This window comes from Crocuta crocuta, unplaced genomic scaffold (genome assembly GCF_008692635.1).
Source record: "Crocuta crocuta isolate KB4526 unplaced genomic scaffold, BGI_CrCroc_1.0 scaffold517, whole genome shotgun sequence".
Taxonomy (NCBI): domain Eukaryota; kingdom Metazoa; phylum Chordata; class Mammalia; order Carnivora; family Hyaenidae; genus Crocuta; species Crocuta crocuta.
Window position 1 is genome coordinate 1,717,319 of NW_027529607.1, and position 144,179 is coordinate 1,861,497.

Below are 144,179 nucleotides of genomic sequence, written 5' to 3' on the forward strand. Positions count from 1 at the left end.
ATAGATATATATAATTAATTAATACATTTTCTCCCCTGGTATAATATTGGGGATAAAATATACTCTTAACAGTACAATAACTTACTCTTCTTGCAATTTGAAAAAAGGGAAGGTGACCTCCAAAACAGGAGAACATCAGAGCCTTTATGGAGGTGGTGGTATTTTTTTTAATACGCCCTCAAAATGATTACAATGTATCCCCAAAGAGAAATGACACCTCTCCTCCTCCCTTTAGGGTTTGAGAAAGCTACTATTCATAAATATAATCATCTGAACAAAACCCCAAATTGGTTCTCTGAATTAAGGTCATAACTTCAGTAACCCATTTCTTTCCTCTGTGGAAGCTTTACATGTATGTATGTATGTTATACCATTACCAAAAATGTGCTCCACACACGATTTCTAGGTTTTTGTTTTTATCTTTGTTTTTGTTTTCTTCCCAGGAGGAAAGGTAAAGAACCTTTGTACTTTATTTTAGACTCCTAGGCAGCCTGTTCTTCTTTCTCTATTTTCCATGGATCCAAGGGCAATTCTTATTTGTTGACAACTCTCAGATGCGATTTTTTGTGACTACACGGAGGCTCTGGGTTGAAAGCAGGAACAACGGGGTACTAGTTAGTGCTCATTTTCTTTTTCTCTGATTGCATAGGGCTTTGCTATAGTTAGTCATAACTATCTACAGGAATTGATTGACTTGGCAAGCTATCACTCGACAGTAGGGTCAGTGTTTGGCTTCCTTGTTAACCTTACCTTGCTTGTCTGGCTTTTGATCCTGACACTTGAGAACTATGTACAATAACTTTTCATTCTTTCTAAAACTTTGTTTGCAGTGCAAAATCCTCAGGAGATAAAAACTCCCTGCATGGTCCACTGCCCTACCTATTCCTGGTCTGAGCTTTTCACTCATGTCCAACCCTGTCCTGCCTCAAAAAGCTCTCTGGTTCCTCTGCCTTAGGGACAGAGATTACTTTTCCTTTTCTCTGCTCTTTGCTGCCCTCATCTGACTAAGATTGTCCAGTTAGAAACTTTTGAAAATAGAATGCTTGGATGCAGAGATGTAATGGCCTGAGAAATTAAAATACATTTCTTTTCAGGGAGTAACGCAAGAGAAAAATATACACAGACTAAGAAGAAAAAAAAGTCAGTCTTATAGTTGTAAATCACTACTAACGGATGCAGGTCAAATTCCAAGAGAATAGATCAGCCCTAGTTTGTGCAGATCTTACGAGATCACATTGTTGGCAGAGAATATTATATGCCTCCCTCCGTGCCGTAACTTCAAAAGCTGTGTAACCGGACTTATTATTTTCAAGTATACTTTGGTGCATATTTGTTCTGTGTGTTCCTTCTTGGTGTTTTAGAAGAACAATTTTAAGCCTATATTGTGAAAAGAAAAGAGAAATTATTAACAATCCATTATACAGAGAAAATATTTATTTACATTTTTTCATGGTCCTCTCAGACTTCAGCCATCAACATACCAATTATGTATAAAATGTCATATGCATGCATTATAGATTGTATTACTGCATAACTTTGAAAGTGAGGAGGTGCTGGAATTTTATTTCCATGCATTTTTGTCTAAATTCAGACCATTTATATGCTTAGATTGAGATTCAAGCTATCGATTATTCACACTTACATACAAATGCATTACATAGTTTGGATGACTAGAATTCCACAGTCCTGCTTTATCTGTACAGAGTGTTAAGAACATATGAGTTGGGGAACTGCTAAATCTGAATATCAAATGCCTTTCCCAGTTAAAAAGCTCACTACCTTGATGAAGGAGAGCAGGGACAATATGGGTCCTAGTAGGACTCCACAGAAGAGTGCTAATTAGTCCGTGACAAGGTCACTGATGCTTCCAAGACTAACATTAGTGTCCAAGGGCAGATAAAGATAATTCCAGGGGCGCCTGGGTGGCTCAGTCGGTTAAGCGTCCGACTTCAGCTCAGGTCATGATCTCATGGTTTGTGGGCTCGAGCCCCACATCGGGCTCTGTGCTGACAGCTAGCTCGGAGCCTGGAGCCTGCTTTGGATTCTGTGTCTCCTTCTCTCTCTGACCCTCCCCTGCTCATGCTGTCTCTCTCTCTCAAAAATAAATAAAATATTTAAAAAAGATAATTCCAGCATGACTCACTTTGTAGATTTTATAAATACACATTGATATACAACAGATTACTTAATAATATACAAACGGTTAATATTTTGTAATTTTCTTTTATTATACTCCAAAAAAGTATTCTATGTCAGCCTTGTACTGTCACTAAGACCTCATTATATGTGAATCAGAGCATGAAAAATAACCATTTTCAAACTCACTAGTCTATGAAAAAATAAAGAATACTATCGCTTTTAGTATGTGTCAGTTTTACAGAGAGACTCTGGACCAGAACTTCCCTCTCTTATTTCAACAGATGATGGCTTTGTACCACTTGTTTCAAAACATGTTTGGAGTTCACGATATTGGCAGATGCCCTCACTCAGGTGGTTGCGTTACCCGAGTGTAAAATCATCAGTCTGTGCAAAATTAGAAAACGCGTTATGACATCTCTTACGGCCCAGGATCAGTGCGAAGGTGCCAGTGCATTATTAGCAGAGAACGATGCACGCCAGCGCCTACAAAAGCCCAATTGTCAAGGCAAGAGCCTGCATCTGTTCACTTGAAGCCGTGGTTCCTGCCTCTCCAATTATTCACAGAAACTTGACCAAGTTCCATTTTACACACTGAAATTTATACCTGGCTCCATTTCTTCTTTCAAACCAATGGTTCCCAGCATGGCAAAGGTACCACAGATTTAACCCAAATGACGATACCTGTCACACACAATTTAAGTAGGGCAAGGGCTCTGACGAGGAGGAGACATTATCTTTCTGCAGAATCTTTCAGGCTTGCACTGGTTTACAATCAGTTCTCAAACACATAGCCCAAATCTTAAAATGCAAAAACCCAAGTATACAACCTTGACTACAGTTAATGGCTTGTTCATTTTCTAATTCACCTGTCTACATCTGCAAGGACTTATGAATTCCTTTAGGACCCAATATTCACCTTTGGGCTGATAATATGTACTATTTACCTACTTCCCTATGAAGGCATTTGTGTCCACAGCCTTGGTCACCTACATTTCACTGCATTTAAGGAGAGGAATGCTTATAATAACTTCCTGTTTAAGTAGAAACTATGTGAGGAAAACGCTCATGCCCTCAATTTATTTTTAAAAGGTTTCTAACAAACTTTCAATTAATGTGATAACCAAGAAATTGATTACATATACTTTGATTAGGAAAGTGAGGGGCGACTAGGTGACTCAGTTGGTTAAGTATCCAACTTTAGCTCGAGCATGACCTCACCACTCTCCTGAGTTCCAGCCCCTCTTCAGGCTCTGTGCTGACAGCTCAGAGCCTGGAACCTACTTTGGATGCTGTGTCTCCCTCTCTCTCTGCTCCTTCCCCCACTCACACTCTCAGTCTCTCTCTCAAAAATAAATAAATATTAAAAAATAAGAAGAAAGATTAGGAAACTGTTATCCAGAGATAATGTGATCTTATTAATCTTATACAATTTGTTAGTTTAGCCAGCACTGAAACCCAACTTCCTTGACATGTGACCAGTTTTCTTTTCAGTACAATATGCTTCTTGGCAAGTCAGAGAATATCTGCTCCCTATATGTAAACAATCTTCAAATATCTCTTATTTTTATGCACTTTAAATTGAACGTATCTGTTTTATCTAAGGTAAAGTACATACATTTTGTGGAAGGTATAATTTAAAGAGATTTATCAGTCTCATGTTTTTATTCATCATTTTAGAACTACAGATTTGACACTTTAATGTCCCAGGTAAATCTACTATGTATAATAAAAATTAACATTAAACATGAATGCAAGATACATTTCTAATATATAAAGAAACCATTTTTTAATGTGAAAATCAAATAAATTGTATTAAATACTCTAGGAAGAGCTAACTGATGTTTTCCAGTCAGTTTCAAAGAAATGTCATAATACCCCCCCAAAACTCCTTCTTTCAGCATTTGAAATGATGTTTTAGAGGAAGATTCACCCAGCTCTCTATAATACCTGTCAATTAGCATGGAAATTAAAGAACAAAGAAGAGTGCTGTCTGGGGCTGATCATAACAGTAACCAACTGATTCTCTTTCAAATCAAGGGAAAATATGCTTGCAGTAAAATCACGATTGCACTGTTTAAAACCCTTGTTAAGTTTTCTTTTTAAATGTTGATCAAATTGTTTGCTTTAGACGAGATACGCGCCCTTGGAGAAAAGGATTTCTCAGAGAGGCTCAGAATTTTGTATCTCAACCTTTTCTTCTGAAATCGACAGAGAAGATTCTCATTGATTAATGAAACAATTAAATTCAAATTTTAGTTCTCAAAAGACCCAACTGTAGAGATCAAAAGGAAGGAGAAAAGCTTAGCTTAAATTACAAAAGTTGCTGTAAAACTTTTCAGACTGGTAGAACAAAACAGAACAACAACAACAACAACAAAAACCCCCACAAAACCACAGAAAACACATGGGATTTCACATACTCAGCTTCTCTGTATTTCACCATCTTTTCTTTCAATGATTGCAATTTCTGAAAAAATATATATAATGTAAGAAAACAAAAATTCAAAAGATATATCAAGAAAATTCCTTTTATTAGAGGGATTTAAAAACATTTTAATGTTCATTCATTTTTTGAAAGACAGAGAGAGACAGAGTGTGAGTGGGGGACGAGCAGAGAGAGAGGAAAACACAGAATCCAAAGACAGGCTCCAGGCTCTGAGCTAGCTGTCAGCACAGAGCCCGACGTGGGGCTCGAACTCACAAACTACAAGATCAGGACCTGAGCTGAAGTCGGACACTTAACCCACTGAGCCACCCAGGCACCCCTAGAGGGATTTTTTTAAGTCGTATGGAAAAAAAAACCTGTTGAAACTAAAAAATCTGTCTTGTCTATTGTCAGATAAAAACACACACCCAAAATTTCATCGCTTACAACAAGCAAGAACATATGATTTCTCACAAGTTGGTGGGCTGTCTATGCCATTCTGTTATTACCTAAGTTCATCGATGTGGTTGCATTCAGTTATATGTCAACTGAGAGCTGGCTCACCTGGGGAAGCTGAGATAGTGTGAATGGGAAAAGATAGGATAAAATAGGGAGAGAGGAAAAGGTTAGCACCTGAGGTCCCTGGGTGGGAAAACACATATTTTGGAACAATGCTGGGAGAGTCTCACCACAGCAATCACCCTCGGGTATAAGGTTCCTCTTAAGAATGTAACAGACACCACCTACTCGCCCTCAGGTTCTCCTCAGGAATGTGACTGGCAAAACACCTAAATAAAAAAGGTAAACCATTAAAGTTACATTATACAAAGGACAGTATGACCAGTCTGAATCCTCACACAATGGAGTCAAACCAGGAATGGAGTTATTCAGCCAGTAAGGGTAGAAGGGACGATCAGGAAGGGTAGGGGGCTGACCAGAACCTTATAAACAAAGACCCTTGCCAAAACTTGTGGGTACTCAACTCTGAATGCCCCCTTTCTGTAAAAAGAATTTTCATACTATTCTTTCTGATCTTATACTCTAATAAACATTTTCTGCTGCTCATTTTGTATGTCTCTTCATTTTTGAAGTGGTGAGATAATGAATGCCAGGTATTGAGGTCAAAAATCCTGCAACAATAGCTTTCACCCTCTTTTCTTTTTCCTCCATCATTCCTTCCTTCCTTCCTTCCTTCTTTCCTTCCTTCCTTCCTTCCTTCCTTCCTTCCTTCCTCCCTCCCTTCCTTCCTGCCTTTCTTCCTTCCTTCCTTTCTTCCTTCCTTCCTTCCTTCCTTTCTTTCTCTTTCTTTCTTTCTTTCTTTCTTTCTTTCTTTCTTTCTTTCTTTCTTTCTTTCTTTCTCTTTCTTTCTTTCTTTCTTTCTTTCTTTCTTTCTTTCTTTCTTTCTTTCTTTCTTTCTTTCTTTCTTTCTTTCTTTCAGAAATTATGTAGCCAGTCTACATAATTAGAAATAGGGGAAGAAGCAAGGAGGCTAATCTGACTATGAGGTGATGATGAGTCTGAACAGTATGGTAGCAGAAAAGGTAGTGCCAAGTAAAATAGATTTTGAATATATTTTAACTATTGATTCAAGAAGAATTTCTCATGTATACATTACATGTATATGTAATACGTGAGAGAAGGGGAAAGGCTTCAATGCCACGTTTTAACAGTATCCATATTTACATCTGTCCTCAAAATACAGGTTTAACATGATGGAATTCAAAAAGGCAATGTAGAGGGCCTGGGTGACTCATTCATTAAGCGTCTGACTCTTGATTTTGGCTCAGGTCATGATCTCATGGCTGTAAGATCTAGCCTAAGCATCCAGTTCAGTGCTGGGCACGGAGCCTCCTTAAGATTCTCCCTCTCCTTCTCCAGCTCTCTCTGTCTAAGAGAAACACACACACACACACACACACACTCACACACACACACACACACACCAGAGAATAATGTATTCAGTGCCATAGCCAAAGTTCGTTCCTCCTGTTGATCATTAATACCAATGTAATAGTGTCAAGACTACTTATAAGAATGAATTACTTAGTCTCCCCATACCTCAATTGCCTCGTCTATGAATTTGTAATAAGGTGTTTTGTTGTAATATCTAAAGAAATTAGGTACTTGTACAATACCATAAGCAAGTAAAATTGTTATTCTCTTGATCTTATAATTTTATAACAACAATTTATTTACCTTACTTCAAATGAGTGAGCAACATTAAGATTCTTTTCTATTTAAAATTATTGCTTCATTTGTTTGCTATATCTCGATAATAGGAACTGGGTTCCCACCACCCTGCCAATTGCTTTTGGATTAACATTTGTCTTTATCAACCCATTTAGCCTTTATTATTGAAATGAGAAAGAAAATTAACTAGTGTTCATTATTTATTGAATAAGTAATATATATTTTACTGGCCTACTTGCTGTGGTGATATGAAATCAGTCTCTGAGATTCCCAGTATAATAAGTTCTAATTATTTGCTTTCTAAATTCAGTTCCCTGTAAAGAACAGGCAATTATGTCAAAGTACACTTATTTCCCTTCTTGTAACTCATGTTTCTTTTATTAGATACCTTGCTCCACCTTCACTGGACTTTGAATCTCCTCTCTTTGAAGTGCACTCTGACATTCTAATCCCTAATGGCCTATATATATCTGGACTGCAGCTTCTCTTAAAGCCTCAGACAAAGAAGATGGAGATTTGGAAATATCCAGTTCCTATACCCTTAGAGAATAACTATCTTGCCCCAAGAGAAGAAAAACCATTAATTCAAAGTATGTTTTATATTGTTAAATGTCATGCTACCATTTAAAAGGAACTTTATGCTCAGTTTTAATCAACAGTAGAATTACTGAGTAGTTAACAATTAGTTCGTCTATAATTATTATCTGCCAGATTATTTCGAACAGGGTCAAATGGTATGATTTTTGAAACATTGACTTATTTCCTTCTTAAATTTTTTAAAATCCTACTTCAATCTTTCTCTTTCTCTAAACCAGACAGAAGATTCATGCAGTTGAGAATGAAGGGAAAACATTCAAGATCTTGAAAGGATGTTCTGCAATTGTGATAAAATGTTATGGAATTTCACCAAGAATGCCTATGTTTTCCCTCGGCTTGACTACACGTTAGACCAGTTTCTTCCTAACTTGACCCCGATCTTCCTTTTCTTAGAGGATTTTTAAAAATTTTTTAATGTTTATTTATTTTTGAGACAGAGAAACACATTGAGCGTGAGCAGGGGAGGGGCAGAGAGAGAGGGAGACACAGAATCCGAGGCAGGCTCCAGGCTCTGAGCCCTCAGCACAGAGTCCCATGTGGGGGTTGAACTCGCCAACTGTGAGATCACGACCTGAGCTGAAGTCAGAGGTATAACCAACTGAACCACCCAGGTGCCCCTAGAGGATTTATTTAAGAAAATTTGCGATTTAAAATTCTCTCTCTGCCACTTTGAGGCATAAATCTGCTCCCCGGTCTTTGGCCAGTTTTTATAACCCAAAAATGGCTTTCTCAAGAATCTGGAAGCCATCCCTTTGAAATATAATCAGTAAGAAAGAGAGCCCCTCTATCCTCCAGTCTCCATGGAAAGCTAGGAGCCTAACTTGGATTGAGCATCATTAGCAAACACCGATGGCCAAATTTCACTGATCAACCTTCCTGCTAGCATCCTCTAACACTCTTTGAGTAAATCATCCCAGGCTTAAAGCTGGCCCACCTTCTGTATCATTGGAATCAAGTTGTCTTGACCTTCATTCCACTGTGTTGAATAGTCTTTCTCATCTGTTTAACTTGCCCCAATCAGTTTTTCTGGAGCCCATCTCAGGAACCTTCTGAGTTTACAAACAATGACAAAAGTCAGGGTCAAGAACCCACTGACTTAGATGGTTGAAAATAAAAAATAATAAAATAATGGTCAAAGAAATTGTTTATGACTACATAGTTTATATTCAAATATTTGTCATATGAAACTTACAGAAAGATTTAATATGGTATGAAAGTAATGTGAAAAATATATTTCTTTATTAGACTGTTTCCCAGGAAAACAAAGAGTTTTAAGGTGTTATCCATAAAGAATTTTAAAAGTAATTTTCATAAGATATAGAAATGGCACAAAGACACCAGAATGTAAGCTCATTAGGACAGGGCCACTTAGGTTCTAATCATCACCCGCTAGGCATAGTTCCAAGACCAGTATATAGAAAATAGTCAAAAAGCAGTTTTTGAAATGAATTAATAAGACCAATTTAGAAAAAGGGGGTATGGCAGGAGTGAGAGTAGCTAGGCAACAATTTAGGAGGGTCACAGGAGGATGATCTGGATGAATCTTAAGTAAGAACATGTCTTTAATATTCTTAGATTCTGGAACTTTTATTGTAAAATAAATCATACATGTCAAAAAATGCACAAAACAGGAATAAATGGTTTAAGTGGTTAAGAGAGGATACCTGTAGCCACCACCAAAACATACTTATGTATATGTTTTCAAAGTTGCCCATAATATTAAATATATTCTAACTCACTTTCAGGAAAATAGGTGTGTTTTGTTAAAATTTATTTCATTTGTTTATTTTCAGAGGTGGGAGGCAGAGCCTGCCCGCACAGAGCTCAACGCAGGGTTCCAACCCATGAACCTTAAAATCATGACCTGACCCAAAATCAAAAGTCTGACACTTCATGGACTGAGCTACCCGGGCAGCCCAGAAAATAGGTGATTCTTTAGCACATACTAAACTTTAAGTTTATATCAAATGATACATGTTTGGTGCACCAAAAGATAAAATAGAGCAATAGATTGACATTGCAAAAGATCTAAGTCAGTTTAAATGAATACATTTGAGTCAATTAATCTCACATATTTTTCACTGAAACAACTCTCTGTAGTGAATATCTTTTTAAGGGAATAAACCTCATTAAGTAGCATTTTGGCAAAGACTATATATTTGAAATATTGTACGTTAGTATTTTGTACAAATGAACATTTCCAATAACTACAGTTTATTGGAAATTGTTGACTTAGTTTTGGATAGCTCAGGAAAGTTTATTACTCACAGGTAACAGGAAGCTTATAAATATCAAAGACTGGTTTGTGCTGAGTGCACTCTCATTATGGAGGGTACAGTGTATTCTTATGATATTTATTGATATAATGCCTATTGGTCAATTACATACTAGAAAAAGGAGAGAAAGTTATACATTCAATTAATAAAAAATATTTAAAATAGCCAAAATATTTATTTAAAGATATTTGCAGAAAAGGTCATGCACATAATACAGTAAAGACATCAAGAGATATTGCCAATACTCTTCATGATACTGGCATTTATCCACAATTGTCAAATACAAAAAAGTAGATAATTTGCACCTGGCAAAGAAACCTCTCCTGTTGCTGTATCAGTAAGATTAGTAAACTGGAGCAGATTTGGGTGCTTTTTTTTTTTTTAAAAAAAGTCCTCCTAATGTTTGTTGTGTATGTAAAATGCTTGAGATTCCCTTCCTCGGACCCCCATTGATATAACTGAATAAGATCTCTCTGGTAGCTGTTGGAGGCTGTGCTGATCAAAGGTCATTTTTTTTCCAAGGACACACACACACGCGCGCACACACACACATATACATACACACACATATAGATGTTTCTGGTCACATTAATACCTTTAAATAAGGGACACATTTCAAATAATTAAGGAAGACATTGTCCTATAACTGCCACAGCAACAATAGGAATGAGATTTACATAACATTTCCCATGAATCAAATGGAAACTATAGCACATACACCAAGAGATTGGAAATGGAGTGAGGATGCACCTCGTGCAGAGAAACTCCCTAATAAACCTCAGTGTGGGGACTCCCCTCTTAGGGGACTAGTTAGGTGGAAAATCACCTTAGCAACATGATGCAGGTGTTCTGTGCAAGGATTCCCTGTGACCCCCAGGGGTTTTGTGGAAACCCCTCTCCGGGAAGACCAGAAGGTGGATCAGCAGCATCTATCGAAGACAGAAACAATTGAAACTGTTTTCTAACTGCCGATCTGAAAAAGAATGCTCGCTTGTTTCCTATGCTTTCTTTGCCCACATTTAAAACCTCTGAATCACTGGTAATAGCTCATAATTCCCAAATTCAGCAATCATACTGAACGCTCCCTGACTTTAGTTTGATGTATTTGGTGAAGTCAGCTTGAGAGTTTCTACAAATATTAATGTGACCAGGGGGACTTCTGGAAGCATATGAAATTATTGTTTATATATTACATAAAGGATCACCTGCACACTGTGCATAGTTTAGGGAAATATACTGTATAAGAGGCACAGTGTTATGTCCTATATATTTCATTTCTGACTGCGTGAAAAGTGTCTCATGCTGGAAAATCTGTTACAGTGTAATGCATAACCGTGAAGGCAAAGGAGCACTGAGATACATTTATTCCTACACCATCCAAGTGGAACCATCATAAGAAAGCTAGGGGTCCTAACCTTACACACAGTATAAATGATAAATGTACCGTAATGCTTCCTTCTTGTGTTTGTAGTGTCCCATGGCTTTGATATGTGTATTGGGTTATAGGACCCGTATCATAAGATCGCTGACAAGACGTTTTGTATGGTAGTTTCAATTTTTATGACTTATTGAACCCTGATTTTAGATTTGTTCAGCACATCAGCATGTTAAGTAAAGAGGCCAGAATTATATTTTGTTACATTTCACTGAGCCGTGTATCATTTCAGAATGGCTTCATGTACACAGGCATGAAAAGAGTCCTGGCTTTAAATCTGTACTCATCAGACCTGAAAACAAAACAATTAAAATTAAATTATTCCCCCAGTGCCTTAAAACTAAGGGGATGATTAAAAATAGCTGTTTGTGAGGCAAGCGAATGCGGGGAAATCTGTTTACTGCACCAGGAGAACCTCAAAGGAATTGTAGCATGCTGTGTGCCTGAAGTGATGTGTTTGAGGGACTCGTTTTCAATCTCTTTAGTTAAGATGAGCAAACAAAAATGATAATAAAAAGAGGTTAAAGGAATATAGGTACTCAGGTGTATTTAGGGTTAGCACAGAACGTGAAGCATTTGGTTCCCCCCCGCCCCATTCTTTCTGGAATGGTTTTGTGACTTACCTAAGGCACACTCCATGAAAACACTGTGACTGCCCATGGTGCCATCACACAAGTACACATACTCTACAATTCTACCCTTACTTATGTCGTATAGATCTTCATGTGTGTGGACAGAACTTGTGAGACTCCTCTTGACCTGTCATCTCACTATCCAATATCCTTGGGGATGTCATTCATTGGGAAGACAATATCAGAACTTCTAGTGTTATTCTTATGTTTATTCTACAAAATATACAGGTAGGCTAAGAGATTCTTAGTGTACGCATTATAGAATTATATTATTTAATGTTAACCAAATTAACCATTACAAAGGATTTAATACATTTCTGGAAAGTAAACATGCACCAAATACAATAAAACACTGCAAACACAAACAAGTGCACCATGAAAAGAGAAGAACAGAACCGAATGTAATTCTACTCCTATGGTCCTGGCCTAAACTTTTATTATACAGCCTCATTAAGTAGAACTTATGGTCAGTGAATCCTATCTTATACGAACTCAGGTAAAACATCTACAAATATCATTATTTAAAACATGAAAATGTATCTGTTTTGACTAACAATGAAACTCACTCTAAGAGTACTTTGTACATATTCTATCCACACAAAGAGAGATTTCTAGTTTTGCTGACTTCTATCATAATAAGCGGTTAACGTTAGTCTTCTTTCTAGTGGGTATTTAAAAGAAAGACAGGAAGGAAGGAAGGAGTGAGGAAGAGAGAGAGACAGAGAGAAACAGAAAGAAAGGAAGAAAGAAAGAAAGAAAGAAAGAAAGAAAGAAAGAAAGAAAGAAAGAAAGAAAGAAGGAAAGAAAGAAAGAAAGAAGGAAAGAAAGGAAAGAAAGAAAGAAAGAAAGAAAGAAAGAAAGAAAGAAAGAAAGAAAAGGAAGGAAGAAAGAAAGAAAGAAAGAAAGAAGGAAAGAAGGAAAGAAAGAAAGAAAGGAAAGAAAGAAAGAAAGAAAGGAAAGAAAGAAAGAAAGAAAGAAAGAAAGAAGGAAGGAAGGAAAGAAAGAAAGAAAGGAAGGAAGGAAGGAAGGAAGGAAGGAAGGAAGGAAAGAGAAAGAAAGAAAGAAAGAAAGAAAGAAAGAAAGAAAGAAAGAAAGAAAGAAAGAAAGAAAGAAAGGAGGGAGGGAGGGAGGAAGGGAAGGAGGGAGGGAGAGAGGGAGAGAGGGAGGGAGAGAAGGAAGGAAGGAAGGAAGGAAGGAAGGAAGGAAGGAAGGAAGGAAGGAAGGAAGAGATGACATTTTTAACTAAGAGTGAGAAAATAACTACCTTTAGGAAGAAACTAATTTCCTTCTTATACTAGTGATATGGAGAGTGCATTAAAAAAATTTTTTTTTAATGTTTATTTATTTTTGAGAAGGAGAGAGTGCATGCTGGGGCAGAGAAAGAGGGAGACACAGAATCTGAAGCAGGTTTCAGTCTCTGAGCTGTCAGCACAGAGCTTGACACAGGGCTCAAACCCACAAACCATGAGATCATTACCTGAGCCAAATTCGGAACCTCAATAGGCTGAGCCACCCAGATGCTCCTAGAGAGTGCATTTTAATATGTTTTCATGGAAATAACATTGCTATAAATAATAAAATGTATCAAATATTATCATGGGTTGAATTGTATTCTCCAAAATGATACTGACATCCTAACCTCCTAACCAGTGACTGAATGTGGTCTTATTTGAAAATCAGATCTTTGAAGATAACCAGGCTAGGGTGAGGTCATTAGAGTGGGCAATACTCCAATATGACTGGAGTCCATATGAAAAGGGGAAATTTGCACATAGAGACAAACACAGAGGAAAGATGATGTGAAGTCACAGAGAATACCACCTATAGGTCAAGCATGCCCCCGGGGCCACCAAAAGTGAGAAGTGTGTGGAGCAGTCTGTTTCACAGGCCTCAGAAGGAAAAAGCCCTGCTGACATCCTGATCTCAGACTTGCAGCTTCCAGAACTACATGACAATACATTTCTGTTGTTTAAGCCTCTCAGTTTGAAGTACTTCCTTACAGCAGCCCTAGGAAGTTAATTTACATATGAAAATTCATATCTGCATATGTTATAATAAAACTTAGAGGCATAGTTTTCTAAGCTATTTAATTCTTTTTGAAATAAATAGTTTTGATAGATTTTGAATCATTTGCTAAACATGTAAAAAAACATAGCACTCTTAGACTATTTTGCAAGAATAATTTACAATGTCAGAAAAATTGGAAATTGAGTAGTGGAATTACTGTTAAGTATCTTGTGTGCAATACAAATACGAGACTCATCTCTGAAAGTGCTGACAATAACGCATTTTTTCTGTTCAGACTCATATCACTGTGAGATACTTTTTCTCCAATCAAAACAAATATGACCAAATATTAAAATAATTTCAAATTAGCCTCTTTGATTCTCTGAATGACAAAGGGCTAAAGTAAGATCAAATATTTATAAATGTTAGCATAATTCTTCTAAAGGACTTTTAAAGTGATCTCATTTAATGATTTAAACAATTTTTTGAGGTTGGTAATATCATTCTTGCTCCATTATAAAAGAGGGAATTAAGATACAGAAAGTGTAATGAGCTGGGAAGGGTAACCAGGGGGGTACATGGCCGAGAGGGATTCTCGCCCTAGGCAGTGTTGCCCTAGGGCTCTGCTCTCATTCATGAAACTATTCTTTCAGTAGAGTACATTTTTAGTTAGTTGGAGCTGAAAAAATAAAGACACACACGTATATATGTGTATATACATATGTATGGATGGATATAGATATATATTTGGCTATTACTATATCAAATATTTGAAATGATTTTAATTTTATCTTTAGCTCACACTTTTAGTTTTAAGTTTGTGTATTTTTATAATGTACATGCTGCCCCAGGGCAGAAGTATACATAAGTAGCCCACATTTAGGAAGTGAGACAACTAAGCCATCCATGGCTGCTAAAGGCAAATCTATCACAGCACTTCTGTTCCTAACATCTATATCCACCTCTCTGTTTTTCTTTCCCATTCTTTTACATTGCTATTTTTGTTGTATTCTCCTAATTAATTATCCAAGGGAAACTATGGATTTCAATATATTTACTATGATAACATCACTAAAAATATCTGTAAACATACATAAAATGCAAATATGCATTCTTATAGATTGCATGAAAACCATTTAACAACTTAAATAAGATGCTATGCTTAAAGGGTTAGTGATATGCAGTACTTTCACAGTGACATATAAAGAGAATGTTTATTAAGTCCCTTTCTTCACTCTGATATCCCAAAACCATGAAGTAATGTCATATCTACTTTCTCAAATTCTTTCACACAATTTTACTTCTGTAGTCCATGTAGTTTTGTTTGATTCATGGTTTTATTTATGTGCACATTTTACTATAAAAGTGTTGTATCTTTATTTTTTATTTATTTTTATTTATTTTTTAAATTTTTAATGCTTATTTTTTAGAAAGAATGCAAGTGGGGGGGGCGGGTGTTAAGAGTGAAGGGGAGACACAGAATCTGAAGCAGGCTCCAGGCTCTGAGCTGTCAGCACAGAGCCCGATGTGGGGCTTGAACCCATGAACTGTGATATGACCTGAACCAAAGTCGGACACTTAACCACCTGAGCCACCCAGGAGTCCCTGCTTCTTTATTTTAAAATATTTTATGTTTGGTAGCATTCACATAGGTAAGAATCTATTGCAGAAAACTAATATATATTAAATATGGTAACAAGAGAGAACATTATTAAAGCTTAAATTATTATTCTTGTTATTTTGTTATAGAGAAGAAAGTCAAAGAAGAGGCCCATGGAATTTAGCCAGAAAGTATCAAGGAAATGATAAGCTTCTTTCTTTCTTTCTTTCTTTCTTTCTTTCTTTCTTTCTTTCTTTCTTTCTTTCTTTCTTTCTTTCTTTCTTTCTTTCTTTCTCTCTTTCTTTTGATAAATAAAAGTAAGATCTGAAATTACTGTCCTTTATATGATTTGACAATCCCATTAAGACATAGATACACATTACTGGGGCACCTGGGTGGCTCAGTCGGTTAAGCGTCCGACTTCAGCTCAGGTCATGATCTCACAGTTCGTGGGTTTTAGCCCCATGTCGGGCTCTGTGCTGACAGCTAGCTCAGAGCCTGGAGCCTGCTTCCAATTCTTTGTCTCCCTCTTTTTCTGACCCTCCCCTGCTCACACTGCCTCTCTTTCTCTCTCTCTCAGAAATAAATGAAACATTAAAAAAAAGTCATAGGTACACATTATGTATATAGAAAAATGATAAGAAATTGTGAATAATTTTATAGTTAGTATTTCTTTTTCAGCTTCCTTTCTTCTACTTCAATCTTTCTTCCTGTAACACCATGCTCTCCAGCCCTACAAAACATTTAAAAACTGAAGTTAATGTTTGATTTCAAGACATAGAAGAATCCATATCCTTTCTTGGCTTAGATGGCAAGGAGAAGAGAAGACAGTCTTCACTGAGAATGTTTAGCTATGATTCTAACATAGCTAACTGAAGTCTGACCGGTTGCATAGCAGCTGACAGTGAAATGGGAATATTAATTACCAAGGAGATGGCAACAAGTCCCTTACCCTCATCGCACCAGTATTCCCTAGGCCTTTAATTTAGCTACTAGACATTTATTTCACTGTCAGTGAGGAAACCACGAATATTATGTAACTACTTTATTTATTGCTAACTAATGACTTTTATATTATTTAGATCATTTAATATTGTGTTCAAATACTACATGCTTTAGGACTAGATATTCTAAAAATTTTTGTCACAAATTTGGATTAAAATCCATTGGCCAAGTAGAGAATGAGACTGGGAGAAAAGGAGTTAATTTAAAGTATTACATGTAGAGTCAGAATTGACAAGTTCTAGGGGCACCCAGGTGGGTCAGTGTTTTAATCCTCCAACTTTGGCTCAGGTCATGATCTCACAGTTTGTGAGCTTGAGCCCTGCACTGGGCTATGTGCTGACAGTTTAGATCCTGAAGCCTGCTTCAGAATCTGTGCTTCCCTCTCTCTCTGCCCCTCCCCTGCTTTTGCTCTGTCTCTGTCTCTCTCTTCTCTCTCTCTCTCTCTCAAAAGTAAATAAATATTTAAAAAATTAAAAATAAATTAAAAAATAATTGACTAGTTCTAAAATTCTTTTACTATACTGAGGAAAATTTTAGTAAAGAATTTGTGACAGTATTTGTATATTTTTCACAACTAATTTGTGTAATCCTCATGTAATGTCTATTCTTACCACTCAAAGATTTCTCTTCTATTATTGCCTCATTCTACCTTTGTTTCCTTTTTAATGACAGACAACACCTTTAAAAATTCTAGATTAGATCATGTGATAATATTTATGTAGCTTTGTGTCTGTCTTTCTCAGCTTGAATGCAAGCTCCGAGAAGATAAAGATATTTGTTTTGTCATTGATTTAAGCCAACAGTCTAAAAGAGTCTAGCACTCACTATAAGGCACTCAGTGAATACTTGTAGAATGCATCTCAGCTTGATTTATTCAGTTTTTAACTTAGATTTTGTAGTTGTTTTCTTTTTTTAGATGAAAGCCTACTGTACATCAGTCACTGTGTTACAATGTTCACAATATCAGTTTATGTAATTAAATTAAAAAATATTAGTCATAAAATATGACTATTCACATTTTACAAATACAGAAACCAAGGTAGGGAGAGTTATGTGCTGTTAAATGTTTAACAAATATACTGAGGGGCACGTGGATGGCTCAGTTGGTTAAGTGTCCGACTTCAGCTCAGGTCATGATCTCACAGTTTGTAGGTTCGAACCCCGCATGGGGCTCTGTGGATAGCTCAGAACCTGGAGCCTGCTTCAGATCCTGTGTCTCCCTCTCTCTGTGCTCCTCCCCACTCAATCTCTCTCTCTCTCTCTCTCTAAAAAATAAATAAATGTTAAAAAATGAAAATATACTGAAAAAAATCCTGATTTGTAGTGTTTGCAAATTTCTGTGGTGCAAACATTCCCACCACAGCTGATTTCAAGCTACAAATGTGGCAACTGGCTCCCAAAATTCCAAGTTTTTTGTCATCAGTTTACGCGTTCTGATACCAGCCAGTGCCAGCACCTGACTGTAAAAAGTTACGTATAAATGATCTAGGATTACCTAACGACAAGTGGTAAGTCTAGACTATGAAACTAGGCACTCTATCCATGCATGACTGGCTTAGAATCTGGCTCAGATTTTGAGGAGTAGTCTCGAGTTATATCAATGAACAAAATACATATTTAATTATATTTATGGATAATTTCCTCCAAAATACCCACTTCTCCTTTGTGACCAGTTGTCAACTCTGATTATTGTAGTTAGTAAAGAATCTTATTTTAATTATTAATCTTTTATTGGATTGCATTTGTCTATAAATTATAACAATGTTTGAATAGCAAAGTCATTCAGTTACACATATTACATTCCTTTGAAAACTATTGCTCTACTTAGCACTAATATTTTGAGAGTCGAGGGAGCTATCTATATTGAAGGATGTATTGGATATATCCATTTCAAATCCCTTAGTACATATTGCAGCAGAATAAAGTAGACATTTGAAAATTTGAATCAAAATATAAATAGCAGATAGTGAAATTGAATCTCAGGGGTGAGAAGATGGAGGACATTTGAATCATATTACCAGATGTTCAGCCTCTACTGTGAATTCAAAAACAAAAAAAAATGGTTAATTAGAAATATTGAGGTCATCATACATTTTAAGATACAATTCAAAACTTTATCTCTTAAGCAAATGTGACTCTGAAATTAAAAATGTACTAAACCTAAAACACTGCAAGAAAGAAATAGAAATAGCTTGATTTTCCTGACTTACAAAAGAATTGCACCTGTATCGAATTGACTTTTTATTCTCTTTGATTTTACATGGCCGATTTCCATTATTTCAACTATAGGCACAATAACCAATCCAGGTATCAAGAATCCAATCATCTCATTTTGGTATGCCATGTTGTCCACCCTCCAATGCAGTAATGGTTATACAGAGAGGGCTCAAATTTAAATCCTTGCTTTTGAATCAGTTTCAGGTGGCTCTATTTCCAAAACTGCTGAAGCAAAGGCATTAATTATACATTTCCATTATGACAAAGCCAATATCAGCAGTCACTAAGGCATAATTTCTTTAGGAGGCAATGCAACCTGTTCTCCGATCAGGTTTTGTTTCCCACCAGGAGTTATCGGTCTTGAATTACACAGCAAGCAGGCAAGAGAAAGGAAGCAAACAATAACCATTTCCCATGGGGGAAAAATGAGGCTCTAATTCGGGGTATCCTATTAAATTAATATTCTATACTTCTGTCAGTTATTTCCATTCATACACACACATACACATCTACACGGTTAAGATATTCGGGATATTTAGGAATTTGATTGTATTCCTATTTGTAATTTTACTTTAGACAAGAAATCTTTACTTGTCATTTCACGATCATTAAAGTTTCTTTTTATTTCTTTGGAAAAACAAAAAGTAGGGTAAGAGGATTATTGCATAATAAAGGTATTTTTTTCTCATTAAACAAACAGTTGTTAAGTGATAATTAATGAAACAACAGATTGAGTTTTCTCTTACTCCAAAATAGTTTGTATTTTACTTCATTAATTAATAACTTACTACAGAAAAGAAAGTAGCTCTGTTAATTTATCAGACTTAGGAAGAAGAAATAAAGGCACAGGGTAAATTTCTAGAATAATGTAGGAGAACATCTAGATGATATTGAGGATGATAACTTTTAAGATACAACACCAAAGCCATGGTCCATAAAAAAATAATACATAATAAGCTGGATTTTATTAAAATTTAAAACTTCTGCTCTGTGAAAAAAAAAACTGTCAAGAAAATGAGAAAACAGGCTATCAACTGGGAGAACATATTTGCAAATAGACATATTTGATAAACAACTGTTCTCCAAAATATACAAAGAAAACTTAAAACAACTATATAAAGGAAAATATATATACAAAAACAGTCAACAATTAAAAAACTGAACCACCTGATCAAAAAATGTGCAAGAGACCTGAATAAAAACCTCATTAAAGAAATAAACCAGTGGCAAATCAGCATGTGAAAAGGTGTCCCACATTACTGAAGCTAAAATAACAATGAGATACTATCATATACCTACTAGAGTATATGTTGGTGAGGATGTGAAGTAACAATAGCTGTCACAACCATATTGTCTAGCAATCATGCTCCTTGGTATTTACACAAATATGTGGAAAACTTAGGTCCATCAAAAAAAAAAAAAACAATAACAACAACTGCACATAGATTTTTATAGCAACTTTATTCATAATTATTAAAATTTGGAAATAACCAAGATTTCCTTCAGGAGGTGAATGGATAAATAACTTTGGTACAGCCAGACAATGGAATATTATTCAGTGTTAAAAAAACAATACGAGCTATCAAACCATGAAAAGACATGGAAGAAGCTTAAATGTATACTTAAGTGAAAAAAGAAAGCTACCCGTTTTATGCTTCTAACTATGTTATGTTCTGAAAAAGGCAAAATTTAGGAGATAGTAAAAAGAGCAATGGTTGCCAGGGGTTTGGGGAGCCCAGAGGATTTTCAGGAGAGTGAAATTACTGTAATGCTCTAAGGGTACATAGATGTCCTTATACACATGTCCTAAACCATAGAAGGTAGAACACTAAACATAAACTATAGACATTTTGTGATGATGTGTCTATGTGTCTATGTAGGTGCATCGGTTGTAACAAAGGATATTCTTAGGGAGGGTATGTGCGTGCGTACGTGTGTGCTGGGGACAAGTGGAAGCTCTATGCACCTTATGCTCAATTTTTCTGTGAACCTAAAGATGTTCCAGAAAACAAAGTCTGTTTAAAACAAAAATGTACAAGGGCGCCTGGATGGCTCAGTTGGTTAAGCATCCAGCTTCAGCTCCGGTCATGATCTCACGGTCATGGTTTCCAGCCCCGCGTTGGACTCTGTGAGGACAGCTCAGAGCCCGGAGCCTGTTTTGGATTCTGTGTCTCCCTCTCTCTCTGCCCCTCCCCAGCTTGTGCTCTGTCTTTCTCTGTCTCAAAAATAAATAAATGTTAAAAAAAATGTACATGGTAGAATCTGCTCTAATTAGCCATCACAATCCCACATCATGGCCATCATTACCAAGAAAGCAACTATCTGGAAACACTATCTGACCCATCAGCAAAATTAAAACAGAAAAAGCATCTTACCATTTAATATAGTTTTTACAAATACAACCTAACTGATATGGGCACCTTACCTATAGAAACTCTTAGGGCCTCATGATAGAGGCCCCTATCATAACTTATTTACTATGATATACATAAAACGGTTGATGATGTAGATTTCTGATGTCTAAGATCAAAGTAGACACTAAAGCATTATAAGCATTTCCTAAAACAGGTTTAAGTTCACCTGCACTGGAATTCCAGATGCTCACCTTCTGTGAGCATCACACTGCCTTCACACACATGGCACTTTCAGTCATACAGCCTTTGGCGGTGTGACTGCAGGTCAGGGTATTTGGAGAACTAATTCCCTGGGAACCTCTCATTTATCTCATTCCACTCATCGGTAAATGGTCAGAGAAGATATAAAACTATAAAATGTGAACATAAGGATTCAAGTGGCAGGCCATTTGAAGAGAACATTTCAAGGTTGATTTGTGTGGTAGACCATGAGTCTCACTATAAACTTACTTCCACTTGGCACTGTCCAAGCCTACCGACAGGGTACACAGCACATTGCCATTGCCAGGATGAAATTATAAAATACCGAGGAAAGTGAGTACTCCCCATCTATGAGAACCTCATGCCACTGTACCGTAAGGATTTGGTAGGTTACACTGCAGTGCGAAGCAAACAAAAAATAACTTCTAAAATATCAGTAACTTCAAACAAAAAGATTATTTTTCTCCTGTATTTTATCTATGTGCAAGCTATTGGTAGGAGACACTTTGATAATTCTAGTCAAGTGGTAGGTAGACTGAGGCATATCTCTTATGATATGTGCTCCCACATCTGCCCAGCCGGAAAGGGGAAGGTGTATAATGGCCTGATCTCTTGCTCTTTCTGCCCAATGGTGAGCATATCTCTTGTGCTCACATTTCATTAACTAAAATGAATCATATGGGTATGAACAGCATCAAAGTGGGTGGGCAACTGCATTTCTGTCAAGTACCAGAAAGCAGGGCAATGAAAGTATTTGAACAATAGCTCTAATGACTTTCACAGAGACCATCCATAGGAAGTGACTTTGAAAACTTAGGCTGTCTGAACTCATAGGTCAATACCCACATTCAGGCCAACTCTATTGTATCCTAAGCTTCATTGCCCCGAACTTGTATTCTCTCTTAACCTGTCTCTAAAACTCTTCCCCAAATTCCTTTCTGACACTTTGATTCTATGACTAATTTATTCCTCTACAACCTCATCATATCAACACTGTCATTAAAAGCTTTCTTTCCTTTTTCTTTCTCTTCTCCCACGTCATCTTTATCTGAAACCCTATTGCCTTACAAGGGACTCAACTTAATAGTGGACTCAACTTTCTTTGTAGGTCACATCAAGGTAACTAAGGGAGATCAGTAGGATTATAGTAGTGGTTGTTGCAGGGGAATAAAGTGGCTGTGATGGGTTTGCCACTTCCCACATGAAGAGATATAGTTGAATTTTCTTTCCTTTGAATATGGGCTGTCCTTCATAGCTGTTTTGACCAATACAATGTGACAGAAATTGGGACAGGAGCTTCCAAGTCCACATCTTCAGAAAACTGGTAATTTCTACTTCTTCTCTGGGGAAGGCAGCCATCATACTACAGAGAAGCATGGCTAAGGCTCGTAAATGATGAGGCACCTTGTGGAGATGGTGAGGCCATCTGGAAAGCACCATAGGCCCAGCTCTGTTGATGAAACCTTCTTGGAACTTTCTTCATATCTACCTCACTTCCTGAATTCAATCAGCTGGGGGGACCTCAGCAGAACAGCCTAGAAGGACTTACTTGACTTCACAAAGAATTGGTGACAAGTGATAAATCATTGTTGTTTAGTCACTACATTTTGGAGATTTTCTTCATGAAGCAGTATGTAAGTGAAATAGTTGTCTACTCTGGATAAATATTTGAATCAACCGGATGGCACTAAAAGTTTTAGATGATCTAAGTGTATACCAAACAAATGAACATTTCTAGGATTGGAGTTCCAACACCACTATTTTTTTTTAAATTTTTAAATGTTTTTTTATTTATTTCTGAGAGGGAGAGAGAGAGAGAGAGAGAGAGCAAGGGAGGGTCAGAAAGAGAGGGAGACAGAATCTGAAGCAGGCTCCAGGATCTGAGCTAGCTGTCAGCACAGAGCCCAAAGCTGGGCTTGAACCCACAAACTGTGAGATCATGACCTGAGCCAAAGTCAGACGCTTAACCTATTGAGCCAGCCAGGCGCCCCAACAACACCACTATTTTTAAAATCCCCCAGGATGATTCTAATACCCAGTCAGTGTTGAGAACTAAGGATGAGTTTTGCTTGTTCTCTGTTTCTGCTTCTAACTCATTTCTCCTGTAACAGTGAGAAAGTCTTCCTGTAGTTTAGCCTCCTGCCATCTGGCTCTACTGCTCTCTGTTCTTGTCTGAAAGTCTCATTCTTCAGGAACACTCAGTCCCAAGCATTCTGAAAATGACATTTCTATTTGATGTGGGGTGTAGTTAATGGATCATTGATTCTGTGAATTGCTTTTTGTTTGTTTGCCTGTTTGTTTAACAATCTCTTTTGTGTGTCTGGATATATCTCAATGAGAAAAGCCTCAAAATAAAAACACTTAACTGCTCTGTAAGGTCACCGACCATACATTTGAACCTTCAGGATTCATCTTTCACTGCCTTTTGGGGAGCTTTTAGGATCTTACCATGCTATTTGAGAAGTTGTCATTAAATGATGCAGTGTTCCTACAAGCAGCGGCACTCAGTATTCAAAATGCCTTTATGCAGCTGGGAGAGACAAATCTTTTCCAGATTTTAAGTAAAGACATAAAGTTGTATTCAGTTGGCAGATGCATTAAATAGCTTCTGTATTTAATAAATCTATAGTAAATATCTGCTCTATGTTAAACTTGGCTGATATTTCAACTTTTTCATCAAAATATATCTTGTTCAAAATGTTAGCACATTTCATTGAAGACTAATGGTATTGGGTTCCAGAGAATATTGAGAATGAAAACACATCTTGCCGAGTCTAGTTTAGAATTGATCACAAGTGCTTACATTCAAGTACATTGGAAATGGACAAAGAATCATTGGAATCCAAATTGTACTCGTTACTGCTTATGTGATCGTAATGAATCCACTTAGATTCTCTAAGCTCAGTTCATCATTTATAGCAATAATAGTATTTACATCTCAAAGCTATTTTGAAGCTTAAAATAAGATAATGTTTCAATTACAGTTCTCAGAAGAAAGTAGGCACTAAGTAAATATTATCAATTTTAATTATGTCTCAACATCATAATAATGAGCTTGCTGAAAACCAACTAAGGAACACCTCCTACACATCATCCCTGTCATCCTCCACTGAGCTGAGAACTAAAAAAGAGGTAGGAGACATCTGAAAAGGGATTCTAGGACGGCAGTCTAGATTGACAGCTCAGCCTTTGAAATAAACAGCAACATAGGCACAAATAGAATAAAATGAGTGGCTATTTGTTGAATGCCTACTGATCACCATGTACTTTGCTGAGAGTCAACCAAAAATTTAATGATCCCATTCAGGAAAAGAGATGACTGTCAGATCTTATCAATGTCAGATAAGATTGGCTCAGAATGTTACTGTTAACCCAAAACTCCTGATGAATGCATTTGGTTAGCAGAGTCATTTTAACTGGGATCACCCCATCTACGGTAGCTTAGGATATGAGAACCTAGCTTAGTTTCTAACGATTTAGGCTTAGAACCATGCATAGAATCCAAGACTCCTGAGTCCCAGCAACATGCACTTTCCATTACATCTTGCAACTGTAGGAATATAAAAGACCAGTAAATGTTACTTGGGTTTCATGATTTCAAATATCCAGTAAAGATGAATTCACTTGCTGCACCTGCTTGTTGTGTTATCATTCCATTTCCCATCTCTCTTGTGAATTGGCTTACAGACACAACACCTATTTAAAGTGAATGGATCTTAAAAAAATGTAAATTGATATTTCATACCCCATAGGTTCTCCTGCAATGGTAATATCTGTGGTATATGCACACTGCAAATTAAATCATTTTTTAAGCTAGCATAGGGTCTGTCTAATAAAAGCCCTTATGAAATCCCACTGTGTCTGCTCAGTAGCAGCTTTTCACAGTGAAACATTTAAGCTTTTAAAAAGCAACTGAACAAATGTGATTGATTATCAGTTCACTTGCCAGGTTCTACATTGAAATTAAAGAAAGTAAAAGCCCTTTTATGAAAGTGATATAACCACCTGCAATATTAAACCAATAAAATATGTGTTTGGCTATTTGTGAACCGTCTTGACCCAGATGTATAAAGTAGCCTTCTGGAATGTAGGAACCTTATATAGTAACTGATCAATCTTTCCTAACTGTGGCAAAGCAGTAAAAAGCATTCCACATTGACTAAAAGGTCAAAACACTCTGAAAGGATTCCATCATTGAAGCAAATATGAAGTTAGCCACATTAGTGATCAGCGGAACAGATGAAAAAGTGCAACCTATTAGTATGTACTTGGGAGACGTTCTAAGAATTATTAACTCATTAAAAACAAGTTCCCACTGTCTGACATACAACAAAACGCAATTTGATTGACCATTAATTTGTTTTTCTGCTTATCTAAGTGTTAACTGATACCCTCATGAGTTTGAATGAGCTGATACGCTTCTCCACAAACAGCTGTGTTATCTATAAGTATCCAATTTTACCTAAAGTTTCCATAGAACCCACTTAAATAGCTACAGATAATATTTGTGTATACTCATTTGTTTAAGAAATGCAAACACAACCAAATAAACAAGGGATCCCCTTATAATAGTTACCTTGGGATTCAGTTTACAGAGAAGCAAGTCTGATTTTGGATAGGCTTGTTCCAAACATCTGTCCTGTTTGCAGGGACAATTTCAGCAGCAGCAAATACAAGCCAGAGCAGAGTAGCCTGCTACCATCAGTCTTCTATCTCTAGGTCACCAGAGGTGCCTGGATGGTTCCGTCTATTGAACATCCCACTCTTGACTTTGGCTCAGGTCATGGTCTCGCAGCTCCTGGGATCAGGCCCCCCATTGGGCTCTGCGCTGCAATTGCAAAGCCTTCTTGGGATTCCTTCTCCCTCTCACTCCTCTCCTCCCCCACTAGCTCACTCTCTCTGTCTCCCTCTCAAAATAAACAAATGACTTCGAAAAACTAAAAATAAAAATAAAAACAGCAGAGAGCTGTGGGTTACAAAAGCCTATACGAATGGGTGACAGTTGAAGGGCATGCTTTCATTGAATAGAAGGATCATATTTTAAAAAGACAACAATTTTGTCCAAGCCACAGTGATTGGATAGAGTAAAAGATGGACAATCTGAAATGCGGGAAAAAGTCAATAACTGTTTATTAAAACTCGAGTGTAACTCAGAGAGTTGGTTACAAGGAACAAAGATATTTCTTATGGTATGGGAATCAGGGAACAAGTGTAAATCAGTAGCAAGAATAGCGGACAAATAAATCAATTGATTTACTTGGTCCCTGTGGCTGGGTAAGATTTGGACCTTGAAGATGGTTCATGCAGCCACACTTATGTAGTATAGAGATTGTTGCAGACAACAAGGCAAGCCTCTAGCATGGAAAAAGTGCATTTATTCCATGTACAGCAGGAGTCTTCATATTTGTGTGTGGTGCAAATTTTCTCTTTTAAAAAAATTTTTTACCTTTATTTTTGAGAGACAGAGTGAGACACAGCACAAGTGGGGAAGGGGCAGAGAGAGAGGGAGACAGAGAATCTGAAGTAGGCTTCAGGCTCTGCTGGCAGCACAGAGCCAGACGCAGGGCTCGAACCCACAAACTATGAGATCATGACCTGAGACAAAGTCAGACACTTAACCTACTGAACTACCCAGGCACCCCCAAAATTTCTCTTAGAATTGCTTTATGCAACTACTAGCCACTGATTGTTTGAATATCCTAAATTAGGGTGAGACTTTATTTCATGTAAATAAATTTCATTTTTGAAACAACTTCCATCAATGGCATGATTAATAAAGCCAAGTAATGTTCATTGTGAGTAAATATAAAACAAAAAGAAAGAAAGAAAAAGATGGAGTGATAGAGGTTAATATAAGTAGGTAAGCCTAATATTCTGGGAATATTCCTGAATTATTGCTTAAGGAAATCCCAAAGCAAAAGTTCAAAAATTCTTTCATCAAGACTACATGATCATAAAATATAGAGAAAGTCACCAAGAAGGCAAATTGGCTTGACAACAAATTCTGGTGACAATGATAAAATCATTCTCTACTGTATAATTGCACCATAAATATCCAGAATTCTACACCAAATTTGTAAGAAATAAGCTACAATTTTGTCTTCTATGTCAAAACTTGGTATGATAGTGTAGGTACTCCATTAAGTAATGTGAACACAAATATGGACAAAATGAATTTAATAAATTAAAAGCAAAGATGTCTCTCTTCAATTCTTTATCCACACATGGAATAAATATGTGAGAATAACCGCAAAACACTGTTGCCTCTGGTTGGCATATTAGACTCATAGGTTCTGCGGTTTTCTTCAAATGTGTATGTATTTACAGGATTGGTACTCCTGGTGCATCCTTTCCCCAGTCAGCTGAGATTTGTGGCGGAGGCAGTGTTGCCCTATACATGAGCACCCCCTGCTGACACATTCTGGAGACCCATTCTTATTATTGTGAGAACTGTGGATTTGAACTACCCTCTACTACATCTTAGATCTACACTTGGATGTGTGATGTGTACTGACATTGTGCACGTGTATACAGCCAGCAACATCATCTCAAGAGCTCAGCTCAAGACACTGTTGATATTTGTCTCATCTTTTGATACCGTAAGCAAAATGACAAAAGCTAAATATCCTCCTGCATTTAACACTTTTTTAAAAAGTAGATTAATTTGGGGCACCTGGGTGGCTCAGTTGGTTAAGCATCCAACTTTGGCTCAGGTCATGATCTTGCAGTTTGTGAGTTTGAGCCCCGTGTCAGCTCTGTGCTGAAAGCTCGCAGCCTAGAACCTCTTCAGATTCTGTGTCTCCCTCTTCTCTTTCCCCTCCTTTGCTCTCTCTCTCTCTCTCTTTGTCTCTGTCTCTCAAGAATAAACATTAATTTATTTTTTACAGAAAAGTAGATTAATTTGTAACTATTTTTATTGCTACTGCAACAAATTAGCATAAATTTAGTGGACTAAAAGTCTACAAATTTATTATCTTAAAATTCTGTAGGTCAAAAAGCTGACATAGTCCTCACTGGGCCACAGTCAAGGTGTTAACGTGGCTGCACTCCTTTCTCCAGACTCTATAGGGGAATCTGGTGCTTTGCTATTTCCACTTCCAGAGGCTGCCCACATTCCTTGGCTCATAGCCACCTTCTTCCTTCTTTATAAACAACAGAATTGCATCTCTCTTTATCTTTCTTTCATAGTCACATCTCTTTCTGACTTTCTCTTCCAGTTTCCTCTACTATTTTAAGGACTTTTTTGTTTATATTATATCTACCCAAATAATCCAGGAGAGTCTTCCTGTTTTAAGGTCAGTTAACTAGTAACCTGAATCTCCCTTTACCATGTGCCCCAACATAGTCACAAATACTGGGGATTAGAATGTGGATGACATCTGGGAGGTTTGGAGACTGGCACAGCAACCAATAATTTTTCCTTCTCTAAAATTTTCTTTCAATAATTTCTTCTTCAGTAGGAAAATAGCATCTGCTTAGAAATTTAGAAAGATGCCTATCTTCATATTAATATCTGAAAAAAATGGTGTCAAGTTTTTACTATTTGCTCAAACAACGGCGGCCAAATTTATTAATATGTGTATTTTCTTCACTTTGGAATGTGCACTAGTAATGAAAATGTGATGGTGGGAAGTTAGGAAAGCTTTAAGAAAAGAAAAGTGGGATTAGAAACCCTATTTGGTCTCTGTTGAAATGTTCAGGATATCTAAAATAAAAATATAGTTTCAGAATTTTATTCAACCTGTAACACAAACCAAATACACTGTAAATAACTGCATAAAAGTAAAACAATACTTTGTTGCTTTTTCAAAATTTTGTGGTTGGGTTAATATGGAAGCCAGGAAAAAATAAACATTCATCAATCATATAATTTCTCTTGAATTTCTGTTTTACAGTGTATCAGGGCGCTATCTTAGGCAAGCTTTTTGTTTTTTTCTAATTTCGAGATTTTATTTAAACCCCAGTTAGTTAATATGTACAGTAAACTTGGTTTCAGGTTTAGAATTTAGTGAATCATCAATTACGTATAATGTCCAGCACTCATCAGAAGTGCCCTCCTTTATACCCATCACCCAATTAACCCATCCCCCTGCCCATCTCTCTCTATCAATCCTCAGTTTGCTCTCTATACTTGAGTCTCTTATGGTTTGCTTCCCTCTCTCTCTCTTTCTTCCCCCTTTCTCTTATTTTCATTTGTTTCTTAAATTCACATATGAAGGAAATCATATGGTATTTGTTTTTTTTCTGATTTCATTTAGCATAGTACACTCTAGCTCCATCCACGTTATTGCAAATGACAATATTTCTTTCTCTTTGAGGGTATTTTGATTGTATATATTGATTGTATATACCTCTTCTTTACCCATTCAACAGCCAATAGGCAAGCTCTTACTCTCTCTTGGTGCTCAGATATTACATTTATAAAACAGTGACAATAGTAATGCCTATTTTCAAAGGATTGGTGTGCATCCATCAAAAGTAATTACTCTTCTGTGGAGCACCTAATAAAAAATTTGTGATCAAAAAGATTAATCATCTTTAACACTAAACAATCTCTAGATATGAGAAAACAAAAGCAGTTCTCATCTTTAACAACGTGTTAGTCTAAAGTTTCCAACACAAAGGGCATGAATATTTTTAAATATATTTAATCTAAGAAAAGACCTGCAGTTTTAAGTTTTTAACACATAATTGCTTTGGTAGACATATACCAACCAATTGCATTAAGCTTCCATGGTTATTAGCTTTTCTTCTTTCCTTAACCATTAAAGTGAAAAATAAATAAATAAATAACTATTTTCTGGATCAGAGCCAATTAATTGTACCTTGCTATGCACAGTTCAGGACAGAGTTGTTTTAGTTGAGTGGTCACATGCAGAAAACTTAATGTGAATGCTTTCTTTTCCCAAAGAGGCATATCTTAAATGCAAATCCTTTTAAGAAACAGAAACACTACTATGAGATAGTGACTGACTCATTTTCCTAAATGCTTTTCCCTTGTTCTTATTTATTTGATGGAAGGACCACATAAGGTAACATATTCTGAAATCTTTAAGAATATTTACTTGAGTTCCTCTAAAAGGCATAGTGAAATAAAAATGTTAAGCCAACAACACATAATAACAAGGGATACAGTGACTCATTTCTAAAGCATCATTCTAATACAGTGAGAATGCTTATAAATAAACATTTGAATAAAATTTTGAGTAAATAAAACCATCTATGGTAAGTTTACTGAGAAAAGATGGTTAGAAGAATCTCTTAGAAAATGGGGATCAGGAGACTTTTCCAGGGGTGGGAAGTGTCTCTGAGATGAATGATTACTATGAGGTAGATACAAGTTCAGAAGGGGGAACAGCAAGTGTGAGGACAGAAGAGAGTGGAAAATCACACTGTGCTCAATGGAAGAAGAGTAAGAACTTCAGAGTGGACTGAATAGATATGGTGAGTGGCAGTGAGTATGAACGTGGCAAGAATTTTAGTAAATTGGATGTCAAAGACTTTGGTTTTCTGTTCAGCAGGTAAAGAACTTAGAAGTTGTCACTCTTGACTTAGAGCAAGTAAAAAGCTGAAAAAACTGAAAAATCAACAATTCTTTTGAGATCTGCTAGAGAAGTGAGGTCACAGGATAAACTGCCATGAAGTTTGGAGAGGCAGACAAGCAAATACAGAGAACCCATCTTACTAGAGCAGAAACTCATCTCCACTGTAACCAGTTCCAAAGGTAGAAAAACTTGAGCTGTAGTTCATGAATTGTTGGAGGCTCAATTTGGACAAACCTGAGAAATAGAAACTCCAGGGACTCCATCACAGTGAGGTCCCCACACTTTTATGAGATTTAGTTTCAGGAGTTTTACCAATTTCTCATAGTGAACATCAGGAAAAAAAACTATTTGATCCTCTAGCAGAGGGAGAGAAAAATAACCATTTTGAAATTCACCAGAACACGGTATTTGTTCTTAACAAGGTCTGCTCTCAAGAGAAACATTTTTAACAGAGCTTAACCTATGAGGATTAATTTAGAGCCTAACTGACCTGGAGGAAGGGAAATACCCAATTCCAGCTCATTCTATCCTTCCAAAAGGAGGGAAGAGAAATACCCAAATCTAGTCTTGCCTTGCCATCCTGTACCACATAAAGGGGTGGGGGAATAAAGGAAACTCTGAGAAGCACTTGTGAAATTCACAGCTGAGGTGCTGAGACTCACTAAAAGACTGAGACCTAATCATAGGACTCAGAACTCTTCTCTTCCCTCCACAGCTCACGCCACGTTGCTAATGGCCTCATGACAGTACTTCCTTTTACTGAGTACATCATGTCCACCTTTCAAGGGAAAATGATACGGCATGCTGAAAGATAAAAATAAATAAATAAATATGTTTTGAGCAGACAGAGTTAACATCAGAACCACATCTAGATCCGGCAAAGATGGTAAAATGATCAGATCATGAAGTTAAAACAGCTATGATCAATATGCTAACAGCTTATATTAGGGTTCTCCAGAGAAAGAAAACTAATTCTGTATCTGTATCTGTATCTGTATCTATATCTATATCTGTATCTGTATCTGTATCTGTATCTATATCTGTATCTGTATCTATATCTTCTATAACTATCTATATCCTTTATATTCATATCTATATCTATATCATCTATATCTATATCTATATCTATATCTATATCTATATCTATATCTGTATCTATATCTAGAGAGAGGGAAAGAGATTCATTGTAAGAATTAACTTCTACCATTATGGAGCCCCTTTAAGTCTCAAGATTTACCATCAGCAAGCTAGAGCTGGACAATCAAAAAAGCCAGCAGTGTAATTCAGTCCAAGTCTAAAGACTTACCATAGGGGTAATGGTGTACATCCCAATTTAAGTCCAAAGGCCTGAAAGTAAAGTGGCCAACAGTATGAGTCTTGGTCTGAATCCAAAGGCCCAAGGACCAACTGAAGCATCAAACAAATTCTCCATTTCTCCACCGTTTTTTTTTTTTCTTTTCAGCCTTCAACTGATTAGATAATACCTACCAGAATTGGTAAGTTGATCTTCTTTTATCAATTTACCAAAAACTAATCTCTTTTCAATATGCTCTTCTGGACACATCAGAAACAATGTTTTAACAGACAACTGAATATTTCTAGACCAATCCATTTGAAAATTACAGCGGTCTAATGGAAGAGGTAGACACCATGAAAGAATATCTGGACTAATGGAATCAGAGAGATAGAAATCTTAAGAAAGAATCCAAAAGAAATACTATTGATAAAAAAAAACCAATATGATGGAAATGAAGAATGGCTTTGATGAGCACATTAATAGCCCGGATATGACTGAGAGAAGAATCTCTGAGCTTGAGAATATGTCAGTATAAATATCCAAAACTGAAAAACAATCAGAAAAAGTCTGGAAAAAAATAGAACAGAATATCCAAGGACTGTGGTACAACTACAAAAGAGGTAATGTATGCATAGTACTAATACCAGAATGAGACTAAAGAGAGCAGGAAACAAAAGAAATATTTGTAAAAATAATGAGAGTTTCCCCCAATAAATGTCAGATGTCAAACCACAGATAACAGGAAGCTTGAGGAACAGCAAACAGGATAAATGCAAACAATAACAATAATAATAACAATAACAACAATAACAGCACATAGCATACCGTATTCATGATGCAGATATTTAAAATATATATATATCTGAAAAGAAGCCTGAGGAAAAATTGCTTTACCCATAAAGAAGCAAAAGAATTACATCTGACTTCTCCTTAGAAACCATGTAAGCAAAAAGAGAGCAAAATGAAATGTTTAAAGCAGTAAGAAAAAAATATCATCCAACTAGAAATCTGTATTCTGCAAAATTATATTTTCAAAAAGGAAGGAGAAATAAAACATTCTCAAAAACAAAAATTGAGAGCATTTTTTGCTAGTAGATTTCTCTTGCAAGAAATGTTAAAAGAATACATTCAGAGAGAAGGAAAATGATGTAGGTCTAAAACTCAGATCTCCATAAGGAAAGGAAGAATAATACAAAAACATTCATTATTCTTATTCATAAATGATGTAGCAGATAAACTGCTCAAAATAACAATAGCAAGAATACATTCAAAGGAGATATACAAATAGCAAATAAGTAGATGAAAACATGGTCAACATCCTGTGTCATTAGGGAACTGAAAATAGTGAAATATCACTATACCCCTTTTAGAATGGTCAAAATGGTACAGTCACTTTGGAAGATGGTTGGGGAGTTTGTCAAGGTATATGTTTAATGTTTATATTGGGCCGTCAGAAATCNTTTGTATACACGGAGCACCTCCAAATCTATTGCAAAGAAAGAACATGTAATTTTGAACACCAATTGGTTGCTAGGCACCTACCTACCCAATCTTATAAGCCTTCCTGATTGTTTGCCTTTGTAACATTATAATATTGTGGTATTATGATGCAAACATTCTCTCAACAGGAAGAAAAGATTGGTGCCGTACTACACACATGAGTTACCTGTTTTTTTAGATGCATTAATCTGGGTGCTGTTTCTTGGCCAGATACCAATGTAATCTAAGGCCATTATTTAGATTAGTAGACTAGTAGGCAAGAGAGCATTGTCAAAATTACTGAGGTCTTTAAGTATATAATGGAGAAACAAAGAAAATACATTTTTCTTTGCTTAGTTCTGTTACTTTTATTGCTAAAAGTAGCATTTTCTCTTTGTCATTCTTGCTAGTTTCTACCCCCTGTCTAAGAGAAAGATGTGACTAAATAGTAACTTTATAATTTTTCAGCTATTTTGAATCTTAGTTTTCAATGGAAAGAATAATCTAACATTAATTATTATTAGTTGTATGAACTCTCCTCTTTGTCAGTCTAAATATGAAATATATTCATTCATTTAATCCTTACACATTTTAAGCATCAAGTATAATTATGGCACATTTGGACTCCCACAGAAACTCTAAGACATATATGGCATATGCCAGAAAGGCTTTTCATATCAGTGGCACTGGATAATTAGAGCAAATACTCAGCCAATCAGAGCAAAATCTGGCTGGTCTGCTGCCTAGTTATTCCCATAAGGAGTTTCCAGTATGGTAGAAAAAGATCCATAAATGATTACAAAGCGAAGGAAAACCTTGAAATGACCAAATGATGGCATATGGGAGAATAAGCAGGCAGCAGAGAAGGCAGTTAGTTTTCAGAGTAATAAACAGCATTTGAGTTGAAAGTTAGAACAAGGGGAAAAAAAGAAAGGAAAGAAAATGTTTGAAGAAAACAACCCAAATAACCCAAATGTTAAAGATTTGTGGTATTTTAATACTAAGGACAGAAAAAAAAATCTTCTGTTTATTGCCTGAAAATTTCTGATCATTGTAGTACATTACAAACAAACAGATAAATAGGGGCTCCTGGGTGGCTCAGTCAGTTAAACATCTGACTTAGGCTCAGGTCATGCATGATCTTGTGGTCCAGGAGTTCAAGCCCCGCATCCAGCTGTGTGCTGACAGCTTGGAGTCTGGAGCCTGCTTTGGAGTCTGTGTCTCCCTCTCTCTCTGCCCTTCTCCAGCTCTCTCTCTCTCTCTCTCTGTCTTTCCCTCTTTCTCTCTAAAAAATAAGTACACATAAACAATAAATAAATAAATAAATAAATAAATAAATAAATAAAACCCAAACAAACACAGTGAAGAAATATACTGTTGGAAATGTGCATTAAGAACAAAGATAGTTGCTCTTCACCATTTCCTGCTTAATAATTAAAACTATTAGGTTTTAAAATCTATACTTTCAAGGCAAGAATGTCATTTATATACACAAACCATGTATTCCTGTAATAAATATATAGGTCAGGATTAGCTTGTGTTGCCATATTTAACACAATGCAGTTTTCTATTCTACTAACAAAAAATCTGCTCTGAGCCCGATGGGGCAGTTCCGTGATCCAGTTGACTTCTATTATGTGGTCTCACCATTTCTGCTGGAGGCCGGCTCCGGCAGGTCCAGGGGTTCCTGAAGGATGGACGGTATTGGCGAGAGAGAGAGAGTGAGAGAGCCCCGGAGATTCTTTCTGATCACCAGGCAGGCATCTCTATCCTGTCGGTTTTGGTGTCTTTATTTAAAGGTTCCGTAACATCATGAGGTCAGAGAAAGGAATTTTTATAATGGGAAGCCTTTTGCGATAACAAGTTTTTGATATTCTGCAGAATTATACCAGTCATAGTGAATTTACAACCAAGGAATTAGCAGGATGTTCTTAGTGAAAAACAGGATAATATTTAAGTTGTATATAGATAGGCTAGGAGTCATTCCGTCTGGCTCTCAAGAGGATGAATGTTTTGAACTGGTTTGTTTGTGGAGACCTATTTGATGCTGAATGTGTGAACACCGTGGGGGCCCTAAATGTGTTAGCCTTTTGCTTTTGGGTTAGGTGTTCACTACTCTTATCTATCCTCATCCCAGCTGCCAGTAAGGGAGGGTGTTTGCAGAAAGTAGGCCTTGGGGAAGGAACGGCCGTACATCACCAGTTAGAAGAAGGTGTAAGTGTTAACTTAAGTTCTGCCCCCATTTGTTCCTAACTCTAAATTAGGCTCTTTGTCTTGGGGCTCAATTGTCTTTGATCTGCAAGGCCCATAGGAAGAGGCTTTTGACAATCACCCACAGAGCTTTCATCTAAAATCTCTTTTGTAAAGGCAGGAATATGCTTTTCCTTATGAGGCATCTGTGTTCAAAATATGGGTCTGATATGGAATATTGTGAGGCCTGGTCAATACCAGCAGGCTTAGTTCCAACATGAGCCAGTAGTAGCAGAAAGAGATACCAGTTTTCGTTTCTCATGGCAGGAGCTGCGAACACTGCCATTTCCTTGCTGTGACTGCCATCCAGAGAGGCCGGTGAGGCTCCCAGCACATTTCAACAAGTGACTTATAGGGAAATGGAGGTAAAATTTTAATGGCCCTGATTCTGAGGAGACACACTACACTTCACTCATAATCTTGTTCTCAGAATAGTATGAACTAGTAACATGACTGACCATGATTTCCAAAATCGGGAATTATATGCCAGAAAGAGATGGGCGCCAGGGAGCAGTGGTTACTAGTAATATTTACCACAGAATCACATTCATCAACTTACCTTTGGCAAGTAAACACGGGGTGTAAGCATACCTGTGTTCTAAGATGTGGAAGATTTGACAGTTCAGGACTTAAACCATTAACAGAGTTCATGACTAAGCCCTTCACAGAAACCAGGCTCCCCTAAAATTATCTATTATAATCAGATTATAAAAGTGCAAGTTACACAACAGTGGGATTCTTCACTTGCTTCCCTGGGCTCCCAAGGATATGAGCCCTGTGTCACTTGAGACTTAGAAATCTCTGGCATAAAAATTGAGTCTTATAGAGGATTTATTCATTGTATTATGTGTGGGGAGTTTTATGTTCATTTTCCTGACTAGGCCACAAAGTTTTCTTGTAATTCTTGGGGAAAAAAATTAGTTAACTTTTCTCAATCAGTTTTTTTTTTTTTTTTTTAGTCTTAAGACACTTCAGTGAAAAAAATCACCAAAATTTAACTATCTCAAACATACTAAGTTTTCATGACATGATGTATTTTATACTGCCTTATTTAATTTCTACTTAGGACAACATGCCAGATAAAAGTGATGATTAAAAGAATAAGTTAAACTTGACAAATACTAAAAATTATCCTTCAAGTTTCCCTTCTGATCTTTATTTTTTTAATGTTTTATTTATTTCTGAGAGAGAGAGAGAGAGGCAGCATGAGCAGGGGGGGGTCAGAGAGGGAGACAGAATCAGAAGCAGCCTCCACGCTCTGAGCTAGCTGTCAGCACAGAGTCCGATGCGGGGCTCGAACCCACGAACCGTGAGATCATGACCTGAGCCGAAGTCAGACGCTTAAAGGACTAAGCCACCCAGGCACCCCCCTTCTGAACTTTTTTATGTGACTCTTTTTTTTTCAATAATGAAAGCACTTGTTAAGGAGATCCTTCTTATACTATGAAAATTAAGTCAAGCCAGAGTTGGATCTTTCATTCAAAATCAAGATTTTTGGTAAATATATAACAGCTTAATTTTTTCAGTAGTTATTGTTGGGTATTTATATACATGAAGGAATCATTGGTTACAAACTATTTATTTCAAATAACAAGCATGCGATTTTATTGCAGTTTATCATACATTCTTTAGACAGATAAAAACTTCTTTAGAGGGGTGCCTGGGTGGCTCAGCTGGTTAAGCATCTGACATTAGTTCAGGTCATGGTCTCATAGTTTATGGGTTTGAACTCTGTCAGATGCTCTGCTGACAGCTCAGAACCTGGAGCCTGCTTCAGATTCTGTGTCTTTCTCTCTCTCTGCCCCACCCCTGCTTGTGCTCTGTCTCTGTCTCTGTCTCTCTCTAAAATATAAATAAATATTTAAAAAATGAAAATAAAAAAATAAAAACTTGCTAACAATTATTTTACAAGTGCTAAATAATATGTTCCTATGAATGTATCATCTATCAATGCATTTCTTTTCAATACAGCATTTCAGAATCAAGTAGCTCATTTAATATAGCACACTTTTTTTTTTTTTTTCAGGCTAAGGGTAGAAAAGAAGGCCTGCTAGGAGATACAACCTTTCCTTATGTTCAGGGGAGAAACAAGCCTGTGAAGCTAAAATGGTACCTAAGAAAGGATATTATTTATAGAAGCTAGAGTATGAAAGGAAATGGCAGGAGATGTCAAAATTGATTGAAACACTCAACCTTGACAGCTCTGAAATTTGCAGGTTGAATACCTGCCACAATTTGTGAATGATCCTCTATATTCTTAAACTGCTTAGTTTAGCTTGCATTGAGATAGAAATGGAGGAGAGAAGCCAAGAAACTATAAGCCATATATGAGTTCCATTTCATTCCTAAGACTTATCCTAATATATGCTGTTCTGCAATTTAAAAAGCTACAGGTATATCTACTGATGTTGATCAGAATTTTCACCTTTAGAAATTGTTCCTTATGTGGCACATGAAGAATTTCAAAACGTAAATACTTCCAAGGACATTTTGTCTGCTTAGGTGCTGTCTTATAATGTAAGTAATCTGTACATGAATCTATATTATTTTATTAAATATATTTATTTACCAGCTATTAAGGTACTTGGAGGTCGTCTATGTGTGTGTGTGCATGTGTGTGTTGTGTATGCATGTGTGTTACAGTTAAACACTGACTCAGTGTAAGGTACTGAAGAAGTTGTGCTTCATTTATTAAATAAGATGGGCTCAATTGCAGAAGGTGCTAAAAACCAGGCAAGAAAACAATAAACAAATATTGCCAAATGAAGATTCACAGACAACATTGAGACTCTTGCCTAATAAAGGGTAACAAGGGTAAATTTAAGTCAGCCATTGAGGATGTTTGTAAGAGTCCGAACACAACCAGATTAGAAATAAAATTAATTGATTTCAGCTAAATCAAAATAAGATAAATAGTAAATTAGAGAGAACCTTCCACTGACATAGAGAGATTCTTTTTAGTCTAGCAAAATCCAAACCCCACATTCTTACCCAGAATTTATATTTTTTACACACATACACGCACAAGCAGTTATCTCAAGTACAGCATATCTAACTATAGTTATTTTGGTTAAAATACTGTTGTAGAATATATAGTTATATTGATATTAGAGTTATTTAAAATTGCTTATTATTTTCTTATAAGATAATGCCAAAAATGACACATTTCAAGACACTGAACAGCTTACTTGTGTTCTCTCTTCATTGTTAATATTAGGAACACAATGGTGACTTTGTAAAACCACACATTTTATTGAAGTAAGTTGAAAAACTACAAGTCCCTTAACAGTACTTCCAAAAGAAACAGTGACTCTAAAGGAAACACACAAAATATTAACACTCAACTATAAAGGAAAACAAACAATAATATACTGCTTTTTTTCCTCCCAGATATTTTCCAGACTGGGGATAAAGTGGGATGTTGACTTAAAAATATCATGAACATACAGCGACTTTCTTACAACATTGAGAGAGAAAGAGAATGGGCTCCAATACACACATTTAATTGATAAAAATACAGTTTAGTAAATGGTCCAGTGACTTAAATATCAAATTTAATAATTCTGAGAAATAGGTTCTGATTCTTTTACAACCACCATCACCACTGCCACCACCACCACTCCCACCAAAAACGTGCCCTAGTCTAATCACTATCCAAGACTTGAATTCACCTGTTCCACTTATATAGAAAATGGGGGCAGTGGAAAGCCTGACAGGGTGATAAATAGAAATACTTTAGTACATTCCATTAAGGAAAACATTTAAACATGCATTTAAAAAAATTAGATGGGTATGTATCCTTGCTTTGGTATTTATCCTTCCATCTTTATGGATCGCGGTATGCAACAACCCCAATCACTACCAAATCACCAAACTCAATTTGGGTAACCTTCCTTGATTGTGATTTTATCATTCTATTCTCTCTCTTATCAGAATTCAACGTCATCACTCCCTTTTCACAGAGCAACACAAGGTCTATATGACACAATAATCGCAACTTCAGAGCCAATGACAACACTTGGCAAACAGTGAATCTCCAAGGTCTTTTTTTTTAAATTTTTTTTAAATGTTTTATTTATTTCTAGGAGAGAGAGAGAGACAGCGTGAGCAGGGGAGGGTCAGAGAGAGAGGGAGTCACAGACTCTGAAACAGGCTCCAGGCTCTGAGCTGGCAGTCAGCACAGAGCCTGACGCGGGGCTCAAACCCACGAACTGCGAGATCATGACCCAAGCGAAAGTCGGACGCTTAACCGACTAAGCCACCCAGGCGCCACTCCAAGGTCTTTTGAATAAATGGATAAAGTAATGTATTAATGTGGTAACTCCAGATTGTATAGTGTTTGATATAAGTAATTTCTGACCGAAATAAACTCTCTATATACAAATCACATTGAACTGTTTCAATGTAGTCTAAGAAACATCCAAGTTACTGGCATAATCAGTCAGAGAAGTAAAAAAAAATCACGAGAAGAAATTATGTAAAATTAAATATTCAGAATATATCTAGAAATATCTTTGTGACAAATAATAGTTTTGTTTTTGTTTGTTTTACATAAATGTCAAGATGTGGTTTATTTAAAAAAAAAAAATGACCTAAATATGGAAGAATGATGGGACAGTAGAAAGAGGACTTTATTTGCAAATGTTTTAAGTGCAACTCAATTTTATATCTCAGATTTGTTATTTTGTGGCTGTATGACCATGGGGAAGTTATATACACTCTCCAGCTCAATTACCTTGTAGGGAAAACTGGTCTCTAGTAATATTTTAAATGAGAAAATGTCTGAACACAGTGTTCACATGTGGATAGCATTAGCAATAGATGATCTCTCCATTAAGTTGTCGCACTGTGCTTTCCTTCAAATGATAGTGCATTTCTTTATTGAATTTCATAGCTCAAATGTGAGAGAAAATAAAAATCTGACAGAGGACCTAGTGTGCTTTATTGAGAAAATATTCTAAAACTCAAGCCTCAGTTTCATGTAAATTAAGGACAAAAATATGCAGCCTACCTACCTCATGAGATGCCATGAGGATCAAGTCAGGGAAGAGATGTGATTACTTTGTAAGTTATATTAGTATTAAATACAAATTAGGCTAAAACTGAAACTGTGATTCAATATCAAACTGAGTCAGGGTGAGAGGGAAGAGGAAGAAGAAGATTTCACTGGGTGATTTTTCTGTGAAAATGTGTTATATTACTCACTTATGAAATTAATACTGATTTGAAATAACAAGTACCTATCCCAACCTATAAAAATCATGTAGAGTATTTCTTCTGACAATAATAAATTGAACATGCAGATAATTCAGTAATTACAGGAGTGGATATAAATATTGTAAAATCTGAGGTATAATGGTTTATAAGAATTCTCCATTGGCAGAGGACAAATTTTGAGCATGTCAATTTAAAGCCAAAGATTTGAGACAACAGATCGAGGAATAAGTTGGAGTGAGTTACAGAAACCAGAACCTTCAAAATGCCTGTAGTTCAAATCCCACAAGAGGTAGTTAACTTGCAAGTCTGTGGCAGAAGATTTGCCTCAAATAGAAGTGTTCTCAAAAATTAATGACACTGTGGTTTAGGGAGTGGAGGACATGATATTTTAGGAGGAACATAGCATTGGTCCCTAACTCTTGAGTCAAGAGTGAGTTGATGAGCATTTGTAGAGCAATGTCTTCATTAATGAGAGAAATAGGAGAAGCAGAATCTAGCTTTGAGGAAGAAGGGATGGCAGGAGGCAACATATTGTAAATGAATTACAGAGAAACTGAGGACCGATATGGATATATAGCTAGATTTTCATAGGAAAGGGGAGCTGGGTTTAAGATGCATGGAGATTTTCATGTAAAAAAGAAATCACTGAGAAGATAAAAAGAATATATCACTTTTTATTAAAAACCCTTAAAGCATGGAAAGATCAGGATACTCTCCTTAAAATCATTTTAATCACTGATTACAGCAATTCTAACAAGCTACTATAGAGATTTTTTATCTTTTCATCATCTTGTGTTGTTGTGGTTGTTCTTCTTTTATGGTGAAATTGTATTACAGCAAATTAGTCAGAAGATAGCAACTTTATTACATATGCATTAAGGAAATTAGCCATACACCTGAAATGAAGTTTGCCATGGGGATAGAAGCTCTCTTAATCTCTAAACATATAAAATCTCTCATGTATTAATTCTTTCACCAGTTACAAAGTTATTACTTATTGATTCACTTTATTAAAGACACCAAAACTTTAAAATTACTCAAGACTTTAAGACCATTAAAATCCCAATTTATTAGTAATGATAGAAGGAATGAGGAAAGATTTTGTCACTTTCTCCAAAAATATTAATTTTGTGACATCATTGTTTTATTTCCCCTGAATAAGCTTCCAATCTCTTGAAGAATTCTAAATAATAACGTTTTCACTCAACTTTTTAATGTCGATATTTTTATACAATGTTACAAAACCAGTCTACAAATTACTTATATTCATACAAGCATGGGGATACCTACAGAGTCTTTTTGTTTGTGCCAAGGTGATTTTTAAAACATTAATAACTTTAAAAATATAGATGCTTACATAAATAGGTACTTATCTAAGAAAGTCATTAGTTCTTTTAACCAAAATGAAAACAAAAATTGATCGTTTGGGATTTAAGGAATATATTTGTATTTCTGTTGTCTTTGTGGGAATAAATCAGAATGATAACAGGCAAAAAGTACTCATCAGTACAGAAAGCAATAATTGATGCTAATAATTTTAATTGTTACTTTAAAATGCCATATTTCTCCATAGACTATTAAATTCATATGTTGCAAATTACTGGCATGCTGAATATAGTATTTATTGTATTACACACACTGAAAAATGTTATATATACTGAATATACCATTTATTATATTATAATACGTATATATGTGCTACATATGTAATCCTTGCAAAGATACATTTTGAGTTATTTTAAATCATATTAACCCAAAGGACTAAAATTAATAATCTACTACATTATGTGTTAGCTTCAAAAAATGAACTCAAAAAGAAACCTTGTTGTTGACTTTCATCTTAATGCTTTCTATGTCTTGTGGCAGGTAGAAAATGGAATTTGCTAAGCTATATTCCTAAGATTTTACAATCATTCGTTGTTTGAGGAATCTGATTCCATATTCTGAGGTCAGACTGCTGACAGCTCAAAATTTTACTCTCCCTCTTCCTCTTGTGCCCTACATCTGATCAAATGAGAAGGCCTTGGTCGGCACCCCCGTTGGTGCAAGTTGGGGATTCAATTCATGCAAGCCCCTTCCTATGTAAATCCCCATCCTGGCCCCACCCTGTAAACCAGGATAGAAGTCCAGGCCACTGTCCCTGTCTTGCTCCATCAGACCATTTTGAACTTGACTGGTAGACTCGCACTGCTCTGTCAGAGCCCCAATCACATTTATCACATTAATTTGTTTTTAGGGCATCAATTATAGTGAAAACTAGGGATTAAAGAGGTGATTAAGAAGGGTGTTAATTCTCAGGCCTAACAGTCTGTTGAGGTTAGTGATAGGTAAACATATAATTAAAATAAGATACAAAGTCTATAGTAGGGAGAAGCACAAAGGAAGCTGTTAAGTATGAGAAAAATCTAGAAATAATTAAATAAACCTTCGAAGTTAGAGAAGACTTCCTGGATGAATGACTTAAATTTTAAAGGATAAGTAGGAGTCAGTCACATGAAGAATTATTATAGCATTACTGCAGAAAAATGGAAAAATATACAAAAAAAAATATGGTGGCTTTGTTTGGAGAAGTAAATTTGAGATTTTGTTAATTACAACCAATTTATTATCACTAGGGTGGTAAATGGGGCCATTTAATAAACACCAGAATGAATACCTTGTAAACTCAGTTTTTGAGTTTAGATTTTGTGGCTATTATTGTTTTCAATATTATTCCATAAACTAATAAATAAGACTCCATCATACTCTACAGGTTGTCTTAGCACCCATAGTTATGTTGTCTATATTTCAGAAGAAATATACAACTAGATCAGTTTTTGCTTGACATATTCAACTAAAAAAGTAATCGTTATTAGTCAGACAGTAGACTAATTCAGATATGATTTGTGTTGTACGCACTGAAATATCTTATAGCTATTTGTAACTGCTGTCTTCATCTGTTGGATAGATCCAGCATTACTTTCACAGCCCTTAGTCAAAGTAAATCAAACTATTGGGGTGTAAGTGAAGTATAAACTTAATGTGACTACCCTATTGAGTCTCCTCTTCTCCTTTTAGTTATATACCTCTTTGCAGCTAATCATAGCCATATCACATGCTATAGTCAATGATATGCAAACAGAAGTGATACTGTTTTTCAATATGAGCCTTTTTCTGATAAGCAGTCCTAACAGGTTACAGATTCCAGATGGTATAACTAAAGGATGGTTTAGCCTCCTTCAGTCTAACTGCTGAATTGCTGTAATATGGATGACTGACTAGAAGTTCCAGAAGGCTCCAGATGAGTTAGAAATACATCTCACACATTAAGGCACTTAGATAACAGTGTGAAATCACTGAGATTTTAGAGCTTGTTATATTGGTATAAGATGTAACTATAAGCCAATATAATTTATAAAAATATCAAGATAATAAATGGATTAAATTTAATAACTAACAATAAGAAGACAATGATGGAGCACCTGGGTGGCTCAGTAGGTTAGGCATCCGACTTCAGCTCAGGTCATGATCTCACAGTTTGTGGGTTCGAGCCCCGTGCCGGGTTCTGTGCTGACAGCTGGGAGCCTGAAACCTGCCTCAGATTCTGTGTCTCCCTCTCTCTCTCTGCCCCTCTCTCTCTGCCCCTCTCCAGCTTACTCTCTGTCTCTCAAAATAAAATACATTACAATTTTTTTTAAAAAAAGAAAACAATGATAAAGACATCAATGCTGGTGATAATATTTTCTGAAATATGACCCTTCCTTAATTCATTTACTTATTTATGAAGATGATCCTTCCTTAATTCATGTATTCACACTTTTAAGAAACATTTAGTTTATGTCTACTAAAAGCATTATACTTAGTACATATCACTTGTTGAAGTTTCTGCACCAAATAATAAAGAAAAAACATGTTATCTAGGTTACTGTAGTTTATTTAATAAAGATACTGTAAGGGAGATTTTCTTTAAAGCTGCTTAGATAAAGTTCATGAATGGAATGGCGCTTGTCAAGATATTAATATTATGTGCCAAACTTCTGAATGCACCCCTTTATTTCTTTTTTAATTTTTTAAAAAAATTTGTAATGTTTTTATTCATTTCTGAGAGAGAGGTAGAAAAACAGTGTGAGTAGGGGATGGTCCGAGAGAGAGGGAGATACAGAATCTGAAATAGGCTCCAGGCTCTGAGCTAGCTGTCAGCACAGAGCCCGACGCGGGGCTCAAGTGCACAAACTGTGAGATCATGACCTGAGCTGAAGTCGGACGCCCAACCAAATGAGCCACCCACGCACCTCTGAACCCACCCCTTTAGAAGTGACTGACCATACGGGTTGCCTGGGTGGCTCAGTCAGTTGGGCGTCTGACTTCAGCTCAGGTCATGATCTCACAGTTCATGGGGTCATGATCTCACGGTTCGTGGGCTCGAGCCCTGCATCGGGCTCTATACTGACAGCCAGCTCAGAGCTTGGAGCCTGTTCAGATTCTGTATCTCCTTCTCTCTCTCTCTGACCCTCCCCTGCTCTTGCTCTCTCTCAGAAATAAATAAAACATTTTTTAAAAACTTAAAAAAAAAAAAAGTGACTGACTATATGAAGTAGGTCTGACAATTGGATACCTTTCTCTGGTCATTCTCCCAGTCGTCTTCTATTTAGATGTAACCTTTTAGATGCAAGTGTTATTAAAATTAAAATTAGATAGTAATATATGGAAATGTGTTATTCATTTCCTTAAGTATCTACATACTTAGATTCTTCACTTCAGGTATCAGCTTAAAAGTCACTTTTTCATTAAAGACTACTTTTTGCACCTTTATTTTTCTTCTTCAGATTAATAGCTGACATAATATCATACTGAATTTTTAAATATATGTTTGTTGTGTATCTCTTCCACTTGAATGTAAACTCTATGAAGGTAGGTAGTGTTGTTTTTTTTTTTTTTATGTGGTATCATTCCTACGGCTCTCATTCAGTCCTTGGCATGTAGTATTTATTGAGTAAATTAATAAGTGAAAGTATGATACATATCTGTAATAAATATTTTCTGAGCCTTTTTCTTGGAAGTTACAATTATATCATTCCCTACCTTCAGGGACTAATACTGTGAATCCACAGGAATAAGATAGAAGTGAAATATATGAAGATTTTGATGGCTAACATATCTCAATAGGTATCGCAATGTTTCTTTTCAATATCCTTCTATATTTCATATTAGTGGGCAAGATATATATGGACATATTGGGCTTCCACCTCCCTCCGCCCCGATGAGGGACTTTGCAACCCTGAATCAAATAAAAGCAGTATATTTCTGTGTAGTTTAAAAACACAGCTGGAATTGTTTACTCTCTAGACAAGTTTTGATTACAAATAATAGACTTTACTTCTCTTTTCTAATCTCTTTAAATAAAGCAGAGGAGTGACATCTATGAAGTGAGTCAGGGAAGTGAGTAGGAGTAGAACAGAAATAACAGCACTGATGTTAGTCATATTGTTTAAATGGCTTTGAGTCTAAATATAATATAAATTAATAAGACAAACTTGAATAAGGTAGAAATTAAATATTACTAAGGGACATTCTTAGATTATCTATGATCTAACATGTTCACTTTATAGGTACATGAGGAACTAAGAAAAACATATAACTCTCTCAGCAGGTTTCATAGAAAATTAGGAAATCTAGACACAAAGTAATCTAGTAAATCAATAGTAGCTGTAATAGCTGATTGGAATATGCAATCATTTTTTTCATCAGGTATTCATTTGCCTAGAATTTCCTAACCTAATGAATAATGATCTCTATTTTTCTTGATATTCATTAGTTTCCTATTCCATTAATCATTAATTATATATTTTTTCTTCTATTTAAAACTTTCACTTTTGATTTTTCATAACATCTACATTTATGGACTTGTGACTTCTTGTTTTTTCTGTGTTTTAATTTGTAGTCTCCCAGCATAAAGGTTGTTCGCCAGCTACTAACTAGGTGTACCTCATGTTCTGGTGAGGCACCCCATGTCCCACTCATGGCTGCTGACCAAAATACATGTGACTATTTTTTTTCTTTAATGGTGTGTTATTCTCTGATACAATCTCTGTTGACAGTGTTAAGAAGTTGACTAAACAGTATAAAGCAGAGTAACTTACACATAAGTGATACTACTTAAGAGAACTCAATAATTTTACAATTTTCAAGCTCAGAATGTCAGTAAGATCATCAATAACTTTAAAACTAATCAAATCAGAAAAGCAATCCCAGATTTCAGCCTTTAGACATTTTCCCTTACCCCCATCCATGAAATAACTTCCAGTAATATTGTTGGTGTCTGAATTTAATCAAGAAAATAGAATCACTAAAAGTAATTTGGGAATCTTTGTCACATGGGAAGTACAACTTGAAGAAATAAGGAATGGGTTAGGGAAGTCAATGTCTGGGAAAAAATAGTCACATATTTGGAGCAAATTTACTAAAGACTTCATATGGAAACACAGGAGTGAAGAAATCAGAGATCAGAAAAGCTACCACGTTTGGCTGCCAGGACCACAGTTCTGGAGATCATGGAGATCTGAGAAGCCACCAGATCTCCATGGCCGGATCACCACCACAATCTTCTTAGAATAACATTTATTTTATTTCTACTTTGCAAATTTTATTCCCACTGGCCTCATTAGCAAACTCTAACCTGGAGCTTCACAGGAAAAACCATTCTGGAAAACTTTGGAAGGAGTCAGTGGCAGTGGTCACTTAACCACAGATGATTCAGCAAATCTGGCTATGTGATTCCGGTGATTCCTGTAGATCTACAGTATTTCTCTTGGGGTTAGGGAAAAATGAGGGAAATCATTTTCTAAAATAACTAAAGTGAAGAGAAAGTATTATTTTTAATAGTATATTGTTTTTATTAATAATTATTTAGTATTAATTTCAGGTGAGTAAATAATTCTAAAAAAATCTCTTAAAAATAATATTTGGGGGGCACTTGGGTGGCTTAGTCTGTTAAGTGTCTAACTTCCGCTTACATCATGATCTCCTGGTTCCTGGGTTCAAGCCCCACATCAGGCCCTGTGCTGAATGCTCAGAGCCTGAAGCCTGCTTCAGCATCTGTCTCTGGCTCTCTCTGCCCTTCCCCTACTTGTGCTCTGTCTCTCTATGTCTAAAATAAATAAACATTAAGAAAAAATTTAAAAAATAAAATATTTTGTAATCTATCAAATTAACAGAATAAAAAAAATCAGATGATCTTATTAATAGGTGCTGAAAAAGCATTTGAGAAAATCTGATATCCATTCATGATTTTAAAAAGACTCTCAGTAAACTAGGAATAGAAAGCAGTTTCTTTAGGATAATAAAAATATCTACAATAAAACTACAGCTAACATTATACCTAACTGAGAAATTCAAAACAGCCCTCTAAGATCAGATACAAGGCAAAAACGTTCCTTTTCACCATTTATTTAACATTGTACTGGAATTCCTTGCTAATGGAACAAGGCAAGAAAAAGAAATAAAAGATAGATTAGGAAGAAGAAATAAATCTGTGTTCACAGATAACATGATCATCTATGCAGTAAATCTTAGGGAATAAAAAAAAACTTCTGGAACTAATAAACAATTACATCAAGTTTTCAGAAGACAATGTTAATGTACAAAATGCAATTGCTTTTCTGCATGTAAAAAGTGAGAAAGTAGCATTATAGAATAGTATTCAAGAATAACATTTATGTAAAACCATAAAATGAGGAAATTCCATGAGAGAAAAATTAGATGACTGGGTATGGTATTGACATTTTAGATATAACACTAAAGGGTGATCCAATAATTTATAAATTGTACTCTTTTGAAATTAAAACTTCTACTGTGCAGAAGACAATAAAAGAATAAGAAGACAAGCTACAGACTGAAAAAAGAAATGTTTTCTGTTTAAAATTTTTTAAATGTTTATTTATTTCTGAGAGATAGATTGCGAGTAGAGGAGGGACAGAGACACAGGGAATCACAGAATCCAAAGCAGGATTCAGGCTCTGAGCTGTCTGCACAGAGCCTGATGTGGAGCTTGAACTCACGAACTGTGAGATCATGACCTGGGCTGAAGTCAGACACTTAACTGACTAAGCCACCCAGGTGCCCAAGAAACATTTTTAAATGACATATTTGTAAAAGACTGTTACACAAATTGTAAAAAGAACTCTTAAAACTCAAAAATAACAAAACAAACAATTTGATTTAAACATGGGCCAAAGACTAAAAGACTCCTCACCAACAAATATATACAAATTACAAATAAGCATATGAAAATATGTTCCACATCGTGTCATTGAGGACATGCAAATTAAAGCATGTCTATTTAAATGGCCAGAATCTGGAACACTGACAACACCAAATGATGGAGAGGATGTGGGGCAACAAGTGCTCTCATTCATTGCTCCTGGGGATGCAAAATGGTACAGACACTTTGGAAGGCAATTTGATAGTTTCTTACAAAGTTCAACATACCCTCGTTATATGATCCAGCAACATCAAGCTCCTTGATATTTGCCCCAAAGAAATTAAAACCTTAAGTCCAACAAAAACTTGCATGTGAATGTTTATAGCAACTTTCTTTATAATTGCCAAAAACTTCCAAAACTTGGAAGTAAGCAAGATATTTGTTAGTAGGTGAATGCATAAATATACTATGGCACATCCAGTCAAGAGAGTATTATTCAGCGCTGAAACAGAAATGAGCTATCAAGCCATGCATAGACATGGAGGAAACTTACATGCATACTATGTGAAGGAAGCCAATCAGAACAGACTACATACTATACACTTCCAACTATATAACATTTCAAAAAAGGTAAAACTATGGTTTCACAGATGCTAAAAATATCAGTGGTTTCCAGGGATTGATAGCGGAGGGGATAAATAGGTGGAGCAAAGAGGATTTGGGGGACAGTGAACATACTCTGTATGATACTATACTTATGAGTACACATCATTATATATTTGTTCAAACCCATAGAAAGTACTTCAGCCAAAGTGAATCAAAGATAAACTATCAGGGTGCCTGGGTGGCTTAGTTGTTTGAGTGAACAACTCTTGATTTTGGCTCCTCCGGTCATGATCCCAAGGTCATGGGATTGAGGCTTGCATCAGGCTGCACACCAGGTGTGGCAGCTTCTTAGGATTCTCTCTCCCTCTACCCTTCTTCCACACTTAATCTCTCTCCTACTGTCTAAAATAGTAATAATAATAATACGTTTAAAAAAAAACAAAAACGGGGCGCCCGGGTGGCTTAGTCGGTTAAGTNTGTCAGTATAGGTTCATCAGTTGTAAGAAATGTATTCTCCTGTGAGGGATGTTGATAATGTGGCAGACAAAGAATGTGTGGGGACAGGGATAGATGAGTAATCTCTGTAACTTCCTCTCAATTTTTTTTTGAATCTAAAACTTCTGTAGAAACACCTGGGTAGCTCAATCAGTTAAGAGTCTGACTCTTGATTTTGGATCAAGTCATGATCTTATGGTTCATGAAATGGAGCCCCGCATCAGGCTCCATGCTGACAGTGTGGACCTGCTTGGGATTCTCTCTCTTCCCTTCTCTCTGTCCCTCCCACCCCCCGCTCTTGTTCTCTGTCTCTCAAAATAAATAAATAAACACTTAAATAGAAATAAGAAAACTTCTAAAAATTAAATCTTTAAAAACAAAATAAAATTAGTCATCTAGAACAATATAAATAAAATAATTTTATGAACGTCTAAGTAGTCAGAAAGTGAACATGGATAGAGACAATATTCACTTTACAGAATTGTGGTAGAGTTTATTACATTTTCCCTTGTGGGTAACATTTTCACAGCTAAGTCAAGTCTCAAGCAGGCCTTTACATTGAGCTAGCTAGAATTTTGGAGACCATATATTATTGTGTTAATATAAATGTGCATATTGTAAGTTGAGTGAAGAATTTATGTAAAATGGAAAAATGGCACATTGAGAAAAATCTGAACTTCAAGTACCTTGAGATTTTTTATTTTAAGAAAGTGTTACAAAATTTTTATAGAAATGGTTGACATCATTAGAATAAAAATCCATGTATAATGAAAGTTGTATTATTTTACAATAGATATCATTTGTCATGATTACTTTCTTTTTTCCCTCCACACATTACATATTTTATTTTATCACTTTCTCTCAATGTGACAAGGTACAAAGTCTATCCCAAGTTGAGATTCTTCATCTATAAAATGAGGAGTTAATGATTACAAGGCTCTTAGAAGACCCACATTTGGGTCTCAATCAATGTTATTATGATTAATGTCATTATTGTATCTATTATCATGGTCTTTTTTTCATGGATTATGATAACACTAGAAATCATACTTAAGGAATACCTAAGTCACACAAATAAAATATTCAAAATTGAAATAAATAATGAAGAGAAATAAGAAAAATTCCAAAAAAAAACCTTACTTAAATCTTTATGAGAAACATAGGGTGCTTAGAGTGGGTTATTTGAGAAAAGTTAATGGACTGTTGACAGAGGAGATGGCAGTGTAGGTAACCCCCGAGTAATGGGTTTCCATATCTAAACCTACAACACGGAAGGAAAAAGGAGTTAGAAAACACAGGGAGAGAGAGAGCTATGAGAAGTGGTTGGTTGATAAGAACTGTAATTTTCTCACACAAAAGAGCAAATGAAGTCCACAGTGAACCCAAAGAGAGGAGGATGGGGGAATAGATAATCAGACTCATTCACATTCCTCCCTCTGATTTCCTGCTAGCATTCTTTATTGATCAAATCCAAATTTAAACCAAAAGATAAGGGACCTCTTAATGCAATAATTATAGCTCCGTTTTCTGGAACCTACAACACAAGAAGGAAAGTATTGAGTTGATCCTGAGGGACTAATCGACATAATACATACATGTTTTTTTTTCAAGTACTTATCTGACTGAAATAGGTCTGAAATGGCATTTTATTATGTCAAAATGTTAGCCAAATACTAATGACTAAAATTGAGTATATTTAATAAATTAGACAGAACTAGGTAAATGTATTATATATCACTTTTATATCGGGAAAATGGCCTTTGTTTTAGATTTGAGGAAAATGGTGTTTTAATGACATCTATATGTAAATGTTAGCAGATATGTTTATTTGTATTAATGAAAACATTTATTTTTATGGCCTTTGGATGTGTGTAGATGATTTCTATTTTTAAGGTTTGTCTCTTTTGAGGTGAATTAAATTGTTATATTTAGGATATTAATTCTTTCAACATTCACTACATAATATTTACTAAAATTATTAAAATGGTATATAACCGTTTTTTAAATAATTATTTATCAACATTATTTTACACTACTTTTAGATTTTAAAGGCGATTATTCTTCTATTTTAAAACCAAGATTTAGCTTTCTGCAATTTTCCAATTAGCATTAATTAAAATTAAAAATTTAAATTTCAACTATCAAGGAGCAGGGGGTGGTTCAGTCAGTTAAGCGTCTGAATTTGGCTCAGGTCATGATCTCAGGGTCTGTGAGTTTGAGCCTCGTGAGGAACTCTATGCTGACAACTCAGAGCCTGGAGCCTGCTTCAAATTTTGTGTCTCCCTCTCTCTCTGCCCTTTCCTGGCTCACATTCTGTCTGTCTCTTTCTCAAGAATAAATAAACATTAAAAAAGGATTTTAAACTTCAATTATCTTTCACACAATGATCTCACTTGAACTAAGAGTACCCTACATATAAAGCACTGTGAACTTAATGTAGTAAATGTTATTAATAAAACTGATCAACACAGAATCAATGCAGGTAGATAAAGTACAGATAACACAATTAGTAAATATTAAATTCCATTGTAAAATAACACTTAAACTAAATCAACTGAATTATCTTTACTTTTTCATTCTCATTCTTCCGGCTCCACCTGTTGTGTACAGGCCCAACCACTGATTGTCTTAAAATGGATGTTCTTTAATTGTTGAGAGTTGTGGTTGAACAGTATGGGGGAAAGAATAAACTGTATTTTCCTCAAATCATTAGTTCAAAACTCAAGTAGCCTCATAAATATGCTTGCGATTTATGTACTTACTTTTCTGCTTTTAGTTCCTACGTAGCTTAGCAGCCATATTCCACTCATATAGTCAAGCCACTTCATAATCTCCCTCTTCTCAACTCAATAGATGATTTGAAATATAATCTTTCATAGAGAATATAGAATTTAGCAGGTCTAAAGAGCTTCAACATCCATTTCTCTCCATTCATCATTTAAAATTTCATGCTTTGCCCCTTATAAATTATTTTCTTTAGTACATTTCAATCAATATTATTATAGACTACTCAAAAATCATGCTTATTACAAATCTTGTCTGTAAAACAACAAATTTTTTTAATGTTTTCAAAGACATAAAGGAAGTCCCTTGCATCTCAAAGAAAGAAAGAGATGCTGCTGGTAGATGAACTGTTTTTAAAGGGTATTTGCCACAAAAATCGTGCAGAGGCTTTAATTCTTTTTTTTTCTTTCTTTCTTTTTTTTTTTCTTTTTGGTGAGTTTATTCATTTATTTTGAGAGCACAAATGGGGGAGGAACAAAGATAGAGAGAGAGAGGACCCCAATCAGGTTTTGCACCATGAGTGCAGAACCCAATGCAGGGCTCAAACTCACAAATTGTGAGATCATGACCTAAGCCAAAATCAAGAGCTGGGCACTTAACTGACTGAGCCACCCAGGCACCCCAGGGGGCTTTAATTCTAATGAGCAAACTCCGGACAGAAGAAAAAAACTTGGGCTAAAATAAATTGAGTAATTAAAATTGAGACCCACATGTGAAGCCAGAGTATCAAATGGCTACCTGCTTAGACAATGAGACAGCTAGAAGTCTTTCCCTCAGCAACAGCATTCCCTGCCTCCAGGCTTTGGGAAGAAAAATCAAAACTTCCTATTAATTTGAATTTTGATATTTCATAATCTATATTCTATCCTCTGCTATGTTTTAGTATCAAATAGATACTTCTATCTGGTCCAGATAACTCAAAGTTTAGAAAAAAGTTTAATTGGCCCCAAATTGATAAAGAATCAGGGCATCCAAGAGAAGCAAAGAGTGACGCCTCTAGAGGAGCATATTCTAGAACTTACTTTTCCAAGATAAGATCACATAGATCTCAGAGGAACATGAACGTCTCTCTAAAACATCATCATACATGGAAACCTAGGAGCAAAAGGCACTGAAAATAATGTAGAGCAGTTTAAGGCCTCTAAGAACTTTATGTATTACAATTGTCACGCTGGATATTAAAACTTATCCAAAATAAAAAAGAAGAATTTAAAACCAGAGCAAAGAAGCACCTACCTGAAAAATGAAACCAATATAACACTGGGTATTAATACTTGAATTAAAATTTAAAACTTCATTATAAATACTCTAGAAGAAGAGACCAGAATAGTGGAAGAAAAGTTCATGATGACATAATGGATGAAGATTTTTCAGAATTTATCAGGTATATTAAACTCAAATTAAATAGTTTAAGGAAATCCAGTAAATGTGCTTTAAATTAAAAACAACATTAACACATGTGGACACATCATAGTGAAATTGTTGATTATCAATTACAATGAAGGACTTCCTAAATATCCGGAGTAACAGGTTTCCTATAGATAAATCTCAGTGAATAACTACAAGCTTACCAAAAGCAAAATAAAATTGAAAAAAAGAAAAAAGAAAATCCAGATATAATCACTTCAACATTCTGATAGACAATATATAGTAACTTAGAATACTATACTATGGTTAAACATTGTTTAAGAATAAGTTCAATGGGATGTTTAGATAAAATGATGACTTACATTTCTACTAAAATACCTTCTATAGGAGGATTAGGAGGAAGTTAACGGAGGACCAAGGGGGAGATGAAGGGAGCAAATAGTGGGGGAGAGGGAGAGAGGCAAACCATGAGAGACTCTTGAATGCTGAGAACAAACTGAGGACTGATGGGTGTGTGGGGGGAGGAGGGAGATGTGCATGGAGGAGGGCACTTGTGGGGATGAGCTCTGGGTGTTATATGGAAACCAAGTTGACAATAAACTATTTGTAAAAAAATAAAAAATAAAAAACAAAAAATATAAATAAAATAAAATACCTTCACTTCTCAATAATTTATTTTCAGAAGAAGAAAATAAAATTTAATAAAGGCTTTTGAAAATAGGAATCAATAAATAGTAAATATTAGTGAAAGTTATCTATATGTTAATAATTATTTTAAAAATGCCAACTCTGGGAAATTAAATGAATTTAAATATAAATGAAGAAAATATATATAAAAACAATGGTGAGTAGAATTGAAATTGTAAATTCATTTAGTTCAGAAGAAGGACAAATTTATTTATTATCATCTCCTTAGGTAGATCAGTTAATGTTATGGAATGAATTGTGTCCACCTCCCTTCCCCCAATTCATATGTGGAAGCCTGAAGCTCCATCTTTTTCAAATTTGGAGATTGGTCCTTTAAAGAGGTAATTAAGGTTAACTGACTTTGTAAGGTATTAGTCCAGAATGACTGGTGTCCATATAAGGAGAGTGAGAGATGTGAGAGATGCATGCACACAGAGGGAAGGTTATGGAGATCACAGCAGCAATGTAGTTACATACATGTCAAGGAGAATGCCCTCAGGACAAATGAACTCTACCAGCACCTTGATCTTGGACTTCTAGTTTCCAGAACTGTGAAAAAATAAATTTTTGTTATGTAAGCCACTCAATCTGTGGTACTTTTTTAATGGCATCCCAGGGAGCCTAACACAGGTAACTTCTAAAATAAATAAAGTATAAAGATTCCAAAGGAGTAAGAAAAAAAGTGAAAAGAAAAAAATTCAATCCAAAAGAAAGGAGAAATAAAGTGCATTAAGAAAGATATACAAACCCCCAAATAATATGATCCGAAAAAGTAAAAAATTATTTGCCCTCCCCAAACGTCACTCATTTTTCATTTAAATGGCAGTTATGTGTAACTTACAGGAGACACATCTAACATATAAAGATATTAAAATATTGATAATGAAATATCAAAAACCAGTATATGGTGTATTTTCTGTAAGTATAACGCTAGAAATTTAGATGTCAATTTCAAAATGATAACCAGATTTCACTCATTTAACAGTTCAAATCACACAAATAACTCATGAATCATATAAAAATATAAATGGAAATTAAAAAATAACTTGAACTTAATGTAAGCAAAAATAACTACTTACAAAATTTTGCTAAGATAATGAATTGATATTAGAGGCGGTTGCATAATTTTAAATTATTATATTAGAAAATAAGAAATATAGACAAATAATGAGATCAATACATAACTTAAGAAATTAGAGAAGTAACAATAAGTAAAACCACAATGATAAAGAAAGGAAATAATAAGATAAAATCGTATCTTAAAAAAAAGAAAACAGACATATATTAAAGTTAAACAAAGCCTAGAATTGGCCTCTAAATATAGAAATAAATGTATCCGATGTGATTCAAAAACCTAAAGGGTGAATATTTTATAACAATTAGACAAAATTAATCAGTAGTCATATTTTTGCCAAAGGTATCTGATATTGAGGAAATAATGTCTATTTTTTACTCCCAACCTGTTTCAATTGTGTAGAAGTTGTACTATATCTATCTTGAATAGTCAAGTGAAACTCTTCAACAAATCTCTATCTTTTCCAAAATACTAAGACAAGAACACATAGAAACAGCTGTTAATATGTAAACTCTATAATTTAAACCAATTAGGTAATCTTTGTTAACAGGTTATTCATTGAAACTGTGTATGTATGTCTATGTTAATGTGTGTATGCACACTTGTGTATAGGTGTGCTTGTTAAGCATTGATAGCCTAAACAAATGAAGAAAAACTTATTCCATTTTGGATATCTTAGCAAAATCTAAATATTTATTTATTGGGCAGGCTTACTTATAAGAAATGATTGATTGATACAAAAGCAAACAATGCTCAGAAATGTTGATCATTTAAAATTTATTGTTTATTTTGAAATGTCCATTTTTGAAACCATTTCAATACCATGTACTACACAGTTGAGCTAATGTGTGATGATGAATTATCCTAAGTAGGATGTCATTTCATTTAGTCAGGTCTACTCAATTTCTGTAATTATCATAAATTGGTTTCTAGTATCAGTCTGCATGTGGAGACACACTATGTATCGCCTAGTCAGAAGATAGGAAATGGAATCTTTAATTACTCATGTATGTGGAAACATTTTAGGGTTTTTATGAGGCATTATAATGTGATACATTTTTTACTTATTTCTAAATGGCTAAGTTAAATGCACTTACTTTAAATGATTGCAATGTACACAGATACCAAAATCCTAACCTAAACCAAATTTGATATTTGGCTGAAAAGTATCTCATGAGAGTACTCCAATGGATGTAGATATTGATGACTGGGAAGACAAAGAAGAAAATAGTAACAAGTGTTAAAACTGAATAATGTTGAAACATACTTATAGTTTTATAGCACATTTTTTAGCCATTATAATCAATGAAACAATATTAGTCATCATTGTACATGAAAATAATTAGATTTCAATTTTTTCAATCAGTGGATTTTAAGTAACACTCATTGGATCTTAAAACCAATACTTGTGAGGGTGGGTGTAGAACAGTAGAAAGTGTATGGAAGAATGTATCAAAACAAGTAGTTCTGCCACTTATTAACTAGAGGTAATAAGAGTAAATCTATTTCATAATCATACTGAGTCTCCTCACCTATAAAATATCTGCAACAAAGTCTATTCTCTTCCTCAGAATTGTGTCTGTTTACAGTTATAACGTATTGGAAGACTATTTTTAACTTGTATGTAAGTGCTATTTTAATAACTTGATGAAAACAGCATAGATGATTTATTATGATGGTTTTCTAACTAGAAGACTCTGAAAGTGTGCTTTCAAACACACAACAAATAATAACACTGAAAACAAAACCTAGCTTCAAAGATGGAAGGGAATTTTATTCCTTTACTGCTCATAATGAGGGAGTAAAAGTTAGTTGTAAAAATTGATTACAAAAGCAATAACCATGTGGTCATTCATATTCATTCATTCGTTGATTTATTATTTCTTTTAAAACAATGTTACTAAGGACATATCGTGCACTGGTACTATTCTATTTGGTGACTGTAAAAGCCACAAAATATAATCTTGCCTCCATGAACTTTATATTCCAGTGGAGCCAGATGACCAGTGAACAAGGAGAAATGTTGTATGTCATATGGTAATAGGGCTATGGAGAAAATTCAACAAGGAAATGAGGGTAGGGTTTGCCTTACTCCATTTGGGTGGCTATAGCAAAACACCATGGACTGGGTAGCTTATAAACAACAGAAATTTATTTTTCACAGTTCTGGAGGCTGAAAGTCTGAGACATGTTCAGGTGAATGCCCTTCTCAGGATTACAGATTTCTTATTGTGCCCTCATATAGTAGAAGGGGACAGAGATTTCTCTGGAGCCTCTTTGATAAGGCACTAATACTATTCATGAAGGTTCCACCCTCATGACTTAAGCATTTCCCAAAGGTCCCATCTCTTAACACCAACATCTTTGGAGGTTAAGATTTCAATATATGAATATTGGGGTTGGGAGCACATTCAGGTCATAGCAAGGCTTGGGAGTATGGATGAAGATTCAAAGTTGCAAGCCTCACTGCTAAGATAACATCTAATTAGAGTCCTGAAGGAAGTGAAGGGGGAGTTATGTGACAATCTATGGAATGAACATTCAAGACCAGAAAATAACAAAGGAAAAAGCCCTGAGGAGATTACCTGTTCAAGGAAAATGCGATTAGAGAGACATCAATGAAAGAGAGGGAGATGGTCAGAGAGACTGCTGGAGGGTATCTTGGAGGGTTAGAATCCTATCTTATCAATGGAAATGTTTTTGAGTGCCCATGATTTGTAAGTAACCTTGGTATTCACAGGTTATTACAAATGTGAATAAAATTCCTCTTTAATAGTTCACAATCAAAGTAGTAGGCACCACCAGTCAAAAGAATATCACAACTGATGTGATGAAATATATGGCCTGTTTTATGTATTATAGAGTAACTGAAGGAGCCACAAGCCATTCCATGATGAAGGTTGGGAGGCTTCAGAAACAAGTTAATGTTTTTATGTAGATTCTGGGTTCAGCATAGAATGTTATCAGCCAATTGAATGGAAAAATCTATTTTTGACAGAAGAAATACTGTGTATATGCAAATGGTCAAGAAAAGTATGGCAGGCAAGTTAGGAACAGAGAATTTCTTAGCAACCTGGAATACAGAATGTATTTCAGAGTAATAAGGGATAGATAAGAAAGTAGATCGTCTTGAGATTGTGAAGTACATTTTATTCCACAATGAAAAGTTGTGATTTTCCTACAGGCTTTAATAAGCTAGTTTCAAATTATTAGAGAGAGATGACAGAATCAATACCACTTGGTTATAGTAATTTATGGATATAGTGGCATTACAGTTGGAAAAGACAGGTGGTTCAAGAGAGACCCTAAGGCTATTTTGGTAATTCAGGCAAGCATTGAAGAAAAGGAGGAAATAACAGTGAGGACTAGACAGTCAGAATGAATTTGAGAAACACTTTGGAGATGAGAAAGGTACATTTGGATGGGGGACCAAGGCCATGGAGGGTACTAGACAATTCGGACATCTTATACAAAGCTATTTCTGATGTCAGTCATTTTGGGTTGGTAATGAAAATCACAGCTGTAAAGAACTTCCAGTAAATGAGTAGAGAACATCAGCATCACAGTTCTCTGCAGAAAAGGTTATGTGAAGATTATTTCAATCTACTTTGACTAAATTAGATGATGAAGGTTGAAGAAATTCTAATATATTTTAGTTTTAATAGAGGATGGTACTAGCATCCCACAAAATAAACATTGAATAATAAGTTAAAATCGGCTTGCTTATGAATGCTATTACATATAATATAATTATAGTAAATGACTACGAATCAAACATAACCAAAAAATGATTACATATCTGGTTCTGAGGAGATGGTGTCAGTTCTGGGTAAATGTCAACAGAAAAGAAAGAAATGACTTATTTTAACTAAGATATCCCAAACTAATGGCATTATTGCTTCTTCAGAAGGTGATAAAAATAACGAAAAAAGTAATGCATCACTTAGAATGTTGATGATAAAAATATATTCAGCTTGTTTTAAACATCAAAACTTGCAAATGTGTATATTAAATGTGTACTATATTGCATTTCTCTTGCATCAGACATATTTACTACAATTTAATCCCAGAACCCCATTTCTAAAAATATCTTTCATATTTAATAGACTGTTCAAAAAAGAGCCACATATAAATTTAAGAAAAACTTTTCATACCTAAATGCATTTATAAATTTAAAAATTGAGTATATAACAAGCATTAGCTGAGAAGTAATTGGGGCTGAATGGAAAATCACTGGGATATGAGATTTCCAAGTGCGAGAAGATCCCTGGTGACTGACAGAGAACAAAATGCACCGAGGAAGGGCAAAGCACAGTTACAAGATACAGGAAACATCTTTATTGATTTTTTTTTCTTTATGTGGTAACTCAAACGCATGAAGCCTGATGAATGATTCCAGATATTTTGATATTTCTGTGACCAATCCCAGAAGGTGCCAAGGTGAGACTAGAAAAGACAAAAGGAAAAATAAACTTTTTGAGTTGATCGTTTCCATCTCTATACCAAATAATGCAATATGATTTTGAACCCAATTTAAACCTCCACATCTTATCTTCAAGGTCTTGAAAAGGTTAGGTCCTCACCACCTTAGCCACCATATGACTACATTTATCTTCTATCATCGGAGCTACTAACTCACAATGTTGTGTATTCCAAGGTTGTTCTGAAAGGAATGAACTGAAGGAAATTTCTTCATTGCAGTTAAAGAACAAAACCTGTAATATAGACTTTTCTTCTCCATTTCCAAATATTCCTTTGAAATTCACTTAAGGATGGATTCAGTATTTTTTTCTTCCTTGAGAAAAAGCAGATTCATGTTCATAGGTATTCAGTTCTGATGTTTAATGAATCAGATTGCCTTTCACTTTAGTTTAGTGTACACCTCATATAGATTTTCTCAGTAGAGATTTCTCTAAGTCATCATTTGCTCAAAAACTCAGTAACAGTTTTTTAATCTTCTATAAGGATGTAAGACATGGAGTAGAGACCGAGGATAAAGAGATCAAAAAGAATCAAGTCCTGCCTCCAGTGGTAGAAATACAATAGGACTAATAACATGAGTAATGGCAGGATCACTTTTTGTCAATATGTTATCTTGTGTGTAGATATAACCATATGATATTACAGATTTTATTTTGATATGGTAATTTGAAGAAAAAATTCGGAGATTCAGAGTCTGAAAAAATAAGCAACAATTTGTCTAATTCTAGCCAGATCTGTGTTAATTTGGCTCCTCTGAGATGCAGACACTCAATATACCAAACAATGCAAAAAATTTTTATAAGTTTTTAGTGATATTAATAATGTATTTTTAGGGATGCCTGGGTGGCTCAGTCAGTTAAGCATCCAACTTCAGCTCATGTCGTGATCTCATAGTTTGTGAGTTGGAGCCCCACATCGGGCTCTGTGCAAACAGCTCAGAGCCAGAAGCCTGCTTCAGGTTCTGTGTCTGCCTTGCTATCTGCCTCTCCCCTGCTCACACTCTGTGTCTTTCTCTCTCATAAATAAATAAACACTAAAAATATTTTTAAAAAATAATGTATTTTATTAAATGTATCTAGAAAAATACACAAAATAAAAAGAAACTATGAAACATCAGGAGGATGTAAAGTACATGTATGTTAAATCAAAATCTTAAAATGACTTATCAATACAGACAGACTAAAAACAGTGAATTTGATATTAATATACGTGTTATATAAACAGTCCTGGAAAATGGCAAATAGCCGATCTTGTTGCAAAATGTAATTGCAGCACGCTCATGAGATGAAGACGGTGAAGAAAAGTAACAACAAAAATTGGCAAGCTATTCCAACTCATGTTTATCATTGCTTATTTCTAGCTCTTTTTACTAGTGTCACCAAATTGTCCCATTATTGACATTCCAACAGTTGGTGGACTTATACAGAATTGCTGGAGATAATATAGAGTCAGAAAAACAGATCAACTACTCTGGGTGACAAAAATATTTTTATGAATGTTGAGAGGTACATGATGCATGATGACCACCAGAATCTACCCCTTGAATCTCTGATCACAGGGAACATACATGAGCAACAATGTAGCCATACAGGTTTGAAAATCCATCAAATTTCATATGAAATCCACCTTTCTCACTAGCTATTCCCAACCAGGGACTGAGTGAGCATTCCCATCCTTAGAAAACACTGGAATCCTCTGATACTGGGCGGCTCAGGCGCAAGTTCTCCCCAAAGACCATACTAAACTCTTACGACTGCACTGCAATATGGTTAACTAAAGTTTACCATGCTATATATTAGTACACTTGAAAATTGTTGAGTGTAGATCTTAAATGTTCTCAACACACACGCACACACATGAAAGATAACTATGTCAAAGGATAGATATGTTAACTAAGCTTACTGTGGTGATAATAATTTCACAAAATACATCAAATTATCACAATATACACCTTAAATGTACACATATCATACATTCATTGTATCTCACAAAGCTGAGTGAGGGAGGAGAATTCGATACAGTGTAAGATGTTTCTATCCAAACTTTCTTCCCTCTTCTTCTCCTTTTTTATTTTTTTTAAACCACGTGAAACCCACACCACAGTCTGATGGTTCTCGTGGCCTCCCCTGACTCCCTCATTTTCCTATATGGTCTGTGTCCCTAATAAATCACTTGCAGGGTTAATTGTGCTTTGGATTCGGCTTTACCCAGGCAAACTCATAATGTGACTAAAACTCATCAGAATAGTGTTTGCTTTTTCAGATTTTCAGCCTTCAAATCATTGCTTTGAATTATCATTTCAGAATAGCAACATATGGAGAAGGAGCCACTACTTAAGCAATATGTCAGTTCTGTGACATTATTACAAAGAAATTGTTAGCTTTGTTATCACTGTTGCTATTTTTGTGCTTTCTTGCGGGTCCTTTGTGTCCTTGTCTTTGGGTGCAGCACAGAAAATGAAAGCTAAGAAAATGGGTTATTACTTAGTCTGTTAAGTGCTGAGACGGGAGAAAAATAAGCCAAAATCAGAAAATAGAGTAAAATAAAATACATTTGGAAGGAGAGTAAAGCAAGATGAAGCCAATAGAAGGAAGACAGGAAAGCACAGAGATACAGCAGGGTCTAGAAGGAGCCCTGGGTTTACATCTGAGAGGTTCACAAAAGATTCTGCCAGCCCTACTGGGGAAAACAGAATAAAACATATTTAGGGGGCCTGGGTGGCTCAGTCCGCTGAGTGTCTGACTTCAGCTTAGTTCATGATCTCACAGTTTGTGAGATCGAGCCCCACGTTGGGCTCTGTGCTGACAGCTCAGAGCCTGGAGCCTGCTTCAGATTCTGTGTCCCTCTCTTGCTCTATCCCTCCCCCACTCATGCTTTGTCTCTTTCTCTCAAGAATAAATAAAACATAAAAAAAAAGAATAGCACATATATATTTTTTCAGACATGATGTACAGATTATCAGATACATATTTACCCAAATGTTATTAAAACATTTCAGTGAAAGCAACAAGATCTAAGAAATTTCAATAGTAATGATTTCACAGTTTCCTCTTATAAATTCTTGCACAATAACATAAACATAAGTCTTGTTACAGATAGAAATTGCTGTATGTAATCCTCATAGTTTCTTCAGAATGCTTTTAATATAGTAATAATAATAATTTTATTTATTTGTCAAGAAGAAAAGTATTATTAATTAAAATTATATTTCAAACAACTAATTAATATAGAATATATCCTAATTATTAAAGATAAATTAAATATGTAGTTACTTATCATTTTCCTCCTTAAAATGTAATAGGTGAAAAGTTAAGCAGAAAATTCAGTCATGTACAGTAAAAACCTAAAACATGCAAAACCAAAAAGGAACACTACAATAGCTTTATATATTTTCATTTATTTTTTTTAATGTTTACTAATTTATGTGGGAAAGAGAGAGAGAGGAGGGGATGAGCAGAGAGAGAAGAGAGAGAATCCCAAGCAAGCTCTGTGCTGTCAGCCCAGAGCCCAACACAAGGCTTGACCCCAAGAACTGTGAGATCATGACCCGAGCAAAAACCAAGAGTCAGACACTTAATCAACAGAGCCACCCGGGTGTCCCTATATTGTCATTTCTAATGAAAAACAGTTAACATTGAATTGTTGATATAAAAGAAATGATGTGAAAAGGAAAACTTTGATTAATGCTGTATTCTTTGTCCTTCACTGGAGAGGTACATGACACATTGCACATAGAAAAAAGCTGTCTACACAGGCACACTGCAGAACACTCACACACATGCACATCAGAAATTGGTAAATTTGTCATTTAATTTATTGCTCCTAAATATATTTTCACAAAGAACTTTTAAAAAAATATGGCACTTATTAATAAACTATAAAATAGGGTCCCACTTTTCTATACTCATATTCGTATGTAGCCTTTTATCAGTGATAGTGATAAAGTATTCTATATTTAATAACAAAGTGGTTTTTTTAAATAAAGTCTTTATTTAAGACTAGTGAAACTTAAACCCACTATTTAATTGTATTTTAGAATATCTTGTATTAGGCTGGTAAGCTTAAAAATTTCTTTCTACAGTAAGAAATTATGCAGATGAAAATGTCCTATGTCTGGTAAATATACAAAAGGAGAGTAGGGTGGGAAGATTTCATAGCTCACTGTGAATACATATGAGAAAATAAAGGGATCTGTTGAGAAAATAGGAAGAAAAATAAATAATTCTGCTTGGAAGACTGACTATTTACATATGGAGGGACTTGAGGAGGAGGTGGAGGTGAATGTGTTGCTTCCAAACCGAGGGCCTCAATTGCTTCTTAGGGGTGCTCTGCCCCTCCTCAAGCCTAAGGGTGTAAAGGCCCCTGAGTAAACACTTGCACTTAGATGGACTTCCCTTGGAACAAGGAGGCATTTGAGAACCATGTTTATTCGTATAGTCCCTGTTCTTTATCCTTTGAGTTATCTATTTCCTGGCTTCAGTGAAAATAAAGTAAAAACAACCTTGAACCTGGGCATAGTCATCGTTCTCATCAACTGAGACTGCTCTGTGTGGTGTGGCTTTGCTCATATGGTAGAGTCAGCAGGACTGCTACAAATGGGGGTGTGGGTAAGGAGGGTCAAGTTTTTCCAGGGTTGGCTGATGGCGCGCTGTGCTCTTTTGTGCATTTGGGCTCTATTTTCCAGGGGAAGAGGGAGGGCATACTCACCTATGGGTGAGAGGTAGCCCTGCACCAGACTTGGGATGGGTATCTGAGGTCTGAAAAGAATTTGTATTGATAACAACTGACCTTCTGCTTTTAGTAGTCTTCCTAAAGCCCATGTCTTGAGAAGCAGTATCAATTTTATACCTCTGTTGGAGGTTTGCCAGCAGATAATGGGCCAGATCCTGAAGGCCAGTGCTGATTGAAACTCAGTGAGTCATCTATCTTTACGTGGCCATGCTGGCCTCAAGGAGTCAGTGAAAATGTAGCATTAGCTACAAGGCCTGGTAAGAGGTTGCTATATGTAGTATAACAACTGTAGTATTAGACTGTAGTATTAGATCACTTAATGTGGAAGGCAGAATAATGCCCCTCCAAAGATGTCCACATCCTCATCCCTGAAATCTGTGAACATATTAGGGTACATGGCAAAGGGAACTAAGGTTGCAGATGGAAATTAAAGATTCGAGAGACAGAGACAAAGAGAGAGAGAGACAGGAGCCACTGGGTGATCCAGGTGAGTCCAATTTTTTTAATATTTTATTTTACTTTTGAGAGAGAGATAGAGACAGCGTGAGCAGGGGAGGGTCAGAGAGAGAGGGAGACACAGAATCTGAAGCAGGCTCCAGGCTATGAGCTGGCAGTCAGCACAGAGCCCGATGTGGGGCTCGAACCCACGAACCGTGAGATCATGACCTGAGCTGAAGTCAGACGCTTCACCGACTGAGCCACCCAGGCGCCCCCAGGTGAATCCAATTTAATCACAGCTTCCTTAAATGTGGAAGGGGAAAGCAGAAGGGTCAGTTTCAGAGTAAGCGAGGTACTGGGAGGATCCAGGAGCCGGAAAATATGGCTGCCTTTAGAAGATGGAAAAAGTGAGAAAATGGAATTCACCCCAGAACCACGTCATTTTTTTTTTAATGTTTTATTTATTTCTAGGAGAGAGAGAGACAGCGTGAACAGGGGAGGGTCAGAGAGAGAGGGAGTCATAGACTGAAACAGGCTCCAGGCTCCGAGCTGGCAATCAGCACAGAGCCCGACGCGGGCCTCGAATCCACGAACCGCAAAATCATGACCTAAGCGAAAGTCGGACGCTTAACCGACTAAGCCACCCAGGCGCCCCGAACCACCAGTGTCTTAATCTTAGCCCAGTGAGATTCATTGGCATTTAACTTCAGAAATATAAGTAAATAATTTTGTGTTATATTTAAGCTACTGGGTTTGTAGTGCACCAGTAGAAAACTAAAATATTATTGTATAGCAGGCCTGGGTGACACCTAACAGATTATCCATTTCTTATGCATATAATGGAAGCCTTTTATAATGAACAGTAACTTCAGCTCCATCAAAATATGACCCTAGGCTTCAAACAATACACAGTCTCTAAGTTCTCATTCATTCATTCATTTATTCCAAAGAGCAATAGTAGAGGTGCTGCTGAGTTGGTCTTTGTTGCCGTCTGTAGGAAAGAGCACATTACACGCACCTCTTAAATTCAAATCACCTATTCTTTTTGTGAATGGTTTCAATACATCTTCCCATTTTACAGTCTTGCCATCAGAGAAATGTGGCTATAGGGAAAATAATGTAATTGGAATATGGGGGAAGGATATGCGGGGGCCTCCTAGGGTTCTTCAAAGAAAAGGGTGATAACTTTGAGGATCTAGGTAACAGTTTCTCAAGAGGAAAGCTGGTTCATTCAACTTCATAAATAAAGGGCTTTCTGACAGAATATCACTCACCACAGCCCTAGATACAGCACATACTGAAATCCACCAGTAGCCACATTTTCTAAACAACAAAGAAGACTGAGTAAGTATTCAGTGCCCACTGTCTCCTCTGTCCTCCCTGAATTGAACATTTTTAAGGCTACTGACTATGTCTTCTGTCCTTTGAATGAGTGTATACCCAAGTCCCTGCATATTGAAAGTGTTCTGTAATGATTTCATGATTTGCTAAATGCTTAGCACTCAGGAGGGCGTCTTAAATGACGTGTTCTGAAGTTTAAAAATTTACTTAAATTTATACTATAGAAGGGGCTAATGTTGCTTCTTGTAGTGTTTTTCATATCCTCATGCTAAATTTGTGGAAGAGAATTGTTCACAGAAGGAAAGACTTCTTGAAGTATACATGGCAATATGATAGACAGGACTGAGATCTGCTGGGATTCTAAATCTTGAGGAGAATAATAATAGATGACAGATTAGGAATAATTGACAGTGTCGTAGTGAAAGTGTTTGTATTAACAGAAGAAGGGACTTCGACTGATAGCTGGGGGCAAAGTCAGGGGACTGTCAGAGGGAAATAAATGATTTCACAGACATTCGGCTTCAGAGCTGGCTTAATAAGCTTCCAATTCTTGTGGTAAGGGAAAAATAGTCTGTGGTATTCATACCAGGCTTTTCCTATTTTCTCACATCATGAGCCACACGGTGTGCTTTAATAAAATTCAGGAGAGTGGGTAGTTTGTACTCAGAGTAGGACTAAAAGAGAACAGCAATCTAATTATAAGTTATATCATTACCACAAGTTATAAGTTATGCAGTTATTAGTGACATGTTACACTTAGGAAAGGATTGAGCTAGAGTCAAACACTTTTAAAACCAACTGCCTACTCTCTGCTTATTTAAGCCACTATTATGAAACGCTGTTTTGTTTTGTTATTTTACAAATGGCATTATTCTAATTAACACCTCTTATAATGATTTTGGGGAAGTATTATTAAGCTGAATTTCATTTTTAAACAGAAAATATTAATGCAAAAATGCACATTAATATGTATTTGGAATTTGGAGCTTGAACATAAAGTGAATTATACTTGACATCAAGGATACATATGCTATGAAGAAAAATAAGCAAGGTACTTCACAAGAATTTGATTAAATTGGGTTACATAAGTATCTATTATGGACAGAAAACAATATTGTGGATTAGACCGATATTTAATTCTGTCCCTGTTCTTTCTTAAATTTCTAACTCTCTAAATCTGCTGCAGTCTTATTTTAAGGATCAAATAAAATGGTATATGTGATAATATCTTATACACAATGAAACACTGTATAATTGTCTCAAGGACTGTTCCCTATTCACAAACATTTATATAGTCACTTCCATAGAGTAGAATTTTTTGTTCCTGGCCAGACAATGCATCTCTTTTCTCCCTTTTTAATCGAGAAGGACTGGTTATCAATAATGGTGTGTGAGTGAAGTGTGTAACATTTTCAAGTCTAAGACTGTCTGAAACAGGTGTGACTTTTCTATGATTTCTGTCCATCTGCTCACTGAATGCAAGGAACATGAAGAGCTGAAGGAATCTAGGTCCCTGAGTTATCACATAGAAAGACATTCTTGCCATAAATATGTTCATAAGACTATAATGTGGTCAAGAAATAATTGTGCTAATGTAGTTGAAAGTTGGGATTTTGTGTGTTACAGAATATAGCATTGTTACAGAATTAAAGGGGTTCATGCAAGTATTTTGAACTATCCTTCATGTAGCAACATATTAACACATTCATTTGTGCTAAGTATACACATTCTTAAAAGTGCTTTTGGGCTAGAGATGCCAAGATTGCTGTATAACACACTGAGGATCATTTTGAAAGATTTCTTATGTATTTCAGTTTTCAAATCGGTGAAATAAAGGTGTTTATAAGTATAAAGGAATATATTTAAAATGACAGGCTTTAGGCAGCCATAAGTATAAATATGCTTGCATTAATGACTCCCTAATCATAGCTCTTATCCCTCATTAACTTTCGATATCAGACCCTTACCAAGTTTCCATTCCCATTGAGTACTGGGGCTACCAAGGAGTAATTTCATCTGGTCCACTTTGCTGTGTTGCAGTCTCCATTCCCACTCCCGCTTTCTATTATTTTCCACTGCCATGCATGAGGTATGACTCTGCAGACACCCCTGGTAGTTCAGATGGGAATCTCCAAAGGCAACCTTGAGAGTACCATGGATTTCCCATTGCAAACCGAGTTGCATTTAGGCTACACTCACAAACTGAACCTCATTATCCTTTGCCTTGCTGAACAACACTATGAAGTAAGGGGAGCAAGTTCCTTTCCTTCTGTATTGTAGCAAATAAAATCAAGGATGTTTTGCTTAGTACCTGCAACACTACAAAAATTAAAAGTCGCTGCAAATCAACAGCCTTCTTCCCTCCCTTCCTTCCTCTCCCTCCTCCCTTCCTTCTTTCCTTCCTCCCTTCCTTCTTTCCTTCCTTCCTTCCTTCCTTCCTTCCTTCCTTCCTTCCTTCTTTCCTCCCTCCCTCCCTCCCTTCCTTCCTTCCTTCCTTCCTTTTCTCCTAAACATTTTTTTTTCCTGTATCCACATGCGTTTCTCACCTGGCTAGGTCTCTAAAGATACAAGGAACAGTGACACACAAAGCCATATAGAGTGCTCCTCTTCAGACTCTTGAGCTCTATTGTCTGAGTGCTATTTATGAAACAGAATTCATGTGTCTCCCTCCTTTCATTGACCACAGAGCATTTATGCAAAACTGTCTTCACAGAGAGTGAGAGAAAGAATGCTGCATGTCTTCACTTGACACGTGGATCCAATCTTTGTTTCTGGCCCAACTTGAACGTGTTACAAAAATGAGTATTGCTATCTGAATTTATTTGCTTATTCCATTTGAAAATATTTAAGATTGTTTTGATTTTTTTTCAGAAAAGCTTAGTTTTAAGCAAGTTTGGGTAGCTCTAATTTCATGCAGAGTGAGGATGAAATGCTCACATCTCATGTGGAAATCATCTTTTTCAGGAGTGAAACCAAATCAAAAGAAAAAAAATTAAGCAACTACCCAAGAGGGATAATCTTTTAATGCAATAACTAGCTGACAATCACTTGTGAAACACTCAGTTTTCCAAGTTATTTTTTAAGGAATATTTCCTTATTTCTATATTCTCCTTTCCTCTTCATTGCAAATTTCTGTCTGTAGAAATTGATTTTAAAATTTGCAAAGTAACACCTGAAGTCCATGAGTAGAAGTTCCACATTAGACATGCCATTTTCCAATTATTAATGAACTGTGGTGCTTCTAGAAACACAGATGTGGAAGAAAATGGTAAAGCAGTAGAAAAGTAAAATGTATGCAATTCTTAGGAGTATAATAATTTTAAGCACATTGACACGCACAAAGAATTTTCAGGCTGTTTCAGGGAAACTAGCAGGTCATCGGAAGGCCAGTGTAAGTTATTCAATTTCACGTTTCCCAAAACTCTTGACATTTATATATTGCCATAGTGGCAGCAGAGTGAATATCTCCAAAGGGAGGTAGTGGATTTTGTGATGCACTAAGTGTTATAAAGGGCAGTCATTTCACAATTTCAGATTAAGTCAATAAGTATATTACCATGTAAGCGGTTTTCATGGCAGAAACTCAATAATCACTTTTTTTAAACCGGGATTGTATACTTGGAATTGTCCAAACCTTATAACCTGTCTAGTAAGATGAGAAAGTTAGGGTACATATCTAGTATCTTGGACTTTTTTATAAAAAATAATTCAAACAGGAAGTAAGCCATATTTTATACACATTGGTATATATGAGAAAAAGTAGTATACTTTCTAAGAGAAATTTTTTGGATAAAATTTACTCTCCTTACCCACATACAGAAATAGCTACTATGGGGGCACCTGGGTGGCTTAGTCAGTTAAGCTTCCAACTTCAGCTCAGGATCTCATGGTTCCTGGGTTCAAGCCTCACCTTGGGCTCTGTGCTGACAGCTCAGAGCCTGGAGCCTGCTTCAGATTCTGTATCTCTGTCTCTCTCTGCCCCTCCCCCACTCATGCACTATCTTTCTTTACCTCAAAAATAAATAAACATTAAAAAAATAAAATAAAAAAAGAGATAGCTACTATATAAATATCTAGTTTCCAAAAGAAGAAGCATAGATATCCAGAAACCCAATAATTTTGTGAAAAGCAAGATGCAGAGGAATGCTCAAGGAGAAGACAGAATTTTGTCCTATTACCCATAATTTGGAACTCTGGAAATGAGCTTTCTGTACAAGGTATGCTTATCCTTTAGAAATATATATTGGCTATTAGGTACACATGTTTATCCTGTCTCATTTGATTCTTACAGAAACTGGGTAAGAACAGCAGGGCAGCTATTTCTGTGCCACCTTACCATGGAGACTGCCTGGCAAGTTGAATCCTCTTCCCCAGCACTGTTTTCCTCTAAAGGTAGAGGTTTCTGCTGATAGGATACCATGCAGAAATGAATACATACCCTAAATGTGGTCTGACAGGTGCACTAAGAAAAGATAAGAGTTCCTATCTTATACTAGATTAAGTTAAAATGTTCTGGGATTGCCAATAAACATATCGAAAGGAGGTTTGCAGTAATGATAAATGAAACATCTCAATCTATACCCATTACCCTCAAGGGAAAACAAAGCTGTTATTACTGGAACATTATTATTTATTAAATAATAATATCTTCTCAGAAAATAATTATATGTTGGGAAATATTAAACATTTAATAGTCAATATTTCCCAAAGAAGTGTGAGACAATTTTGATAAAAACAAATGCTTGAAATGTTGTGGGGAAATTTTGAAACTGTGTATTACAAGTGATATCTGGTTTATTTCTACATTTTATTTTGGTTGTTCGGAACCAAGTAAATGCTGTTTCAAGCACATAGAAATAGAAAATAATAGTTATTTTTAATAACTTGCAATGTCTATAAAATTGTAATTAAAAACTAATCAAAATACCTGAAAGAGTACTAGACGATGTTTGCTTCTGGATGAATCATTAATAATATTTACTAACTAGCTTTATTTCTCATATAGTCATTAAAGTGAGACAACAAAGTACTCAAATTATAACTATGAAACTATATGTAACTATGAAATTATATGTGATACTGTCATTATAGGACATGCCTTTTGATGTACAATTGACAATTACTATGTGATGATATCATGGGAAAAGTTATGTATAAACTATATTTGATTGAAGTACATAAAAGTACTGTTTGATTCACTTGTCCAAGCTTGGGTCCACAACAAAACATAACTCTTGAGTTTTAGATCATTAATATTTAAGAATTAAAAATATATGCCAAGAAAGAAGCTATATTCTAAGAAATATAGAAAAAATGTTAATCAGATAACAGATTAATATTGTCTCCAATGCAATATATATACAATGAATGTAGGTCATGTTAAGGTATATATGTTATTGGTGGTAACAACTTTAGATAGTTAAATATAATTATATATTGAACTTTGAACCAAATAATCTGTAAGCAAAAAATGAGTAGAAAATCGCTTTTTAGAAAAAATTTTTACTTATTTTTCAGAAACAGAGAGAGACAAGAGTGTGAGCAGGGGAGAGGTAGAGAGAGAGGGAGACACAGAATCCGAAGCAGGCTCCAGGCTCTAAGCTGTCAGCACAGAGCTTGACCCGGGGCACGAACTCACAAACCGTATGAGATCATGACCTGAGCTGAAGTCGGATGTGTGCCTAACCGACTGAGCCCCACAGGCACCCCGCAAAAAATAGCTTTTAACACCTGAGAAAAACTTAATAATGTCTTGGAAAAAAAGGAATAAGCAAACAGCAAAATACATTTATTCATCAAGGGCACTACTAAAAAAATATTAGCCTGAAAAAATTAGACACATTCCTAATCACATAATTCTTGACTAAAGAATGAGTTAAGCACTGGGTAGAATAATGTCCATCATTAATTTTTTATTTCCTTCAAGAAAACTGTAGATATTTAAATGATGTAAGTGCTAGTGATATAATTTTGGTGTCTTCTATCCTGTAATAAAATTACAAAAATCAATACCTTTAAGATTGGGAGACCCCCATCTTAAAATTTTATTGCCCATTAACCACTAATGTTTGCTTGTCAGTACACTTTAACATCTTGCCCTTGATCTCCTCTTTCATGTCTACCTATTTCCTTTCCTATACACTCTGCTGCACACAAATCCACCTCTCTTGTGACCTCAATGCTTTTTTCTGCTTTTGTTCACAGCATTATTGTCCTCCATGACTTTGCTCACTTGAGAACATTTCTTCAACTGCCATAACAACTTTCTTTTTGGGCTAATGTGTTTTAAATAACGGGTGAATGAGTTTCAACCACTTTAACATACAGAGAAAACATTATAAACCATAAAGAAACCTGAAAAGAAAATTTATAAACATTGTTATTATAGTTTATCATTTATAGTTGATCATTTGTCACCAAAATTAATATTTATGGCTATACACCATCACTTTATGAACACATCACATATTGTCATTCTATCAATTACTAGAGTTACTGATTTTTGAGTAATGTATTGAGTACAGAATATTGGCTGTTTAAGAAACAAAATTAACTGAAATTCACCCATATGTAGAAAAAAAAAGGAAAGTGGATTATAGAATTGTCATAAACCCACAGTTTGTTTTTGAAAAAATGTTAACAACTTTCCATAATTTTTTTAGCTTTTAGTTATATTTTGAAAACAAATTTCATTTGGAAAAGTAACCGTAACATCTTTGTTACACAATTATATGCTTTATTCCTAGTGAGACTGGTCAATCAATACTACAGAACTACTATTTCTTAGGTTAACAATACTCACTATGCCATTTAGAACACACAAAGGATAACCCTCAAGGCATCTTGAAAGGGTTTCCTTTCTTTTTAGATATTTCTTGTACTAGAAATTGGTTTCTATTTTCACTCGCACTGACCTATATCCTGAAAGAATGCATTTTTCTATACCATTTCTTTTCCTCTACATATCAGTTAGCTATAATTATTCAAATTAAAGTGAAGGAAGATTTTTAAATGTCCATTTTTGGAGGGGAAAAGCAGACTAACTTCTAAAGGTTGCATTCAGTTATCTTTTATTTACTGTGAAATCTATGTCTAAACTAGCAAGCATTGCAGGGCAACCATTAATTCTCATTATCGTGCTGTTAATGAACGGTGGCAGGTGACCAGAGATCAAAGTTCTTTTTGATGCATAACCAACATTTATGCATTTGATTTTGAGAATGATTAGATATTCTGCATTCCAATAAAATTTACGTCCGCTTAATTTAAGTCTGCTTGTCTGTGTTCTTGGATAAACAATCCCTGTTTGTAGGAGGATACTTTCAAATCGGGAGACCCGGGTTCTTTATGTTTCAAATTATTGGTGGTATAGACACAAATCCATAAGCCTTATCATTACAAATGTCTCATGCTGTCACCAAAGCTCTCTTACAGTCTCTAGGACTTCTGTAAGGAAAACCTCTACTGACAAGACAAAGAAACACATCATGGTTTGTAGTCAGAGCCGCTCTGCTGAGCTGCAATCTATTATACACCTGAGAGCCATGAAAGTGCTGAGGCAACTGTATCCTGCCATGCCCAATAATTATGTCATAAAAAAGCCATGTTATTTCAGCACATAAAATGGTTTAAAGTGATTAATTTTCTGAAAGCTTAAATTGAAATTGCATGAGAATCATTAAGGCCATGCCTGACCCGAGCTTCTAAAAATATATTATCGTACCTCTCTGAAACATCTCTTAAAATCCAGCTTTTTGTGTGTACATTTGTCTTTTAAATTATTAAGAACCATATGTATATCTGTAATTTCGTTAAAAATCTATTACCAAATCCATAATGTGAAAGGCTCTTGGATTTCGACTCATGTCATGATCTCACAGTTTCATGAGTTCAAGCCCCGGGTGGGGCTCTGCACACTGGCTGTACGAAGCCTGCTTGGGATTCTGTTTTTCTCTTTCTGCCTCTTCTGTTCATGCTCTGTCTGTCTCTCTCAAAGTAAAAAAAAAAAAAAAAAGTAGGAAAAGATAGTTCTTCAAATGGTATTATATTAAATCATTAATTATTTAAAATTGCTAATACCTCTAGAAACTGTCTCAGACATTGCTAGACAGACTCTCACTTCTGGATTTTTCATTCTTAGGCTTTGTATACATTTGGGTAAAAGCATTTCTTAACCATGAAAGGTGGGTGCTTCTCCCTGTTCCTGGATAGGAAATAGACTCAGTCACCACCCTCAGCGTTGAAGGTAAGCCTCTCTTCACAGTTTTGCCAAACATTAATAGAAACTCCTGGCTACTTTCTCAATTCCTTCAAAGGAATCAAAGTATCAATGAAAAGTATTTCCATATGTGATAGATTATTACAAATATTATGATGGTAAAAGAAGTTTGTTTGCTTGTTTGTTTATGTGTTTGAGTAATCCTGAGCCATTACTAGTTTTTTAAAAAAAATGCTTATTTATTTATTTTTGAGAGAGAACACAAGCAGGGGAGGGGCAGAGAGAGAGGGAGACACAGAATCTGAGGCAGGCTTCAGGGTCTGAGTTCATAGCACAGAGCCCGATGTGAGGCTTGAACTCACAAACCACCAGATCATGACCTGACCCGAAGATGGAGATGCCCAAATGACTGAGCAACCCAGGCTCCTCTCTGAGGGGAAACCCTGGAAAAAGCAGAGGATCCTAAGTGTGGACGGCTTAGACATAACCAGGATTCACTGTGAGCTTCTTCAGAGCTGTTTCTGAAGTTACCAATAAACAAAGGTAATTTAACACAGGAACCGAATAGGTTCACCCTGAAAGCTTTATATCATTATTTGTAAAGTTTCAATGGTCATTCCACAATGGGAGGCTGGAAGGAGGGTCAATTGTCCATCAATATGGCTGCCTTCACTCTGCCCAAACCACATTCCTTGCCTGACTTAGCCTCACCAAAGCACCTTCTTCCCATACTTACTCCCAAGATACCTACTCCATTTTTAAATTTATTTTTATTTATTTATTTTGAGAGAGAGAGAGAGAATATATGCATGCACATGAGGGAGGAGTAGAAAGAGTGAGAGCAAATTCCAAGTAGAATCCGTGTTGTTAGCACAGAGGCTGAAGAGGGACTCGATTCCATGAACTTTGAAATCACGACTGGAGCCAAAATCAAGAGCTGGTCAGTTAATCCACTGAGCCACACAGGTGCCCTCCTAATCCATTTTTAAACTATCATCTGTCAAACACAAAAATTCCCTCTTATGTCATTTTACAGAACAATTTAATCCTTATGTATCTAAGTATCTCTTATGGGGATAATAGCAAACTGTCTTGCCTTTCATCACCAAAGAGGCCATTCAAGGTATGTTTTCTTTCCCAACACAAATCAGTTTTCTTTCTATGGGGGATTCTGCCACCGTCTCAGAGCATGTCATTTCAACTGCAAACAGCTTCGAAAACTAATATTCTTTTACTTCGTCTTTCACTCCCTTGGTTGGCACAGAGCATTTTGGCAAAACCTAATATACTCATTAACATTACACCCTCACTAGAGCATATCCCCTTTTCACACAGTGAAAATAATTATTTTTTAATTAAAATATGATTATGTGTTTCTCAAAGAGAAATTTAACTGCTGTTTTTATATCTTAATACAGGAGCACAGTAAACCTAAGTGGAGTTTTTAAAAGATCCAACTCTTAATACATTTAGAGATATCAGCACTTATGTTTGTACTCACATGTTACTTGAAATATAACTAGATCAATCGATCAACTATAACTGTATCTATGGGTATTTGGTTAGTAATATGAACTTACATTAAAATGAGAATATAAAATAACATCTCTATCAATACCTTAATACATTTATAAATAAAGTTAAGTTTTCAAAAAATCAGTGCTATGTCTGTCTCAATATTTATTCAAGCTCATATGTGGATTTTTTTTGTTGTTCATTTGGTCACAAGCAATAAGCACAGTCTCCTTTTTAAAATTTGTTCCCCAGCTGACCTATTAAAATATTTGACAAGATAGGAGGGTACTGTTAATGGAGATTCTGACAGCTCATCATAACATTAATCTTTCATCTGTAGTTGTTGATTTTTGACAATTTTTGTAGTTCTTTTTTTAGTCTAACACTCACATAAACTTTACTGATTGGCATCATCACATGCCAGGCATGTCTGAATTAAGATAAAAAAGAATTATCCATAACAAATATCACAGAGATTATTAATTAATCCCGTTTTTAGTAAACAACAAGGCAGACAAGCAAATTCATGGAAGATTGCATTAGTGGAGAGGTGTTAATTGAAAGATCGCTCAAGTGATGACAAGTTTTCAACATCAAAACTGAAAGAAGCAAGATGTGATAGAATTCCTGGAGAATTATTATAATTGGAGGGAAAAAGTATTTAATACAGCAGACACAAGTCAAATAAATAGAAAGGACAAATAAATTCAAATAAGTCATGAGAACACGTCTTTATTCAGTTGCTACATAAAACTTTTCACATGGTAAACCTGTTTAGTTGGAAGTATTCCAGTAAACTTACAATTTCACTCAATGTTCACAAGTTATATTGATCTAACTCTATGCCTACTATCATAGTATGGTTGTAATATAACTAATATTCAACATGAGTCACCTACATTACTTTTTTCCTGAATTTTCCAGAAAACTAAAATAAACTGAAGAGTCTGGCTAATCCATTAAAATGCAGTGCACCTTTCTTTGGTCTAAGACAACTGTCATTATCCAAGAACAGTGTTTAAACTTTAACTTTTAGCTTACAATAAAAGATAATTTGTGATAGCAATGAAGGCTCCATGCTTCATCTGTTACTGGAAAGGATATTTGGCCTTCTAATTAGCAAGCAAAGTTGAACGGGAGAGTTTCACATATGTAGTGTGGCAGAATCTCATGATCATTTTTCAGTCTTTTGGTTTTTATATGAAAAAACGCAGGGGACTTCCTCTAGATCTTAGAAAATCATACATGGAACATAACCATATCTGGAGCAATAACTAACCATACATTTTAAGTGTAAAATTATCCAAATAATTTTGGTCGCTAGCAAATATAACATTCACAAGGTCAGAGTTGTTTTACCTGTGAAAGTTTTACTTTTTCAAAAAATGAGGGCGGTTAAATAAACATTCTACCAAGGTGGTTGCAGTATGTTTCACTAGCTTTCAATTGCCCATGACTAGCCTGTCTTTCTGCTAAAGTTCTCTGTCAGTTGAAGATTCAACATAAAATAATTAATATTCTGTTGGTGTTAGAATAAAGTGTGTAAAACAAAGTTGTAACCAGAGACACATCAGCATGTTTGGGACTCCTCAGAAGTGAGTGTACCTATTATTCTCTGTTCAATATATTGTGTAGTTCAGACAACATAATATATACATATAGTCCCAGATTGCAAAATACCATTCTTTGCTTTCTCTATAAATGGTTACACTTCTTTGTCACTTGACCCTTTTTCAGAGCTGTAGTTCTCAATCTCTTTTTCCTTTTTTTAACTTCATAATCTTTAAAATAATCTGTAATTAAAGTGCAATTATGACCATTTCAGCTACTCAGGGAATAAAAAGAAGGTTATTGGATGCCAAAGTTTTTTGGGTGCCAGTTATTGGTGAGATGATGCTTTGTGCCTTCACATGCTATTGCCTTTAATCTTGACCCCAAATCATGAAGTAGAAAATGTTCTTATTTTCAATTTCACAATATGTATGCACTGCATCTTTATTTGGTTACTAAGTAAAACTTTTGTGATCTTGGCTGATGTCTGTTTCATCATTCAGTGATCTAGCAACTAGACTACAAAACATTATCTTTCTGTTATCAGATGATTTTCAGTGAACAGGACACATGAAGTTCTATTGAAAAAAGAGAATGTGTGCCTTCAAGGTCCTCTCTGCTTGCTCAGTATTACTTTCTTCTAAGATCCCACAGGGCCAAAACAGGTATAAATAATTTAGGGTTCATAATTCAACAAATATTTATCCAATTTCTATGTTTTAGGCACTATTACTTACTCTTAGGATATATTAATAACTAAAGAGAAAAAAAAATCCTGCCTTTCATGGGTCTTATTATTTACAGGAGGAGACTTCTTCCATTCATTCTCTTAGTCACCTTATTTACACATTTGGTTCTACTACATGTCAGGCATTACTGGGAGTGCTAATGATCAAGTGACAAACACCGCAGACAAGGTTTCTTCTCTCAAATTCTAATCTAGTGGAATGAGGGAGAACATGGACAAAAAATAATCAAACATGGGGAACTTTATTTTGTTCATTATTATTTAATGCCTAGATTGAGCTACCATTGTTGTTAGAGAACAAAGTAATTTATTTTAAACCACAGATTGAAAACATATAACAAAAATTCTTGTGAGATATTTCGATTCCCACCAGTTTCTTTTCTGCTCTCCTATTCCAAGTCTTTCATCAAATGTATCCCCTCCCCTTGCTCTCCAATCACTTTTATTTCATGTCCCTGAATTGGCATACTCATATCTTGGAGGGTAAACTGTTGACTATTGCCTATTATTACCCAAGTATGATCCATTAAGAGGAGGGGATTTCAACTGCAGGATAAAAACCTAACTGTATTCACAATGAAACTCTCTTTTGGATCACTGTTGGATGGGAAGAGGTGGTACTGTGGCTGCGGAAAACTTTGTTGATGGTTTGGAATGGAAAAGAGAAAGACTAAAATAGTTGTATTTGGCACTTAAATCTCTTCACATATAACCTAACCTATTGTAATGTCACAACCGTGTTCTCAAAATATTTGGCCTCAGGAACCTTTCACAGTCTTAAAAGTTGTTAACCTCAAAGTTTTTTGTTTATTTCATTATACCAATTGACATTTATAAAATTAGAAATTAAAATTAAGAAGATTTTTAAAAGGAACATGCAGGCATCATTTTATGTCCTGCAGAATCTAAATTCACCACTATGTGCTTGTAAGATAAAAGTTTTAATTACTAAAATTAGTCTTGAAATCTTATATTTCTTCCAGTATTGCACTTCAAGATTTCCTTGGTTACTCTTGACCTATTGTATTTCCATACATATATCAAAACATCTCGTAAATTTCTGCAGAGAAAATAATCCTACTTAATTTAAAATTTAGTATATTTAATGTATAAATTAATCCCTTAATAACTGAGTATTCCAAGCAGTGAACATGCTCTATCTATTTATTTAGTTTTTCTTTCGTTTCTCCTATTTATGCATTTTCAGTGTGGAATATTTGTACATATTTTATTAGATTTGTTACTAGTTTTTTACAGCTAGAGTAAATAGCAACTTATTAATATAATTTCTATTTTGTTACCTATAATTATTGCTATAAACTGATCTTGTATTCAGAAACGTTGCTAAACTCACTTATTAGTTATAATAGTCCATATAATTCTATTTTATCACATAAGTATAGTCATGTTGTTTTCAAGTAGTGAGATCTTTTTCTTCCCTTGTAATCCTTTTCAATTTCATTTCTTTTTATTTCTTTAGTGTCCTGGCTTTATCAGGTTGTTTGCTGTTCTTTTTCTAGCATCTTGAAGCTTAAACCATCCATTTTTATCTTTCAAAAAATATACATTCACTAAGAATCTGGATTTCTCTCTAAGCACGTATTAGGTACATGTCAAAAGTTTAGTATGTTCTATTCTCAATTACTGTCCAGTGCTGTTTCAGTCTTCCTCCTTTGAACCTAATCTGTTTGTATATTTAGCAGCACCAATCTTAAGCAGAATGTCTTTTGTAAAAGACTGAAAGAAATTTAAAGCAATCTATTTTTAAGAGTAAAATAAAGAACATTTTTGCTTGTTTCAAAAGCGTTTGCATTGCTTTTACCACTTTATTGAGTGCCACTTACTAGGCTCACATTGTGCTCCTTTTTAGTCTTCATTTGTTTTTTGGAATTTGATGAGGTTTTAGTTTTCCACTAAGAGTGATGTCTTTTCAATACAAAAGACAAAGTGTGCCAGAACTGCCTATTCCCCTTAACAGAAATCTAATACAAATCAATATATTTATTCTCTTCCTCTAGAAGTACCACCCATGAAAGTTTAATGTATCACACTCTCCTATATTTTTGTTGTCCACTATTTTACTTTCCTGTTACTTTAAGCTCCAGAATATATAATTTCTAGAATTATTGTTTTGTTTTGTTTTTAACTTTTTTAATGTTTTATTCATTTATGAAAGAGGGAGAGAGAGACAGTGTGAGCAGGGGAGGGTCAGAAAGAGAGAGAGACACACAGAATCTGAAACAGCTTCTAGGCTCTGAGCTGTCAGCACAGAGCCCGATGCGGGGCTCAAACCCACGAACCGTGAGATCATGACCTGAGCCGAAGTGGGAAGCTTAACTGACTGCGCAATCCAGGTGCCCCTATAATTATTGTTTATATGGTTATTTAGATAAGCATTTTTTTACATTTTCCTTTATTATCCGTTCTTGTTATTTCTTTCACATCTTCCTGAAACACATTTCTCAAAAAGCTTTTCAGTGAGAGTCCGTTGGTGGGAAAATCCTTTCAATTTTACAATTGAAATGTGTCTTCCCTCTTTCTCATCCTTAAACCTTAGTACATTGGACTTAAGTTGATAAACTCTATCACTTAATGATTATTTCATTGTATTTGGCCTAAATTGTCACTGTTGATAAGTGAAAATAATTGTAATTTTCTGAAGGTCTTAAATGGTCTATTCTCAATATGTTTGGTAGTTGAAAGATTAACTGTGGTGCTTTTAGAGGTTGATTTATTTTTCCATAGCCCATGTGAGATTAGTGGTACTTCCTCAAGCTAAAGTTGTATATTTTCTTTCTATTTATTTATTTTTTTGTTTTTTAAAATTTTTATTTCAATTTTAGTTAACACATAGTGTAATATTGCTTTTGAGAGTAGAATGTAGTGATTCATCCCTTACATATAATGCCAAGTATTCATTACAGCAGGAGCTCTCCTTAATGCCCATCCCCTTCCTATCTGCCCTCTAGCAACTCTCAGCTTGTTCTCTATAGTTAAGTGTCTTCTATGGTTTACTTCCCTTTCTTTTTTTTCCGCTTCCTCTATGTTCATCTGTTTTCTTTTTTTACCTTAAATTTCACATATGAGTGAAATCATGTGGTATTTGTCTTTATCTGACTGCCTTATTTCGCTTAGCATGATACACTCTAGTTCCATCTACATCATTTCAAATGGTAAAATTTCCTTCTTTTTGATGGCTGAGTTATACTCCATTACGTATATGTTTATGTATGTATGTATTCCGTTCATCCATCAGTGAACACTTGCGCTCTTTCTATAATTTAGCTATTGTTGATAGCACTGCTTTAAACGTCAGGGTGCATGTGCCCCTTCAAATCACTATTTTTGTATCCTATGGATAAACCTAGTAATGCAATTGCTAGGTCATAGAGTAGTTCTATTTTTATCTTTTTGAGGAACTTTCATACTATTTTCTATAGTTGACTGCATCAGTTTGCATTTCCATCAGCAATGCAAAAGGGTTCCCCTTTCTCAACATCCTCACAACGTCTATTGTTTCCTGTTCATTGCATCCATTCTGAAAGGTATGAGGTGGTATCTCATCATGATTTTGATTTATATTTCCCTGGTGACAAGTGATGTTGAGCATCTCTTTGTGTGTCTTTTGGCCATCCGTATGTCTTCTTTGAAAAAATGTCTATTCATGTCTTCTTGCTCATTTCTTAACTGGATTATTTATTTTCTTGGGTGTTGAGTTTGATAAGTTCTTTACAGATTTTGGATACTAATCCTTTATAATATATATCATTTGCAAATATATTCTCCCATTCCATTAGACTGCCTTTTACTTTTACCGATTAAAGTTGTATATTTTCATTTTATGCCTAAGTTCTCCAATGTCCTCAGCAAGTATATTTTGAATACGGTTTCTCTCATTTTCTCTGTCCTTCATTTAAAAACTTTATTAGATATATTTAGACTTTTTTATTCTGGTTGTTATCTTGACAACTCTCTTCCATAATTCTGTTATTTACTTATCTTCCTATACTGCATTATAAGTAATCTTTTACTTGTAGCCCCTAAATTATTAGTTGCTCAGCCACATGTGATCAGATGTTTAAAACTTCCACTGAGTTTTTAATTTAAATACATGATATTCTTATTTCTAGAACTTCTATTTATTTTTATATATTTAATTTGTCATTTACATATAGATATACTCCTGATAGAAAGTTACATATATACCATATTTTATTACTTATATTGTTTAAATATATTTTGGTAATAAGAAGGCTTCATTTCTACTGATTATTTTTAGTTTTTATTCTTGGCTCATAGTAGCTTGATGCCTCGTGTGTTTTGTTGGTTTGTATTTTAAATTTATTGTAGAACAGAACTGAATTAACAGTGCTTCTCACCTAAAAAGATTTATTTTTGTACCTGGTATGTTCAGACACCAGAGCTGTATCAATGTGGCACCATTTTAAATGCTCTTTTTTAGACTAAGTTTACCCAGACTGTGGAGACAATACATGTTAGAAAGCTGTGATGATTAGTCTGTGGTTATATATTTTCAGATAAAGTTTCCTTGTATAAAGTCTAGATTGGGATCGATTTTAGAAATTGGGCAAGTATTTTGATTAATTGAATCTGTGGCCCTTTCTAGCCCTGCTTCTACTTAGAGGTAGCTCTAAGCCACTGCCTCATGAGGTTACAAGCCTTATTTTCTAAAGCTGGTTGGCCAATATGCCAAGATTCTCAGCTGCAGACAACTGAAGCATCAATATGATGTAATAACTCTGGTTTTCATCTTCTTGAAAACCAACCTCCTTCAGGGTTTTCTTTATTCTTTTTGTGAACTCATCCCAGAAAAAATATTTGTTATATTTTACTCAGGATTTCTAAAGCAGTTAGTAGCAGATGAGTTTTCAGAATGTGTAGGTCACTATCTTGTTCTTCCCAGAAGACCAGTATTGTAAATTTTGCTGTAGCCTATGTGCATTTATTTACAACACAGCTATGTGTGAAAAGATGGGCCATGTTTACAACAAACATAATACAGTGAAGATATTAATAAAAGTTGCCATTAAATAAATCATAATCTATCTTTTAGGACTTGGATTTTTCTAGTTCTTTGTCCTATACCCAGATTAATTTGCAATCCCTGTTCTATTGAACAATTTATTTCAGAAAAAAAAAACTAACAAATAAAAATTCTAATAGTGGTTCCCCAAGAATTTCTTCCAGGGATTTCAATTCTTATTCTAAAACATATTTCAAAGTATTAATTCAACAAAAAAAGTGGAAATATATATATATATATGCACACACATACACACCTATATACATGCACACACATATACATATATACACATATACATACACATACACACATATATACATGCATACCCACAGAGTATTAGAAAATCCTCCTCAGCATTGTGGAATATTTATTTTCCTTTTATTCTCTGTTCAACTCTACTGGAAATTAACTAATATTTTTGTTACTTAAATTGTGAAAGGCCCTAAAACTATAGTTGTTTTCAGGTTGTCAAACAATTACAAACATTATCTCTATGTTCTGTTTTTAATTAAAAATTTGAGAGGGGTACCTGGTGGCTCAGTTGGGTAAGCATTCTGACTTCAACTCAGGTCATGATCCTGCAGTTCCTGAGTTCAAGTCCCAAGTCAGGCTCCGTGCTGACAGCCAGAGCCTGAAGCCTGCTTCCGATTCTGTGTCTCCTTCCCTCTCTCTCTGCCCCTCGCCCCCAAAATAAAATAAATTTAAAACATGTAAAAATTTTTGAGATAATTATAGACTCATATACAGTTGAAAGAAATACACTATAGTGTACCATTTACTCACTTCCCCCACCCCCCGATCCCCAGCAGCACTGTGCAAAAATATAGTAAAATAGCCATCAGGATATTGATGTGACAGAATAAAGATACCAAAGAATTCTAACATCACAAAAAGTCTTTGTGTTATCCCCTCCCTTTTTTAGTCTTATTTTGAAATGCAGAGGGGAAATATTCAGACTTTGATCATTAAGTATGATGTTAGTTATAAGAATTCATTTATTCAGAAGATTTTTTTATATAATTGAGGAAATTTACCTCTTTTATACTTTGCTGAAAATGTTTATCATGCATAAATGTCAGGGTTTGCAAATGTTTTTTGGTGTGTGCACACATCCATTGATATGAACACTTAATTTTTTCCTCTGGCCTGCTGCTGTGATTGTATTGACTCATTTTAACAGAATTTTGTTTTTTTAATTTCCCTTGGATAAACAAGCAGTAGCATTTCTGGATTTCTTTTATAAGGTACTGTCAAATAGTGTTTTTAAACTATTTATTCCACTCTACATTCCCATCAGCAATGTATGAGTGTTTCAGTTATTATTTCTCTCTAACACTTGGTGCCAGTTTTTAAAAATTTAGTCACACTATGGGTGTGAAATAGAATCTCATTGTACTTTGATTTTGCATTTCTCTGATGACTAATAATGTTGAACATCTTGTCGTGTGCTTATTGACCATTTGTAATCTTTTGTGAAGTGCCTGTTCAAGTTTGCTTATTTATTTGATTTTTGTTTGTTTGTTTGTTTTGTCATTTTACATTGACTTACTCTTGAGTATTGAAGCAGCCTTGCATATCTGGAACCAGTCTTACCTGGTCATGGTGTATACTCCACAGGGGTGTATAATTATACATGGTGCATAATTCCGTATACACATGTATACATCTATAAGATGTTAGTGTATAAGCTGGAAAATTAACTTCCAGGTCTGCTAGGGCTCCATTGAAGTTCTGGGTGTTTTTGCTTTGGTTTTTGGCAGAAGCAGGGTGGATATTGCTACACAAGTTTTCTGTTTTTAGGACATCCTTTTCTGGGCTTTGACTAGGAAAACAGACTTTACAGAGCTTTTCTTCCCTGTGGCTAGTAGCAGTTTTGGGTGGAGGCTTCTGCAGCACATCGCCTGGGGCACAGGGGAGGCAGAAGGAAAACTCAGGGAATTAACCTCTGTGTTGTTCCTCAAGTCTCTAGGTTCCCCTGGAGCCTTTCTTCTTTTTACCACTCAGAGGCCATGTTTTATCATTTCCAGGCATCTGCAATTAAATGCATCTGAAACTGTAATCTAATTTTTTCAAGACAATCTATTTCTAGTCTTATGTTACTCATCCCAGTAACATTTTTCTTGTTATATTTCACATTTCATTTTTTTAAATTTTATTTTATTTTCATAGGAACACTTAACAGGAGATCTCTCCTGCATTTCTGCCAGAATTTTGATTGCCGTCTTCACCCTTCTCTCCCATGTAAACTAAAATCAACAATTAACATTCTTCTATTTATAAAAAAGATTTATTTATTTTGAAAGAGAGAGAAGGGTGGAGCAGAAAGAGAGAGGGAGAGAGAGAGAATCCTAAGCAGGCTCCACACTCAATGGGGAGCTCGATGCTCGGCTGAATCCCATGACCCTGGGATCGTGACCTGAGTGAAAATCAAGAGCAAGAATCTGAACAAACTGAGCCACCCAGACACCCAAACATTCTTCTGATTTGACTCTTTTTTTACCACCCATTAGTCTCAACATATCTTGCCTTCCTTGATATGATAGTAGTTTCCTGGTTGGGATCTCCTTTAACATTCTTGGGGTGCCTGGGTGGCTCATTAGGTTAGGCATCTGATGCTTGATGGTGGCTTAGGTCATGAATTCACAATTTGTGAGTTCAAGCCCCATGTCAGGCTCTGCACTAACAGTGCAGATTCTCTCTCTCTCTCTCTCTCCCTTCCCAACTTGCATTTTCTCTCTCTCTCTCAAAATAAGCTTATACGTTAAAAAAAATTCTTATAATTCTTAATTACCCTTCAATCTGTGTTCATTATGAGTGATAAGATCATGGTATCCTCCTACTCAAAAATCCTACAATATCTTCACTTGATTCCAGAATACAACAGGTAAACACATTTTATATGATATGAGACCTCAAATGATAACTCTTTACCTACCTACCTCTTAGGTCTTTTGTGGGACTCTGGCTTCTCTTGGTTCTTACATTGTGCAAAGCTTCTTCCTACTCAGCATTTCCACAGATTTGGTTTCTTTTGCATGAATTACTTATTTTTTCATTTCTTTGTCTTACTAGGCAAAAAAAAAAAAGCTTCTACTTTCATTGTTATTCTTCTAAATATCAATATGACTAATCTTCCTTACTAGACTCTAGCTAACCATTCCTTTCACTCTATAATATACATTTAATGCATCTTGTAACTCTGGTTTTTATCACAATCACTGCTAAATAATTAATTTGTATTTGTTTTAAAAAAAGTTTTAACTTTTTTTTTTTTTTTGAGCAACAGAGCACAAGCAGGGGAGGAACAGAGAGGGAGACACAGAATCTGAAATGGACTACAGTCTCTGAGCTGTCAGCATAGAACCTGACATGGGGCTTGAACCCATGAACCATGAGATCATAGACTGAGCTGACGTGGGATACTCAACCAACTGAGCCACCCAGGTGTCCCTAATTTGTATTTGTTTAATGTTTGTCTGTCCTGCAAGATTATAAAGCTTCATGAAGAAAGGACCAAACTTTGTGTAATTCGCTGTTGAAAATCCTAGGTCTCAACTCAATGTTTATTGTTTGTTTGTTTGTTTTTAATGAATAAAGATACTCATAATTGAATTTGGACTTACAAATTTATATTATCAAGTATATGTTGAACACCTCATCCTCAGAGATTCATATATCAAATATGCTAGTTTCAGGAACAAGACTAAATATGGCATATTTTGAGAGCAAATTAATCCTTTGAAATAAACTTCCCCATTATTATTTAATAAATCAATTTTAGCCATTTATCAGAATTTTTACTATATTTACAAACTGGCTGTTTCAGGACATTCACATAAAGAAACACTAATTTTTAGCAATTTTCATTATTTTGGGGTAAGCTTGAATTAGATCCTTATTTTACAGTATAGTATTAATATTTTGGATATTGTGGGTTTTTTAAAAAAATTCTCATTTATTTATTTTGAGAAAGAGAAATAGAGAGTGACCAGGAGAGGGGCAGAGAGAGAGGGGGACATAGAATCCCAGCAGGCTCTGCTCTGTCAGCACGGAACCTGACAGAAGGCTCGAGTTCATGAACCATGAGAACATGACCTGAGCTGAAATCAATAGTCAGCCGCTTAACTGACTAAACTTCCAGGTGCCCTTATGGGATTTTTTGATAGAAGACAGAGTCTTATATACTAGTGTTTTTGGCATATTTTTTCTGTTTCAATGACTAAAAAACTTGGGAGACAATTGCAAAGCTCAAGTAAAAGAAATCAAGTCTAATTCTAAAGTGCTGGTATATGGTATTTCTATGAGTTTATTACTTATAATAAAATGATTTGGAATGTGTTCAATGGGTAAGAGGTTTAGCTACAGGAAATACGCTAAGAGAAAAAGTTAAAATGTCAAAGCAGTTATATTTAAGTGTCTTTTCTTCCTCAAGAATGACATGAAAACTTCTTCATTTAAATGAACTTCCTTTATTCTATATCTCATTGGCAGTTGCCAAATATTAGGCTACAATATATTGGATGTATCTATGCCTATATAATGTCATATTACTGGCAATAAGTTTTAGTGCATTTATTAGCTATTTTACCTTTTAACTGTAATGACTTATTAATTTGAGGTACCACTTTTTAAAAATAAAAATATTTAAAAATCCAGTATAAAATAGTGGGAAATATTTTTTTTAATGTTTTATTTATTTCTAGGAGAGAGAGAGAGAGAGACAGCGTGAGCAGGGGAGGGTCAGAGAGAGAGGGAGTCACAGACTGAAACAGGCTCCAGGCTCTGAGCTGGCAGTCAGCACAGAGCCCGACGCGGGGCTCGAACCCACTAACCGCGAGATCATGACCTAAGCGAAAGTCGACGCTTAACCGACTAAGCCACCCAGGCGCCCCAATAGTGGGAAATATTTTTATTGTTTTCAATAATATATTAACTCAAACACTTTCAAGAGATATGCTAACAGTATAAAGTAAATACTTATCATAATGAAAATAAAAAGCCCAAATAGTGACAGCAACAGTTAACAGATTATGAGATGGAAAATACTCACAGTGACACATACACACATTTGAAAATAAGAGAAACCAGAAAATTGTAGCCTATGAAGTAAGTTTGATATTATAAACAGTTTAGAATAGTGGACAATAAGTATGATAGAGAAGAGTTTTTTGGGACAAGCTATATGACTTAAAAAATAATCATACTCAGGGTGAGGAGTGGCTAAGTTGGTTAAGCATCCAACTTCAGCTCAGCTCATGATCTCATGGTTCGTGAGTTCAAGCCCCTCATGGGGTTCTGTGCTGACAGCTCAGAGCCTGGATCCTGCTTAAGATTCTGTGTGTGTCTCTCTCTCTGCCCCTCTCACACTTGTGCTTTGTCTCTTTGTTTCTCACAAATAAATAAACGTTAAAAAATAAAAATAATAATAGTAATAATAATCTACTGGGAAGATAGTGCCAATTGAAGAAGTAATGGCTTGGATCATAGTCTAATTTAAACACATCAAAAAACTAAAATCCTTCATATTACATTTTATGTATTAAGATGACTTTAAGAAATAAATTATTCCTTTCTCCATTCCTAGGCAGAATAAATTAATAAATAAATAAATAACTTTTTGCCATTGCCTATTGTAAAAACGACAGAATACACGTCTCCTTGTTAAAAAAAGATATGTGCTTAGGAATTTTGAGCTATATTTATATCAGCATTTTATAAGAAAGTTGAGCTCTGATTCAATCAACCACATGAAAATATAAAATATATAGGCAAAATGAGTTTTTCTTAACTAGTTTGATCACTTTATTTGCAGATTTTTCTTTAAATATCTAAAAAATTTTCCACTTGCTTTCATAAAGTTCACTGTATTTATATCTATGTGTTCACACAATGTATCTTTTAATCATTTACCCATCCTAAGATTAGTTAAAATTTTTGAAAATAGTTTAGAAAGCATTTAGAAAATGTATTCTCAGACTATCTCTTTAGTTTTAAAATTGAATCATAATGATTTGGGGGCATTTTGAGCACATATTGGAAATGCTATTTAAACCTTCTGTAGAACTGTGAAAGGAAAATGAAATAAATTTGAGCAATGAAAGGTCATACAAATATATCTTTTTCTAAGTGGTAATAATTATAATTACAATAATACCAATATTTCCTACAATCTGCTAGGTGGTATTATGTATTCATTTATAATTACTAGGATTACTATTCATATGAGTAGCCAATAGGAACTCACATAAACATTTAGATATGGATATTAGTATTGAGGGTTCTTAAATGGTATCAGAACATGGGACTAAGGGGTAGACTCATGCACTGAAATACATTTCCTTGAGCAAATGAAAGATTATCTTAGCATCCATCATGTTCTGGCTTCTCAGCAGACCCATCCCTTCCAATTCCTTGGCAGGGCGAGGGAGTTCATGGTCCCACTAAACCTTGAGTTATAGCCCCCAGTTTCACTGCCATTGTCCACAACATCCTCTAAGCTTCTGATTTCCTTGGAGGAGAATATAGAATACACAAATAGTTAAAAAAATAAAATAAATAAGATAATAAAATAAAATAAATTTAAAAAGTAAAATACAATACAATACAATACAATTTTCCTTGGGCGGCGGGGGGCAGGGGGAGCGCCTCAGTAGCTCAGTCACTTAAGTGTCTGACTTCCAGTTTTGGCAGGTCATAATCTGACAGTTTGGAGATCAAGCTCCAGGTCTAACTACCATTGATAGTGCAAAGTTGGCTTGGGATACTCTTTCTCCCTCTCTCTCTGCCCCTCCCCTTCTCACATGTGCAAGCTCCCTTTCTTTCTCTCTCTCTAAATAAATAAATAAACATTTAAGAAAATTCCCCAAACATCTCATCCATTTATATTGGCTCAAAAACTCCTAAAACAAGTAAGCTTTAGAATTGTTTGTTTAATTACTTAGAAACCATTTATGACTTATTTTCTGCTTCATAGGGTCTGACAAATTTTAGAAATTATGTGCCTAGTAATCTCCTGTGAACACTATATAGAGAGTAAGCTATTCCATGAAAATCTGACATACTCATGTATGTACCATAGAATAAAAGCATATAAACATATCAAAGAAAAGTAGTTTAGTAAATTCCAGTTTTCCAGGTAAAGGTTTTTATTTTTCTTTCTACTCTTTGCTTGCCTTTCATCATATTTTACTTCACTTTAACTCCTACTTAAATCTACTATATATAGTTTGCTATCTATTTTATGATCTATTGAAGATACGAAGCAATTTTCAAGTACCTATTTATAGAATTCTGTGCTACTCAACCTCATAGAATGTTCTCTTAAAATATAGAAAGTTGCCTTATTCAGGATGTGCTTACTGGTTTACATACTGAATAGAATATGGCAAAACTCTATGAATAATATATGAGGAAAGAAAAATAATATAAGTCCAAAATTCTGACATAAATTGGATATTCCAATTTATTGTGCAGGGTTTAAATTTTAGCACTAACTCTTTAGATTTTAGCACCACCTCTTTAGGTTGGCATAAGAGGATAAAAACTTTTTGAATTTAAAGCTTTTTTCAGATGTCATGAAGAAAATTCTAGATATATAGATAACAAGAATTAATTATTCCAAAGTGTCTTAAAAATCAGGCATATGGAGGTATCCTATGTTATTATGTAAGAAGCAGACTAAGTCTGGGTGAAATTTTGCAACTCTTAAAACGTTTTCAAAACATGTTCTGTAAATAATGTAATTGCGAGACTAAAACAATCTGTTGCAATAGAAAAGAAAATAGACAGCACTTTAATACATAAAAATAAAGTTTAAGTCTCTACTGGGAAATAGTCTGGTACATTTAAAATCACGAATTTGAAGGAAAGCAATTAAAATCACAAATGTCCATTCCTGCAACAATAATTTCTTGTAAAATCTCTACCTGGCATGGTAACAGATGTTCACAGTCTTCTGTTCATTCAGTACTTATTTCACCTACTAATTGTGGGGCCTCTAGTGTTCCAGGTAATATGCTGGGATCTGGAGATAAAGCAATGACCAAAATAATCTCCTTAAGCTGTGGAGCCGGGGTTCTAGTGTGCTCATGTATATCAGTGACTCTTTAGAACATTTATTTATCTACCCATGTAAATAACAGCAAATTTGTGCAATTTTATTTTTCCAAGAAGAAATTGGATTAAATGTATTTATTATATATTGCAAAAAATAAGCTTACATTTAAATAATTCTAGTAAATACACTTTAAAAATTACTCAACTGATATCTAGAGTGTGGTTTTTCAAAGGATATATTGGAATCTTGCAAGTTCATCAGTTGAATGTTCAGGTCAACATGTTCTCCATCTATAATTCTGTTTATGATAAATTTGAGTTGGAAAGATAAAATAGAAATAAGTAAATGATAGATAATTGGTAGGTAGGTAGCTAGATGATAGATTCATAGTTGTATATATAATAAATATACTGAAATATGATAATTCTGTAATTTTTGATAGCTTTCCTGGATATGCTTAATAAAAATACATAATTTATTTCATTGACCTTACTATACATATTTCAAATAACTTTTGGATACAAACTTTGTTATAAATCAATCCAATAATTATCTCAGTCATAGTTTAATCTGATTGACTTTCAAATGAATCACATTGCTTTTGTGTCTGCAGTATCTAATCTGTTAATTTCATTCAATAAATTTTCCATCAAAGCCAAAGCAATACAGTAACTATGCCTACAAGTATGCTTCTTCAAATTGTTGTGTCCAAATTCCTCATCTGTAATTGTCCTCAGTTAGTGATCATTGTGAACAAGCTGCTTCATCTTGGCCCCCCAGAATGTTCTCTTTATCTCTACTTTGCCCCCCTTCACTCTTCCTATCCACTCTACCAAGTAAACCATTTCTGGGTCTTTAGATTTATCATATTCTTGCTTTAAAAAATATATATGCATATGTATGGAAAAAATATATATTGTTAAAAGTCTTTTAACTTTGTTGAAAGGATAACTTTATTCAATATTATATGGCTAATAGTTATCTACATTTTTCAATTAGTTGTAGCTCATTTATAATAATATTCTATTGTGTGACTTTGCCACAGTTCATATTCATCCTTCATATACAGAAATAAAGTTGATATTTTATGACATTTGAGTTAAGATTAGATTTACAACATTATAAATAGTGCTGCCATAAACTTTTTCAAATATATTCTGGTGAAGATGTCTAAGAGTGTCTTTTAGGTTTATATAAATGTGAGTATAATGAGTCATATGGAATAAGAATGATCAACTCTATACAATATAAAGAATAGAGGCACCTGGGTGACTCAGTCAGTTGAGCATCAGACCCTGATTTCAGCTCAGGTTATGATCCAAGTGTTGTAGGATTGAGACCCACATCAGGCTCCATGTTGAGTATGGAGCCTGCTTAAGATTTTCTCTCTCTCTCTCCCTCAGCCCCTCTTCCCCACTCACACACCCTCTCTATATGTAAAAAATAAAAAATAAATTAAAAAATGAACAAATTATTAATAGCAGAAAATGCAATAGAAGAAAAGATAATTTCATAAGAATGCCCAGGTGTGAAGCAAAACCACAGTAAATCTGTTTCAGGCAAATACTTTCCACAACGGTCTAACAGGCAACAATTTATTCCTTAAATTTTTCTCTTTTTTTCTCAATATTAAAAATTGGATCTTTCCTACCCACCATCTTACCATTATGACAGAGATCTAGAAGAGATGTCGTCAGCTTTACTACATATTTAGAACATAATGTCAGGCAGGCAAACACATATATCATATGCTTTCACTTATAGGAGGATTAGGAGAAACTTAACGGAGGACCATGGGGGAGGAGAAGGGGAAAAATAGTTGGGGAGAGGGAGGGAGGCAAACCATGAGAGACTTTTGAATACTGAGAACAAACTGAGGGCTGATGGGGGTGAGGGAGAGAAGAAGGGGGTGATGGGCATGGAGGGGGCACTTGTTGGGATGAGCACTGGGTGTTATATAGAATTCAACTTGACAATAAACTATGAAAGAAAAAAATATTTATATGTACATATGAGTATCAGTATATATATATATACACACACACACAGAGATATATATTTATTTCAAAAAATTTTAATGCTTATTTATTTTTGAGAGAGAGATTGAAAGAAAGAGTGTGAACAGGAGGTAGGCAAAGAGTGAGGGAGACAGAATCTGAAGCAGGCTATAGGTTCTGCTCTGAGATGTCAGCCATAGAGCCTGACTTGGGGCTTGAACTCACAGACTATGAGATCATGACCGGAGTCAAAGTCGACACTTAACTGACTGAGCCACCCATGGTCCCTATTCATATAAATTTAAATGAGTTAAAATATGATGAGAAATATCAGTCTCATCCTGGTAAAATAAACATCTAAATTATGGTTTAAAAATAGTTTAAACCTTGAATTGTCATTTTTACTCTTCAAAGAGCAAAACTAATAAAATAATAGCTTAAGGATAATGAAAATCTATGTCACATTTTGTTAGAGAGTTCTAAGTATTACAAAGTAATATTGAATATAAATTTTAAACAATGTATTAAGTACCATTTCTATTAACTAAAATAACATTTTAATTTGAGACTGAAAGAATCGGATCACTTGTCAGACAAAAGTGTGCCACATGATTGAAACGAATAACTGTGCTTTGTGTTCAAATAGACCAGTTACTTAACATCCATATGTAAGGCAACATTTTCTGAATCCACTACAGGACATTTTAATATATTTTTCAGGCTTTAATAAGTTATTATAAGGCTTAAATAAGGTAATATATGCAATCATAGTTGATGGTAGGCTATATAAATAGTTATTTGTAGCTCTCATAAAATTTTATTAACAGTATTAAAGCAATAACAAATTTTAATAAATCATTATAATTTCTTAGTACAAATTTTTATTATATCATTTCTGTTGCTCAAATTTGGACTTTAATAGCCTCTCAATTGATGTGACAATAAAACTTTGGAAATGGAGCACATGGCAGGTTGTATTTTAAGAAACATTTCTAAGAGCCATTTTCCACTATGAAACTTATGTAAATTATAAAGAACACAAAACAAACAAAAATAATCACATGAAGCACTAATTTCAATTGAAACATTTAGGAATAAATTCTAACCTGCAAATAAAAAAAACTAATTATAAGAATTGATACTGATATTTTGCAAAAAAAAAAAAGAAAAAGTATAATATTTCCGGTCTATAGCTATTATAGAAATAATCATTGACAATGGTTTATTTCTATATTTTAAATGTAAAGGCTTTAAAATATTGAATTTAAGTTACAGTTACTATATCAGCGGGGAAGTGGAATACATGATAAATATTTAAACAGAAAGTATTTCATTTGACTGTAAGTTACGCACCTGTTATAGAACAGAGACCAGAACAAAAGCACAGAGGTATCCCGGAGGTAATTGAATGGAGTAGCTAATAGCCCCGTGTCCGGGAGAATATAAGGGGAAAACGTTGAGTTTATAAGATTTCAGAGGGACAAAAAAAACAGCATTCCCGACTGGAGCTCAGGCTGCTGCGGGTCCTTTGAGAGAGTCCAGGAAAGCTGGCTGTAGGAATGTCAAAAGAAGCTAGAAGCGAGGACCAGGAGACTGCTGAAGAGATTTGTTGTGGGACCAACAGCAAGCAAATAAGGAGCGAGCCTCCTCTGTTCCCCTTTCACCTTTCAATCCCTCTAAATCCCCTGTGTTAGCACAATCTAACAAGAAGTCAGTGGTCAAAGCAGACCTGTCGTTTGCAGAATCTGAGCCTCAGCTCTCACAAAGCGGAACCAAGGATGGAATAGGGACTTAGAAGCAATAGTTTCCTAAGCTGTAGTCTCACGTAGGTTCCTATTATATTCTTACAGTTTGTTTCTACCCAAATATAGAGAAATACATTGCTTTTAAGATTTGACCCTCATAGGTCCTTGAATTTGTGACTCCACCTGTCCTCATCTCTTCTCAATATTTCTTTTTCCTCTCCCCAGCCAAGTACCTTTACTATTTTCCAGGCACATTAAGTTGCACAACGTGTCATTCTCTTTCACATGTTGGAGCATTTGCACTTCCTGGGTGCCCTGGGTCACATTCTTTTCCCTCTTCTTCAGCTGGTAGGTAAACTGTTACATGTTCTTCAAGAGTCAGCCAAGATATCATTTTTCTTTCTCTTTGAGTGACAGGTGCCCTTCTTATTGACTATGATGGCACTACTTGCTTACCTCTACTGAGGAACATAAAGCACAGTACAATAATGGACTCATTTTTAGCTATGTCAATAGACCATAAGCCACTCGAGTGGAGCGACTATTTTCTGTCCCTCCTCATTTTGGAAAATAGGATGTGTTTAATATATATTTATGGGATTTTATTTGAGAAGGCTATAGGCACACCGTGATGGGGTTAATATGATTGCTGTGTTTGAGCACTAAAATTTGATCACCAGCTTTATAGAAGTGAAGAGGGGAAGGGGAAAGCAGCAAGATAAATTGAAGCAAGACTTTTACCTTTACTGTGAAATGTGAAAAGAATACCAATGTGTAAACAGCCTTAAAAATGTGTTATATGTCAATGGGCAAATCGATCTGCATGCAAGAGCAGAGGAGCAAAAACTGGATTATAATTAAAATGTATTATCAACGTTTTTGATTTACTGTCTTGTGGAACTTAACTATCATTTGACAGCTCCCAGAGCAGCAAAACATAAAGGGGAATCAACCAAACGAGCTGATGAGAGAAAATTACCAGCTAATATTAAAGTAGACTTCTGATCAAGTGACAGTTTGCACTTGGTTAAAAAAAAAGAACTAGTAGAGAAATGACAAAAAGGAAGAATAACAAACAGCCTTAGAAAGATTTTAAAAAAGAATGAAATATCAAGAGAGAAAAAACGGATAACTTGGTATTTCTGATGGGCCATACATAACTTGAAAGAATGACAAAATCCATTTAGATGAGACCCTGAGAAGCTCTGGAGCATCTGAATAGATACGTTATATCTGATTTTACATAAATTCCACTTTATCCATATTACCTTTATGGGCAATATTAACTGTTAGAGTAATACTAGTTCTTAAACTATTTCATTTCTTTCTCTCAAATGTCATATAAAATCTAAACAAATGATATTCTTTTATCTTGATTTATAACTCTCATGTAAAATGATAGGCTTTATACTTGAGGAAATATGTTATTCCATTTTATTGACATAAGTCAGGTCATAAGAGAGTTCATTTTTGCCTCTATAACAAAGAGAAAGAAAAGTAAAATTTTGCATCCAATGAAGACTTTCAAAAACTAGGATGATAGACAAGTCCTGATCCTTAGAGAATAAATGGGGATTGTTAGAGATAAGAACATTCTCAGGAACCTTGACCTTCTTTTTCTCTCTCACCTCTAATCCCAAACTGGCGATTTCACTTGCAAATATCCTGAGGCTAATTATTTTCCTGATTGATCTTCTTAAATGAGCTTTTCACTGCTTCATCTAAAGGATGTGTGCCCCTCCCTAAATCTTTTGTCAAACTTGCTCATGTAAAGATTATCTCCCAGAGGTGATTTTAGATTTTTGTTAAATAGGTCAGCCTGAATCAAAATGGAGACCAAAACTCAAACCTTTTATGGGTTTGAAACCAACAGATTTATGTAACGATGGTGTGTATTTCTGAAAATGTGAATGACTATGGATTTAGATTCCTGTAACAGCAATGCCAAATTACCTTAGGAATTAGTCTTGCATTGGCATTTCTATACTAGTCACTAAATTAATGGAATAACCTTCAGTGGCATAATGTACATTTGCCTTTCATGAAGTTCAACTTTGAAATTCTATCATTCATACTTCAAGGCTAAGTTCAGAGCAAAAATTTAAAATTCCACTTTATGCTGAATTTTATTATACTTTTGCATAGTTTTAATTCTATACTTTGTTAAATATGGAAACTTTATTTCAAAAAAATGTTTCCCTGTACATGTGTACAGTGTATATGGTTTTCCATCCAAATACTACATGAGTTACATTATAGAGATTCAGTTGTCCTAAAAGTTTAATAGAGTGAAATATTTGCTCTTAGCCCCATACACTTAAGAATCAGTGCTGACTTCATGAGCCTGTAAACAATGCAGATGCACAGGGCCCCACAGTCTAAAGGGCCCCATGCTTGTGATTAAATGCTCTCTGTCCATTTTCTTCAGATTCTTCATCTAGGGGCGCCTGGGTGGCTCAGTCAGTTAAGTATCTGACTTCAGCTCAGGTCATGATCTCACAGTTTGTGGGTTCGAGCCCCGCATCGTGCTCCAGGCTGATAGCTCAGAGCCTGCTAGAGATTCTATGTCTCCCTCAAATCTCTGCCCCTCCCCTGCTCATACTCTGTCTCTCAAAAATAAACATTAAAAAAAAGAAATTCTTCATCTTGCCTTTCAATTTCTTTAAGTGAAGCTCGATGAAATAATGAAGCATCCTCCAGGTCTCAGCAACTGGGCTCACATTTTCCAATACCACATGCTGCCTTACCAGGATGTATTCTTCATGCTTTTGCCCCAACACCTAGTATCTCAGGATTTTCTTGACCTACCCCTCTTTTTTTCTCTGTCCCACCATTTCTGCCACCCTCCACCCCTGACTTATTTGTGTAAGCAGAGGGGAAGAAAGGAGAAAGACTATGTTCTGTTATTGCCCTTTATTCCTTGCATTCCTTGCAAGGATCTGAGGATGAGAGGGAGGAGGGATAAGGCCGGCACACACCATGGCGTCTCAAGGAGGAGGCACTGGCCATCCTTACGCTGGCCTGGTAGTGCCACAGGACTGAGTTTTTTACCTATGTTTGATCCAGGTGTTGAGCTTGGAGGTTGCAATCCCTCGGAGGTCACCCTTCCACCGTGTATTGAGGTGGTGAGTTGTTGGAAGTGGAGATTGATTTCACAGCCCTCAAGTGAGGCATTATGCCTTAGTCTAGTGTCTGATAGGAGGGGGAACCTGGTAGCTGGTGGGTCAAGTGCATGCATGTGCGCATGATCAGATCCTGTGAGAGTCTGCGCTTGCCCCATGAGTATCCTGTGGCTGAAGAAGTATAGCATTAACAGCAAATAAAAACACTGACAAATGCTACAAGTAGGCACTAAATGCTCTATCGCTAATGATTAAACACAGTAGAAATCTATCATTAAAAACATTTTTTTTTTTTAAAAAGGCGCCTGGGTGGCTCAGTAGGTTAAGCATCCAACTTCGGCTCAGGTAATGATCTCACGGTTCATGAGTTCGAGCCCCGTGTAAGACTCTGTGCTGACAGGTAGCCCAGAGTCTGGAGCCTGTTTCGGATTCTGTATCTCCCTCTCTCTCTCTGACCCTCCCCTGCTCACGCTCTCTGTCTCTCTCTGTCTCAGAAATAAATAAAACATTAAAAAAAAAAGTAGAAATCAAAATCCTGTGTAAAAGGCATACATTAAAAAATATAGATATTATCAATATCAGATTCATATCATGTGGAAAATCAACATTTGACGTACATAACTGTGAAAGTTTGATCAGGAAAGTAGAACCAGTATGAGTCTTATGTAATTTTCTACAATATAAAAATTATACATATTTGGTATTTGAATGATTATAAAGATTAGACTTTATATAGTTGTGGGAGCTGATAAAAAGTCTATGACAGGTTTTTACTTTTGTGTGTGTTGGTGGGCCTGAAGCCTCAGTCCGGAGGGCTGGCAGTTGGGGAAAAAAGTTGGATGTGAAATAATGGAGAATTAGAACCCACAGAACAATCTAAAACCTACAAGGGCAAAGTGAATTTTTTTAAACTGCATCCAATATCAATGACATCATTTGACCTGCAGAAGGGGTCCTTTATACAGCGTTATACAAGTACTCAACCTAGAACTTGAATTACCTAAAAGTTAAAGTCAATTGTCTATAGACCTAACAACTATCTCCTATGAACAAAGTGAGCCAGTACAACTGCAACAATGTATTAGTTACAGGGACACCTGGCTTTGAAATATTTTTCATAGTGTAATGGCAGCATTTTTGCTTCCAACTAAAAATCCCCCACAATTTCTCTTGTGATCACCTTGCACATAGAACCACAAAGGGAAAAACAATTATAATTACAGTTACAGTTTAGTTAGATGGACATAGGGCAAAACCATTATAGATCCCATTGTTTTCTATATCAAGCATATCAATGTTTTGAAATATTGGTAATTAAGTGGATTTGATTAGGAAGATTCCTTTCAAAAGAATTGTGCTGTGAATCTCATTTTCCTACCTCTCAATGGGAAGATATAAAGGGTACTAACTCTTAAACTAAATATTACTGAGAGGGGTTTCAAATGGACCACTCATTGAATTTGGTACAATGGTGGATTTGATACAATGATACAATGGTGTGTGTGTGTGTGTGTGTGTGTGTGTGTGTGTGTGTGAGTAGAGTTAATTCAGGAGTCGGTTACAGGAATCACATTTTAGAAAAGTGAACATGATTTGCATCAACAGAGTAAAAGCTGATGTCAGGGAAATAACTGCACTACCTTATGACAGGGGGCCAAATACACATGAATCCTGGAGACCAGATGAGCAATCATAGTAGAAATGAAAAGAAATCTCATTTAAGCTGATGTCTTAGTTTATGTTCCTGAGAAGAAAAATCTAGGATGAAGACTCTTGTTCAAGTGATTTATCAGCAGGGTATCTTCAATAAAAAAGAAGTTGTATTAGTGTTCTATGCTGTGTAACAAATTATCACAAAATTAGAGGATTAAAACTATACCCATTTATGATCTCAGGTTCTGTAAGTCAGAAGTCTGGGCACAGCTTAGTTGGGTTCTTTGCTCAAGGTCTCAGAGGCTAAAATCAGATCCTGAATGATAATGTTTCATTTTTATGAACTGTTGTCTCTGTGCTGATCCCCTGCTGCATCTTTAAGAGGCCATTCTTCTGTACCCATATTTTTGTCTAGTAGATTCTGAACGGTGTAATATGTAGTAGCACCAGTTGATCCCGTTTTGAAGGTACTGCTTCCTTTCCTTAGCTGTAAATTTTTCCTTCAGGCCTAGCAGATATTATGCAAGATCTCATATCATAAGATCCTCTTTATGTCCACAGATAGTGGTGCTGGCTAAAGTACTATGGGAAGGAAAGGCAAACCCATATCTTACCCTAGTCAGTAGAAACATTGCCAGTTCTAGGGATGAAGGTGACTGATGTTAGGCACTTTTACAAAATAGTTGGTTGATCTCCTCAAAGTGTGGTTTTATGGACTCAGTATTTTCCTCTATTACTTATAGATCAGGAGTGGCAGTCAACAAATCAATTTTGGTCAAAGAGCTGATGCTATTGAGCTCATGCATAGCTTCCAACTCTGCCACCATGGCAAGTCCACTCTAGAGAATCAAAGAAAAGCCCAGGACAGTCCAACTTTTAGAGGCTATAGGGTTTACCAACAGAGGCCGAAGCTTAGGTGGAATTGGAATTGGCTAGCCAAAAATACTAGCACTTTTTTATGTAGGAACTTATCATGAAGAGGTCCAACAAGAAAATCTGTGAAAAAAACTATACACATTAACATGAGATAGATTATAATCTTCAAATAAGTCTTTGCTGAGAAGAGGGCGTTGTATCTAGACTTATTTAGATTATTCTCTTCTCTATGCTTCAACTTCAGAGATATTAGGAAATATGGTTAGTAAGTGAAAAAAAGGAGATATTAATTTAAATTCAAGCTAGGAGTTTTGATTATCAGTTCTGGAAAACTTTACTTTCTAAATTGAGAGTATATTTGCAATTTAAATTGACTGTAGGTTTCTGAATTGCTCATGAGTGACCAGAAAAGATATGAGAGCATATGAGAGATTTTATTCACTGTCAGGGGAAGAACTACCAACTATGTCCTATGAGTCTTTAGTTCAAAATATCGACTACCTTAGGTATGTCCTGCAGATTAGAGGTTGACAGCAGTCCTGAAAATAAAGAGAAAACATAGGTGTAAATGTGTTTGTTGGGCAGAGTCTAGACTGACACAGAACAAACACTATAAAATATGAAGCCAAGAGGTAGTTGACCACGATCCCACAGAACAGGCTATGACCTCACATCAAATAGGATTACTATAGAGAAGGTAAAAAAACAAAAACAAACAAACAAAACAACAACAACAAAAAAACTGGGGTAACTGGGTGGCTCAGTCAGTAAAGCATCTGACTTTGGCTCAGGTCATGATCTTGTGGTTTGTGGGTTCAAACCTGATGTAGGGCTGAATGCTGACATCCTGAAACCTGCTTGTGATTCTCCATCTTGCCTCTCTCTTTGCCCGTATCTCTTTCATGCTCTCTCTCTCTTTCAGTAAATAATAAGAACTTTAACATTTTTTTCTTAAAAATATGTTGTCATAGAGAACACTAAAATTAGATTTTGTCAAAAGGCTTTGATTCTTGGATATATTTTAGGGAAAGGTCTCATTTTTCTTGTAAGCTCTCTCTCTCTCCTTTTTTTTTTTTTTTTTTTTTCNAGATTTCTAGATGATTCCTTACAACTTCTGCCATTCACTATATACTACTATCAATATATGACTTTTTTAAATACAAAGCTTTTAATTTGTTTTTATTTATTTATTTAATTTGCATTTATTTATTAAATTTATGTATGTTTTATTTTTTTATGTTTTATTTATTTCTGAGATAGAGAGAGAAAGAGAAGAGAGAGACAGTATGAGCAGGGGAGGGTCGGAGAGAGAGGGACACACAGAATCCGAAACAGGCTATAGGCTCTGAGCAAGCTGTCAGCACAGAGTCCGACGCGAGGCTCAAACCCACAAACTGTGAGATCATGACCTGAGCTGAAGTCTGACACTTAACCTACTGAGCCACCCAGGCACCCCTGTATTTTTTTATTTTTTAAATTCATTTGTGCTTTTATTTATACTCTTAAAATAAACTGGATCCAAAGAACTTTGATAAAAGGGGCTACTTAGTAATAGTATTTTTAGTATTGTTTCAATAAGAAGCAATAAATATATAATATTTTTCTTCAGTGTTTCAATTTTCTCATATATTTTGCTTTGTAGTTTTTAAATGTTTTGCAATACTGCTTATACCTCTTTCAAAATGGACTTTATGATTTAAAAATAAAACTGTTTAGTTTTTTTCATTTAGTCTCATAGATTTCTCAAATCTTATTTTCATAGAATGTGTTGTATAAATAACCAAGTAATGGCTAATCAGTTGAGAGAAACATATTTAGTCATACACAAAGGCTGATCTAAGATTTCTGAGGGCCAACTTTGTCATCCTGAACATGAACTGATAACAATATCACAAGTCATTACCCAAGAAAACAAATTATTTGAATAAGACCCTTATTCCCTCAAGAACTACAGCTCATATATTTGAGTTAACCAACTTTTGTACAGGAAATTATTCATGGAGATAAAGTTGATTTTTGTGTGTGTTTAAAAGGTGAATATGATTAATATCCCTGACTGTACTTTGGTCATGTAGTTAAATTAAAACATGTTTCTAGCAATTAATTCATAGTGTCATAAAAATAACTTTTACATCACCAATTTATGCCCTAAAGAGCAATAAAACACATGCAAATTCTTCTGAAGACTATTAATAATAAAAAGACCAAAAAAAAAAAAAGAAGGTAAATACTTAATTACATCTGTTGCCATGGAATAAGACTTTTGTGAATTAATTCCATCTTCTCTATTACCACTCACTTCAAATTATAAACTCCTACACAAATGCATGTCTGTGTTTTCTTTTCCTAGGGATAGAAAAATAATACAAGATTATTTCATCATTGTACCTATGCAATAAACACTGATTTTGAATAAAAATATATGGTAATATTTTATAGAACATAAAGGAGACGAGGTAATACCTGATACACTTATATGTTGTTATACTTGACATTGAGGTAAAACTTTTATTAAAATATTATTTTCCAGACTAATTGTCAAAAAATTGTTAACTTTTTTACTTTTCTACTCAATTGACTTTGTTACGTCCAAAACCATTATTTAATTTCTAATACTAATTAGTATATCTGTGAATTTAGTTAAATATTTTTCTCGATTGCTCTTTTATATTTAGATTTTTTACTCTTTTACATTTAGTTTTTGACAGGAAATCCAGAATATAAGGATAAATAACTCATAGCTACCAAATTTCATGATCTTTGACTCAAGTATAAGGGATAAAAAATATAATATAAGGGAAGTATGATAATTTCCATGAAAATCATATCATATTTTATAGGATTTCAAATAGCAATAAATTTTCCTAGTAGGCTTATCAGTGAATGTTTGAATTTAAAGATACCTTTTGAGTAAGACCTACAACAATGGAATAGATTTTACTAATGGATATTGGACATTCCCCATAGAACAGAAGATCAAGAGATCCCACTTGTTTGACCTTTATAATACATTTCAGAAAGCAGGACTTAAGGCTCACAAGATAGTTGGACCAGATATGTGGAGGTCCAGTAGGGATGGGATTTATATATACTCGTATATATTTTAACTAATTATATACTGTATGTATTTTCATCTAAGTAGCAATATACAAAATAGATTTGGAGAGAAACAAGAGACAGAGAAAGTATGGAGACGAATTTGCAATTTGCAGACAATAGTAATGTTTTTATATTAATCACATTCAGGATAGGAGGAGAGGGAAATCCTACTATAAAAGGAAGCATCTTCTTTGTGAAAATAAAAAAGATTTTTAAAATGATAGAGGTACTTTATGATGAGAGGGCAGGATTATACTAAATTGTTTGAAATGAGAATGAAGATGACCAAAAAATTTTTGCTATAATCAACTCTATTCTTTTTAAATATGTATGTCTATGTATATACATATTATTTATGGGTCTTACGTGTGTATATTTGTTGCTATATGTGGTGTATGATTAAAGATAAGCTGTCGAGAGCACTCTTTTAAAGTCTACTGGGAGTTGGGGTGCCTGGGTGGCTCAGTCAGTTAAGTGTCTGACTCTTGATTTCTGCTCAGATCATGATCTCATGGTTTGTGAGGTTGAGCCCAGCACTGGGCTGACAGTGGAGAGCCTGCTTGGGATTTCAAATACTCAAAAATTAAAAATATAAATTCAGAGAGAGATTCTCTCTGCGCCTCTCCCACTCATGCTTGGTCTCACTCTAAATAAATGAATAAGCTTAAAAATAAAAAACCCTAAACAAACCGAAATATCAAAAACTTTGAAAAATTATAATATAAAGTCTGCTAACCTTGGGACGCGTAGGTGGCTCAGTCGGTTAAGCCTCGGACCTCGGAGCAGGTCATGATCTCGTGGTCCATCAGTTCGGGCCTCGCATTGGGCTCTGTGCTGACAGCTCAGAGCCTGGCTACTTAGGATTCTGTGTCTCCCTTTCTTTCTGTCCCTCCCCCACTCTGCTCTGTCTCTCTCAAATAAATGTTTAAAAAAAATAAAACATAAAGTCTGCTGAGAATAGACAATTTGTCAAAGCGGAAGGATTTAATGAAAGTTTTGAGAAATATGAGTACTCCTATGAAGATATACAAAACTAAATTACTGCTTTTTTGGTCACTCTTCACATATGTGATGTTTTTATGTCATTTCTTATAAGTTCATAATATTTAAAATGATGTCAGCATACTGTATTCTCTCTACCTTTTCTTGTGCAAGCTTTCCTGAGTTCCACCAAGCTGCTTTTGTCCACTGGGATGTGACCAAAAATAGATGGAAAGGAAGAAGTTCTGCATTCTACTGCCAGCCCTCTCTATCAACCTGAGAAAAACCTGACTTTATATATTTATATAATGAGGTTCTTTAAGTTTTCCTTTGAACATAAGGGTGTGTGACTTAAAAATGAATAAGCATCAAAATTTTGAAAACTACTGCTGACAGTTTCTCTATAGTAAAGATGTGAAGCCCTCAAAAATATTAAGTAATAATTACCTAACATTATTAGGTAAATGTCATCCATATGAAAGAGAAACGTTCAGGGAAGGACAATAATTTGGACCAAAAAAGCAGCAGAATAACTGAAAATTACTGTTATTGTAAAAAAAGCCTGGCAGAATGATGTCAGACCATTCTTTCATCCTAACCCAGAAGCACCGGGGTCACCTTTTACAGAAGGTTAGTGCAAGGCTGAGGACCCTTCAGAGGCCGCTGCCCACCAACATAATTGGTGGAACAGCCAGCGTGGGTTGCTATCTTTGTGTGACACATGTGGCCTGCTCCCAATGAAGCTATTATATTGCCCGCAGGGCAGGTCATACAACCAAGCTGTTTTGTGTGCGCATCACTTCAATAAGACATTTGCTCATAATTACTCTAGGGCACATAGGTTATGTCATATTACACAGTTGAATCAAAGTAGTTTTGTAAAACGATTTCTAAACCTGTTTCTACTGAGACCTAATTAAACATCAATGACTTTACTAAGGAAATGCCATAATACAAACATGGACTAGTGCTACCCATGAAGGTACTAAACAAGCCATTCCAGGCACACGTACAAACTAAAAAGCTAAGGTTTTCTTATTAATCACCCTATGGTACCTATTCTTTTCACGACATATAAGGAGTTCTCCCTTCTCTATATAATCTCCTTAAGTCATATTTTGTTTGGCATTAAAATTTTCCCTATAAATCTACCCAACTATAATTATTTTTCTTTTACAACCTACCAGTGATTTCTGAATATTTTATCTTTTCTGTATCACTGATTTGGAATATTTACATTAAGAAAGTTAATTTCAGGGAAACTACAAGCAAATAAAATGAGAGAGAAAGTATTACCTTGGATAATCTTGAAGGACAAAGGATATCAATGCTGTTTAATTAACAATGACTAAAAATCATATATGTATGATTTAAGATTGTGTTGGGTATCAAATTGGACTTTCTGGACATCAAATTGGACTTTTTGAACTAAGTAGTGTTTGGGTCACAGAGATAAACACATGTAAACAAGCTATTGCTGTTGTGGGGATTGGTGCTTTAATTTTTTTAAAGTTTATTTTTACTTACAAACAATGCACACATATATACTAGTTTTTAATTTCAAGTTTTAAATGAAATATATCAATTGCTATAATTCTTCCATTCATCATAATGTTTAACAGTAAGCTTTTTTATTATGCTATTTTCAAGTTTGAAAGCACCTTTCCTTTTAAAATATATACCACTCAGTGGACTCGTATGAACATCTGTACTACCATCTACTGGAAAGGTAAGCATATATCAGAAATAATATTCTTTCCTTTTCATCCATTCAAAAAAGAATACCACTAATTTGAAAAAAATCAAACCTGTTATTTTTTATAATCAAAATCTACCTCAAGTAACAACAGTAATTATTGTGTATATCTATTATACTAATAGATATATACACGCATATGTATACTGTATATCAACTGGATGTGTGCCCTGATCACAAAATTTTAAATTAAATTTCATAATTACTTAGCATTTATTCACTAAATGTTTCATTTTTATCCCACAAGTTTACTATTAATTTTCAAATACTTTCTGAAGGTAGAGGTCAAAGTTTATATATAGTGAATTAACTTTTTTTCTTCCAAGATTTTATTTAAATTCAAGTTAGTTAAGATAAAGGGTAGTATTGGTTTCAGGAGTAGATTTTAGTGATTCGCCATTGACGTATAATACACAGTGCTCATCACAACAATGTCTTCCTTAATGCCCATCCCCCTTCCAGCCCATTCCCCACCCCCCATCTTTCCTTCAGCAACCCTCGTTTTGTTCTCTATAGTTAAGAGTCTGTTATGGTTTGTCTCCTTCTGTTTTTATCTTATTTTATTTTTCCTTCCCTTCCCCTATGTTCATCTGTTTTGTTTCTTAAATTTCACATATGAGTGAAATCATATGGTATTTGTCTTTCTCTGAATAATTTATTTTGCTTAACATAGTACACTCTAGTTCCATCCACACATCATTGCAGATGGCAAGATTTCATTCTTTTAGATGGCCTAGTAATATTCCATTGCATATAAAGCCACATCTTCTTTATCCTTTCATCGGCTGATGGACATTTGGGCTCTTTCCATAATTTGGCTATTATTGATAGTGCTATGTAATCATTGGGCTGCATGTGCCCCTTCAAGTCAGTCTTTTTCTATCCTTTGGATAAATACCTAGAGGTGCAATTGCTGGGTCATAAGGTAATTTTATTTTTAACTTTTTGAGGAAACTCTATACCATTTTCCCAAGTGGATATACCAGTTTAAATTCCCACCAACAGTGTAAGAGTGTCCCTCTTTCTCCACAAACTCACCAATATCTGTTGTCTTCTGAGATGTTAATTTTGGCCATTCTGACAGCTGTGATATGGTACCTCATTGTAGTTGGGTTTGTATTTTCCTGATGATGAGCAATATTGAACATTTTTTCATATGTCTGTTAGCCATTGGTATATCTTTGAAGAAATTTTCTGTTTGTGACTTCTGTTCATTTTTTAACTCGATTACTTATTTTTTGGCTGTTGAGTCTGATAAGCTCAGACTTTGGATACTAGCCCTTTATCTGATATGTCATTTGCAAGTTTCTTCTCCCATTCTGGAGGCTGCCTTTTAATATTGTTGATCGATTCCTTTGCTGTGCAGAAGCTTTTTACATTAATGAAGTCCCAATGGTTCATTTGTGTTTTTGTTTTCCGTGCACCCAGAAATGTTTATAGTAAGAAGTTGCTATGGCTGAGGTCAAAAAAGTTGCTGCCTGTGTTCTTCTCTATAGGTTTGATGGATTCCTGTTTCACATTAGTTATTTCATCATTTTGAATTTATTTTTTGTGTATGGCATAAGAAAGTGGTCGAGGGTCATTCTTCTGCATGTCGCTCTTCAGTTTTCCCAGAACCATTTGTTGAAGACACTGTCTTGTTTCCATTGGATATTCTCTCCTGTTTTGTAGAACATTAGTTAACCACATAGTTGTGGGCCTATTTCTGGCTTCTCTATTCCATTCCATTGAGCTATGTGTCTGTTTTTGTGCTAGTACCCTGCTGTCTTTATACTTACAGCTTTGTAATACAGCTTGAAGTCCAGAATTTTGATGTGTTTTGCTTTGCTTTGGTTTTCAATATTACTTCGATTATTTGGGTTTTTTTTATGGTTCCATACAAATTTTAGAATCATTCTACCTCTGTGAAAAATGCTAGTGATTGCCTTGCATGTGTAGATTTCTTTGGATAGTATGGGCATTTTAACAATATATGTTCTTCCAATCCATGAGCATGGGTCATTTTTCCATTTTTTTGTGTCTTCAATTTCTTTCATAAGTGTTCTGTCATTTTTAGAGTACAGATCTTTTACCTCTTTGGTTAGGTTTATTTCTAGGACTCTTATGGGTTTTGGTGCAATTATAAATGGGGTCAATTTCTTGATTTCTCTTTTTACTGCTTCATTATTGGTATATAGAAATGCAACATATTTCTGTACATTGATTTTACATCTTATGACTTTGCTGAATTCACATACCAGTTCCAGTTATTTATTTTTCTTTCAGGTTTTCTACACAGAATATACCATGTAATCTGCAAATAGCAAAACTTTGACTTCTTCCTTTTATTTCTTTTTGTTATAAGATTTGAGGCTGGGACTTCCCATATCATGCTGAACAACAGTGATGAGAGTGGACATCTCTGTCGTGTTCCTGACCTTGGGGAAAAGCTCTCAGCTTTTTTGCCATTGTGGATGATATTAGTCGTGGGTCTTTTGTATATGGCTTTTATGATTGAGGAATGTTCCTTCTATCCCTACTTTCTTAAGGATGCTGTATTTTGTCAGATGCTTTTTCAGCATCTATTTAGAGGATCATATGGTTCCTTTCCTTTCTCTTATTAATGTAGTGTATCACATTGATTGATTTGCAGATATTGATCCACCCCTGTAGCCCAGGAATAAATCCCACTTGATTGTGGTGAATAATTCTTTTAAAGTACTATTGGATTCAATTTGTTAATATCTTGTTGAGAATTTTGGCATCCACATTCATCAGAGATATTGGTCTGTAATTATCCATTTTAGTGGTGTTTTTGTCTGGTTTGGGAAACAAGGTAATGCTGACCTCAATAGAAATAATTTGGATGCTTTCTTTCCATTTCTATTTTTTTTAACAGTTTCAGAAGAATAAGTATTAATTCTTCTTTAAATGTTTGGTAGAATTCCCCTGGGAAGCCATCTGGCCTTGGACTTTCTGTTGGGAGAACTTTGATTACTGATTCCATTTCTTTGCTGGTTATCAATCTGTTCAAATGTTTCTATTTCTTCCTGTTTCAGTTTTGGTAGTTATATGTTTCTAGGATTTATTCGTTTCTCCCAGATTGCCCAGTTTGTTGACACAGAATTGCTCATAATAGTCTCTTATAATTGTTTGTATTTCTGCAGTGGTAGTAGTGATCTCTCTTCTTTCATTCTTTTATACTTGGGTGTTTTTCTTTTCTTTTTGATAAGTCTGGTTATGGGGTTATCAATTTTGTTAATTCCTTCAAGGAACCAGCTCCTAGTTTTGTTGATCTGTTCTGTTAAGATTGTGTGTGTGTGTGTGTGTGTGTGTGTGTTTCTTTGGTTTGGTTTGATTTGATTTGGTTTGGTTTCCATATCATTTATTTCTGCCCTAATCTTTACTTTTTCCTTTCTTTTGCTGGCTTGGGGCTTTATTTGCTGTTCTTTCTCAAGCTCCTTTAAGGTGTAGGGTTAGATTGTGTATTTGAGATATTTCTTGCTTCCTAACAAGACTTCCCTCTTAGGACCACTTTTGCTGAATCCCAAAGGTTTTGGACTGTTGTCTTTTCATATTCATTTGCCTCCATGTATTTTCTTATTTCCTGGTTTACCAATTCACTTCTTAGTAGGATGTTCTTTTTTTTTTTTTTACATTAAAAAAATGTTTATTTCATAGGGGAGGGAAGGCAGAGAGGGAGACACAGAGTCCAGAAGCCAGCTCTAGGCTCTGCAAAGCCGGCTCCAGGCTCTGAGCTGTGAGCACAGAGCCCAATGAACTGCAGTCTGTTAGATCATGACCTGAGCTGAAGTCAGATGCTTAATGGGCTGAGTCATGTAGGTGCCCCTCCTTAGTAGGATGTTGTTTAACCTCCATGTATTTATGGTCATTCCAAATTTTTTCTTGTAGTTGACTTCTAGTATTATAGCATTGTGGTCTGAAGATATACATGGTATTATCTCAATCATTTTGTACTGGTTGAGGCCTGATTTGTGTCCCAGTACATGAGTTATTTTGGAGAATGTTCCATAAGCACACAAAAAGAATGTGTATTTTGCTTCATTATGATAAAATGATCTAAACATATCTGTTAAAGACATCTGTTCCAGTGTGTCATTCAAAGCTATTGTTTCCTTGTTGATATTTTGCTTATATGATCTGTCTGTTGATGTAAGTGGAGCATTAAAGCCCCCTACTATTATTGTATTATATCAATGAGTTTCTTTAAGTTAGTTATTAGTTGGCTTTATATATTTGGCAGTCTACAAGTTGGGGGCATAAATATTTATAATTGTCAGACATTGTTGTATAGACCCTTTAATTATGATATAGTGTCCTTCTTCATCTCTTGTTTCAGTGTTTGGTTTAAAATCTAGTTTCCCTGATACACATATGGCTACTCCAGCTTTCCTTTGATATCCTTAGCATGATAAATTATTTTCTATCCCCTCATTTTCAATCTGGAGGTTTTTGGGTATAAAATGACCTCTTGAAAAAGCATATCAAGGTTATTATTCTTCTAATCCATTCTGATACCTTATGTCTTTTGATTGGCACATTTAGTCCATTTACCTTTATAGTAGTTATTGATATATATGAATTTAGTGCCATTGTACTACCTGTAAAATCACTGTTCCTGTAGATTGTGTCTGTTCCTGTCTAGTCTTTGTCACTTTTGGCCTCACTTTCTGGCATAAGGGGTCCCTTTAATAATTCTTGCAGAGCTGGTTTAGTGTTCATGAACTCCTTTGCATCCATTATGATATTCCTCTATCAGCCAGCACTCCTCAACTAGGCAACATATGCTAATAATTGTGATTAAATTCATAGAAGTACTTAAGCCAGTAATGAATTGGTTCATTTGTTGAAATATAAAAGAAAATCAAAGTTGAGTTAATTTTTGTTTTTAATATATCCACTCAATGAGACAATGTATGTGCTTTATTCTACTTCTTTTAGTTCTGTTGATAGATTGCTTGAATAATGCAGTAAAATACAGAAGCCACAAACAAAAAATATAATGGATTCTGTATAGACAGTGATTAGTTTCAATAATTAAAGATTATATCCAATTAAATGGTGGGGCAGCCAAGTCATAAATTTTATTATTGCTGTTAGTGTTGGTTCTTACTGTATACTGTTAAATAAGATTTAGTAAATAAGATCAACATACATTTGAATTGAGAAGTGATTTGTCAGAAATTGTTTTTTCTGGGTGAACAGAAATAGATATTTATTGGAACTGTAGAAATGGTAAAAATCAGCGGCTTAAAGTCAGGCATATTTAAGGAGTTCATTATTTCTACTCAAGTACTCATTAAGTATAGTTGGAAATGAACATTTAATGATTTTAGTTAAACATTAGAGTAAAAAGGTGTACTCTCAAATGATAAAATCTGTCTTTTCCTTTACTAGGAGTTAAACTATAGGTAATAGAAAAGAAAAATTACTTGTTATAAAGTTTAGCTCTTGAGATTGGCAAGTAATAAAATATGCTGATTTAGAATTATTTGCTAGAACAATGGCATCTGTATATCTACAGTTGCAGTAATTTTAGAGCTTTTCTGACTGCTATTGAATGTTTCAAATGTGCTATAATAAATTAAACATTCATGTTTATGCGTAATTCACAAAGTTATTTTATTCCACTTTGTAATAAATATATCTTGAAAATACAAATCTTTACAGGTAATTTATGTAAAACTCCAAGAATTGAATTTTTAATTCATATAAGACATTATAGCAGTGTAAAATATATTATAGAAGATAATATTAAAAAGTAAAATAACTATAAAATCATTAATTATATATTTTTTAAATCCTTAAAATACTTCAAAAACATTATTTATGTAAGTGAAAATAAAAAAATCACATTTCAAAAAAAATTCATACATTAGCACCTGAAGTTTATGCTATTATAATTAATGAAAAAATGTGCTAAGTATACCTTTGTGAGTTTTGCACAATGAATTTTGATAATATAACCCATTTGAGAAATAATATTTTATGAACTTATTTGTCTTATAAATACACTTTTATGAAATTTTATACTCATATGTTTTGTGGTTCTTACTTACATGCTCAAATGTTTTTCCTATAATTTATCTTTTTTTCCTAATTTCCAATTATTCTTAATTTCTAAATACATGTCAAGAAAAATAATAAAGAGTAGTAGACATGACTAAGTGTGACCAGCATGTTCACACAACATACAGATGACAGTTCAATGATTATTTAAGCTTCATATTCCAAAATGATAATGTGTAGATTAAATTTGCTTCTAAGCAATTAAATAAGATATCATATGTAAGCTATCAGAGTTGCAATCTAATAATAGTTCTGTTATGAATGTTAGTTTTATCTTTTTATTTCTGGGTAGAAATTATCTGAACATTTTGTGAAATGATTCAAGAAATGTACTGTCCTAATTTATTGCTACCCATTCCGTGGGCATACAAAAAACATGGTAAGTGACCCCAGCATTTGGGAATCTCTGTCTAAGAAAACCAGTGAAAAAAATATTACAAGCAATGGGTCCATAGTTAAACAGACAGGATACATACTTCCCATGTTAAAATTATTGTTTTAGTTATAAAACCTCTTCATTTAAGGATCGAAATAATATTGGCTTGAGTTAAATTAAGCTTACCCTTGTTTTTTTTATATATGTATATAATGTGTATATATATCTATATCTATCTATCTATCTATATATATATCTTCCAATGTTACCTCCAAACTTGAGTAGATTACAGTTTCTTGTTCCTGCCCATAAATTCGTAGTTTCTTTTTCACTTAGGCATTCCAAGAAACAGTTAGTCTTTCACACATATATCTTTAATATATCTGAAGAATTCTAATAGTGAGGTAAAAAATAAAATACATCAGAAAAACACTAGGTTTGAGGCTTGACAATGCATTTATTCTGACCATGTGTTAGTGTATGTATATATGTTTGTTTTCTTTTTATATTTGAATGTTATCTTTGGTTTTCCCAAGTATACACATGGTAATTTTGTGATCTTGTGCCCTTAATAAAAAGAAGTAAAGACAAAACTGCCACAATCATCATCCAATCTTAGTGTGAGCAAATTAGTTTCTAGTGATCACCCATGAGAGGCAAACATCTTCTTCCAGAACACTGGGGTTCCATTTCTGTTACCACTTCTGGTACAGCAAATGACACTTCGGTGCCTGATAGAGCTTATTTGCCTCTTAGGTATACCACGCTCACTGAAGCATTACACAATAATATTAACTTGGATTGTAAATTCAATGAACCAGTGGACATGATCCCCAGTTCTATGCTATGCATAGCACCTAATTCACTGTAGGAAACTGTTTTCAGTTTGAATATTATTCAAGAAAAATAATTATAAGAACAAAAGTAGAAAATTATGAGCAATAACATTAAAAATTAAGGTATATTTTAGTTTTTCTTATCAATTGCATATCTGCTACTTCTAAATTTTCACTTTCCTAGAATCTAGTTCTATACAACTAGTTTATTATTTTTCTTTAAGCATGCATTCCCCTCCCTGCCTTTTTTAACTTGGTAGTTGTTTTATTTTGTTTTTATATTTTATACTGATGATCTCACACTCTCTATAGCTGATTTTGCTTGCAAGCTTCCTCACTTTTCTTTGTAGTCACAAGAAAGGAATGTAGCAAGAAACCAAAATAAGAAAAATAATTAATACTATAAAAGTTAGTTTTTATCTCATAATCTTAACTTATATACCCCTTTGCAACTTCAACTAGAAAAGAAATTATAGTACTGGGATTTATTTATGTTCTCCAAACAGGACAATATATTTACAGAAAATTTATGTCACATTTTAACTCTTGTCTCTGTATCTGTATAAAATATGTTAAAATAAAAGAAGAAACACTCACACACACAAATAAAAGATCAGAAACACCAATAAGTTCAGAATTTTTATTTTTTTGAAAAACAATATGTCTGTAAAATGACTACAGTTAAGCTAACACAATGTTAACAACATAATTATATGTGTATGTGTATGTTTTGAAGATAGTAATTAAGATAATACAGTAGAGAACATTTTTAAAAATCATTACAGCTCAGTTTGGAAAAAGAAGATATTGTTTACCAGCTTTTTACCTTCACCTACTCAGCTATCTTGGGTCCAGCTTGAGGCTGAAGAAAAGGCAAGATCTCAACAGACCTCTCTGGTCTCTCAAAGAGAATCTCCCCCATATGAGCATCAGAGAAACTGGATACTGCAATTATTACAGGATTTTGTAGTGGGAGGTAATTTTCCAGGGATCTATGTTGCCCAGTATCCACTAGATACAGATGAAAGAAAAAAAAATGTCAAATGAACAGGCTGTTCAGATAAACCCTGAAGGAAATCTCAATATAATGCAATTTCTCAGCAAGAACAGTCAAATTACAAAGTCAGTTATGGTAAGTAAAGTGACCTGGTTCCCAAAGAAGCCAAGAATGCAGATGACCCAGACCTGCAGACCCAGATCTGATGAAGAAGCCATGAAAGAGATACCAGAAAAGACAAGGGTAGCCCTAGAAAAATCTGCATCATAGAAGGTTGCTGCAGCCATGACAATTTGAGCTGCTGATAAACTAGCTCTTGTTCAGTATATTTCATACTCACCATCTCAGTCAAGAATGACTTTCGACTCTGGAGCTAAACAGAAAGTTATTCGGATGGTGGGAATGCAGAAAGATCCAGTGGAACCTCCAAGGTTCAAGATTAATAAGAAAATTCCCCAAAGACCACCTCCTCCTGCACCTGTTATGTATCCTCCATTAGCCAAAAGATGACCATGAAGGGGCAATAAGAATGGAAGTCCCCTTCTTGTATTTCAAACTGGAAAAATGCAAAGGATTGTATAATTCCATTAGACAAACATCTGACTGTTAACAGGAAGAGGCTTGCAGACATTTCACATCAATGAGAACATTGCCAAGCCGGGGAAGCTCTCAATATTGCTGATCAGAAGGTTCATGAAAGTGTAAAAATGCTTGCTCAAGTAGAGAAGAAGATGGCTCAAAAAGAAAAGAAGAAAATGAAGAGAAACTTAGAGAAACAGCCTAGAAAGCCAGTCAGAGAAGAGTTGGGATCAAAACCCACGTGGAAAAAGAAGATGGGGAGGCACATGAGAGGGATGAAATCTGGCATGGCAGGCAAAAAGACAGACAGCATGACTGGAATCTTTGCAGGGAAGCTCCTAATAAGAGGTCAAAAGTACAGAGAAAAGAAAACTGAGGTATCAGTGAAGTCATTGCTCTTCATGTGCCCAATCCTCAGATGTCCAATAAAGTTCAGTACGACCAAAATCTTTTCAACAAATCCAAGAGTGTGAACAGTGGTTTTGTAGGTGGAAAAGATGAAATTTACAAAGCTTCTGATCAAGTCTGTAGAGTGCCAAAGATAATGGTCCTTAATATTTACAGGCCCAGTAAAAATCTGGACAAAGACAGGTATGATGATGACCTAGAAGCCAGAATAAAGACAAACAGAGTTGTTCCCGAGAAGGACTTTTCTGGCTCAGTACATAGGCAAAGAAGCCTAGAAGAATCAGTTCAGTTTGAGGAAGGCCTTTTTTATTTGACCATGTTTTTGGAACAAGTCAAACAGCAAAGTGGCCCTAAAAGACCCTCAGATAGCAACCATATCAAAGAACATGAGCCTTGAAAGCAAAAAGAGGAAGAAGGAGTAGTTACACCTTTCTCCAAAGTGAATGATCTTTTAGGGTACCTGGGAGGCTTCGTTGGTTGAGTGTTCAACTTTTGATTTTGGTTCAGGTCATGATCCCAGGGTTGTATGATACAGCCCTGTATCGAGTTCTGTGCTGGGCATGGAGCCTACTTAAAATTCTCTCCCTCTCTTTCTCTCTCTCTCTCTCTCTCTCTCTCCCTCCTCTCTCCTTCCATTTTTCCTTCCTTCCCTCCCTCTGCACCTCTCACTGACTCTTGTGCTCTCTCTCTCTCTCTCTCAAATTAAAAAAAAAAAACGTATATCTCTCTCTCTCAAATTAAAAAAAAAAAAACGTATATGAAGTTTTATCCATAACCCTAATGATACAAGTGAGATAGGGAAACACTTTGTAAACGGCCAGAATAAAAACCAAGTCTACATGTCAGACCTCAACACTACTTTTTATTACAAGAGGAAGAGGGGGGGGGGGGGANATTTAACTTATTTTAAAAAGAGGGTTGTGTTTGTGCTTCTACCTTTTAGCACTTATAAAACATACTGCCCCATGCATGAAATTAAGACCACTTCTTTTTATGTGACGTTAGTGCTTTGGGGTTAATGTTTTGTGTAAGAATGACTGCTGATGAATAAAATTGCCCCGACCACAGTGAGTGAAAGAATATCCATGCACATACTGGACCTATCCTGACAAAAGACATTTGCCCCTATTATGCTGTGTAATTTGGAATGGGGAAAGTCAGCTCTTGCTTGGTGCAGTGATTTGTTTTAAATGAAAACATTTAGACAATAAAAATAAAAACAAAATAAAATCACTACAGATTTGCTTAAGCTACTCTTGGGGAAACTTAATGTTAGAGAATATTATATATCTATGGCCTAGCATAACTCACAATGCTACAATCTTTTTAATGCCTCCCAAAAATGATTGTGCAATACTGACAGCCCATTTCTTCATGAGATCATCCTGAATGTGGGCCACTTAGGTGGAACTTTGCAGAAGCTTAGCAAGACAATTTGGAAATGAAGCTGAAAGTAATCATTAGAAATATAAAAATCATTTCTTTGAAGTTGAATGGAGGGGGATAAAAAGACGTTAAGAATCAGTACAGAAATGAAAAAGAAGAAATGAGAATGGATATTTAGACACAAAGGGAAGAGAAGAAGGAAAGAAACAGGAAAAAAGAAGGCAAAGGAAAGGATTTAGTACACAGCTATCCTTAATTCCCTTTGAAGTATAATTCTCACGTCTTAACACAGTTGGCTTCCACATCTTAATCGATAATAGCTCATCTTGTGTTAGAAGGTCTTCCTTACATTTATTGAAATGCACAAACTCTCCTCCTGGAGGCTTGTTTTCCTATAACACCTTGCTACCTCATGTGGAGTCTTTAGACCATCAATGGTAACGTCAACAGGGAGCTTGTTGGAAATGCAGACACTCAAGCCCTTCCCTGGGCTTATTGAATCAGAATCTGCAATGTGACAAGACCCTAAGTAATTTGTAAGACACAAAATACTTAAGAAGCACCACATGTTATATATTATTAGATTTTAAATATAAGAGCACTTTAAAATATATGAAATTTCAAACCAGAATGATTAAGTATGGAAGCGATCTTTCAGTGTTTGGATGAATTTTACACTGGGAATTTAGGACTGTAGCAGGACAGCAGAGAGGCTGCAGAACTAAGCGAGCACGGGGATGTAGGACAGACTGTTGGAGGCTGATTGAAATGTTTTGGCAAAGGTGGCAGTAACAGTATAACACATGGTTCCATCTGAAAAGCTTTGAAACAAAACTTAATCAAGATTTTACTGGAGATGTAGACAGTCACTCATTACCCTGAATCTCTTGTGTGTCATGTAGGAGTATTGGGGCCATAGAAATATTTTGGATTATAGTAAGGTGCCTTTACTGAGTCCTAGTTGGAGTTTTAGTGTAATAGATGGAGCAATTAATCCCTCAGGCATTAGTTTGTAAAAGTTGATATCTATGTCTTTTGTTTGTGGATTATGTGAGTTTTTGCAGAGCAATAGGAGAAGGAAGTGAACGGTGAAGGAGCATGGTGCTTTCTGAACCTTGACTACCATCAAGGTGCTGTTCTGAACTTGCAAGGACTGAATAGCTGAGGTGATTTTCTCTTCTCTTCTCTTCTCTTCTCTTCTCTTCTCTTCTCTTCTCTTCTCTTCTCTTCTCTTTTTCTTTTCTTCACAAAACCATTGTGAAATTTAGTACCATTGAATACTGGTTCTTAAAAATGTCACCAAAACAAACTATTAATAACAGGAGGCTAAATTTACTGCCTATATGGTAAAGAAGTAAATATATGCTTATGTTTTATTTTATTCTGACAGTATATACCATGTTTCTGGATCAAAAGCAAAACTGATGATTTGTTTATGCAACCACTTAATACTGTTGGTCCAATCTCCATTTTCCTCCAGGGGGCAATGTGGTGAGCGCCAGAGTTGAGGGGACCCATACTATAGGAGAAGAATCAAAATTATGAAATTAGAAGCTTAGTATATTGGTGTTGGCATACTTACCCCACTCCTTACTCCAGTCAATGTAGAGATAGATGAGTCTTTTTTATTTTAGAATGTAAACAAATCTTCTTTTTGGGAGAGGAAAGGAAAGCCACCGACATTCTCACATTTTAGAATGTAATCAGTGGCTCTGGGTTCTTTACCATTTGAAATATAAACACATGGCTGCAAAACTATCACCTTAGAATATGAGGAATAAATGATTTTAGGGAAAAAGAAGATACATTCTTTATCATTATAGGGTTCTGTTTATCTCTATCAGAAAGTTCTGTTTGTGCAGAAAAATAAAATTATTCACATTCAGCAGGAGAGCACCACTTTGACAGTGTCTTAGTAACATCTCCGAGAAAGAATGGAAAAGTTGGAATATTTGTTAAGATATTAATATCTTGTTTATAGAGGATATTTCAGGGGAAGGGCTCAATTAGGATGAGAATTGTGATGTAATAATTTAGAATTGTTAATAACAACCAGGCAAAGATTTGTAGCAAGGGATTAAAAGAGTTGTAAGGTGTCAACTATTATTTGATGCTTCTCAATTGAAGATATGCTGTATCTTTCAAAAAGTTCCTTAAATGAAACTTTTTGGAACTTGACCTTGTTGAACGAGAGTTTTTTAGCACAGTAACTCATCTTAATGAAGATAATGGGATAGTATATTTATGTTAATGTAAATTGTAAGCTGTGTAATTCATTTTGACTTTCAGTCCATTGCATGTATCTTTGGTGTTGGCTAACCGATTCTCTCTCAGGTCTCACACCCCCTTCATACCACAGCAGGATACACCTGTTGAGATGTCTCAAAATTGGATCCCTGCCTCTGGTAGAGCAGCAAATCCATGGTGTGGGCAATACATCTAGATAAGGAGACTGGAAAAACAACAACAGAAAATAAGAGTCTGAGTATTTGTGAGATATAAATTTCTTGGGGAAGTTTAAAAAATTTATGACCCTTAAATAATGTGGTGTGAGGAGTGTTATGGAAGATGCCAAAGTCCTTCCTACATGAGGCTGCAAAACCTAAGACTCATTGTCATTTGAGCATCTGTGTTCAAGAGGTGAGCTTTTATGTTCACCTCTAGGCCGGTAAATCCAGCAAGCTAGGGTTTGGTCACTGAGATTATGAAGAGGCAATGAATTTTGTTGTGGTCAGTCAGAATTCTCATTTACATAAAATTGGTCTAATTATTATTTAAGAAAATTTACAACACTTATTCCTGTTAATGAAACTTCAATATAACTTTGTGGGAATATTATTTTTCTCTTTTATTAATTTTTAAAATATTTATCTTTGAGGCAGACAGAGAGAGAGTGTGTGTGTGTGTGAGCTGGGGAAGGGCAGAGAGAGACAAGAGACAGAATCCCAACCAGGCTCCAGGTTCTGAGCTGTCCACACAGAACCTGACTAGGGATCTAACTCATGAGCTGTTAGGTCATGACCTGAGCCAAAGTTGAAGGCTTGACTGACTGAGCCACCCAGGTGCTCCAAGATTATTTTTCTCTTATTTCATGTATTTCACAAAGTGTTGGTAAATAAAAATACATGACATATAATAGAACGTGAAATTATGCAAAGAAAATCATAGGAAAATGTATACATAGAAACACTGTAGAAGAGAACAAAGAAAAGGAATATTCACTTGTCAAGCATTTTTAAAGTATAAACAAAGAATGATGTGTATGTACAACATAATCACTTTAAAATCTAAAGCCTGATTAATTTGTTTTTTGTAAAACTTATTTGCATTTGTAAATAAATTAGAATAATCAAGTTGTAAATCAGATTAGGAAACTGAAAACAAATCAGTTAAATGGATGTCTCAGTAAAATTTTAAGCTTTTAAGAAAGTAGCAAAGATTAATTGAAGATAGCTCAACCTCAGCATTAGTACAAGATAGTGAGTTTTGCAAATTGCTAATCCTGTAACATGCTCCATGAAAACGGGATATAGGAAAAAGAAACTTTAGGAGGGCATTAGCTATGAAAAATCTTGCAATAAAGAAAACTCTAACCTTGTTTAACTCACTGCTTGCCAAACTCAATTAGGAATTAAAACTTTTACTTTGTACATCTTTTTAATACAGAATAGCTAACACAAATTGTTTACACTCTATCACAGACTTGAATAGCAGCAGCACCTTGCTGTGTAAAATGTGTACCAGCGGCAATGGAGCCAGCTAGGACATTGTTAAAAATACAAAGTTTATCACCTTGAAAAACTGAATAAGAATTTGACTCTTTTTTTTTTTTTAATTTCTTTTTTTTTTTTTTATTTCTAGGAGAGAGAGACAGCGTGAGCAGGGGAGGGCCCGAGAGAGAGGGAGATACAGACTCTGAAACAGGCTCCAGGCTCTGAGCTGGCAGTCAGCACAGAGCCCGACGCGGGGCCCGAACCCACGAACCGCGAGATCATGACCTAAGCGAAAGTCGGACGCTTAACCGACTAAGCCACCCAGGCGCCCCAGAATTTGACTCTTAAAAGATCCCTAAGTGATTCATAAGCACATTAAGGTGAGAGCCGTAATAGTACAGAGCATTGTTTTCCAACTGTGGCTGAACATGAGAATAATGTTGAAATCTTTTTCAGACTCCAGTGTCCTGGTGCCACACTAAAAGAACTTCTGCTGCAAGTGTTTGTGAGAAATTCAGGAGTATTGTAAATCAGCTCACTCACTAGCTGATTCTAAATTGCAGCCAGATTTGAGAACTGTAGGTGAAGTATAACACCACCTTTTAAGGAGCATCATTAAGGAGTCTTTTCTGCCTCAATTAATAGCAACTTCATATTTACAATAGTTTAAGCCAAAACCTTGGAGTCTTCTTGACTTTTCACATGATACATTCAGTCTATCAAAAATCTATAGGCAGGGGACTTCCATTTTTAGCCAAGGTGGATTATCAGGAATCAGTACATGGTGTTTACCCTCATGTACTTGGCTTATAAAAACCAAACAACTACACTGAAAACTAAACAAGCAAACAAATAGATATATATATATATACATATATGCATGGTTTTCAATACACTAGATATCAAGAAAGGACAGTAATCCCTGAAAAGTGGAAAAATGGAAGACAAATGAGGGGAAATCTATAATTGTTTTGATTGAACTTGTGGGAGTTTCCAGGCTCAGGATCAAAGCTTTTTTTTTTAATGGTACTGAGTTAAAATTGACATATATTATGTATATATGTATAATGTATAATTGACATACATTAATTTCAGGTGTATAACAAATAATTCCATATGTGCAGGTATTGCCAAATAAGTCCAGTTAATATCTATCATCACATTTTTTTCTTGTGAAGAGAACTTCTAAATTCTACTGTCTAAGCAAATTCACAATACAGTAGTATAAACTATAGTCTTTATGCCGTACATCCCAGGAGTTATCTGTTTTATAACTAGAAGTCAGTAACTCTTGACTACTTTTACACATTTTGCCCATTCCTACTCCCTGACTCTGGCAACCACCGATCTGCTTCCTAGATCTATGAGTTTGGTTTTGTGTTTAGATTCCATATAGAAGTAAGATCATTTGCGTTTCTCCGACTCACTCAAAATCTTGTATTGAGTTTTCTAAAATTCAGTCTCCATCTTCACAATTCCCTTTACCCATCAACCTTTGGCAAAGCAGGTTCTGGTTCTATTATTTCAGGAAATCACAATGCACTTTGATGTGACTAAATCCATTCGGAATTTTTCCTTCTTGTGCTTGACTCTGGAAAATTTCCTTACTTGTCAGTGTTTCTCTTTCTCTAAACTGTCTTCCTTTGGCTTTATTCATATCAAATGCTCCCTACTTTGTCTTTATCCTTATGAATTCTTCTGTTTGAAAGCTTGTTCTCCTCTTTAGTGTAATTACAATCTGTATTCCACTATCATTCAAATTAATTAGTGGTCGTAGCTTTTATCAATGACTTCAGTTCTACTCACGCAGAGATGCTTCCAGCCTAGTACTCTTTTTTCTTATTTTGTAATTCCTTTTGATATTTTAAACTTAACCAAAAATGTTTATAATTGATGATAAGACTATCATTTCCAAACCAGTTTTATAACTTTTCCATTCATTTCATGAATGAGAACCAATATGCATCCACTTAAGAAAAAAAAACATAGAAATAATGCTTGATGCCTCCTTCTTCTTCAAAAACTAGATCAAATACTTGTTGATTTTACTTCCTCATTTCACAAATTGATCTCAGTTTCCATGACTCTCACAGCACCTTACTTCCAGCCATTAAAGTGTTTTCTTTTGAACACTGTAGTAGACTTTCAGTTGCCCTCCCTTGCTCAAATCCATTTTGTATATGGATTATTTATTTATTTATTTTTTTGCTCAGACAAAACCTGATTATGCCACTCCCTGATTAAAACTTTACAGTCACTCTCATTGCTCGCTCTATGGACATAAATAAAAGTTTTGCTGTAATTAAGAAAGCCCCCATTCTTCTACTAATCCCTCCAAAGTTATTTACATTAAACTCACTATCGTCACTGGAGTTCTAAGCCTACAGTGCTGGTCCCTCATTCTTTGCCCAGAAAACTCACACATATCCATTTTTATTCAATCCAAACATCTCTTACTCCATGAAGCTGTCTTTTGTCTCTCTGCCCAGATGGCAGCTCTCCATTGCATGTCCCAGAGCTCAATGTACCTCTTTCTCATGGTATATCACATGTATACTTTTACATTTGTTTGCATACTATTTCAGTTTCTACATAATTTTTTAAAAATTTTTAATGTTTTTTTTATTTCTGAGAGAAAGAGAGACAGTGTGAGCAGGGGAGGGTCAGAGAGAGAGGGAGGTACAGAATCTGAAACAGGCACCAGGCTCTGAGGTAGCTGTCAGCACAGAATCCGATGCTGGGCTCAAACCCACGAACCATAAGATCATGACCTGAGCCGAAGTCAGACGCTTAAACGACTGAGCCACCCAGGTGCCCCTCTACATATTTTTTTAAACCTGATGTTTGTTTTTTCCATTAGACTTTAGGTAATATGAGGGTGAGGTCAGCATATGTTTTTGCTCATCATTGCATCCCCCCCATTGTGTTTGACATATGGTAGGCACTCAATAATTATTTGGTAAACATATAAACATATTAATTGAGACAATAGATGGAAACTTGAATTACACATTTTTTAAATGTTTAGTTTTGAGAGAGAGAGAAAGAGGGAGGGAGAATACGTGCATGTGGGGGGGGGGCAGAGAGAGAGGGAGACAGAATGGGGCTCGAACTCATGAACTGTGAGATCATGACCTGAGCTAAAATCAAGTCAGAGGCTTAACTGACTGAGCCACTCAGGCACCCCGAATTACACATTTTTAAGGCTCATATATTCCCTGTTCTTTTATTTTGAGGGCTGAACATGTTTTTTTTGAGAGAGTACACTAAAGTTTCCCCTCTACTACCCCTTCAATCTGTCTATCTTTCCTAAGGCACATTGGAAGCTCTGCATATCTAGGGATAATTGAAGGCCTGTGCTTTTGAAAGTTCTGGTAAACAAAACTTGTATGAGTTCTTTGTCTTTGAACTGGGCATGCTCTTATTAGGTCAGCATCATAAAGCCCTACAACCATAAAGCCATGGATTCTGAATTCATGTTGGTAAGTTGTACATCAGCCCATGTACCTAGCTTACCTTCTTCCCATAAAGTGACAAAAGGTGTTAAGGATGTTGGCTGAGATATTCATGAGTATGGAGGCTGCGGGAATTAAAAGAGTAAAGATTGCAGAGAGACTTCCTCCGGAAGTATCAGCAGGGAACTTTTAGCTGGTTTCTTATATTCACCACTCACATTCAACACCTAGCAGCCTGCTGGCATTATACACTCTAACAATTGGTGAAACAAAGCCTGGAATGACCAGAGGGTAAGTCAGAATTGACAGAAGAAATGATTAGATAATTCTTTTGAGAAAGACGGACAATACAACAGAAAAGTAATAAGCAGCAAGGGAATAAAGTGAATTGTAACATCAAAAAGGGGTTTGTATGGGTGCCTTGGTAGCTCAGTTGGTTGGGCGTCCGACTTCAGGTAGGTCATGATCTCATGGTTCCTGAGCCCCAGCCCCATGTCGGGCTCTGTGCTGACAACTCAGAGCCTGGAGCTGGCTTCGGATTCTATGTCTCCCTTTCTCTCTGTCCCTCCCCTGTTTACCATGTCTCTATCTCTCTCAAAAGTAAATAAACCAACAAAAGAAAAATTTTATAAAGGGAGTTTGTAGTTCGCAGTAAAACAAAGATAAAACAACACACACATACACACACAAGACCTTATTTTATACCTGAACGACTCAATAAATAAATTGAAGGAGGACATGGACACCCAAATTAGCGACTTGGTAGATCCATAGCATAATTTTTAAAAAACTATGTTTTGTATATTTTTGAGAGAGAGAGAGAATGAGAATGAGTAGGGTAGGAGCAGAGAGAGGAGACAAAGAATCTAAAGCAGGCTCCAGATTCTGAGCCATCAGTACAGAGACCCATGTAAAGCTTGAACATGTGAACCATGAGATCATGATTTGAGCTGAAGTAGAATGCTCAACCGACTGAGTCACCCAGCTGCCTGTAGCATATTTTTAAAAATGTTTACTTAGTTATTTTTGAGAAAGAGACAGGGAGAGGGAAGGAGAGAGAGGAAGAGAGCAAATCCTAAGCAGGCTCCATGCTGTCAGCACAAAGCCTGACAGGGAGTCAGTCTCACAGACATGTGAGATCATCAACTGAGTGGAAACCAAGGGGTCAGATGCTTAATCTACTGAGCCACCCAGGTACCCCTAGAATAAAAAAAGAGTTTTAAGGCACAAAACAAGAATTGAACAAATGGATTATGAAATGTCATAAAGAAAGAAAACTTAAGTGACATGCTGGGTTGATTCAGAAAATATGAGCATTTCAAATGTGAAGCACTGTACTACCAGGAGGAGAAAAACAAATATATGGACAAGAACTAATAAATAAAGAATGATAGAATAGCATATGCCTCTGCAAACTTGAGTGTATAAATTGAAAGCTTTCAAGTAGTTCTATGTAAGTCTGGTAATAAAAGATCCCCATTTGAATGGGTTAATATGCAAAATGTGTAACAGCTGGCTGTATATAGACTCCAACAAATAAGAATGGCATTACTGGTATGCGTGTGCAGTATTTAGCCTGGAGTTAAATTAATTTTATTCAATAATTCTATCTCTTTCAATAATTCAGACACAAAGAGCTACTTCTTTTAGATATCCCATTTATGACAAAAGCAGGAGCGATCCTAGACAACTAAGAGAAAAGGGCCACAAATACCAAAATGTTGACCTAGTTAAGGTACTATTCATCTGTCAGAGAAAATGTGTTTCAATAGCTTTAAAGGTTTTATGATTGCAGATAAGATACTCAGAGATCTTTATTATTCTCATTGAAAACTAAAAATACAAGTAGTATATCTGATACATAACATGTTATAAGATTATTCATTACAGAAGACATTTTAAGTAATTCCGTTTGAGTTAGTACCCTGGAAAACCATATTTAGGAAAATGTTGAATTAAATTTATAGTTTTTAGTAAAGAAAAATTATAATTTGGTCATTAGAGTTTCTGGGTACGTGAAAATAATTTCTGAGGCAAAAGTCCTACTTTTATCTTTGTATCTAGGTAGGCCAGAACATCTTAAAATTTTTTTTATAATATTAATTAATTTTGGAGGCTTCAGTTTCCTGACCTTAAACTGTAATAGAAAAAATTTCTCCAAATTAATGTATTAGGCTGTTAATAAAATTTTTGATATTAAGTTAATTTTAAGGTATTATTATATGAACTAGTTTGTTGGTTTGTTTTTTTATCCTGATAGTGAATAGATAGGTTAGTATTTTTTAAAAAAAATTTTTAAATGTTTTATTTATTTCTGAGAGAGAGAGAGAGGCAGTGTGAGCAGGGAAGGGTCAGAGAGAGAGGGAGATACAGAATGTGAAGCAGTCTCCAGGCTCTGAGATAGCTGTCAGCACAGAGCCCGATGCAGGGCTTGAACCCACGAACCCTGAGGTCATGACCTGAGCCAAAGTCGGACACTCAACCGACTGAGCCACCCAAGCGCCCCAGTATTTTTTTTAAATAGATCAATGGATCAGTGAACAAATAAGGTAGTTTTTTAAATGAATATCCAAATTATAAATTATAAATTTTATAAATATGCTAATTGTTCAAACTATCTCTGCTTTATTGACTCAAAAATTCTCTTAAGTAGTTTAAAAGATGAAAACCAGAGAGCCAAATACAGTCTGTAGTCAACACTTTTCTTCTTAGTTACTACCTATTATCCTTTGATTTAACTTTCAGTGTTTGGCAACACTCCAATATTATGAGTTTCACTTCTTTTTAACTTGGATTCACACAGGTGACCTATCATATACACTAAGTTGAAATTCCAATTTAGAAGTGAGGAATATAACTGCATTTGTCATATTACTTTTCCAGATAGTGGCAGAGGTATCTTGCTTTTGGAGAAATCAGTAATTGCAAACTTAATCTTTTAAATAATGGTATCCAAAATTATGGCAGATGAGCCACTGTAGTCAAATCTGGTTGTTGGGTTTTATTGTTTGGGACTGTGTTCCTGATGGAAACAAAATAGTTTTTGACGCGACCTTAGAACTGGTCATTGTTCCTGAAACCTTAGTCTTTTTCCCCCACGGCTTTGTTTCCTACTTATTATTCTTTACTATAAGAGTTTATTTTCTACTCACACTGGCAAAAGTAGATTCTGTTATTTGTAACTAAACAAAACTCCAAACAGGCTACAGATCTCTAGTCCTGAGCTAGGCATTTCCTAGGTTTTCATGCTTGCCCATCCAATGGTGTGGGTGGAATCTCCTGTCACTAAACAAGGGCATTTTCTTCCTTTGACAAACATTTGTGGATATATACACAGTTTTTCTGTTGATTGAGTGAACTGACCAAAGTCCTTAATTTTTCTGTACTTGCTTTTCACGAAGCTACCTTAAAAAGAGGTCAACAATATAATATACTTGCAGCTTAAAGTGTGGCAGGGGCTCTTAAAATAAGTAACTTCTTAAAATAAAAAATAAGTTAAAATTTTGGTGAATTTCTCTTTAGAAAAAAAGAAACCATGGGGGAATATGATTAGAATGACAAAACAAATGGGATAATAGATAACAGCCATGGCAGTTTATAAATAGAAAATAAGTTCATTAGAACAATATTGGATGAGAATATAAAAAGCAAATTTATAGGAAAAATCAAATGATCAACAAATATGTGAAGCTTAATGTTTTTGCTGAGCATTTAAAATAAATGCAAAGCCATTTTATACCCACCTACTTGACAAAAATGTAGAAGTAAGGCACTAGCAAATGATAGTGAGGATGTAGGAAAACAATACTCGTAGTACACAAGTAGTAAGTTAGTGAAATTATGGATAGTTATACTTGATGATCCAGCAATCCATACATGGATATTCATTCTGGAAAAACTTTGGGTTTAGCACATAAGGGGACATAGTACAGGGGTTTTTACTACAGCAATGCTTGAATACTAAGAGTGAACCCAATGTAATATCTATTAGATAATCTATCAACAAGATGGTAAATGATATCATGGATACTACTATAGAAGAAAACCCCAAAGAATAATCAAAGGAGAAACTTTAAAATATATGCAGTAATATGGATAAAACTTAAATAAAATATGACATTACTGAGTAAAAGTGAAGGGGATAATGTCTAGAACATAGTATTTACTTAATGTAATACACATATTTTATTTTGTGAATTTGCTTATACATTCAAGGACATTTGTTGATATATAATTAGAGTCTATGGAGAAGAGAAAAAGAGTAAAAATAATGATTATTTGAGAAAAAATTGGAATGAGACAAAGGGAAGGAAAGGGTAAGGAAGAAAGGGAGTGGGGGAAAAAGGAAAGAGAAAAAAGAAAGCCCCTACACATACCTTAAAAATAAACATTCACTCTGCAGCCAAGGGTTTAAAAATGAGTTAATTGCTGTATCTAATCACTGATATCCTAGGCACCCAGTATTTAAATCAGATACTCCTTCTTTTCCTTTCCTTTCCTTCCTTTCCTTTTCTTTTTTCACTGTTATGTTTTCTTAGATTGGAATACACGATCTATATTTATATATTTTATGGAAGAAATATTTCCAATAATATTTTCACAAAATTTTCTGTGTTGTTTTACAAGATTAGGGCAGGTAATTACCAGGCCAGCTGTGGCTAAAAAGAATAATATAATCAATATTAAAACATATTTATTAGACTTGTTTCTGGAAACTATTGATTTCCAAGTAATTAGACACACCCTACTGTTTTTAAGCAATATTCAACTTCAGCATTTTTTTTTCTAAAATTTGATTCTCTTCAAACTGACCAGATTTTCTCACTTTAACAAAATTGCATCTAAAACCGATAGAAGCGTTGGAATTTCAAAGTATTCTATTTCTAAACCAACAAAGGTGAGCACACACTCAATTAGATTAAGGACTTGCTCCTGATTCTCTGGAGGGAAAATACCTCTTGCCAATAATTTCAAATCGTGATTCATGCACTCCTATCAATCTCGGTCTGCAATAAATATGTAAAACACTGATGACAGCAGATTAGATCAGTATTTTCTTGTAAATGGCCTTTATGTTAATCTCATAGTTAAAAGTCCTAGTAAAACTAACTAGTTGCAGTAATTCTTGTGATGTTGATATTAAAAGAAAAAATTGAAGACTAATAGATTCCTTGCTTTTAATTTTATCTGGTTATAGGTCCTCTTCCCTGGCCACGGACATCCACCTGCTACTGGTGCTGGCAGAGTTAACTAAATTTCAGGATCCTCAGGAGCGTGCTTTACTTTTGATTATTCTTTTACCCTGAAAAGCTGACTTTAAAGAATTTAAATGACAATGTGACCTATCCAGTCCATGGATATATCCCATGGTGATAACAAGGAGAAAATTATTTTTCTTACAACAGTCTCTTTTTCAAAGGCAAACTTGAGCTTTGATCTTTTTAGGTCCTGTTGCTGTTCATATTCAGGGACACAATGCCATAGATCTGCAATGTTATAACTCAGACATTTCTCTGTGGCAGGAGTACAGATCTATAGCTAGTCAATTATATTGCTTTTTTTTAGATATGGAAGACATACAACCTGCCTTTTTTTGTGTACTCTCAATTTATATCATATACAATGTACTCCTGCAGCATGGAACATAGACAGCTTATATTTAATTTGACTTAAGAGAGTTGCATTGTATACTCATCAAGTCATCTCGCAGGTCTTTGAAGAAGTACTAAATTTTGAAGTGCCATAACTAGTGGGCCAATTTTAATTTTAACCAAGCATGATATGAAATAAACATGCAAATGGCAAACAGAGAGCTGTTAATTTGTGTGAGAAGTTAAAATTAAGGAAACAAGAGGATAAAAGCAGTTAGTTTGTGCTACTACAACACAGAATCCACAATTCACATCCTGGGGGAGTGACAAACCAGTCATTTAATGCTATGTCAACACATGTATCTTGTCTTTCATTAGTAAACTCTCCTGCTGGTTTGTACACTGTCAGAAGTAGACCTCCTATTGACTTCCATAAAGGTGTGGGAACCGGGATGGTTTAATAATTCTGTTTTGTTTAACTTTCCTCCTTATCTTATTTGAAGTCATTTTTTTCCCCTTCACTTTTAGAACAAGTGCATATTAACTTCATTTCTGAAGTAAATGATAAAAATGTTTATGATTCCAATGACCTACTTTCCTCTTAATTCTTTAGAGCACTTTGAATATCCTAGCCAATTGAGGGTTACATCTGCCTGTAAATTACCCATGCTTTCTCTCTGCACACAGTCTGCCCACATCATCTGTGAATAAATAACCATAAAAAATAAATGGAGAGGAAAGACGACAGCATCCATCTCCCTTTCCTACTGAAAAGTGTTCTATTGAGATGTTGGTTAATGACCTAAGCAGCATTATAGATCCAAAGTATTTTTCACCAAGCCAGCCCACCCCTGCCCCACAAACCTGTTCAGTTTAACTCATTTGTTTTTAGACAATGTTGCTCTTAGGCAGTGTTTAAGCAAATAAATATTTAAATAGTTACATATGAAATTTCTGCAAAACAACCACAATAAAAGATTAGGAAGTACACAGAGAACTTGATATGGAATTTTTATCTATAATTTCTACAAACATTACCCAAACACAGTCAAGATTCAAAGAAAACCTGTGCCAGTTTTACATTTTAACTGACAAAGTCGTATTTATTTTAGGAAATGATATTTGTAAAATTAATTCTTGGGATTATTTTGTAATAATATAAAACATCTTGACTTATTTTATACTAAGCTGCAGAATACTTAAAACATAAATGTTTTTGTAAGGCTGTTTCAAATTGTAAATAATGGTGCACATGAGTTACACATCTATGAGCATTTGATGTCTACTTCAAATATTATTCACGCTTAAATTGTTAATCCCTCTTTTTTTTTTTTAGTAATCCTTTTTCTAATGAAACTATATTTAAATTGTTTTGTTGTCTTCTTGGAACTACCTTAAAACACCAATTCTTTTTAAAAAAGGATTTCAATAGTTTTGTTTGTTAGTTTTAAAAACAATCAAGTTTAAAAGTTATATAGCTCAGTAAAATGCGTTTGGGTGAAATCAAGGACTGCCACAGTAATTTTATGCATTTAATTATGTGCATTACTGTCAGAATGTAAGGGAATTCTGAAAAGAATATAAAAAATTTTAAAGAATTGACTGAACTGTTGAAATATGTATGTAACCATCTATAATAACTGATTCAAAGTGCAATAGATATTTAAGAAGATAAAATTCTATACATTTCTTTACATTTTTTAAATGTTTTATTTATTGCTGAGAGAGAGAGAGAACGTGAACAAGAGAGGTTCAGAGAGAGAAGGAGACACAGAATCCGAAACAGGCTCCAGTCTCTGAGCTAGCTGTCAGCACAAAGCCCGATGCGGGGCTCGAACCCAGGAACCATGAGACCATGACCTGAGCTGAAGTCGGATGCCCAACCGACTGAGCCACCCAGGCACCCCTGTTTAAAAATAATCTTACATATGTTTGGTGTATTTCATATCAGTTTTACTAACGGAGTTTTAAAATACTTCATGTTTTGCAGAAAGTGAAATTTGTACTTTTGAAGAATACAAGCAACCACCCTACTCCAAATTAAAAAACACAAGTAGGTTTTAATTGAATATTAAATCTCTAGATTTAAGTAAAATGTTAATTAGTGCTTGGCTTTAAAGTATTGGAATTTCTTTTAAAATATGATTTTAAGGGACTATGATTTTAAGAGACACCTGGCTGGCTCAGTCCAGTGGAGAATGGGGCTCTAGGCCTCAAAGTTGTAAATTCCAGCCCCACGTTACATTGGGTGTAGAGATTAACTTCAAAATAAAATCCTTAATTTAAAAAAACCTGTGATTTTACAATATTAAACATTTTATAAAAGTATTTTCTTCTAAGACCTTTTTTAAAATTTTCTCTTTGAGCCAAACATTCATAATAGGAAACTAAAGTTTTTATAAAAATGCCTTACTTGATAATAATGTGTAAAGTTGTTAGAAGAGAAAGCAAAATTATTTAAAGTACTAAAATTTAAAAAGAGCTTTAATTTCAATTAACTGGAGGGAAAACACTTTTTGATACTCATTGAATTACAAACTTTTAACTGGAGAAACATCTTAATAATTAAACATTTGCTTAATAATACTTGCACCATTAGCTTGTTCAAAAAAAGATGTATGTTTAGTTCAAAACCATTACTAATTCTGATTTATTAGAAATCCGTTATAAGATTTGAGTGATAAAAAATAGTCCAGATCTATAAACAGATTTTTAAAATATCAAAAAACAGGAGAAAATACTTTCCACAGTTCAAGAAAATCTACAATTAGAAAAGATGAAAAACATTCATTTCAAAAGAAGTATCCAAAGCTACTAAGATTTTGTCGTTTCTCATATGTTGGAAATCTGTTATGGTTCTGTGTTTATGACTAATTGCCTTAATCTGTAAAAAAATATATATAACTATCTTGAACTATTATTTCCAAAATGTATTTCATATACAATTTGTATCCCTCATATTTAATATACATGAGAATAATTATTTCTAAAGTGTCACTCGATCTTGTATCTAGTTCTTTAACACTGAATCTGTAAAGAAAAATGTATCTTAATAATTTTAAAATGACAGCTTTTCTTAACATTCTCATTTTACAGAGTTGAAACATACACTGTTTGGGTTAATGTTTGTTTAGTTTAGTTTTCTTCCTGTTTTAGCATGGGAAGTTTGTGGTTTTATCTTTTCCTTCTGTTTATGATTCCTTAAATTGTTCTTAAACTTCCCAAGAGAAACATATTGCATAAGATTATGATGATAAAGTCTTAAGGTAATTACGTTTCTTCAGCAAGAAGTAAAATGACTGTGCATGCCTATGTGTTTATGATTTCAACCCCTAAAAAATTAGGAAGTATCAGAAGCCTTTGGAAAAGACTGTCATCAGAAGATCTGTCAAAATACAGCCAGGAACGTTTCTTAGAGAACCGCAACTCGATTTTTACACTTAATATATCTGGTTTTGGTTGACTAGAAGATGTCTGTAACAGAGCATTAACAAACACTGTAATTTGCTGGGGTCAGCCAGGTCTGCAGCCTTGAGATTGAAAGTCATCTTAAATTATGCTATCAGCTTTCCAAACCTCATTAGACTTAACCCATTTAGGTGCCACTGACTTCTCGGAATCACCAATAGAACCCTAATCAGAAAACCGCAGAGCAGCCAGTCGACTGCTATCAGAAACCTCAGTACAATTTTGTATATTAATATTTCAGAAAGTTTGTAGGAACACGTACTCCCTGCTGAGCAGCACAGCCGGTTCAGACACTGTTCCAGGCAGTCAACCCGCCCAGCGCGGCTGGCTGCTCCCTGTCTGTCTCTGGAACTGGCAACTGGGGAAAGGAAAAGACAGAAGAAAATGAAATGAATGCCTTCACTTGATTTATGATTAATAAATTCCCATAATTGGAGAGTCAGGTAACCAGTAAATAGAATAACAGAAGGTTACAGGAAAATGCCAATTTTATCCTGTAATGTTGCCATTGAATTTTGAATACAATACCACTTTATTTTTCTAGGAGAAGCAATTTTTGAGGCTGTTTGGAGAACATTCATTTTCTCTAATGTTCTTTAAAAGAGTTAATCAAATTTTCACCATGTATTGGTTAAAATAAAGCCTAAAAGAGAGGCAACAAAGTAGTGCAATTAAAAATGTTTTATAACAGACAAATCAGATTAGCAATGAGAACCAATATGAATTGTTAGTGACTTTGGGAATGTTTGCAGTGGAGAGAAATATAGTTTCTATAATGATAAAAATGACCAAGGTTCAATGAAATACAGTAAAGTTAAATGGCAAAAATAGAAAGAAAACAGTAAATGCTACTTAAAGGATGCTTGAATAAATAATTTCTCGTAAATAATCAGAATTATGTACATAACCGATCCTGTTTGTTTATAATAGGAAAGGCCTAATGTTTCAATTTACTATACAATGACATACGTTTACAGATGCACCAGAGGAAAAATATTTACAGAAACTTCTAACAAGTGAGAGTTTCTTACATTTAAATTCAGCAAAACGTTTAAAATGAAATTGTACCAGAACAATTAAATATCCTTTTTTAATTAAAATGTTAATACTTAGCATATAACCTAAAGTAACTGACCAGGGCAGGGAAATGGAAATCAGAGTTCCGTTTCATTTTTCTTTGAACAAACAAATTATTGTGACAGGCACACATTCTGTCATATACTCAAAGTTGAATCTGGCATTTTTCTTGATTTACATAATTAGAAATGGAGAGCATTAAAAACATTTGGAGCCTTAGTTCTTATCAGAAGCGCTTGAATGGTATCCTTCTCCACTGTTAACAGCATGGCAGCACTCCGGCCCTAGGAGGAGTTCAGGTCCACTCTAGTGCCACTTCTGCCATGCGCTATGTGGGTGGCACTGACAGGCTAATCAGTTTCTCCCTTTCTTGTCAACGTACATCTGAGATTCCTCACAGTCCCACTGCTGTATGACTACATTGAAATTGTACATGTGCACACACACACATTAATACAAATAGTTTCTACTGTCATCTAAATCTGAGCCTCATCAATATTCATAAAGCATCATAACTATTTTATTTAAAATGATATAAGAATATTGACACACAACAATATTGTCAGTTCTGATTTTGTTTACTTTATATTTATTTATCTGATTTTTTAAAAATTTATTTTGAGAGGGAGAGAGAGTGAGCAGGGGAGGGGCAGACAGAGAGGGAGAGAGATCACAAGCAGGCTCCATGTTGTCAATGCAGAGCCCAACTTGGGGCTCAATGTCATGAACTATGAGATCATGACCTCAGCTGAAATCGACAGTAGGACACTCAACTGACTGAGCCACCGAGGAGCCTCTGATTTTATTTATGATAAGAAATTTTATTGTGATAAGAAAACTTAATGGGACCTGGTCTCTTAATAAATTTCAAATGTGTACTACATTATTTTTTACTATAGGTACAATGCATACAGCGGGCCTCTAGAACTTATTGGTCTTTCTTAACTGAAAATTTATGCCTGCTAATTAATTACTCTTCATTTTCTACTCCCATCAACTCCCTGGTAACCACTATGCTGGACTTTGATGTTATGAATTTGATTATATTAGATACCTTGTATGAAGTGGAATCATGCAGTCCCTTCTGTGTCTGGTCTATTTCACTTAGTCTAATGTCTTCTAAGTCCTTCCATGTCGTCACATAGCTCAGAATGTCCTTCTTTTTAAAAGCTGAATAACATTCCATTGTACATGTATCCCACAGTTTCTTTATCCCTTCATGTGTTGTTTTAATTGTTTCCAAACCAAATGTTGGCTGTTGTGAATAGTGTTGCAATGAACGCAAAGGTCCTAATATCTCTTTGAGATCCTTGTTTCATTTATTTTGGATATACACTCGGAATTAGGACTGCTGGATCAAATGGTAGATATTTACTTTTAATATTTTGACAAACCTCTAAACCATTTAGCATAGTGGTGGCATCATACGACCCATCCTGACATGTGGGAAGTGATACTTCGTTGTGATTTTGATTTGCATTTCCCTGATGATAAGTGATGATGCACAGTTTTTCATATAATTGTGGACAACATGTGTGTCTTATTCAAGTCCTTTGTCCATTTTTAAAACTTGAGGTATAATTGACACACATTTTATTAGTTTCAGATGTACAACATAATAATCTGGTATTCGTGTACATAGTGTGATAATCATCACAAGTCCAGTTAACATTTTTTCTTGTGATGAGAACCTTTAATACTTAGTCTTTTAGCAACTTTTGAATATGCAGTTTAGTATTAACTATAGTCATGATACTATACATTAAACCCCCATGACTTATTTATTTTATATCTGGAAGTTGGTACATTTTGACTCCCTTCACCCATTTTGGCCATTCCTCAATCCCTACCTCTGGCTACCACCAATCTATTTTCTGTTTTCATGAGTTTGTATGTGTGTGTCTATTTTTTAGATGCCACAAATAAGTGGTATCATACAGTAGCATTTGTCTTTCTCGGACTTATTTTGCTTAGCATAATGCCTTCAATGTCCATCCATGGGGTCACAATGGCAAGATTTCTTTTCTTCCTATGACTGAATATATCATTATATTTGTATATCACATTTTTCTTTTTCATTTTTTTATGTTTATTTATTTTTGAGAGAGGGAGACAGAGAGAACACACAAGCAGGGAAAGGTCAGAGAGAAAGGGAGACGCCTAATCAGAAGGAGTTCCCGGCTCTGAGCTGTCAGCATAGAGCCCAATGTGGGGCTCAAAGTCATGAACTGTGAGATCATGACCTGTGAGATCATGACCTGAGCCGAAGTCTGATATTCAACCGACTGAGCCACCCAGGTACACCGCGTGTATCACACTTTCTTTATCCATTTATTTGTTGACGGATAAGCAAGCTGTTTCAGTATCTTGTCTGTTGTAAATAATGCAGCAAACATGCTTTCATTATGCTTAGATTCCTTTTTCATTAGTTTTTTTGCTTTGTTATTACCATTAGGTTTACATATGATGAGTTATATTAAAGCAGTCTATTTTAAGTTGATAACTTAAGACTGAACACTCTATATGTTTATTCTCTTCCTCCATGTTTTATATTTTTGGTGTCAATTTTAAATGATTTTACCTTGTGTATCACTTAACTAATTATTCTAGTTACAGTTGTTTTTACTACTTTTGTGTTTTAACCTTCATACTAGCTTTATAACTGACCAATCCACAACTTTTACTATTTACCTTTATCAATGAGATTTATACTTTCACTTTTTCTTGTTACTAATTAATGCCCTTTCTTTTCAGCTTAACGAAGCCCATTTCACATTTTTTGTAAGGCCAGTTTGGTGGTGAAAAACTTTTTCAGCTTTTGCTTTTCTGGAAAACCCTTAATCTCTCTTTCAATTCTATGTTTTTATTTCTAGGAGAGAGAGAGAGATAGCGTGAGCAGGGGAGGGTAAGAGCGAGAGGGAGATACAGACTCTGAAACAGGCTCCAGGCTCTGAGCTGGCAGTCAGCACAGAGCCCGACGCGGGGCTCAAACCCACGAACCGCGAAATCATGACCTAAGTGAAAGTCGGACGCTCAACCAACTAAGCCACGCAGGCACCCCATCTCTTTCAATTCTAGATTTCTATCTGTCAGGTAGGATACTCTTGGCTGGAATTTTTTTTTTCTTTCTTTCTTTTCAGCACTTTGCATACACCATGCTCTTCCATTCTGGCCTGCAAAATTTCTGGCAAAAAAATCTGCTGGTAATCTTATGGGGGTTCTCATGTATAAGTTGTCTTTTTCTTTCTGCTTTTGAAATTTTCTTCTTGGCTATAACTTTTGACATTTTACTTATCATGTGTCAGAGATTGGGTCACTTTGGGTTTATCTTTTGTTCGAGCTGTCTGGGCTTCCCGGATCAGGATGTCTGTTTATTTCCCCAGGTTGGGTAAGGTTTTCAGCCATTATTTCTTCAACTGTTTTTACACCACCCATGCCCTCTTCTCCTTCAGGGACACAGATAACACAAATGCGGGTCCATTCAATGTTGTCCTACAAGTCCCTTAAGATAACTTCACTTTTTTTTCATCTAGCTTCCATTTATAATAATGAATGCTTCATGACCATTCTCCATCATGTTCCCTTATGGACTTGCATGAGAATTTCTCTAGGATATGCATCCAGAAGAGAAATCGCTGGGCCATAGGAGTTAATAATTAATTTGTGCCTCTGGCACCAGACTGGCATTCCAAATAGCTATGTCATTGCACAGTCCCAACTGCAGTAGAGAATGAAGATGGCCATACCTTACAATAACCCTTGGCATCTTACAGTTCTCTAATTTCAGAGCGACTAGGGAAAAGTGAGAGTCTATTTTCAAAATTTTGCATTTCTCTGATTACCACTGCTTTTGTGGATATTTCGGAGGTTTGTTTAGTCTGTTGGTTATCCTCTTCTATAAATTGCTTGTCCATATTTTTTTGCCTGTTTTTTTCTTTCCACATTTCTCTCTTTCAAGAGGCTTTGCATGTTTTAGAAGACAGATGTTTCTCACCACCTTTACTGCTACTCTGGTTAAACCAATAGTGTTTTCCTTGGTCTCCCTGTCTCCACCCTTGCTCCTGACTCCTACAGTCTATTCTCAACAAATTTGCTAAAATAACCCTATTAAATTGAATCAAATTATGGCATTTCTGCTCAGACTTCTCCATGTCTTTTCAAATTGCTTCTGGCTAAAAAACAACAAGCTGTCAGACCCTGTATCCTCTCCTCTTAACCCCCTCTTCAATCCCATTCTCCCTACTTATTACCCACTTTTGCCATATTGATCTTCTCGGTATTCCTCACATAAGCCAGGCACACATCCCATCTGGGGCTATGGCATCCTCCTGTCCTTTGTTGCAAAGACCAATCAATTGCTCTTGTCTTCTTCGATCTTTGCTCCTGCTACCTTCTCTCTGGGTCCTTTTCTGAGCAGCCATTTAAAAATTGAATTTTTATCCATGGAATTTTCTATCCCAATTCTCTTTTAAAAATATTCTTGGCAAGATTTGTTATGTTCTAAAATATAATATAATTAAATTATTCATCATATTTTTGTCTTATTCCCCATACCTGAATATACATTCCATGAGGGAAGACCTTCCTTTTATTTTACTTTGTCCATTTACTTCATCCTGCTTTTAGCGCCTTATCTAAAATGTAATACATAATCAAAAATTAATTGTCAAAATAAGTAACTTATTTTCTCTTTTACATAAACTTAAGACTGGGATAGGCCTAAATATAGTCACATCCCATCAATTTCATATTATATAGCATTTATAAAATATTCAGGTAGTTTATGAAATCATGTAATGGGTTCTACAATGTTGGACATACCAGCTTGTATGCAATGATAATGGCATATCACTTGTTATAAAAATACAGCTGAGCAGTTGTTTCACAAGTCAAGTAAGGCATCTTCTGCTTAATAAAAGTTCAATAATATTTTTTTAAAAAACCCAAGAACTGGACAGTAAAGATGATATAAGTTCTAGATAGGAAATAATAAAAGTATTCACTCATTTTATCATATACCTTCAATATTCATATCACATCTTTAACCAGAAAAAAAGATATGAAGAATAGTTGTATATCCAATTGATTCAAGAAAATTAGTCACCTTACCACTTACTGGCTTGTTTGATTGAAAAGAGTTCAACCCTAACTATAGAAAAGTATTTTTTCAAAGACATTTACTGCTACAAAATATATGGCCCTTATTCTTATTTTTCCTTTAAGTCACTGAGCTTTTATTTAAGTATGTTTGTGGGATACCCAAACCTAGGAGTCCTAGAGAGGATCTTTTTACGTAGTTTTTCACAATAGTCATTTAGCTGCACTAAACATCAGTTCATTGTCATAAGCAAGCTTGGGCTTTAAATTTATACACATGCTCATGGGTGTGCACTCTCAGTCTCAGGATGAAGTCATGAATATTCTAATTCGTGTTAAATAGAGTTGTCTTGATTATTAAATGAGAAAGCATAAATAAGTTACCTAACACAGTTTATGTTTGATTCTCATGCTTTATGAGAATAAATTCTCACTTAATTTAAGTAAATTGTATTTTTTCTCTTGACTCCTGATGGCCTGGAATATTTAAATATTTGTTTCCCTGTTATGGAACTCATTGCTAGTGGGTCTGTATCAAGCAAAGATTGGGGAGAAAAATGGATCTGTGTTTAATTATTGTAGTCTCAGATCTAAATGCGTTTTTTTAGTCACAGAAGTTGAAAAAAGTTCTTTGCGTTACTAGTTGTATTCAGCCATTATATGAGCACAATTGCTCAGCTTGTCATGTCTCCTCAGTGCATCTAAGGTTTGAATTGTAGCATGGAGTTGCATACAAATAGCTTCTAGGGCCATCACATTAATCTTCTGATGGGCACAAAGTGCATAGCACCCCACAGATAGATCATAAAGCCAATATGGAATCCTGGGCTCTTCAAGAAGAGTGTGGTTATAATTACCAACATTCTGGTTAGTACTTGTCATTACTGTTCATAGTAAGCAAGTGGAGGAGAATTCTGACAATATCTGTTCGATCACCTAGTCAGATTACCAACAGAACCTTAAGAAGTCCTTTGAAGATATAAGGATTTTGCTTATCCCCTTTATACAATTGTGCTATTTTATTCAGCATTGGTATTTTTAACTTTCTCTGTTTATAAACATTAGAATATTCCAAAGGCACTTTCTAGCAAATCCCTTTGTAAAGGAATTTTTAAAGATTATCATTGTTTCCTGTGATGATTACAGATATGCTTTCAAATTTATATGCCAGAGAATGTTTTAAAATATTCTGAAAACTGGTTGCAATTTTCTTACTCAAGTCAAGGGCTTTAAATACCCTTGGTAACAAATTATTTTGGAGATGAGAAAGTTGTGAGTAGGTATTCTAACAAATGTGTAAGTTTACTTTCCCTTCTGTTTAAATTCTTTTGGCTAACATGTTATCAACTGCTTTGAAAGATACTTAATGGTCTCTCATCAGTAAGTTACATACATTTCTCCATTCAAAATGCTGTTTTGTAGTGCTTTTATATATTTGCTTAAAAAGTGACTACTTCTTGACATTTAAGTTAAAAGATTCACTTATATTTTAAAAGAAAATACTCTGTCATAATGTGTCACATATACAACACATAAATTTATAATCAACTCAATTAACCAGATAGCTCTGAAAGAAGTAGGATAAAATAAATGATTTCTAATGTTTGCTGAGGCATCTCCTTGATTTCTCCACAAGTATGTATGTTAAATACGTTCTTAAGTGGTAATATGCCTTCTATGCAACTCTGTAAAAACATAGTTATGAATGTAAACATAGTTGAATTAAGGCATATCTGTTATTTTTAGCTTTGGCACTTAAAATGATAGAAAACAACACAGACTTTGGATACATTGAGACCACTTCCCTGAGTGCATGAGAATGGTGTAAAATTAATACTAAGGGAAAGAGAAGCTTTCAAAAGAGACGTACACGGAACTTTGTATTATAGCTTCTGGGTGCTGGATTTTAAGTGAGAAAAGACTGAAATTTCTCAGAAACAAATGTATGAACTTAGCCTATAAATAATTTTCAATTTCATGCACCATGTATAGAAGTTTTTGCTTGCCAGAAATGTTTTAAACATATTGATTCAGTTTTAGAGATAACACTTGAGGCTTTTATTCGGGAAGATTAAATTAGCACAGGTTTGCCAAATGATGTACCCAGTGTAGATGGAGATTTAACAGAAATCCATGCTATAAGTTTTTTTCCAGCTGTAGAAATGTCTTGCTCGACAATAACCATGCTTATCTGTTTAGGCCTACAACTGTGCCACACAATTGGTCATTTAGAAGAGTTCATACTAAAAAAAACAACAGCAACAGCAAAGCAAAGGTAATATGTAGGGATTATTTGGCTTCATCATGTGAAGTTTTCTCAACCAATTGATTCAAGCAGGAAGGGCCATCTATTCACTATGAATCATTGCAGCATGACTGTGTGGAACCAAGTCTGTTAATGACCGGCTGGGGGCACTCCTTGGGCACAGTCTTTTTTTCATCTGTAAAATGAGACAGCTGACTTTTGTAATATCAAAATGCTTCCTGGTTTTTGATTCATAATCTAACTTCTTGATTTAGTTTTTTGAAAAGAATAGAAAAGAGAAGTAAGAGTTGAACATCTTCTGTGTGTTTAGAAAATATAACATTCTTGGGGTGCCTGGGTGGCTCAGTCAAGTGCCTGACTTTGGCTTGGGTCATGATCTCATGGGTTCATGAATTTGAGCCCAGTGTTGGGCTCTGTGCTGACAGCTCAGAGCTTGCAATCTGCTTCAGGTTCTGTGCCTCCCTCTCTCTCTGCCCCTCCCCCACTCTCTGTCTTTCTCTCTCTTTCTCTCCCTAAAATAAGTAAACATTAAAAAAAGAAAATATAAGATTCTATAGTAGCCCCTTTTCTATCTTTGAGGGATACATTCTAAGACCTCCCATGGATTCCTGAAACTAAAGATAATAAGGAACCCTACATATGTTTTTTTTTCTATACATACATACCTATGATAAAATTTAATTTATAAATTAGGCACAAAAGAGATTAACAACAAAAATGATAAAATGGAACAGTTATAACACTATGTTGTAATAAAAGTTATGTGAATCTGGTCTTTTTCTCTAGAAATATTTTATTGTACTGTACTCACCCTTCTTTCTGTGATGACATGAGAAGATAAAATGCCTACATGATGAGGTGAAGTGAGGTAAATGACATGGACGTTGTGGCTACTGTTAGGCTACTGTAAAATGTCTAACCATATGTCAGAAGGAGAATCATCTGCTTATCACCTGGTAGATTTGATTTTATTATTTATTTATTTACTTATTTATTCATTTCTATCATCCTGTAAATTTAAAAGTTCTCACTATGTGCACATGTGCACACACACACACACAAATTGTCACTGTGAGGTGATGAATAGGTTAACTAACCTTACTGTGGTAATCATTTTGGAACATGTACATTGCGTATATCAAATCATTGTGTTGGACACTTTAGACTTATACAATGCTATATGTCAGTTATATTTTAACAGAGTTGAAAAAAGAGAGTCTATGATATGTCAACAAAACCTGACCACAGAGAAATCCCCAATAACTCATTAAAAGGAAGCAGTACAGATCACACTTATTTCAATGCAATGAAACTAGAAGTTAAAGAAAAAAATGGGGAAGAAAGTCAGAAAAATCAGTACAATGGAATTTAGGACACAAGGGAGAAAA

At 35.1% G+C, this 144,179-nt stretch overlaps 1 pseudogene; it reads left to right on the plus strand.

Annotated features, from left to right (window-relative positions):
* The first annotated feature begins 2,547 nt into the window (after nt 1-2,547).
* LOC144229824 (SNW domain-containing protein 1-like) lies at nt 2,548-118,363 on the plus strand (annotated as a pseudogene).
* The last annotated feature ends 25,816 nt before the right edge of the window (nt 118,364-144,179 follow it).